Source organism: Astatotilapia calliptera, chromosome 17 (assembly GCF_964374335.1).
Source record: "Astatotilapia calliptera chromosome 17, fAstCal68.1, whole genome shotgun sequence".
NCBI classification, from domain to species: Eukaryota; Metazoa; Chordata; class Actinopteri; order Cichliformes; family Cichlidae; genus Astatotilapia; species Astatotilapia calliptera.
The window spans coordinates 18,255,895-18,399,346 of NC_137438.1; the positions used below are offsets into that span (position 1 = coordinate 18,255,895).

The 143,452-nt window shown below is 43.4% G+C and overlaps 4 protein-coding genes, 4 long non-coding RNA genes and 1 other non-coding gene across 12 annotated transcripts; 6 read left to right on the forward strand and 3 right to left on the reverse strand.

The window, feature by feature from the left end:
* Positions 1-1,812: 1,812 nt before the first annotated feature.
* Positions 1,813-8,463, reverse strand: fbxo7 (F-box protein 7). Of its 2 annotated transcripts, none has more exons than XM_026146633.2 (10): positions 8,375-8,463; positions 7,167-7,292; positions 6,840-7,083; positions 5,118-5,369; positions 4,890-5,034; positions 4,713-4,796; positions 4,538-4,633; positions 3,056-3,232; positions 2,446-2,486; positions 1,813-2,217 (listed from the first exon to the last, which is right to left on the reverse strand). In XM_026146633.2, the coding sequence occupies exons 1-10, from the start codon at positions 8,407-8,409 to the stop codon at positions 1,909-1,911; spliced, it is 1,509 nt and encodes a 502-aa protein (XP_026002418.2). In that variant the 5' UTR covers positions 8,410-8,463; the 3' UTR covers positions 1,813-1,908. The 2 variants fall into 2 exon arrangements, with proteins under 2 accessions (XP_026002418.2, XP_080148152.1); XM_080292026.1 differs by having other exon boundaries at positions 8,316-8,458.
* A 1,565-nt stretch (positions 8,464-10,028) lies between these two features.
* rtcb (RNA 2',3'-cyclic phosphate and 5'-OH ligase) lies at positions 10,029-13,950 on the forward strand. Of its 2 annotated transcripts, none has more exons than XM_026146632.2 (12): positions 10,029-10,228; positions 10,658-10,736; positions 10,818-10,885; positions 10,962-11,061; positions 11,255-11,411; positions 11,480-11,636; positions 11,723-11,882; positions 11,975-12,150; positions 12,643-12,831; positions 12,907-13,017; positions 13,102-13,221; positions 13,310-13,950. In XM_026146632.2, the coding sequence occupies exons 1-12, from the start codon at positions 10,136-10,138 to the stop codon at positions 13,415-13,417; spliced, it is 1,518 nt and encodes a 505-aa protein (XP_026002417.1). In that variant the 5' UTR covers positions 10,029-10,135; the 3' UTR covers positions 13,418-13,950. The 2 variants fall into 2 exon arrangements, with proteins under 2 accessions (XP_026002417.1, XP_026002416.1); XM_026146631.2 differs by lacking the exon at positions 10,029-10,228 and adding an exon at positions 10,363-10,503.
* A 5,969-nt stretch (positions 13,951-19,919) lies between these two features.
* Positions 19,920-30,127, reverse strand: xpot (exportin, tRNA (nuclear export receptor for tRNAs)). The gene is made up of 24 exons (XM_026146615.2): positions 29,988-30,127; positions 28,127-28,280; positions 27,293-27,375; positions 27,161-27,217; positions 26,926-26,995; positions 26,576-26,794; positions 26,139-26,323; positions 25,887-26,055; positions 25,174-25,410; positions 25,000-25,038; positions 24,854-24,916; positions 24,655-24,779; positions 24,433-24,577; positions 24,139-24,353; positions 23,044-23,113; positions 22,734-22,972; positions 22,360-22,645; positions 22,086-22,275; positions 21,680-21,796; positions 21,442-21,557; positions 21,315-21,362; positions 21,161-21,232; positions 20,809-20,865; positions 19,920-20,726 (listed from the first exon to the last, which is right to left on the reverse strand). The coding sequence occupies exons 2-24, from the start codon at positions 28,211-28,213 to the stop codon at positions 20,700-20,702; spliced, it is 2,916 nt and encodes a 971-aa protein (XP_026002400.1). The 5' UTR covers positions 28,214-28,280; positions 29,988-30,127; the 3' UTR covers positions 19,920-20,699.
* Positions 30,128-32,080: 1,953 nt separating this feature from the next.
* Positions 32,081-35,558, forward strand: rpl18a (ribosomal protein L18a). 2 transcript variants are annotated; one of them, XM_026146660.2, is made up of 5 exons: positions 32,081-32,229; positions 33,665-33,844; positions 33,929-34,058; positions 35,073-35,182; positions 35,416-35,558. In XM_026146660.2, exons 1-5 carry the CDS (start codon positions 32,212-32,214, stop codon positions 35,506-35,508), a joined length of 531 nt encoding a protein of 176 aa, XP_026002445.1. In that variant the 5' UTR covers positions 32,081-32,211; the 3' UTR covers positions 35,509-35,558. The 2 variants fall into 2 exon arrangements, with proteins under 2 accessions (XP_026002445.1, XP_080148153.1); XM_080292027.1 differs by having other exon boundaries at positions 32,139-32,496.
* Positions 33,460-33,591, forward strand: LOC113009830 (small nucleolar RNA SNORA68). Its single transcript, XR_003270254.1, has one exon. It is a non-coding gene; the product is annotated as a small nucleolar RNA SNORA68 (small nucleolar RNA).
* Positions 35,559-36,720: 1,162 nt separating the features above from the next.
* Positions 36,721-44,899, forward strand: LOC113008844 (uncharacterized). Its single transcript, XR_003270073.2, has 3 exons — positions 36,721-36,959; positions 43,993-44,230; positions 44,311-44,899. It is a non-coding gene; the product is annotated as an uncharacterized LOC113008844 (long non-coding RNA).
* A 64,163-nt stretch (positions 44,900-109,062) lies between these two features.
* LOC145421564 (uncharacterized) lies at positions 109,063-110,476 on the reverse strand. The gene is made up of 3 exons (XR_013902949.1): positions 110,272-110,476; positions 109,931-110,060; positions 109,063-109,791 (listed from the first exon to the last, which is right to left on the reverse strand). It is a non-coding gene; the product is annotated as an uncharacterized LOC145421564 (long non-coding RNA).
* A 22,277-nt stretch (positions 110,477-132,753) lies between these two features.
* On the forward strand, positions 132,754-135,035 carry LOC113008839 (uncharacterized). The gene is made up of 6 exons (XR_003270067.2): positions 132,754-132,886; positions 133,696-133,929; positions 134,027-134,138; positions 134,454-134,542; positions 134,655-134,815; positions 134,979-135,035. It is a non-coding gene; the product is annotated as an uncharacterized LOC113008839 (long non-coding RNA).
* A 224-nt stretch (positions 135,036-135,259) lies between these two features.
* LOC145421565 (uncharacterized) lies at positions 135,260-135,972 on the forward strand. Its single transcript, XR_013902951.1, has 2 exons — positions 135,260-135,373; positions 135,761-135,972. It is a non-coding gene; the product is annotated as an uncharacterized LOC145421565 (long non-coding RNA).
* The last annotated feature ends 7,480 nt before the right edge of the window (positions 135,973-143,452 follow it).

A 143,452-nucleotide genomic window follows, 5' to 3' on the forward strand; every position in this document is an offset into this window, starting at 1 on the left:
ACTAATGAAATTAATATTTCATTTTTGTACTTACTCGTTTAATATCATTATATATTTTTAACATGAATCATTTAATTAATAATAAAGTTTATGAATAAACTTTTTAGACAAAAATAAAGATTTAAAGAACATTGTAAAGTAAAATCTCATGTTTTCTACTGATAATTTTGTGTTACAGATATGAAAACATTATTTAAATATAGGGATATAAAATAACTATAAGGATATAATAATACTACAACCTATAGCAATAATTTTACATACTACTATAAGAATATATGAGTTATTTCCAAGTTTCTCTTCGTTCACAGCCATTGACATGTCGAAGAGGTTAACACGTGAGGAGCGGATCGAAATTGTGTTGATATCTGGTGAACGCAGTAACCGGGTCATTGCAGCAGATTTCAATGCAAGACACCCTACGAGACCACCCATCGCCCATGCTACAGTCAGCAAACTGCTTGCTAAGTTTTGTGAAACTGGTTCAGTGTTGGATTTGCAAGAAAAGTGTCACTAATGAAGAAACATCAGTGGCTGTTCTAGCTTCATTCAGCAAGAGCCCACAGCATAGCACTCGCCGCATGTCACTGAGACTGGCATTAGTCGAACATCCCTTTGGCGGATATTAGCTACTCACAAATGGCACCCTTACAAACTCCAGCTACTGCAGCATCTCAACAAGGATGACCCAGATCGGCGCACAGAATTTGCAGAATGGGCAAAACAAAAATTGGAACAGGACCCTCAGTTCACGCAGAAGATTTTGTTCAGTGATGAGGCAAACTTTTATGTGAATGGTGAAGTTAACAAACAAAACCACCGCTATTGGTCTGACACTAACCCACACTGGATGGATCCCTCCAAAACTGTTGGAACAACAAAAGTGATGGGTTGGTGTGGTATATGGGGTACAACGATAGTGGGTCCATTCTTCATCAATGGAAACCTCAAGGCCACTGGATATTTGAAATTGCTACATGATGATGTGTTTCCCTCTTTATGCACTGAAGCTGGCACGTTCCCTGAGTTTTTCCAGCAAGATGGTGCACCACCACATTATGGGTGCCAGTTTCCTGGAAAGTGGATTGGTCATCGTGGGCCAGTTGAATGGCCCCCAAGGTCTCCCGATCTGACCCCCTTAGACTTTTATCTTTGGGGTCATCTGAAGGCAATTGTCTATGGTGTGAAGATACGAGATGTGCAGCACCTGAAACTACAGATACCGGATGCCTGTGCTGGCATTTCTCCTGCGGTGTTGCTATCAGTGTGTGAAGAGTGGGAGAAGAGGGTTGCATTGACAATCCAACACAATGGGCAGCACAGTGAACACATTTTGTAAGTGGTCAGAAACTTGTAAATAACTCATGAAAGAATAAAGTTACGTTGAAACCAAGCACACCATTGTTTTTCTTGTGACATTACCAATAAGTTTGATGTGTCACATGACCCTCTTCCTATTGAAAAAACAAAAGTTGTATCCAAGATGGCCGACTTCTAAATGGCCACCATGGTCACCACCCATCTTGAGGAGTTTGCCCCCTCACATATACTAATGTGCCACAAACAGGACTTTAATATCACCAACCATTCCCATTTTATTACGGTGTATCCATATAAATGGCCCACCCTGTAGATTGCATTTTTTAATTGACATTTTTCAAACTTCTTCTGTTTGATGTTTAACCCATAAATAAATGGCTGTCACATAAAATTATAACTTTAAATTAAAATGTTTACTTTTTTGTCTTTGTGGAATAAAAGGATTTAAAGATTTTGTTCAGTTGTGAGGTTATAAATGATTCCCAGACAGAATGTTTTAAATTCTGATTTTATTGTGAAAATGAATTTTTGTCAACCCGGAGTCAAACAGGAAGTTGTGTCATTGATATGTGATCAGTGACGGAGTGATCAGATGAATCCTCGTCGGATGTCTGAAGGTCGCCCTCCTGTTGGTCGGATTCTGTGGAAGTCGTGGCGAGGTCGTCTGTGCGGGTCTGCGAGCGGGCCTATGGGGTCGTAGCGGGGGCGGGGGAGTAGGCCGTGGGGCAGGTTTGGTCGCTGATCGTATTCTCCACCGATGATGCCCGGCACCGGGGGGAAGTGAGGGTAGGGGATGGGGTGGAAGATGTCTCCTGGATGGAAAGGCAGGAGGGGGCGGGGGCGGGTCGGGGCAGCGTTTCGAAGTTCAGAGCGAAACTTGTACGACTTTTTGTAGAGCTGGAAAACAAATAAAATCAAATTAAATTATTTACACAAAAAATCCCAAAAAAAAAAAATCAACAACAAATCACATTAAAGCTTAAATTCTGCGAGCTATCATCAATCTGCCCCACATTAGTCTAATTTATTATTACCTTAAAATATTCATATTAAAAACGACACATTAGGAGGTTTTAAGAGTTTACAGTTCTTTAGTTATTTACTTTGATGAAGTGTGTTTCTCACCTCTTTCCAGTCTGTGTCTCTGGATCTGCCTGAGCCTGAATCTGAAAAACGGCAAACACAATCAGTCACTTTAATTATAATGATTTTGTTGAAAAACTGGACAATCACAATGAATCAATCAATAAATTTAATTGACTCATTTCACAACTTCAAATCTGTGTAAATTTAGAAAATATTTTGATACTTTTTAGTTTATTTATTTCTAAAAACTATCTTAAACACGGTGGACATTCAGGTGTTTCCCCCACAATTTCTGCTTATTTGTGGAGAAAATAATGACTGATTTGTTTTTACATTTTTTAAATGTTATTTTCTTTTTTAATGCTGTCATTTAAATTATCTTATTCAGATTCTAATATTTAATGTAGAGTAAGCTGTTTAAAACTTCACTGAAAATTATTTAATTAATAAGTAAATTAAGACATTATAACAGGTTTTAATAAGTTAAGGGTGTTCTAAGGGTGAAAAATAGAAAAAAAATCAAGAACATCTAAAAAGCAAGAAAAAGAACATTTAAACAGTGTCAGTGGAACATTTGACCCATAGTTAGAGAAATTTGCAGAAATAATTGTAAAAATAAATGAAATAGTTTTAGGGACTCTTTTTCCACCTGCGAAGTCGCGGCGGTACAGGTGTCTCCACAGCGACGAGTCTGCTGTGGCGACGTTGAAGTGCCGGCTTACCGCCGACAGTCTGACCACAGAGCGAACGTCGAGCAGGCGGAGGACTCGGAGGAGCAGCTCCGGAGGAAGAGCAGGCAGACCGAACGCCACGGGGAGAGCCATCGCTGAAACACATCACAGACTGTCAGTACCAGACATTAGCATGTTAGCACGTTAGCATCTGCTTACAGAGAAACATCATCAATGAAAACGCGACTCAAGCTCATATGAGTCAAACAAGCTGTTCCTCTAAAGCAGCTTCCTAAATGTTTCGGGACAGATTTTACTAGAATTCTTCGGGATATTAACATGAAATAGTTTATTACAAAACAAATGAGTTTGTGTGAAAAGAAAAACTAGAAAAGGAAACTCTGTATGAACTCAAGTCTGAAAGTAAAAAACGAATTTAAGATGGCAAAATAATCTGTAATCCTTTTTTTTTTTTTTTTTTTAACTCATGGCTTCAAAGGTTGGGATGAAACCTTTCATGGACACTCATATAAGTTCTTTATCCAACACTTTTTTACTACAAATAAAAGTTATTTGTTCTTTGGTATTTAAATAAGATGATGTAGTTGATAAAATGGGATTTCGATCAAAATATGTTTTGATCATAAGAAACGTAAAATTGAGTGTCATCTACATGTAACTTTTAAAGCTGCTAATCTTCTCAGTTCGAAGCACATAGAAGTCAAACACCAGAGGACCTAAACTGGAACCCTGGGGAACACCGTAGGTCACAGGTGTCGAACTCCAGGCCTCGAGGGCAGATGTCCTGCAGGTTTTAGATGTGTCCTTGATCCAACACAGCTGATGTAAATCACTAAATGACCTCCTCAACATGTCTTGAAGTTCTCCAGAGGCCTGGTAATGAACTAATCATTTGTTTCAGGTGTGTTGACCCTGGGTGAGATCTAAAACCTGCAGGACACCGGCCCCCGAGGTCTGGAGTTTGACACCCCTGCCCTAGGTGATAAAATACAGAATAAATTTGACTTTTAGAGGCACTTACTGCTAATTTATGGTGAAGTTATTTAATAATGTAATCCCCTTACATAATGCAAGTGAACAGTTTAAGAGACGCTTTAATTACATGTCAAAATGTCTTAAAATTTATAATAAAGCTGCAAATTCAAGGAGTAATCTTTTAATTTTGTATAACTTTAAATAACTTTCATTAAGATTTTGATTGGTTAATATAATTCTCTTTGCCCTGTATGTTTTTTATGAGTGGGATTTTGAGTTTTACATTTTAATTTTAATGAAATTGAACATCGATTTAAATAAAATCTTTCTTAAACTCACTAAAAGCTGTAACATGGCTAATGTTCACAGCAATTTAACTTCTCTGAGGTTTTCTCTGATTAAAGCTGATGAACTGGATGATGTCAGCACCAACATGTTGTGACTCATCTGAGAGGGGGCGTTACCTTCTCTGGCGGTGGCGATCAGTGGGTACGCCAGCTGGTCTTTGAAGAGTCGGGACAGTTTGCTGAGGTCTTTAAATGCTGCTGCAGCACTTCCTCCTGAACAACATCAGACACAGAAAATTAATCAAAGACGCTCCTGTGCTGGTGGCGTTATGCCAACCAATCACAGCTTTACCTGGCCACTCATTGGTCACGTAGCTGGATGCATTCAGACATAGTTTGCGGACAGTGTCGACCGTTTCTGTAACCTTCAGAGTCGCTGCATGAAGAAGAAAAAGGTCAGAAACACAGTGGGAGTTGAACACTAAAAGGTCAAAGAAAAATAAATTCAGCCCATTTAAAGAGGACTCACTGTTCATGACGAGCATTGGGCCCATGCACACAGCCACCACCGAGGCCAGGCTGCTCTCACACAGAGGATGAGTGTACTGCAGCTTGTAGACTCCACCTGCACACCTCCATCCAGCAGGCATCTCACCGGGCTTCAGCTCGGTGCCCTGTGGAGGCGCACACACTTACTCAAAGCGTCTGCCTTCACCTGTTTACTCAGCAGGATATTAACCTGTCCCCCTCGCCTCACCTGAGCAATGAACCCAGTCTCGAGCATCAGGAGATGTCCGGCCACCATGATGGCATCATTGGGACTTGTTGGCTGGGCCGTGTGGTACAGGAGCTCCAGAGAGAGTGGTGCCTGACCCTCCTCGGCCTCACTGCACAGCATTGGCTCCCAGATGGAGGCTGAAGATTCAGAGTCCAGCATCTCACAGGATGGCTGGGACTCTGAAAGGACTGCAGGACCGGCAGCCCCACTGACACTGCTGCTGCTGCTCGGCTGTTTACCAACAACAAAACTGTGAGCTTGGGCACGTCTACGCCCCATCGTCAGGTCTGATGAGTGACGCGGCACAGGCTAAAATAATCTGCTGTTGTTTCTTTGTTATAATAACTTAAAATATAAAACAGACATGAACAACATCAAAAACAACAACCTGCCATAAACAGGTCAAGGCTGATCTCCTTTAATGTTACAGCTGACCACAAACATCAAAACACAGTCAGATCCATAAGTATGTGAACAATGATGCCTCTGCTGACCAGCCTTTGAAAATGCAGGACTCTAATTGGCTGAAATTCCTGAACAGTCAACGCAACACTTTGTTGTCTTCTCGAGTTAAAGCTCAAAGTCTTATTGTTTGATATGAAATATTCTGTGATGACCCACGAGGCTAAACTACCAAGGCTCTGTCAGTTTTCAAATACTTGTGGTGACAACTGTAAAAGACAAACAGCAAGGGGCCTGGATGGGAACCTTGTGGAACACCGTACGATTATAAATCAGTGTTTGTCTTCATTTTCAGAATGATAGGGAATTTTAAAATACCATCAAACCATTACACAGATTTAACGCCCACTATGCTCTTCCAGTGAGTTTGTTTTTATTTTTTGGCACCAGTAACACTGGAGACCATCTCCTGCAATGGGTAAAGCTCATCCTTTTAAACCTTTGCAGAACTTTGTTTTTCTCTCCAGCTGTTCATGAGACGCACATCTGTAAGGATTTAAAAGCGCCCCAAGCACCAAATATATAAATGCTTCTCAGGCTGACTGAGACTTCGCTATTTAAAAATGTGTCTGGTGATGTGAAGCTGAGGATGTGTCTGAAAATGCTCCGTTAGACTCCTGCAGCTTTCCAGATGTGAAGATTTCTACTGCTGCGAGAGAGCCGGTGCTTCCACGATGAAGGCTGGCACGCCCATGACTTTTAACTGTTCTTTAATCCAAAGTTCCCTGAAAGCTTGTAAGTATCAGGTGAGAAAGCTTTTGAACCTGTGAATTCGTCCAGCTCCAAACAAAACATCTCAGGTTTCAGAGGCACAGCTGGTTCACCTAAACACTTTCAGTCTGATGCTGCTGATGCAAACTGAGATGAGTCAGAGTGTCATCAGTGTTGGATGATATGAAATTAAGTGTGTCCTCGTGTGGATCCACAGAAGAGAAGCTGTGAGGGGGGTGTGGCCCTTTAAACCAGCTTTAACCCTTGCTGTGTGCTCTGTGGTGTGTCTGTATTTGCGAATTATTTTATGTTATAATTCAGCTCATAAAAACACGAGAAAGTAAAACAGAAACTGTGCACTGAAGCCAGAAGTATGTGGATGCTTTCTGGGCCTGTTTCTGATCTCTGGCCGAGGCAGTCTACAGTCTGTGTAGACTGACCTCCCACACATGGACTGGAAACAGGCTCGATATGTCTCACACACCTATCCAGCCCACCTGAACAACCTGCTGGAGGTGAACATCATACCTGAGTGGAGGCCATGATGGGGGTCTGCTGGCTTTGCCTCTGGTTTGCAGAGCTCTTGGCTGCCGTGTAGGTGGAGCTTGTAGACGAGGCTGAGCTGGTTGAACCGGCGGCAGCTGTGGCTTCAGACTGAGGCAGATGGACACAGATCAAATCTCCGGACACGATGCCGCAGGATGCCAAAGTCTGAGCAGTGTCCGTGAGCAGCTTGGAGCCGTTCAGAGACAAACCAAACTCTGTGTCTGAACTGAAGCGCAAGTAGGGAGTCAAATAACTGAAACTTTATAAACCACAACTCAGATTACAGAGTTAGACATGTGCAGCACCGACCTGAGTCCATGTGAGGACAACAGCATCTCCTGGATGTGATCTCTGAGCTCTTTCAAACTGGGATCTTCTCCAAGTAACTCCACCCGGCTGGTCTGCCTGTTGATTCGAACTCGCAGCTTCATGATGCTGCTCACACACAGACACAGGAAGAGGACTCACACTAAGTAATGCACAGACTGCAGAGGGCCATGATGCTCTTAACAGAACTGTATTCACATGTTTGGATTTTATATCACGCAGTCTGATTTTTCATATAATTTTATTTCCATGTTGTATTTAATATTTTATTTATATGCAACTTTGTTTTATTCCTTTATTATTATTATTATTATTCAAAGGAGCTTGCAAAGAAAAGAGTCTGGACTTCTTTAAGTTACTTGAAGAGGTTTCACCTCTCATCCGAGAAGCTTCTTCAGTTCTGAGAACCTTCACAGACATTATTATTATTATTATATTTTTTCTTTATTTTAATCATCTTTCTATTAATGTTTAATTGTTTCATTTCTAATTTTTACTAATAATTATTATTTTTGTATGCAATTGTATTCATTTCTTTAGTATGTATTAATCTATTTCATTTTTTGTTATCAGGTTCTTATTTTTCGTTTCTTATTGTATTTGTCTTTCTCATAAAAATATGTTGTCAAATTTCACTAAAAACAGATAAAAAGTGAATGGAGTCTGGTGAAAAGATTCCAGCTGCTAAATCAGATCATCAGTGAACAGTGACGTAATATCTAATGAACTTTAACTAACATTAATTTAATCTGTGCACATATTAAAAAAGTATCACGTGATTTTTACTGTGCACAAAGTGACTCTGATTCAAATCCAAACCTCACAGTAAACTTTAGCTCATTAAGTACGAAACCTCATTACAAATCTGCCAAATTTAACTTTTGATGAGTCACTAATGACGTTTTGAAATTTCTTAGCAGCTTTAGCTCCGCTTTACCGCTAAAACGTCACATTTAGAGGATTTTCGTTCATTTTGCGCTGATTTCAGAGCGTCGTTGGTTCTCTGTGAGGTAGAAAAATATGTAAAGAGCTGCGTGAAAACAAACGTTTCGTTTTCGTTTCCGCAGTCTTATCGTTAGCTAACGTTTCACTGACGCTGCTGCTGCTTAGCGCGGGTTAGTGTTAACTAACCGGGTTAAGGAGCGTTTGTAGTCCTGAAAGCTGGAAGTCAAACAGAAGAACACTCACACCGTGAACTACCGGGAAAACATCCACGACTCTTCATGTGCTTCTCTGTAAACACACAAACCTGCAGCGCCCCAAAACACGCACACACCGCTTCCGGGATGGATTTTCATAATACAACACGTCGAGGGCACTCAAATCAAAAGTTTATAAACCAAAGTTGTTTTTTTTTAAAAATCGTAATAATTCTGTTAGAATAAATGTATTATGCCGTAAAAAGGCCCAACTTTTCAAAATAACAACTTTTATTAAATTAGATGCATGTATTTATATTTTTTATTTATATGTACGCATGCATTATGTTGCTTTGTGTAGATTCTGCTTTTGTTTTGAAGGCTTGTCACTAAACTTCCTGAATCATTATCCAAAATAAACTTTCGTAAAACTACAAATACGGCAACCGGGCTGCATAAAATCCTGAGTATTCTCCAGAACATTTCGATTGGTATGAATAAATCTGCAGGGGAGATAAAATTAATCATCTTTATATACTGTTTAAATAACGGCATTTTATGTTCCCCAAAAGGTTGATTCTGTTCATCTGGACGTAGCTTTGTCAGTGGGAGAAACGTTTCATCACTCATTCAAGTGACTTCTTCAGTCTCAGCTGACTGTGGGTTTCCCCAGCATTATAAACAGTACATTTGCACGATAACTGAAACTAGCCCACTGAATGAACGGTGGGCTGTGAGGTCAGTTCCTTGATCATTAATATGCAAATTATCATTATCATTGATCCATAACCACTGATCGAAGCCCGTTGATCAAAGCCCGTTGATCAATGGTACTCATTGACCATGAGTACCATTCACAGAGAGTTGGGAAATGTCTGCAATCACAGCATTGTAAGATAGTGAAAGATGTACCCTTACTGTATTTTCTGCTGAAAGTAGAAGAAAAACAAGATGATGGTTTAAGTTGAAAATTTCCGCTTCTTATTTCTGTCTATTATATCTTGAGATCATTTAATGAATTCACAGGTCAGTGCTGCTCTCTCTTTCTTTGCTAATATAAGTCAGTGGATCTCACTCAGCAGTGTCTGTCTCTGTCATTTATCTCCATAGTAACCATCTCAGTATTTATTATATAATATTTATTTAATGACGCTTTGAATCTCCAAAAATTCAGTGATTAAAAAGCCAAGAAGCTGGATGTAATTCAGCCAAAGACTCTATGTGGAGCACTTTTATTCCACAACAGTATTGCCATGACAAGAAAAAGAAATCAGAAAAGAAAAAACAAATTAGTGACTGATGGAAAGAGCAGACTGAACACACAGTTCAGGAGGACAGGGCCGTGTCTTATTTGCAGCGTGGGCCACCAGAATACCCAGAAATCATAAATACATCATCGATGAACGACAGCAAAGGTTGTCGGAAATGACTGAAAGGGAAGGGTTTAGTTTATGATTCACAATACAGCAAGGACACGTGTGAGTGTGGGAGCACTGTCACGGGCAGGAACTCCTCACAGAGGGCAGGAAGTGTTTCCATCACAGAAATTGAACCCGCAGAGCAGGAGGAGCAGAGAGATCCTGGAGCACGTCCACACACTGCTGTTCTACTGAGGATAATACCGCATAGAGAATAACCGTGGAACACTGAACAGTAGGTGGCAGTAATGCGCGTGCAGCCTGTTGAGCGTAGAAGAAAAAGAAGCCGAAGAAGACTCTTTTCTTCGGCTTCTTTTTCTAATCTTACATTAGACAGCCAGTGAAACGCGGCGTTAAAGAGTGAGATTTGCCGTTTTTGGTCGTTTGTGGAGTCATGAGTCGCAGTTACAATGATGAGCTGCAGTTTCTGGATAAAATCTCCTCCACCTCCTGGAGAATCAAAAAGGGCTTCGTCCCCAACATGCAGGTACGAGCTAACAGATAACAGCTCACAGCTAGCTGGTAACGTGGCTGGGCTGACAGCTGCAGGTGACTTGATTAAACACAGGTGTCCACGGCATGAGAGGAGAACATCAGAGACAGTAGAACACAGGAGCTGACGGAACCCCCGAGAAATGCCGAATAAGCACGAGGCTAAAAATGATTCTGAACAGCAGCACAAACTTAAAAACGCTTAAAATGATTTACGAAAGTTTTAAGTGTATCTGTTCTGCTCCACCCGCGGGTGGACGCTGGGAGGAGGTGACTCTGCTCCATTTTAGTTTATTTTCAGTTGGTTTCATTGTCTCACAGAAGAAAGATTCAGAATAATCATTAAAGCGAAGCAGGGACGCTCCTTAAAAGCTTTTATTTCCTCTGCTGTCACCTCTTGACTCCTCCTCCTTTTCCTCTTTAGGTGGAAGGAGTTTTCTACGTGAACGAGTCTCTGGAGAAGCTTATGTTCGAGGAGCTTCGTAATGCCTGCCGAGGAGGAGGTTGGTGACCTTTGAACCCCTCTGAGAGCCCCCTCTACCTGACCTCCACCCTCCTCATTTCTCTCTGTTCCTCCTCCTCAGGTGTGGGCGGGTTCCTTCCAGCCATGAAACAGATTGGGAATGTGGCGGCGCTGCCGGGGATTGTGAACGTGAGTGTTGCCGTTCTGTATGTGTCCACAGTAAATGTTTTGCTTCGTACTCAGGGTGTCTCTGATTGGTTGGCAGAAATCCATCGGCCTGCCAGATGTCCACTCTGGGTACGGATTTGCTATCGGGAACATGGCAGCCTTTGACATGGACAACCCCAATTCCGTGGTGTCTCCAGGTAGGAAGTACTATGATAAAACATAAGCAGGGTCCTCTAAAACCTGATGAAAAATGAATGGAGTTTGGTGGGAAGCTATGTGCAGGAAGTAAAAAAATCTTCCAACCTGTGGATTTCCCTGCTGTGGTCACCCGTCATGAAACTTACTCTGTGACCCACCCTGTTAAAACAGTACTTCCCATGTGCCCTCCAGGTGGCGTGGGCTTCGACATAAACTGCGGTGTCCGCCTGCTGAGGACAAACCTGGACGAGGGCGATGTCCAGCCGGTGAAGGAGCAGCTCGCTCAGTCACTGTTCGACCACATCCCTGTGGGAGTCGGCTCCAAAGGCGTCATCCCGATGGGCGCCAAGTAAGTAGAACAGAACAGACCTGCCTCTCCTCACCTGTGTGTCACCTGACTAATGCATGTGTCACCAGGGACCTGGAGGAGGCGCTGGAAATGGGCATGGACTGGTCTCTAAGGGAGGGCTACGCCTGGGCCGAGGATAAGGAGCACTGCGAAGAGTACGGGCGCATGCTGCAGGCCGACCCCAACAAGGTGTCCTCCAAGGCCAAGAAGAGAGGCCTGCCGCAGGTAGCCCTGCAGCTCACACCTGTGTTCACACCTGCAACCCTCTGCTGGTGTCTAAAGGTGTGTGTGTGTGTGTGTGTGTGTTGCAGCTTGGCACTTTGGGAGCAGGAAACCACTATGCTGAGATCCAGGTGGTGGATGAGATCTACAACGACTACGCCGCCAAGAAGATGGGCATTGACCACAAAGGCCAGGTGTGTGTGATGATCCACAGCGGCAGCCGAGGCCTCGGGCATCAGGTTGCCACAGGTACGAGTGCCGCCGAAATGGATCGCCGAATATTGCAAACCTTCACTTCTGCCTTTTAAATTATCAACGAAAACACCTGGTGATATTTACAGATGCTCTGGTTGCCATGGAGAAGGCGATGAAGCGTGACAAAATCACGGTGAACGATCGACAGCTGGCCTGCGCTCAAATCAACTCTCCTGAGGGGCAGGATTACCTGAAAGGCATGGCAGCCGCAGGAAACTACGCCTGGGTCAACCGCTCCTCCATGACCTTCCTCACCAGACAGGTACGCTCACCTGAGCCGCTCTCGGGTCATAAACGCACCGCTGCACCCGCCCTAACAAGAGAAGTGACCTCACATGGTGCTTAAAGCGCAGCTCTTCTCATGAAGAAGTGAGTTCCATGATCAGGAGGATGAACCCACTCTGTTCCACTCCGAGTCGGGGATTCGACGAATGCACTTAAACGCACCACAAATAATATAAAAATACAACTGTAAAAATCATTAATGTGATAGAAAATTCAATTTCTGCTTCTGTTCATTTGTTTTTTATTTTCGTTACATTTTTTATTAATTTTTTTAATCTTTTAACTTTTATTTAATTCATAATTTTTGTGTATTTCTTTTGTTTTCATTTCATTTATAGGATATTCTGTAATTTGAACTTCCGGCATCGGATTGCTGTAGAGTCTAATAATGTCCCGATTCTGCTATGATCGTTATGGGGAGAGGGTTTGGGTGAGCGGAGTCTGTAAAAGCAGTTTTCGTGTCTTTCAGGCCTTCTCCAAAGTGTTCGGTACGACGCCGGATGACCTTGACATGCACGTCATCTACGACGTCTCTCACAACATCGCCAAAGTGGAGGAGCACATTGTGGACGGGAAGCAGAGGACGCTGCTCGTTCACCGCAAAGGATCCACGCGAGCCTTCCCCCCTCACCACCCCCTCATCCCCGTCGACTACCAGGTAAGAGCACGTCATGTTCGTCTGTTTACTCGCCATCATGATGTGAGTCTTGCCTGAACTCGCTGCCATTTCCAGCTCACAGGTCAGCCGGTGCTCATCGGTGGGACGATGGGGACCTGCAGCTACGTCCTGACGGGGACCGAGCAGGGCATGATGGAGACGTTTGGGACCACCTGCCATGGAGCGGTACGAGTCTGAGCGCCCTTCGCGCTGTCACATGGTCAACCTTGGTTCGTTTCATGTCTTTAAGCAACTTCCTGTCTGTTTCAGGGCCGAGCGCTCTCTCGAGCAAAGTCACGCAGGAACCTGGACTTCCAGGACGTCCTGGACAAACTGGCCGACATGGGCATTGCCATCCGGGTGGCATCGCCCAAACTGGTGATGGAGGAGGTGAGGGGGAGGAGTCAGGGTGGGTTTTTATGCACTTTAAGCTGTTTTCTGTTTGCGTCTGACTTTTTTTTTTTTTTTTTTTGTTAAGGCTCCTGAATCATACAAAAACGTGACAGACGTGGTGAACACGTGTCACGAGGCTGGCATCAGCAAGAAGGCAATCAAACTGAGGCCGATCGCTGTCATCAAAGGATGAAGCTGAACCACAGAAATGACTCATGGGCGAAAGATGATAAACACGACTTTTCTGTTTGGAGAGAATTTACGTTAAAGAAGGATTTAAAAAAAAAATAAAATAAAAAAAAAGACATTCTGTTTTTGTTTGGTTGCCAAGAAAACCAGATCGCACTGCAGTGGAGGTCAGAGGTCACCTCTCAGGACTGAAGTGGCCGCTGTAGTTTCCAGTTTCTGCTTCATGAGCTCTCTGAGACACGTCCTCAGAAATGAGCGGCTGCACTTCTTGCAGATCAAAAAACGAGCCGCTGCGGCTGAAATTTTTCTCCACTCAGCATGAAGTGAGTCCCAGAAGAAAAGCTGGATCTGAATCCTTTGAGATAAATGCAGAAATCTGCTTTCATTTCAGTGTGCTCACACTACTGCAATAAAAATCGAATTCATGCCTTAAATGTGCGTAATAACGAAGACTGTCTGAGAAAACGTAAACATGTTTAATTTCTGTTTAGTTTCCAAAAAAGATCGACTTCAATAAAGAACCAAGTGTGCAGTGAACGGGTTCAGTCTTTGTTTTCCACTGCCGCTGAGAATACAAACACCTGTGAAGTGTTTGGTCCACAGTGAGAAAAAAAGATTTTATAAAATGAAAACAGATGTGCTGTGGATGAATGATGTTCTCCTGTTTTAGGACGTAAATGTCAGAGCTGTGAGTTTAGCTTCTTCTCAAGAAGCAAAATTGAAAGAATTCGTGAATTTCTCATATTTTATTCCATTACATCTCAGGATCCACCTCTGGGAACGTTTCCGGACACGTTAACCAAATAAAAGCAGTCACATGATCTCTGTAGAGGAGGTAAAGTCAAAGTCACTGTCCTAATCCCACATGTAGGCTCAGAGATTTAATCTCACATTACGACTAGAGATGGCACGATACCACTTTTTTATGTCCGATACCGATATCATAAATTTGGATATCTGCCGATACCGATATGAATCCGATATAGTGTTTTTTAATCAACAAAACTGTTTTTTAAATATCTTGCTGCATTTTGTATAACTTCATACTCAAGTTTAAAACAACAACTACACTAAAGCTATTCTGTTATACCTGTATGCAAAAAAAAAAAAATTTCATAGTTCAGCAATACTGATCAATCTAATAAACTTAAACCTACACCATCCTCCCTATTCTGGTATTTTAAAGAGTACTTAGCATAAATATTAAGCAACCTAACTAATAGGGTTCCAACTCCCAGCAACAACAAAAATAAAAAAAATAGGGAACCACCCCTCACGCTCCACCTCATGATGTTTAATCGACGTAATCAACCTTAATTTGATGCAGTGTGAAAAAAAAATGCACAGAAATCAATTATTTTTCAAGAAATATTAAATAGATTCAACATCTTTCTTCAACAAAATTGCAGACTTCACAGATGGTGCCTTCCCAAAGGAAAAAGTACTATAGCTTACTAGGGTATATTAGACTTAACAGTTACTATATGCAGTAATGGACTTCTATACATTTTACATCAGATTAAAACTTTGGGTGTAAGATTCAGATAAATATTAAATAATTAAAAGCGAGACATTTTAAATGAGAATAAGAAAGAAAAGTATGTCTTTGTGCCCCCTTTTCCCTGTTAATGCCCTATCGGCCCCCCTGGCTAAACTTTTCTAGATCCGCCCCTGCACAGTTACCAGCGTCAGCTAAAGATCCTCGAGTAGAAAGTAATAATAAATACATTCTAACAACAGCTGATCAAGCTTAAACGTGCTGCTGTTGTTCAGCTGCTGGTTTCCTCTTTCTGGTGCAAAGTGGGCCAAAAGCAAACTAGAGACACGGACTCGCAACAGAAAAGCCGATCAGCTGATCATTAAGCAGTTTCATGATTGAAGTAGCAGCCGGAGAGGCAATCGCTCGTTAAGCTTAACGCAGGAATGCTTTACAAACATTCAGAGATGGACTTACACACTTGCTTTACTTCTCTCGGGGATAACTTTGTCGGAGATGAAATGCCGGGTTGCTAGCGAAGCTCCAAATGCTATCCAGACCACCGACAGGTCCTACATGCCACAGCCGCTCTATCACGTGATGCATACTGCTCCGACGTGCTAACGTTCTGAGGTGAGTTACGGCGTGTTGCAAGTTTTGTGAGGTGCTTTTGTGATATTTAATGGATCGGATTACATTTTTTATTTTTCTCCGATATCCGATCCAGTAATTTAGGTCAGTATCGGACCGATACCGATACGTAATATCGGATCGGTCCATCTCTAATTACGACAGCAAACAAAAAATTAAAGGAAATAATTTGCGTGGTTCAACAGGGTTAAAATAAAAACGTTATTACAGAACCTGAGACTGACTTTACTGAATGATATTTGCAGTTTCCTTCAAACATTTACATAAATTGAAGTTTACAAACTTGTCTAACATATTTAAGTCTTTATGATCATCAAGGACTGAGCTGCTTAACTACAGAAATAAACTTTTTTTTATGTGAGCTGTTAATATTAGTAATAACAGAGCCTGGATGTCACAATATTTCCTTTGTGCAGATGATGAAAAGAAATGCAAATCTTTTCAAATTAAAGACCCCAAATAATTCACAAGGATGTAGGACTGAATTTATTAATTTACAAATACTTCACTTTGTCAATATTATTAATATACATCTTAGTTGTAAACTTTGCTTAGCTATTGTGGCACGAATATACCTCCATACATCATATAAAATGAAGCCAATTTCTGAATTTTTACTGCATCTTTATCCAGATATATAAATAAAAAAAGGATGAGGTGGCTGATTAGTGAACACTTTTTATGGACATTCAAACAGAAGGTTCAAAAATAAAAGTCAACACATTTCACCATCAATAAAATGTATTTATTTGGCAATTTTTCAGTTCTCTCTCTGCTCAGGACCACTTACAGGAAAATATAACCTGAAAATTCAAACATCCATTAAATCCTTTAAATTAAAAAAAAAACCCAAAAAAACCCTGATTCTGCTTTTTTGTGGGTTGACGGATTTGCAGAGCTGACCCTTAGTGTCGGCGTGAATACTTCTACGGTATAAAAAAGTCACTTCAAGCTGATGGGGCATGAACAACATGTGGAGGTGCACATTTTTCTATAGAGACTACAAGGTGTAGATCCTGGTGTTAGTGTAACAGCTGAGTGTTTTTTAAAAGCGTTCGGCATTTGCAGAAAGGGAGATATTAAACAAGCAATAATTCCAGTCTTTCATTTACAGTCATTAGAAACAGGTGCTCATCAGGTGTAGTTTTACTTTGGACAGAGCTAAGCTAGTCATTTACAGTCTTTATGCTAAGCTAAGCTAAACAGTAAACTCTCAGACTTGAAGTAAAATCCAGCTGAGCATCTCCCTGAAGGAAAGTTTTAATTTCGCTACAGACATTCTTTTAAAAGAAAGGTCACCTAAAAAAACAAAAACAAAAAAACCCCCCAACTTCCCCCCCAAAAAACCCTGACATTTAATAAATGTTTTTGTATTTCTATAGAAGACAACTTGAGTGCATTTTTGTATCAACGCTGGGACCTTTTTTAAATTTTCAGTGGCGGAATATGGCTTTTATATGTTGCTAAGAAATTTACAGTCTGAGAAAATCCAAATCCAAACTGCAATTAGTTTCGTTTAGCACAAAGACTGAAATCAAGGGTAACGAAATCAGAGAAACTGCTAATCAGCGTGTCATCAAAACAGCTACCAGTCAACATAGCTAACATTACAAAGGGTATAAGCAGCCACTGTAATGTTGGGTTTTTTTTTTGTTTGTTTTTTTACATCCTTTTAGCTTTGACCATCTTTGTGATATACTAACATCATCATGGTTATGTTTAATTTTCATTGTTATTAATTAGGAATAAAACATTTGAAGCCTTTTAAAAACAGGTACCCCCCCCCCCAAAAAAAAAAACCCAAAACAAAACCCTGTACCCTATAGATCCTTTTAGCCTAGCTTAACATAACGCGGAAATTGAAATGGGAGGAACCGCAAGCCTAGCCTACACTGGCAAAAAAAAAAAAACAAAGACAAAAGACTCACACATTTAATAACTACTGTAAATAATTTCAATAACAATGGATTTTTTTTGGATAAAAATATAGAAATGACAGATCTTTGTTTTAGCAGCAATTAGCATTAGCTTGTTAGCTAAACCAGATAAAACTAAAATCTACCTTTAATTAGGTAACAGGCCTCTTTAGCTATTTATACTAAGCTGGGTTAAAGTTGCGGTAACAACACTGGTCAATTTATAAATGGGACATAATGTTCAAAATGCTAATAAAATAATTTCTAACCACAGATATTTGTAGCTAAGCAGGCTAACTGTTTTCGCGTACTTAGCTTGGCAGCTTTTATTAACCTAACATCATTGAGTGAGTTCTTTCATATCACCAGAGAACTGAGGTGGATTATATCAGAGCCAGAAACCAATTGCCCTGCGTTAAACCATGTATTTAGACCACTAGCACTTTGCTAGGTCTATGGAAGCCCACATCTGCCAAAAATAAACTATTTACAATTTTTTTTTTTTAAAAAGCTGAAAATATTCACATTTTAGTTCAGGCTCACTATGAATGTGATATTCGTATTTGTCTAATAAAGAAAATGTTTTTCTTTTTATTTCAAATGCATTAATATCAGATATTGTTTGAAGAGATAGCATCTTTAAATTCACCACAGAGGAGAAAAACCAACTGTATTACAGTTAACTGAAAAGGTAAACAATGATTTAATGACATTTCATTAGATTTTTGTTGTCATCAAATCCGTTCTGCATCATTAATTGGCAAACTGTACATCCAATTCAATCCGTGTTAATATGCAGCTGACAACTGTTACTCCTCAAATAAATATTCGCTTTTTGGGTAAATTACGGAGCCTTTTCTTTAAAGAAAAAAAAAAATTACTATCGTTGATTAGATTTTTTCCCCCGCTGGATTTCTTGAGAGTGTAAGATGTCCCCTTTTAACTGGAACCAACAATTTCAGGCACTTTCTCAGCAGGTTGTCCAAAGGCAACGTTTCAGGAAAATTACAGCAAATTACGATGAACACACCGACTTATTCAAACATTGGAAATATTTCCAGGGCGTCACAAAATCTGGAGGTGTGAAGAGCATCTGTACAGATTGTTGCTGTTTCAGGACAGTTATAACTGTTTAGCAGCTCCTTCACAGTAAAAGTGTTGCATAATGAATTGTCCTGAATTGTCACTGCAATATAAAATTAATCGAGCTGCTTCTGCAAACAGCAACGGTCTGTTTTTACAGGAGATTCGCATGATTTAGTTCCGATTTCTACGGTCCTCATATGCCAAGAAAAAGGAATGAAAGTTGTCCAAATTAGAGATGAACAGATTCAAATTTTAAGTTTGGTAAATCAGCATTACTGAATAAATCACAACAATTTCAATTCTAGATTACATTTATTATTGTTCAGATTTTTTTTCAAGTTTTAGATTTTGAGATTTGAGGCATCAAAAGTACAAATACTCAGAATAAGTAATTTCTTCCCCGAAAAAACATTTTTCAATTGCCAAACGTTAAACTATAAGAGACTAGAACAAAATATTTAATTAATAAATTGATGATATGAATAATGTAAAATCTATGAAAGTCATAGAAACTCACAACTTAACTGAATACAGCAAACCTCAAAATATTGAGAAACTGCATCAAAAATGTTAATTACTCAATCAAAAAAAAAAAAAAAAGTCACTCATGTTTGACTAAATACATCAAAGCAGTTAATAACCGGATAAACTTTTGGAATAATAAACATATTTATGTTTATTTTCACATCACACCTGTTAAAATTTTAATTTCAAACAACCTAAAACTGTGACTTTAAGGTCGAGAAAAAAACCCAAACAAAAAGCCACAGCAAGCTTTTAAGTCACAACAGAGTAACTTGCAACCTTTGCAAATTGTAATTTTTAAATTTATCAAACGAAATGTTTTTTTTTTTTTAAAGATGTGTCAGTGCAATAATAAATATAACCATGTACTGATTAATTCAATTTACATGATTTTTGTATTGAAGTAGTAAAACTAATGGTGTGGGTCAAATGTTTTGTATAAAAGTTTCATCGGTGAAATTTATAGTTTTACTTTAAAGTCACGCGTTATAGTAAGTTTAAATATTCACTTTTTATGAAATTATGGAAACCAAATTTTTACGCATTGAGTCCCCATAAGGTAACCAAAAAGAAAATTCAAAAAACAAATACAAAGTTCTGTTAATACTCAGCAAGTTGCATTTATAAGAAAATACCTGGAATAAAATGTTCATTCTGAAAGTGAATTTAATTGAATACTCCATTGATTTATAAACAAAAAGTTTTAAGAACGCATATTTAATTTTTTGTATAAACTTTTGATGCCACAAATCGGAAACTTTCACTTTTATATTACATTTTTTCCCTGGCATAAATGGGCCTCCGCACATGGTTTCCAGATGGGAATGAATATTTAAAAAACAAAAAGAAACTAAACCTAGGAATTTTATTTACATTTTTAACATCTTATTCTCTTATTTACACTTTGTTCCTCCATTGCATTTTCATTTCCATCTGAAATTAAAAAAAAAAAAAAAAAAAGTCAGCCACTTCCAGCAAACAAAAATGTGGTGTCTATTTCCGTCACGTCTTCGGTTTTAAAATCCACGCCGAGGATCTCTGTCTGATCAGGTAACAAGATAATACTTGATCTGCAGATCGAGTCGGGCTGTAACGTTTCACTTCAAACCTAAAACCAACCGTGCAATCCTCAGCATGTATGTTTAAAAAAAACAAAACAAAAAGCCACATTTTAAATAAGAATAATGCGTCAGCCCTTTTTATTCTTCCTTCTTATAAAACTCAGTCTAGCCTGTTCTGAAATGTGGTTTCTAATGTGAGTGTAAAGCTATCGATTCTTCTAACCTAGAAGGTCACTGAGGATAATTACCCAATCTTTTCCCGACAAGAGGCATCCTCTCCTGAAAAAGGAAAAAAAAAAAAAAAAGCCCTTTCCTCATGGCGTCCACAAAGTTCTCCACGTTTCTGAGCAGACGTGGCGCTCCTGCACATCTGCTGATCTCAGAGGGAGGGGTTTCACCAGGCTTCGTTCCGCCTCCCCGACTTAGACAAGCTGGGCTTTGTTATGCATTTAATTCTAAGTGCAAGAGCAGCGCCTATGCTAAGGTCCTGTATTTTTCAATTGTTGAGTGGCAGTATGACCACTTCCTGTGAAGAGTCCTTCAGTCCCCGTGAACTTCCAGGTTTTTTCCCTACAGTTTTCCTCGCTGGAAGAACGCCTGTTGACATAAAAAAAAGGTCATCAGTAGAAATGAAACAGGTGAACTCGGCCGTAAACCAAGAAAGAACAACAACTCGTACCTTAATGTAGTTTTTCAGGACTTTGACGTCAGGCTGCTGGAGAACCTGGCAGAGCTCCTGATGGATAAAAGAAAAGACAAACTGTTAGCAGGCTTTCTGACACACCCACCTGTCCAACGTCAAACACTAGGTAACGTTCAACCACAGTTCGTCCAAAGTACGGAGAGTCAGCAGGGTCAAACTATATATTACGATACCAACAAGAAACTATCAAGGGCGGGAAAAAAAATGCAAGAACAAAATTATTAAACATATTTAAATAAAGAAACACTTTGAAATGAATAAAACTGAACATAAATAAAGGAACACGTCTCGAGGTATTTTTGGACGTCAGGGTTTAAGCTTTTCTGACCTGTGAAATTTCCGGGGCCACCTGGAGTGATGGCAGGTACTCCTGCTGCAAGAACTGGATGAATTCGAGTCCCTGAAACAAAAACAGCACGTGTTCAAGTGGAAGCGCGGTGACACATAACAAAGCTTGGTCAACCACAAAAACACATTTTTACCCGTTTGAGATGAATCATCTTCAGTGTCAGAGCGCACTCCGACAGAACCTGAAAAAAAGAAAACAGTTGAGGCTTGTCACCAAAACGCGATTTTTCTTTTATTAAAGGTGGAATTAAAGAAACTCACCAGGACCGTCTGTGCATCTGACAGGTCAAAGGTCGGTTTGAGGGGAGCCAGGAAACAGGCTGGGACGATGTGTTTGTAGATAAAGTCGGGGAAGCCCACCATGCCGTCTTTACCTCCTGCAGAAGAAGAAGAGCTCAGAGTGAAGCTCACACCCTGTATTGACCAGCAGGGAGCGACAGAAAACGAGCTTCCTGCTCACAGGACACGACTTCCTGTCGAGGTCATGTTTCAGACTCACCCCACAGCTCCACCAGTTTGGTGAGGATGATGAAGCAGGTCTTCTGCGCGATGGGGTCGGGAAAGTCGACAGCGCCCTGAATGATGGTGAACACGATGCGCTCCATGTTTTCTGCCCCTGGAAACAAAACATTTAACTCTGGCCTGTTCTTTCATTTTAAGTATAATAAGAAAAAAATATTCTGGACCGTTTTCTCCTCTTGTTTCCTTTCCTCATTTGTTTCCTTCTTCCTACCATCTCTTTTTTTCCCTTCATTCCTTCCCTTCTTCCTTTCCTAATCCATTTTCTCTCCTTCCTTTTCCCTTCATTCCTTCTATGCTTCCTTTCCCTGAATGAGCCCTCCCCTGTGAGGTTCAGACCCTACTTCTGTGTCTACGTGTTTCTTGGCATGCTGAGTGGCGCTCACCCTGATTGGCCATCACCTCGTTCATCCCACTTCCTGCGATGGTCTGGATGAAGCTGAAGTAACTCCTCCTCAGCATCTGCTTCTCCAGTGCCGCTGTCTGGTCGTTCTCTTCTGCCGGGCGTGCCAGAACCTCAAAGATGGCAAGGACGAGGGGCATGAAGATCTGCTGCAGGAAGGGAGACACCTGCCGCTGCCGTGGCAACAGGAGAAGTTTGTTAAGGATGGCGAGTCAGAGTGTGCAGGAAGGTTTGGTGCTGGTTCAGCGGCGGCTTACCTTAAACTTGGCAGTGATCTGGCTGATGAGCGGGATGAACTCCTGTAGATCTTTGGCCTCGCAGTCCTTCAGCATGTGCTCTGAGGCAGCGGGGACGAAGGGCAGCACCTCCTCCTCCATGCAGATGATCATGCGGTGCAGGAACGAGCGGACGGAGCTGCGCAGCACGCTCCGTTGCACGGGGCAGCTGAGTGCGGGCAGGAAGGCCTGCAGGCAGTCCCGGTACACCTCGGTGCAGCCACACTGCTTCACTGTCTGCTTGTTGCTGAAAGCTTTGCTGGTCCGGCTGAAATGCCACAGACGGTGGCGAGGTGAGTAGCACGCCGTGGCGATGGACAGAATAATAAATAAATAGATCGTTGATGGATTCTGACCTGGCGAAGCCGACGGCGTGACTCAGGCAGTCGGCGAGGGCGGTCTGACGCTCCTCCTCAGTCTCCTGGGGGAGTTTGGTGAGTAGCAGGCGGAAGGCGTCCATCAGCGGTGTCAGCAGGCTCCTCATCAGTGCCTGCTTCCTCTCCACAGGGCTCTCGCTGTTGACGATGAGGATGCCGGCTGCCTCAAACATAAAGAGCTGGTCGTCGCTGGTCAGGAGTGCCGGGAAACCGTTTTCCTAGACAGAGAAATGCATGAGTTAGTATAGGAGGAGGAAACAGCAAGAAGAGGCGGTGTTGTGATACTCACAGGTGGAGTGAGCTCCAGCAGGTCCTGAATCCTCGTCAGGATGTCCTCGACGAAGGCATTCATGTGTTTACTGCCAACAGAGAGCGGTAAACGAACACTGGGTTTTAAAGTCAACTGAGCGTATTTTCAATCATTCGTATGTTCTTTCTTAAATCAGACTCTTCGTTCATGGATTCATTAACTACATTAGATTCACATCCGACTGTAATGAGTGTCATTCTATATTTCTGTCATGGAGCAGCCTGAGCAGACGCCTCGGGGCCTTAAGGCCTCACTGAGGGGGCCTCCTGGTCAGATCCACCTCACTCTGCCTTCCAGATTGAGGCTAAGTTCCTTAGCATCATTCTTTCTACTCATGACCACAGCGGAGGTTAGAAATCTTAATAAATAAACAGCTGAGAGCCACACCAGTGAAAGCTGGAGGTCAAAACCTGATAAAGCCGACAGATCGAAACCGTCATCATAAACCACTGAAACTGACTCCAGCCTGAGTGATGAACAGGTTCAGCGTCAGAGGGCAACTTGCTCACACGTTTCATGTCTTTTTTGTCTTTGTGGTAATATAGAAAGAAAAAGAATCATCTGATTTCAAAAGACTAAATATTACAAATTATCTTTTAAAAACATGGCTAGACATGTAGTTTTACATACAAAAGTTTGCACATGTTCAGTGCGTCCCCCTCCGGACGCTGTCGTCCACACGACAATAAAACTCGTCCCAAATGTTTGTGATGTGTGGACTCACCACTGCTGTTAATCTACCTGCTGGCAACCACAAGAAACTCACAAATCTGATCTAACAGTTTGTGTTTCCATGGCTACTGTGAACGAAACGACAGCTGTAGTTTCTGTTTTATTACGTTAAAAAGAAGCTGGTACAGCTCAAAGAGTTTATGAAACAATATTTTCTCAGGTTGTAGTTTTGCTGTTTTCTGTGTAAACATCACATTTTGTTGTGGTGGAGTTATTCTTGGTGTAGCGCACACTTGTGAAGCCTGTTGCCGCATCAACGGCATCACATGGCTTCCAATGGCAACGGCTTGCCATTGGAAACTGAAACATGTGATATTGTGCAGCAAGTGAAGCTGGACTCACTGTAGGGTTTTGATGAATCTGGAGAACAGGTAGGCCACCCTGCTGCGGACCTTCGGGCTGTTGTGTCTCAAGCCTCGCTGGTCCAGGAACGCCATCAGCACGCCAGGAATGTGCTGTGGCTCCACGATAAAGAACTTGTCGTATCGCACAACCGTTTCAAAGAACTCCAGAGCGACGGAGGTGTGCTGGTAGCTGCTGACACCGCAGGAAACCAGCTAAGGGTTCAAAAAGAAAACGCGTTTAAAATTTTGCCGCACAGGCGCCGAACCACAGCCGAGCGGTCATGTGACTCACCGTCCTCATCATGTCCTGCAGGGCGCTCGTCTTGGCCGTGTCTCCAGAGAAGTGGGCACCATGCGCCGCCGGTAAGGCCTCACCCAGCATGTAGAGCAGCCTGATGGCGACCTCCACCTCCATGAAGGGTGCTGTCTGCCAGTTCCTAAGAGGAGATATTACAGCTGAAACATGGCAGCTGCGTTTTTCCCACCTCTCTAAACAAATCAAAACATTTCTTACTGCATCGTGTTGGTGAAGACGCGGCGGACGGCTTCCAGCAGCAGCTCCGGTGAAACCTGAGCGAGTCGATCCAAAAGCATCTTCAGCTGCTTCCTGTACTCCACAAACATCGCCTCGTCCTCGCCCTGAGAAACAACAACAGCAGGTGTAATGCCTGCCGCTCTGCCCCGCCCTCACAGAGGAAGAAACAGAAACTCACCTCGTTCTCAAAGTTGTACTCGTCATCGTACGTGAGTTTTTTCATTACAGCGAGCATGATGGCCTATGGTGACAGCGAGAAAACTTTTTAATGATTTGCCCTCAGATAAAGACGTGAGAATGCACTGAGCGCGCTCAGAGACTCACCTCGATGTTCGCTTTCTGCTGGTCCGTCAGCTGAGGAAGCTATGAACAGAAAACAACCTCAGAACATTTTAAACCACTGCTGTGAGATCCGAAGGTCCCTAATTTTTAACATGTTCTCACTTTTAAACTTGTTCCTAAAAGTTAGAAAAGCTGCCCGGGCCTCAGAAGCCTCACCTGTTTGAGGACGTGCAGGTACTCGTAGCAGAAGCCCACGATGTTTGCCGAGATGTCGTCATCCTCGTGCACCAGCAGCTGCACCAGCAGAGGCACTTTGGCCTCCACGGCCTGCAGCGTCTCCGCTGCGTCCTTCACGTTGCCGGTTTTCGCCAGCTTGGTCCAGCTCAGCACCAGACTCTGACCCATGCCGTTCACCAGCCGTGAGAACTTGGCCAGGAAGTCCACATCCTCCTCCTAAAGGGGACAGGAAGAGGAAACATAAACATGAAGCTGTAACGGAAACACATTCTGCAGGAACAGTTCAGCGCTGCAAACTTAAGAAAACAAAATCAATTTTTAAACTGATACATGTTTAACGAACCAGCTGTCAGACCACAAACACCAAATCCTCCTTTCATAAACACTGAGTTTTTGTAGAACTGAGGCCTCAGTGTTGCTGCTTTTTTCCTTTAAGTAAAATATTCTTGTGTTAAACGATGATCTACAGCAGCTATTCTTCACTTGGTGTCTTTTGATTAGCTCTGGACAGGCTGTGAACAACGATGATGGATGGACAATGGAAATGTTTCATGTTTACATTTAAGTCACAGCTGGAAATATTTATAAAAACAGCAGAACGCTGCTTTAAGTCACTGTCAGACATTTTCAGGACCCTCGTGAGCCTCTGTGGCTGTGATGGGCGTGTTCCTTGTATCCATGGTAACTCTAACCTGCTCCACGTTGAAGAAGCCTGCTGACTGTAGCACTTGGCACAGAGACTCTACCAGCTTGGTTTTGTCCACTGGATCCATTCCCTTGTTGACGATTTCAAACAGGCAGTCGCAGGCCTCCTCCCTCAGCTCCTCCATGGACATCTGGCTCAGCAGCAGGTTCACGAACCTGAAAACACAAAAACAGGTGAGACGTGATGGCCAAGGGTCAGAAATCATGTATACGACGCCTCTCCCCGTGCTTGTTCTGACCTGTCATTGGCGATGAGGTTGAGGTCGATCCAGGACACGTAGGCTCCGACCACCTCCAAGCACTGACAGGTGAGCTCGGGGTGGGACTGCTGGTACGTCTGCAGGATCTGGAACCAGGACTCCACCAGGCTGGGGATGCTCTGCTCCCTCATGCTGTCTTTGATCAGCGTGTTCCTGCGAGTCTCCTGCAGGAATACATGCAGCAAAATCATCACCAAAGCTACAAACGCTTCCTATGACACATTTCCTGTTGGGTCATGTGACCACTCTTCCTTAGAAACCAGTCTGTTTTTGTGAGTAACGTGTGGGCCAGAGCTCTGCGGGTTTCCTTTCCTGCAGAGGCTTCTTCCTCCCACATCAGCCTGCTCTCCTTCTCTAACTCAGCAACAAATATAAAACACCACCAAAAGTTTTCCCATCATGATCCGCTTTCTGACCTCCGGCGTGTGCAGGATGTCTCTGTCCACCACCTCGGCGTCGATGGCCATCAGTGTCCTCAGGTAGATGTCGACTCCGTGGGGGTTCAGACCCACCAGGGACAGGATGTCGAAGAAGAACTTGGGCCACAGAGTCATGTACTCCATGACGAAGGTGAGGGCGAACACCTGTGCTGCCTTGTTCCTGATGAAGGCCTTCTCGGGCTGAGTGTTCATCAGCTGCGGGGAAGAGGAAGAGACGAAAGACGTGACAGCGAGTCTGTGAGGAGATGTGAGCGAGGCTCAAATCTGCACCACTAAAACAGTGAAAATTACTGTGATGTTTAAACTGGCACAAAGTTGTGACATACCTGAAACTGGAGCCACTTCATTAGAGTCTCTCTGATGAGCTGCTGCTGAACAGCACTCAAACTGCAATGTCTGTAATACACACACACGCACACACACACACGCACACACACACACACACACACACACACACACACACACACACACACACACACACACACACACACACACACGTGAGAGCAGCTCCAGCAGGTAATACTCATCATGTGATCACGTGTGAAGAAGCTTCTTTCTCACCTGAACTTGATCTGATGCTCCAAGACTTGGAAGCAGAAGAATTTGACGTGGTCATCACTGAAACACAGAAATGCATTTAACAGCTGCAGGTACGACTCTAACACACCTGTGGTGTGTGGGCGGGGCACTCACCTGTAAATCCCTTTGGCGAGAGCCTCAGCACAAACCTCCCAAGCGTCCTGAGACTCCTTCAGCTGCTCGAAGTAAGCGATAGCCTGGAAATACACAGAAGGGCGACATCAATGACATCACCAGCTATTGCTCTACTCAAGCAGCTCTCACACCTCCTCCTCTCCTGCACCTTTACATCCACAGAGGGTTTACTGGTGCTGATGTCAGGTTTTGATCTGAGTGTGCTCTGCTTATCTTGTTTCTATTGGACGCTGATGGAGCTCCAGATGTTTTTTTAGCAGGCCAGTTCAGCACCTGAACGCTGTCTTTAACTAAGAAGTCGTGTTTCTGGAAGCTCTGCACCGTGTGGTTTGTGTCTCATCTTTGAAACGGAGCAACAGAAGTGTCTTCAGCGTGTTTAAGTATGACTAAATGCAGTTTTGTACCAGCTCAAACACAAACACAGTGAGAAAAGACCTGTAAACATCTGCAGGATGAAGTGAAAGTGGCAGATAATCTGTCAGGCTGGCCGGATGCATTCATGGTGCAGAGCATCCTCGTTCTCTAGCAGAGATTTAAACCTGATCTCGTGATTATTCCTCCAGATCCTCTGAACAACCTGAAGCTTCAGTACCCAGACTCTTCCTTCACTCCACTGATTAACCTCATTTTTGCTGCGTTACTTCTGTTAAAGTACCCGTGACATTGAGTAAGATTTACTACTTTCAGCTCCTGACGTGTCATCTTTGAACCATTTTCAACTCATGCATCTGTAAACCCATCCTGCTTGATTTTTGTGACCGTTTTGGGTGTGTGGGTGGGGGGTATCAGTGGCGATGTGTGGTAGTGCCTCACCCTCTGCCTGTAGCGGGCATCGGCGTTCGGGTTGAGCCCCAGCAGGGCCTGCTCGTCCATGACTACAGCGACAGACTGGCAGGCCATTCGTGGGTTAGCTTTCCTCCAAGGCTAGTTCACTCCTCTCTGCTGCTGCCGGCCAGAACTCTCTCATCTGCAGCAAGGAAAGAGACGATTGTCACAGCACAGGTTAGTGAGATTGAAGCAGATTAATTAGATGATTTAAGGGCAGTTACAGGTTTCAGGTGTCATTTGTTCAGGTAAACTGTTTCAGCAGAAGCCAAAGAAACACGATCAGCTTTAGAGTTATTAAGGTTACAGTTAAAGAAGCACAAGAGACTTATTTTTAGTGAATAATCAGAAATCCCAGGAAAACATACAGACTCCATTAAATAAAAAGTGAATGGACTCCATTAAAAAAACAAAACAAAAACAAAACCACACATCACATTTAGTTAAAAACTCTGTTTTTCATCTCTTGCTCCCATCCTAGTGCCGTTAAAGTTTTATTTATTTTAATTTGTCCTTCCTTTCCTTCATCCTACTTTAGTTATATTCCCTCATTCATATCCTACTTCCTTCCTTCTCCCCTTGATTCCTCCATTTTAAAAACTCTTCCTCTTCCTTTTCTGCCTCTTCTTGCTTATTTCTATCCCTTTTCTTAATCTTGTCCGTTGTTCTTTCCTTTGTGTACTTAAGACTTGTTGTTGCTGTTTGTAAATACAAATGTAATGAATAAAAGACTCAAAGTATGTGACTGATGTTGTCAGATAAAAGTAATAACTCAAAAAGAAAGGCTCCAGAGATGTGGCTCTTTCCAAAGGCCATTCCCTTTTTATCAGATTAGTGGAAATTTGATTCTGCACTGTAGTGATGATAAACACATCAGATCTAGGTTGTAGTTTCAGTGAAACATGTGAGCAAGGGTGGGATGATTAAGTTGATTATTAACACAGCTGGATAAACAGGGCGCCTCTCTACCAAACTCCATTCACTTTTTATTATATTTCAATAAAGAAAGGTTTGGGTGCTCTTCTTAACCTTATTAGCTTCGTTTTTTTTTTAATTCACCAAGTACGTGGTCGAGTAGGTGTACACTGCTGTACAGTAATAACACATGGGTAATCTGCTGTAGAAAACGGGCATTTCTCTACCAGACTCCATTCACTTTTGGCCCAATTTAGAGAATTTGTCCAGCGTTCTTATAAAACCAGATGTAATCAAAATTACAGACTGAATTACGTTGGCTATGTACTATGACAGGTAAATAGGTGTCCAGCTGATAGTCAGTCCAGGTGAGCTGGCAGTGCTCTTGCCCGCAGTGACAGCTCGGGTGGCGTTTGTGGACGACGGAGACCGAGGGTGATGCAACACGGGGCCAATACTCCAGCCTCCATGTTTACACCGAAACACCACCCACAGCACACGGTCTCATCTCTACCGAACACCTGAGCCCCAGGCGGATATCTCCATGTCGCAGCTCCTGGATGAAGCCCACCTTCGTCAGTTAGCTCCGAGCTAACACCTTCACATCGGAACAAACTAGCTGCTAATGCCAGCTAGCCTGCTAGCCGCTGAACTCGCGGGCGGGCGGAGGGCGCTCCTCGCATGGTTGAAACTCAACCAAACCCCGCCGACTTCACCCGAAGGTGTTTAATTAGATCGGCTGTGACGGTGCGGGGGAGCGGATGGAGCCGAGGGAGGTTCTTCCCCGGTTTATGACGGCCCGGTGAGGCTACCTGCCCGCGGCTCCGCGAGCTCCACAGCAACTTAAGCCTCACGCAAAAAAACTCAGCAAGCCTCAGCCCCGTTTGCAGTTCACAGACAGAGCTCAGAGGGGAGAAGAAGAATGAGATCCTACCTTAATGAAACCGTCCTCCTCCGGTGGTTCTTCTCCGTCAGCGCCTTACAGAGCCGCCGGGAGTACCACTGCACGAAGCGTGTCCGCGCACGATCACTTCCGGCTCGCCGCGCGTGACCCGGAAGAGGGTCCGCCGTCACTGCGTCAGCAAAACGTGCACATTTTTTAAATTATTTATTTTTTTAATGATCTTTATCAAAAACAAACTGTTGTTGTTACGGTTGAGCATTACTACAAGATAAAAAAAGAACTGAAAAAGAAAAGTGAAAGAAAGAAAGAAAGAAAGAAAGAAAGAAAGAAAGAAAGAAAGAAAGAAAGAAAGAAAGAAAGAAAGAAAGGGCAATGTAAAATCTGAGAGTATAGGCATAGACCATGAGAATAAAAAGGGAAATCACGATCCACATCTCAAATAGAGAGGCCTCCTTTGAACATAAACTGAACTTATTGAATAGTACAACAAGTTTACAGGCTTTCTTGTCATTTACATGTTTTAGCAACTTACTCAAGAGTTTAAGATCATTCAGCCATCTGTTTATACATGGTTTAGCTTTGAAATGTCTGCATTTGTGAATAAAAATGTTTCCCAGTAACAAGACAGTCCTAATCACGAAGTCTAAATTGGGTTCTCAGCAAGCATCCCAAGTTTAACTACAGTTACCGTCAAATGTGCTAACTGAATTCCCCTCGGCTGTAGCCAGCTCCACGCATCAATTCAAAAGGAGTGGACTGAGAAAAACAAGTGATCCAACAAGTGAACCCTAACTCTAATTTTGAACATTTCATTAGCATTTTAATTCCTCTGTTTGTGCAATCTTTTCTTGATTTTTTAATTTTATTTATTTATGTATTTTTTCAGTGAAGCTGTCAGACTGCAGAGAAGCTTCAGACTGAATTTTGGCTGGATTTAATTCTGAGGTTAAAAGTTAAAGTTCAGCTGGAACTGTCATTTTCTCTGTCTTACACAGCCTTTGCTTCATTAGATCAGTAGATTCATTGACATGGAGATGTTGAATCAAGACCGCTTTATTTATTTTAAATCAGGCATACAAAAGGCTAAAAGGTGACAATAACAGGACAGAAAACACAGTAGGCCCTTTGTGTTGTTCCTGAGGTCACAGATTTAACATCTAGTTTGTTTTCTTTAATGAAAGTCACAAGATGGGTTCAGTATGGGAAAGATGAACTTTTATAGGCAAGCACATAGATACTAGATCTGTTTCTTATGAAGTCAAAAGACACTAAAGAATACATTTACCAAGATAATACATTCTTCTTCTTGTTTTTTTTCTTCTTCTTCTTCTTTTAATTATACAAGGTTAAAGATTCCATGAGTATGTGAACACCTGTAACCGTGTGATGACAATAATCATGCCACAGGAAGAAAGAGTGCACACTTTACTTTGAATTTAAGAGTTCAGATCACAGCTTTACAGCAGGTAAACATCTGAAGGAGCATGTGGAACAGATGTGCTCCCTCAGACAGCACATGACAGGACACAGCTGACAGCTGATTCTCCCACACTCAGGCATCCAATCAGAGTGTGACATAATAAATCAATACTCAAGAGTGATCGACTCTCATATTGATCATATCAGTGTGGAGCTCTCTTTCTTCAGCTCCACCTGCTTGCAGTGGAAAAACCATCTTGGTCAAACTCTTTATTTTGTAACATTTTTGTGGTCTTAAAACAGTATTTCTAAACGGGGATTGAACCACGAGCCTGTTTTCTCCTCCGTGCTTTGATGTGCTGACTGAAGACTCGTCCTGCTGTTCATTAAACAGCAGGAAGCCTGATCTTTCTTATAAGGATATAGGGATAAGCACTATATCTTTCTATTTAAGATATAGACAGATATATGTAAACATACATCTGTGTGTTTGATGTCCAGTGTTCATGATTATTCTGGTAAAACGCTGCAGGATTATAAAGAGGATATATTTCAAATAAAGAAATCACTTGTATTATAATCAGTCCAGAGCTTCCTGCCATTTAACCCTCCTTCATTAAAAACAGATTTTAGCCTCAGAATGAAGTCATACCATCGCTGACACAGATTGTTTGACAGATGTTTGACAGATTATGGGTCAATAACTTATCTTCTTCGGTTTCTGGGGGGAACTCAACTCGGACGGCACCTCTATGGAACTTCCGCCCTCCATTTGACGTGCGCATGCTCCGCCCTGCTGCTTCCTCTTTTACTGTGGCAGTGAGCGAGAGGCACCATGAAGGCGTCCGGCACAGTACGTAAACCGTAAATTTACACTTTTTCACTCTTCACACGCGGCTTCCAACAGCACATTTAATAAAATAACGTCTAGTTTGAGGGGCTCGTGCAGAGCTATTTCCATAAAGTGCGACTTAAAGCGGCAATTTGAGTCTTTTCACCCCGGTGCGTTCGCGTCTACAACATGGCGTCAGCACCATGTGGACTGGGCTCAAACTGAGGGCTGCAGCCGGAGAGAGTGCGAGCTCTCACGCCTTCACTGAGAAAATGAGCTCGGCTTAAGGTGTGGAAAGCGGTCCAGCAGTAGCACTGATCATATTTAATCTGATTTAATTTCAGCGCAGCTTGATTTGCGCTAGTAGAAGCTAACGTTAGCAGCTAATGTGAGTTCATCTCTGACCCGAGCTATCGGCGTGCTTTTTAACCAGGCATAGTGAGCCGGTTTTTTAGTAGGAACTGTAGTTTTTAATCATTGTTTTATAAATATCTGGACTTTATGGAGCTTTTTTTTTTTTTTTTAAGTCTTAAACAGTTTTTTTTGTAGAATCGCTGCTTTTTCAAAGCGAGTGCGGTCAGTGAATGAGTACCGTAAAAACTCCTCCAGCTCACAGCAGTTATTCTCCACTGTAGGCCAGAACTGGAGTTGATATAAAGTGTTCAGAAACAGACACAAAGGCTTGGCAGCACAAACTGAAACACGGACTCAATGAACTGCCTTTAATCCGTATAGAAAGCACTGAATGGAGCGGCTGCAGAACCTCTTTTTAAAAAAAGCCCAATTTAAGGTTTTCTCCAGATACTCAATAATTCAGTGGCAGGTGTGTGCACACCTGTGGTGGTGATAGAAATAGGAAATGCTAAGAAAGATTTCGGCTAATGATGACAGCAAAAAAACCCCAACCTAACCCCGAGGAAGTATAAGATAAAAGGAAACAGTTATGGATTCTTGTTTTTAATAGAAAAACACAAATTTTTAGAGGATTGTGTTATTTGTAGTTTAAAATATAATTGTTCAAAAAAGCTTTAAGATATCAATAAAAACTGAAGTCATTTTAAAGTTTTGTTTTTGTTTTTTAGCCAAAATGCCACTACACACACCTCAGATCCGTCAGTTTAATGATAATTTAATCATGTTTGAATGTTTGTGGTAAGAAAATGAAACTGTTATTTTATTATTAGTTTGTTTTTGGTGATGTTTAAGTGAGTAATGTTATTTGTAGCTTGTGTGTCATTTGTGATGTCTCCGTACGCACCCAAACCCAAAGGTCACGCCGTTTTTGTGGCGTGATTTTGTCTGGCGTGCGAACAGGAACTTGGTCCTTGTCGCCTTTCTCTGCTGCTGTCGTGCCTCTGAAAGTGAATTCAGGGATCAACATGTCCTATTGTTGTCTCGCTGTTGTTGCTTTGATCATTTTACCTACATGTGACGCATCTTCATTTTCTTCCCACAGCTTAGGGAGTATAAGGTCATTGGGCGTCTGCTGCCCTCGGCTAAGAACCCCGCCCCCCCTCTCTACCGGATGAGGATCTTCGCCCCGAACCACATCGTAGCCAAGTCTCGCTTCTGGTACTTTGTCTCTCAGCTGAGGAAGATGAAGAAGGCATCCGGAGAGATCGTCTACTGCGGCCTGGTGAGTCTCTGTTTAACCCTCATTTCTTTTTTCCTTGTTAGCGACTCTGACATCGTCTAATGGCTCGTCGTGTTTTCCGGTCAGGTCAACGAGAAGACGCCTCTGAAGGTGAAGAACTTCGGCATCTGGCTGCGCTACGACTCCCGCAGCGGCACCCACAACATGTACAGAGAGTACAGGGACCTCACCACATCTGGAGCCGTCACTCAGTGCTGTGAGTACTAACAGCGGGCCAACGAGGCGCCGTTAGAAACTGTTTTTAGAAATCAGACGAATTTACCTGGATCACGGTGAGAATGAGGTTTGGATCTGCTTGGTTTACGGTTAATCCCAAAAGTGGGGATTCTGTTTTTCACAGCAGCAAAATATTAAAGATGATTTCAGATTTTGACCTTTTGTCGTGTTTTCATGAGAAATGGGGAGCTGGCTTTGTGCTTTCCTGGCAGATATATTGATCGTTGTGTTTTTGTCAGGAAAAAAGTTTGCTGATGAAAACTTGGAAATGTTTTCGCCAGTAAAATTAACGACGGTCAGCGTGCAGCCAGATTAAATTTTTCTGACTTGTTCTTCATTGTGAAGATTTCTCTGCTAAGGACGCGCCGATGGAAACCTCGGACAGTAAATCTGCAGAATCATTTCCGTTTTGTAGTTTCATGGCATCTGAGCGTGCTCCTGCAGTTTCTCCACGGTTTTAAGGACCTCCTGGCTCCAACGTCCAGCTGAGCTCGCACGAGCGCTCTGAAGCGCCTGTTCACTGGTTTTTGTTTGAGCTGCTAAACCCAGCTGTGTGTCAGCGCTGTGGTGTGTTTGGTCTGAGCTGACAGCTGGTGGTCAAACACCTGAGTGTGGACGTAACTCCTGCCTCTAAGGAGGTTTTAGGCTTAATGATGAATTAATGTCATCATCTGGATTATTTAACAGGATTAATTTAAACATCTAAAATTACTGAACTATTATTGTTCCATCACTGATGCAGTTTCCTCCAGCGTCTGATCAATGATCTCTAACGAGCAGGAAGGCGAGCATTTCGCTCACATCTGAATCTAAAAATTGAACCTTAGTAGAAACGAAGAGCAGCAGGTGATGTCTGAGCGTTTTTAGGGTTTAATTTTTATCTAAACCCTAAAAACCCTTAATTTTGCAGGGCGTGGAAGATTTTATCAACAGATGTCTGCACAGAGCGGCTGCTTCCTGTTTGTTAAGCTCTGCCTCCTAACCTCTCTTTCAGATCGTGACATGGGAGCTCGCCATCGTGCTCGTGCCCACTCAATCCAGATCATGAAGGTGCAGGTGATCGCCGCCAACAAGTGTCGCAGACCCGCCATCAAGCAGTTCCACGTAAGTCTTCCTCTCGCTGCCCTCCCTCATCAGGAGGCGGGACTCTCTCTGGGCTGCTGCCACCATTGTCAGCTCCAGCTTGAAAACCCGCCACACCAATGGCCAGATTCCTCTTCCAGGTTTCGAGTCTCCATCTTTAAACCTGGCGGTCATGAAGCTGGCGACAGACAACCGTTAGCGCCTTTGTTTGGCGCTTTAACGTCTGATCGTGTGACTTTTGTGTTTCCCTGCAGGACTCCAAGATCAGGTTCCCCCTGCCCCACCGGGTCCTGCGCCGCCAGCACAAACCCCGCTTCACCACCAAGAGACCAAACACCTTCTACTAAAAACAGCTGTATTTGTTTTTGTGCGGGAAATAATAAACGAATCGACCGAACAGCCGACGCCTCGTCTCTGTCTCCATCTTACTGTCACACAAACATCAAACGCTGAGCTGCCGGCGCTCAGTCCTCACGTCACATTTAACCGTATTATGCCATTTGTATCATATTTGCTACATGAGTGTCTGAGAGCTCATCAACATGATCAATACTTGACATAATTTCAAAATGTTATGGACAAAACCTTTTTGGGGGTCTAAATTTCACATTCTTGTTAACAAAAAGTTGCCCAAAACACCCACTGTATCAACTGTGATGCAAAAAAAATCAAACAAAATATATCTTAAACAACATGATATAGCAAAACAATTGTTATGAAGGTTATTAAACATATGACTTATAATATTTCTTTGATGGGTTGGATTGGATTACAGGGTTAAAGAATAAAAAATGAAGCACAGTTTGAACAGCAAAATTACCAATAAAGTCCTGTTAGTACACAGACCATACTGTCCCATATTTATAGGGTAATTAAGTTTTTATTTTTATAAATTGATTCAGTGTGGTATGAATGGGGGAATGCATTTGCTAAATATTCTCCAAAGCTGTCTGGCGGGCTGGTTCTGGAGCCCGGGCCTTATGACGCCCCTGATTTAAAGAGCTGAACTTTGACCCACCCTCTCATGTTTTTTATTTTATTTTTTATTTTTATTTTTACATGGCTTCAAACTTAACATAAATTAATATTCTGGAGCTAAAACTTTCATAAATAAAGGATGGTCTGCCTGGGTGTCAGAGGACCGTGAATCCAATTCTGATTTTAAACTTTTAAAGGTGTCTTACAAATGTAGAAAATGGGACTTCTTCTTGTTTGATATTTTCTCAGATGATGAACTGAAGCACTTTTATCCACCCTCTCTCTAAATCCACCAGACATGACATCACTGTGATGTTTGTGATGGTCACATTTTAGTTTTTGATGAATGTGATCAAACACCAATCAGCTGACAGTTTCTATTGGTCGAACCTTAAAGAGTGATGAAACTGCTGAGGCTGACGGGCAAATCAAATCCCAACAAATCCCTGATCTCTGACCTTTGACCCTAGGAGTAATTGTGAACTTGCTGCTCTTATGCTGTCTGTCCACACGGTGGCAGTGTTGTCCAGGACATGAAGTGTAGCTGAGCAGCGATTTCAAAGCTGCCACCTCAACTGATTATTGATTAGCTTAACCTTTGTGCTGATGAAGGCCACCTTCTCCTCAGCCGACCTCAACCTCTAAACATTCAGAGCTCCGCCTGTCCAGATCTTTGTGCTGGATCTACTTTCCAGTTTGATGACATCAGGCCACACTCGAGATCATCAAGTGTGGATCGTAGCTGAGAGGCCCTGAAACCTGACAGGAATGAAAAGGAGAGACTTCCTAAACACTTTGTGTCGTCATGCTGTTTTCAAAGGTTCTGTATTTCTATGAAACTTACTCAATTGAAATTCTTCACAGTCTTTGGTGAGAATCTGAGGGACCTGCAGAAATGTGAAGGGTGAGAATGTGTGTTTGGTAGAGTGGCTCAGTGTGAATGTGGGTCCACTTCGGTTGTTCGGACTCGGCTGTAATCGTCCTCAATGTGGACTAACTTACAGAAAAGGAGTGAACTGGGCATGTGCAGAGAGGACCTCAGATAGCGCTGGAAAACTTCACCTTCATGAACACGTAAAATTGTTAGCTATACAGAGGGAGGCGGACAGCAGGAGGACGGCGGCGTGTTTTCCGTTATTTTTGAGCAGCTCCCTGCACAGCACTGGTGACAGGAAGCTGGTTATAACTCCAGAAATGAATACCGCACAAAGCAGCTTAGTCTGTATGGCAGGGATTTTATTGTTGGTCTTAAAAGGCCGTTTGGTTTAAATTCTCAGGACTTCGAGCTCCGACTGCACACAGTTAAAGCTTCCCAGAGGAGCTCATTGGGAACGCCAAGCTGCCAAGAGCTCAGAGGCCCTTAAATGCTGCTGGCTGTTCTCTGCATGTTTGAAATACTGCTGATGGCTCTCACACAGAAAATAAGTGTAGGCAGAGAGGGGACGTCTGATACCAGCCTGCTGCAGGACCGAGCTACGGTGGCCCAGAGGTGCCAAATACTACAAACGTCAGAACTTTCCTCTGTTAATGATCTTATTTCCGAACGTTTAACTCACCGAGCATTAGCATCAGCTAGCTCTCCACTGAAACCATTAGCTCCAGTTTAAACATGTGTGACGCAGAGCAGCAGAAACATGCCTGGGTGGATGTTTGACCCCTCTCTCATAATTCATATAAACGCCCAAGCATGCATTCTGTGTAAACTCAAAGGCTTGTGGGATTTAATTAAAATTAAATTACATTTTCTGACTGGGTTATCATGGAAAGCATGACAGCAGAGACATTTTTCAGCTTCATCGCAGGAAAAACAGTCAGCCTTTACAAAATGATTCTGAACCTGAAGAAATCAGGGCTGGAAAAATGATCCTACTTTCAAATTTAGGTGAAAAACAAACCTTTCATGAATCTAAAATATTTGAATGCCGATGTGAGCCTTGAAAGTTTACCCAGAATGCACTTTTTATTAAATATGGGAGAGGAAACGACAACATGGCAGCAGCCAATAATCACAGTGAAAATACAGTCGGCCTGTTAAAGTCTGAACAATTAAATAATTGCCAGAAAATTCCTTTTTTCTGAAAATGGAGTGGTTAATGAATCTTCATAAGAGTTTTAATTTAAAATGATAATTTTAATGTTTTAAAATGTATTGTTTGTAATGTATAGTGCAATTAAAACTCAAAACATTATTAAGGGGTAGTGAAAACACTGTGAAATCACAGTGTCATTAAGTTCATGTGTTTCAGCAGTCTGAGAGTGGCTGTGGTCCAGGCATCCAGCTGGTCACCTACCAACTGGAATATCAGTGGGTTGGTCCCCAAGTCCCTGAGCAGACCCCAGGTTGTCCCTGATGCTTCCATCATGTATAAATGTTGGACAACGTCCTCGGGCACAGAGGAAGTGATGTAGGAATGTGTGTGTGATTTGGTAAAAGAGTAGTGTAGAAAGTGCTTTGAGTGACAAGCTAAGAAGGAAGGAAGTGCTCTGATTTCTCTCCTCTGCTCACTGTTTCAGGTTGTTTTAAGCCCCGCCCCCACCACGCACACAATGAACAGATTCAATTCAATTTCTTTATTGTCCCACAAGGGGAAATTAGTTTAGCAGCAGGAGGATAAAAATAAACAGAACAATACTATAAAATAATAATAACAATAATAATGATAGAAAGTTCAAGGACAATTATTTGCCATTAAGGAGACAAGACACAGTAGGGATAAAAGAGACCTGGAGTCTTTTAGTCCTCCTCGGAGGTACTCTAAAACGGCGGCCGGAAGGCAACAACTCAAACTCACTGTGAAGTGGATGGTTCACACAATTAATAATAGAATGAGCCTTTCTGAGCACATTTCTATTGTAAATAGGGATGGGTATCGTTTAGGTTTTATCCGATACCGGTGCCAAACTGGTACTTTTGAAATGGTGCCGGTGCTCAAACGGTGCTTAAACCGGTGCTTACAGAATGGAGAACACAAAATTGGTCCAAAAACCTCTCATGTTCAGCTGTTTTTTTTGTAAAAAGATAACAATGTGTGCCTTTTCTGCAGCTATGGGGCATATATGGTATCACTCTTGGCTGGAAGCAGTGCTTAAACAATGGAAAAAACACAAACTTTGTCCAAAAACCTCTCATGTTCAGCTGTTTCCCACTTTTTCTTTGGTCATTTTAGCCTTTTTGGCCAGGGTGAAGGGAGGATCTGCCATCAAACAAGAAGACAGCCGCATGTAGCTATGATGATGTTTGCTAGTTCACCTTACATGTATTAATGTAATAACGTGGTTAGCCTACTCAACATAAATTATACACGAACAACATTAAGCTACTCACGCAGAGAAGAACGGCTGCTGCTGCATCATCATCCGTCATCATTTCTGCTACACTGGCAGGGCTAGGGGCCAGGACTCTCCTCTTTGGGTTTTTGGGGGATGATGCTAACTCCGGGTCCGATAACAGGCACCACACCCACAGTAGATGTGCTTGGTGTGAGGTCTCGCAGCAAGCTATCAAATACGGCGCATTTCTCGGCTTTTAAAAAAAACGCTATGCGTCGCCAGGTGTTTCATCGGATTTGAGGTGTTACCTCCTTTGACAGTATCACAGTATCAGCTTAAAGCACTTGTTGCAGGCTGCTGAGTTTGCATATTTTGCTGTGAAGTACAGCCAGACTTTTGACCACTTCGCCTTGGGCATTTTTAATCTGTAGCTCTGCTCTAAAAGAACGTACGTACCTGGCCCCGCCTACTATCCTCGGAAACGTAAACTGATTGGCTAGAATTCAAAGTGTATGACATCTCAGGGGAAAAAAGCACCGAAATAAAGCACCGAAATGTGCGCTGCTTTTCGGTCTGGTTACTACCGTTTATGTCAGAACCGGTGCCATCATGGCACCGGACACCGGTACCCATCCCTAATTGTAAATGGCCAAAAGTTCATCTTGCCAGCGCCCTGAAATTTTGCTAGCAGTTTTTACCAGAAGTCCCAACTGATTCTTATTTTTCACCGTCAGGTTACCAAACCAGGCAGCAATACAAAAAGACATCACAGATTCGATAAAACGATAGAGCACAAGAATTGAAGTCAAGACAGCCTGTTACTGTGTTATACTGTTGTATTAGTCTGTTACAGTATTATCCATTAGCCATCTGCACCATCATCAGTCTGCTTAGCAGTAAAGCTGCGGAGCGTGACCTCAGGTCAGGTTATTTATCCTGTACTGGCAGCAGACGTGTCACTCTGGGCTTTCTTCCTGTTTTCTGGTGTTTTTCAGCCCAAATGATTCATTAAGAAAAGAACCTGCAGCTCATCTCAGGATTAAATCACTGATGTGTGCTGCTGTTGCAGAGTTTCATGTTAGCTGTTTGCTTCCTGCACACTGAGGGGAATCCTGAGGCTCTGACCTGACCACAGTCTGGTCTTGGCCTCAGCCAGGTTTACTGTTCTGCGGCCTGGGCCGACAGCTCGAGGTGGCCGGGAGGCTTTGTGGATCCCCAGCCAGCCAAAAACTCTCCGCAGGTACAGAGTGGCAAAGCCTCAAACCACAAAATCCACAGGGCATAAAGGCTTAGTGTCAGGGCTGCAGGTGGAGACGCAGGAGTGAGGCGGAGGTGGAGAGGGTAATTATGCTGTGGTGGCAGTGCTGAGTCCTGACCTCTATGCTGTCCTTGTGTTTGGGACTGAACAGCTCATCAGAGGGATTCATCCAGTGCTATGAGTCCTCCAGGAGCTCACGAGGTTCCCAGCGAGCCTGCAATGATCTTAAAAACCTCGACATTCATGTGAGAAGTGTCAGTGTTCTTTTACCTGACGCACTGATTGTTCTCACCTGTGTTGGTAACGATTACCTGTCCTGCTCCTTCTGTCTCATTTTTACAGTCAGTCTGTTCCTCGTGCAGATTTGTTTAGTTGAATTTGTTTGTTTCAGTGATGGTTTCAAAACAATCTGACACTAACAGCGACACTCATCACATCTGGGTGGGTTTAGGATGAAGGTCCTGGTGGTTTGATCCCCAGCTGCTGACTCCAGCTAGTAGGATGTCAACGCTCTGGAGGGGATTTAGCCTGAGATAGATGTTTGATCCCCGCTGAAATGAACTGAAGATGAATATAATGACTAAGCATCGTCTTTTATCGTCGTCAATAAAAAAGCTCAAATGCAATCCCCCATATGAGGACACATGGTCACAGGAGGTCAAAGGTCAACCTTTAGATGCACGCAGGTCCTCACCCACTCCACACTGAGTTGTCTCCTGAGGTCACTCCACACTGGTGGATTACAGTGGTGTTTGGTATGTGAAGGCATTCTGAACTGTTTGTGGATCAGCTGAAGGACTTACAGATTAAACTGAGCTGTGGCAGTAAGAGACGGTGGGATGGAGAAAGGCGAGCAACTATGGGAGGCGTGATTGCAGTGGAGCAGCAGAACGAGAACTTCCTGTGCAGGACGAGCGATGAGACTGGATTCACAGCGTCTCCCTGGAAGCACCAGTATGCTGTAGTATTCTTTAGAACCTGGAACTAATGGGAACCTTTCCTGGAGACAAAAATATTTAAAGCTGAATGAAAATGACTTGAAGCTCAGCCTCAGATGGAGCATAAACTTCAGAGCAGCACGAAGTGTTTCGGCCCTCTGCTGAGCTCAAACATCACACCATCGTTAACTTCACACGAACTGAAAGTCTGAGTAGGACTTTCTGGCAGCTCCTTGCCCACCTGAGGCCGTCACACTGCAGGCCTGCAGGTCGCCTTACATAAATCCAACATGGCCACATAAAATCATCAGCGAGCAGCAGCCTGAGAGTACTCAGAGTAATTACCCCTCACTGAGGCAGAGCTGGCTCTTAAATAATCTCCCCTACACTTTGAGGGGAGGTCGGGGACTTTCCCCCGCGGTCCGCCTGCAGAGAAAAGACAGCGCACGCTCCAAACAAAGAAGCACCTTTCTTCGCTGCCGGCTCAGCTATCGGCAACAGGACCGCAACCCGCTGACTCAGGCTTTGATTGACGGGCTTTAAGTTTTCTCCAGCAGGAGAAAGGAGTGCGCTGACCAGGACTGAACCCAGACCACGTTCTGCCGCCGCTGCACAGGAATGTGCTAAAAGCTCCGTGCTCAGCAGCCAAACACTTTCCATCTTCCACTTAATGCTTCTCCAAACCTCCCACGAATGTTCGGAGCCGTCGGAGCCAAAACGACATGTAATCACAAAGATCAACAAAGCTTAACAGCTTCTACAGAACACACACACACACACACACACACACACACACACACACACACACACACACACACACACACACACTCACTGCAGAGTTCTCTGCAGACTTTGTACCAGTTTAAACTCATTCTTTCAGTGTAAACAGCAACACCTGATGGCCAAACCCTGCAGTTGACTCACAGGACAAACGTGTTTTAAAGTGTCGGATATTCACATGAAACCTTTTAAGGATTTAGGATGGCAAACATGTGGAAACAAATGCCTGGGAGTCATAAGCTCAGAAGGTGACCCCACATGCTGTGAGGCTCGTGCACAGGTTTGAGGACCTTTATTTCCTCGATAAAATAAAAGCACAATAAAAGCTGAAAAAGCCCCACCCACCCCTAAAGTTGCACCAGACCTCCTCCTGTAACCCCTGTGAGATTTGAGGATCACTGGGCCCTTGCATCTTTTCCAGTAGTTGCACGTTACTCCCACAGGGGGCGGTGCAGACTGTTCCACAGATTTATCGTAACCTGATGACATCACTGTTATCCCAGGTGTCAACTCGCTCACAGGTGAATCTGTTCTTTTTGAAGCATCAGTGTAAGCGTGTTAATTCTGTGGAGCCATCTGTTAGCAGCCCATCTGTACAACCAGTGAAAAAAATTGTTGAGCTTTTATTTTGAAGTTATTTAAATGTTTATTTGAACTTGCCTAAACACTGAACATGTTTTCTTTTCTAAAAAAGATTTATGACCAATCACAGCAGTCTATTTCACATTGACTAACACCTGTTAAACCTGAAGAGAACGTCATGGGTCAGAAGTCGTTCTGCAGACACCCGACCATACAATATTCTAGAGATTACGCTGAGTTTTGCAATAACAATCACATTTTTCTGCTGCAGATTTTGTCCTCACAGTTATCTGTCTGTTTTATCAAGTAAGATTATGTTTTTTTTCTGCTAAATGAGACATCAGATAAACAAACTGTCACTAAAACCTGCTGTAAGACAGTCAGTCTGCAACCAGTGTGTGATTGAATAAATGTCAACGAAGCAATTACATGCAATCTTTTTCTGATAATACAGCAATGAACAGTGACAAATCAGTGAAAATCATGTAGGTGAAGCTGTGTACAAATTTAATTATTACATGTGTGCTCAACAGCCTTTCTGATCTACAGGAATGTAACCAGAGTTAAGTCGAGTCCACTTGAATGGTCTCACTGACACAGACTCACTCACTCATGAGTCTGCAATCTGTCTGTATTTATAAACCAGACAGTAATCTCTCTGAGTGACTTCAGTCTGAGCTATGCTAGTTGCTCAGCTAACGCTGTCTCAGGATGTTGGTGAGGCCCTCTGTTCATAATATTTCCTGAGTATTTTTGTTTATTTAACAGAACACTGATATTTGGTGTCCCTGTATCGAGACAATATCAATAAATGAATATGGTGCTACTGTGCTGTATGGATCGCCACCCCTTTCAGGTTATTTGATCTTTTGTTTTTATGTCTGTATCTGCGTGCAGACTCGAGCCAGCTGCTAAATCATCTGTTTGAACTCTGTATGATCTCTTATGTTTGCCATATGTCATTAGCGTGAAGTTCTTCAAGCTAGAAGTTGTTTTCATCATAACCCTTTTGTTTTGTCTTTTAGAAAACAGACATTAGAAAACTGAGGATTACTTCGTGTTCATTGGGCAGCTTGTTGTTCCTTACTTCCTGCTCCTCTGTAACTCTACCATGACCATAACCTCCAAAATGATCATCATGTTTCATTCAATCTGCGACCAGAAACCCATCACCTGAGAAGGACGCTCATTTTCTCTTAGAAGGCGAGCTCTATACAATCTGAGCAGAGGAGTTCCCCCCCCTGGACATTACAGAGAATTCAGGTTTGAGGCTTCACCTTTACTTTTCACGAGCCACAACAAGGGTTTTCATGAATATAAAATAATCTGAACTTTCACCTAAGGTCAGGGTGATGAGGGTGATGATACTGCTCCAAAAACATTCCTCTGATGCCATCGCAGCAATATGCAGAGTCGGCGTTTGAAGTTCTCAAGCCTTCACACTGTCAGACATGGAACTGCTTGTTCGCTTCGTCCTCATCAGATCATAAGTTCTGATGAGAGAAACTGTCAGCGCTGTCAAACCAGAGGACATAGAGGAGGCTTTATTCCCCAAGAGGATGCTCACAGGAAGCTGGAGGGGGCAGGGCATATCTACAGTCATGCACCTGAAAACACAACAAGGGAAACCAAACAGATTCCTGCCTTTGTACGAAAACAGTCTGAAAGGTGAAGTAGTGAAGAGGGTTTTACACACTGAAGCAGTGATTGGTGGAATGGAGTCAGGTGAGTGTTTGGGAGGGAAACAGGGCAGGTGTTAGAGGATGAGGTAACGTGTAAACTGAAAAAAGTGTTAACTTCATCCTACTCCTTTTTGAGCATAAACATTGTGTAGACATAGAGATTTTGAAGAAAACTTGATGTTTTTAAGTTTTTCTTTTCCCTTGTTATATCAATTATATTTACAAGTTTGAAATAACATCATTCTATCTATATGTGTGTGACGTTGACTTTTTTACTGAACAGAATACATTTTATCTTGCACTCTGGACACAATAAGTCAACACTTTTGACTCAGTCTTACAGTCACCACATGTTCTTAATGATTCCTTACATTAATAATAATTCATTTTAGAAGATATTTCTTTCTTCTTCTTTTTTTTTAATCTTTTTGTCTCTTAATCCAAATATTTTAAATATTTTAAAATCAAAATGGTTATTTTTTAATTTTAAAATATAAAGTATCTATAAAGTTGCATATATCATAATTTATTTTTTTCAACTGAATTTCTGTTTTTCATGAAATTTTCTTCTTAATCATTTTAATTTTTTTTAACCCACTGGGATACAGCCCCAGTGAATGATTTTGTTTTTTACCATGCCAGGTTTGAATAAAATGTGTTTTAAAGATGCTGTATTTATACTTTGACATATCCCTACTTTTAGATTTTAGTCTCATACTTTTAAATCTTATTTGGTGACTTTAATGTTCTACTCTTTATTTTATTTTCATTTGGTCACATTTTTTTATTTTGACCATTTTAAAGATTTTTTTAAATTCATAACTCTTGATTAAAATTCCTCCTGGTGGAGGAAAAGGTTCCTCAGTATCCTGGGCTGTTTTATTTTTTATTATTTTGGCATACAGGCTGGAGAGTGCGGTTATTCCCCTGTAATAACAGTTATAAACACAGAGCTCCACTTTCTGTAATGGAGTGCAGTTCATTAAGGAGCTGGTTGCTTCTTCCTCTTCTTCTTTGGTGGCCTGGATACGTTGGTGTTGTTGTTCAGGTCTGCAGGACGCGTGCTCACACTTCAAACAGTGGCCAGTTGTTGTTGGAGAGTCCTCAGCTGGACGCTGGCTTCGTGTCTGTGCAGCAAGGAGTTAATCAGCGTGGCCTCGTTACAGGACAGGATGTTGGTTTAAAGACACAAATGTCAACAGACACTTAAGTGCAGCTCGTTAATTCCATTAACTTTCGTGAAGGTGTGTGTTTGTTCAGCTAACTCGGCTGAATTATTCAATTTGTGCATTTTGGAGGTGATGTTTGGACAGCTAATGTGTGGAGGACATTTTCCATAAAGAGAAGAAAGACAGAGTTCAGAGAGTAAAAGGAGCTGCAGCTAAATATAGTTCATGGCTGCAAGTTCGCAAACACATTTTGATTTAATCAGTGAAGGGATGAAACAGACCACCATTGCTGGAGTCCGGCATTAAACAGTCAGTCAACACTTTCAACGGAGAAACCCAGAAACACAAACTCACAAAGTCTTCCTGCTCTCAATTTAACTTAAAAACTAATATCTGAACAAAAAACACACAGCTATTAACCTCATGCTGAAGGTATTCACTTTTTATTTGTATTTTCTAAATTTTATTTAACGTTCTGAAGGAATTTAACAAACCCTCAGAAACAATGCTGTATCATCCAAAAAATGTACACTGTATATAAAAGATGGACATAGCCACCAGTTTCTGCAGTCCCGTCTCTAAGTTTTATTTGGATCCTAAGTTTTTCCAGTTTTATCCTGCTGAGCAGTAATCCTGAATTTGTGTCCATCTACTTAAAAAAACCCCATTAAACATTAAAAAAAAAAACATTCATGATTATTACAGTGGTCCCTCATTTATTGCGGGAGTTACATTCTAGAAATAACCCGCGATAGGTGAAATCTGCAAAGTAGCTAACTTTATATTTTACAATTATTATAGATGTTTTAAGACCGTAAAACCCCTCACTACACACTCTATACACTTTTCTCAGACAGGCACGAACATTTTCACACCTTTCTCTCTTGTTTAAACACTCTCAAAGTTCAAACCTTCATAGAAAAATAAGTCCAGTATTATAGAATGAAACCAAAAACCCTCGGTTGCCTTTGACGGTGCAAAACGTTTCGTCGACATTGCTGTGTTTGTTGGGGAGAAAACTTACAGACATACAGTACAGCACTTCAGAGTCACTGCTAGCGATCAAAGATTTAAATGTGACAAGCTGAACGCATTCTGTACTGTACAGGAGACACGACACGAGATTGATTGACAATGGTCTACAGCCAATCAGGTTGCAGAACACAATGTGCTGTAAAAAAAAAAGAAAAGCATGCAAAATTGCACAAAACAATTCAGCGAAACAGCGAGCCACATTGTAGCAAAGGACCACTGTAGTATATAGCAGACTGATCAAAGAGGCCACGCTCTCTTTAATGCTGGTCAGTTATACATAGATGTATACAGATGTACTGAAGGGGGAAATTATCTATGGAGACCAAAGACTTTTTGCTTGAGACTGTAAACATGTTTATTTCTCCTGTAAAGCTGTAACAGTTTCTGGGGACTGATTCACTGCTGGAGCCTCTTTTGGACATCAGAGGAACTGCAGGTTTTTTAATTCATGTTTAAGCTGCAGGTCTGTCTCTCTTTAAGTTGTTTTCAGGCACACTGTGACCTTTAAGTTTCAAAGTGAACATGACGGCTCTCAGCAGCGTGCTGTGGTGGATTTACAGCTCCTCTCTCTCCTCCATGACGTTTCTGCAAACTGGAGACGGCACCAAACTCTGAGCAGCAGACAGAAACCGGCTGAGCAACAAAAAGCTATTTTTTAGCAGAGAACTGACAGCTGGGAGCACATCTGCCCACCACACCCTCACTCCTTATGTAACGCTGACAGCCCAGTAGGACAACCTCCAGCCTCTGACACTTTGAACAGAAGCTGCTGAAAGAAAAGGTTTTAATGCCATTTTTAAACTTATTTCAAACCCACGTTCCCCTTCTCTTTAATGTCTTTAATCCAGAGCTTTCAGCTGAATGATTTACTGTGAAGGTTTCCTCTAACTGAGGCATACATCAAAGCGACTCCAGGATGAAATAAAGCTCCTGTGACATGTCTGGAAGTCCAGACTGGACTCAAAGAAGGAGCCTGACGCCGTTTCATCGAGTCCACACTGAGGTAAAGTATCTGGAGACAGTCGAAGACCTCTGCTTCCTGTCTCCACTCAATGGACTCCTGTGTGTGCCTGACAATAAAGGATGAAGGTTACAGGCTGTCCACCCTCCACTTCATCATCCTCTCAGTGCTGGAACAGATAAGTTTCTCAGAACTCTAAGCTGCATGGAAAATTGAAGTTTTGTACTTCTGTGGCCAGTATCAGGAAGTCAGGAGGAACTTTGTCAATGTTATTCATCATCTGAAGCTCTTTGAGGTTGTTTTGTTTCTACAAGACAGAAAAGTCAAAGCCATTTTTATCCTCCCAGGAGGAGAATCATTAGGTGGCAAAACATTTGCCTGCTGGGTCACCCAGAAACACCTGTGTCACCAGAAGTGAACACAATTTATTAAACTGTAGTGCAGAGGTAGGCAACTCCAGGCCTCGAGTGCCAGTGTCCTGGAGGTTTTAGATGTGTCCATGATCCATCACAGCTGATTTAAAGGGCTAAATGGCTCCGCCGCATTTCTTGAAGTTCTCCAGAGGCCTGGTAATGAACTAATCATTTGATTCAGGTGTGTTGACCCAGGGTGCGATCTAAAACCTGCAGGAAACCGGCACTCGAGGCCTGGAGTTGCCTACCCCTGCTGTAGTGTAATCATTACGTATTCTTAGCGGCATTGTCTCAGAGTACACATGATCGAATAGTGATTGGTACCTCACAGCCTGCAGTGTGTGATACTGGAAATGTTGGTACTGGTCCAATACCACATACATACTGGGTCAGTATTACAGATACCAGTACCGATACTTTTAACCTGTGAAGAGAGTGTATGCTGGGGAGATCAGTGCGTCATGATTTATGAAATGAATCATCAATCTGCAAAGGCTGAACACATTTTAATGATCACTAAATCATTGTGACTTTTACTTTCCACAACGAGTTCAACAAAACGCACCTTTCTGCTTTTTATTTTTAAACTGTTGTTTGTGGACCTGAGTGTAAATGTATGCCTGTCTGTAAAGCACTTTGGGTCACCTTCTGTTCTTTTAATCTGCTATAGTCTATAAGTAAAATAAACATGACAGTCAATACAAAAAGGCTCAGACATTTTTTATATTGCATTTTTAAGTTACACTTTTCTTTCCACTAAGATCCTGTTCTGCTAATTTCGATCTAATAACAATACCAGAGTTGGTAGTGATGCTACTGCAGTGTGGAATGATCTGCCAACCTGTACCCTATTTGTCAAATGCCTAAATTACCTTCACAAAATTTTCAGAAAACTTGACCTCTGACCTTAACATTCGGGTCAAGGTTGCTAATAGTTGAATTGGTCTTTAGGTTTTAGTAATCGCCACTCCTTGAGTTATCGTGTTCATAAAGTTGCGTGTCCACATCGCCCACTATGTGACAACAGTAAAGGCATAAAAATGTGATTTTAGAAAGTGAGCAGAAATGCTCTTTGTTTTCTCAGAGAGCCAAGCTGCAGATACTTATCTGGGCACAAAGTGAGTGTGGAATACACCAGGCACAGACACACGCACACACAGGTATGTACTGCCAACTTCCACATTTATTGAAGCTTTGAGTTTTGAGTTTTGACAGCTGACTCAGTCGTACAGTCTGACAGCTCACGAGCCCAGCTGATCTCTCTTCTGGCCGCCCCTCCCCGTCTCACTATAAAAACAGCGGAGGGAGACCATCATCAGTACATAAACACCATCAGCTGTTCTTACCGGCCTCGCAGCGCCGCCCTGTTGAGCCTTCTGCTGCACTCCTCCCCTGCAGCTGCGCCCGGGGCCACGCCTCCGCCACACACCCCCACCGCCCGTTCGAGGCCGGGGAGCCGTCCGGCCGAGCCAACTCCCCCCCGCGAGCGAGAGAGAAAATCGGCCACCGCCATCTGCGCCCCCGGCCTATGGATCACCTTGAACTTAAAGGGCTGCAACGCCAGATACCACCGGGTGATCCGGGCGTTGGCATCCTTCATGCGGTGGAGCCACTGCAGCGGGGCGTGGTCCGAACAGAGGGTGAATGAGCGTCCCAGGAGGTAATAGCGCAGGGAGCCGACCGCCCACCGGATGGCCAGGCACTCCTTCTCCACGGTGCTGTACCGGCGCTCGCGCTCCGCTAGCTTCCGGCTGATGTACAGGACAGGGCGGTCAGCCCCCCTCACCTGCTGGGACAAAACGGCTCCCAGCCCTCTGTCCGAGGCGTCAGTCTGCAGAACAAAAGGGAGGGAAAAGTTAGGAGTGTGAAGCAGCGGCTCCCCACAGAGAGCCTTTTTCACCTGCACAAACGCCGCCTGGCACGGCCCCGTCCACTGGACCAGATCCGGGGCACCCTTTCGAGTGAGATCGGTCAGGGGGCTGGTTAGCTGCGCAAACCCCGGCACAAAGCGACGATAGTAACCCGCCAACCCCAAGAACCGTCTCACCTCCTTTTTCGTCCTGGGGCGCGGGCAGGATGCGATAGCCGCCGTCTTCTCCACCTGTGGACGCACCTGCCCGCCCCCCAGGTGGTACCCCAGATACTGCACCTCCCTCCGTCCAACCGCGCACTTCTTCGGATTGGCCGTGAGCCCCGCCCCCCTCAGGGACTCCAGGACCGCGGCCACCCGCAGCACATGCTCCGCCCAGGTGTCGCTGTGGATGATCACGTCATCCAGGTAGGCGGCCGCATACGCTGCGTGCGGACGCAGTACCCGGTCCATGAGACGCTGGAAAGTGGCCGGGGCCCCGAACAGGCCGAACGGAAGTGTCACGAACTGGTACAAACCGTACGGAGTGGAGAAGGCCGTTTTCTCCCTGGCCTCGGCAGACAAGGGAATCTGCCAATAGCCCTTGGTTAAGTCCAGTGTCGTGAAAAAGCGGGCCGTGCCTAACCGGTCCAGGAGCTCGTCGACCCGAGGCATGGGGTAGGCATCAAAGCGTGACACTTCGTTCACCCTGCGATAGTCGACACAGAACCGTATAGACCCATCCTTCTTCGCCACCAGAACGATGGGGCTACACCAGGCGCTGTGCGACTCTTCTATTACTCCCATCCTCAGCATTTCCGCCAATTCCCTCTGCACGATTTTTCGCTTGTGCTCCGGGAGCCTGTAGGGCCGTGAACGCACCGTCACGCCAGGCTGCGTCACGAAATGGTGCTCGATGAGGGACGTCCGGCCGGGCAGGGGGGAGAACACGTCCGCAAAACGCTGTTGCAACGCGACAACATCCGCTCTCTGGGCCTGTGTGAGATGGTCATCACAAGGGAGGGAGGCGGGAATGATAGAATTTGGCACCTCAGGCCCCAACTCATCTCTCTCCTTCACCAGGCTCACCAGAGAAGCGGTTTCAGCCTCTCTCCACTGTTTGAGGAGATTGAGGTGATAAATCTGCGTGGCTCCTCCCCTGTCCGACCGAGCGACCTCATAGTCCACGTCCCCGACTCGCCGTGTGACCACAAAGGGTCCTTGCCACTTGGCGAGCAACTTCGAGCTGGAAGTAGGGAGTAACACAAGCACTTTATCTCCCGGTGAGAATTGCCTGAGTCTAGCCCCTCTGTCATACAGGCGTTGCTGACGCTGCTGAGCCTGGAGCAAATTCTCCCGTGACAACCTCCCCAAAGTGTTGAGTTTTGCTCTCAGGTCCAACACGTACTGAATCTCATTTTTGGCGGGGCTCGGACCGTCCTCCCAGCTTTCTTTAATCAGGTCGAGCACCCCACGTGGCCTCCTGCCGAACAGCAGTTCAAAGGGAGAAAATCCCGTGGAGGCCTGGGGCACCTCCCGCACTGCGAATAACAGAGGGTCTAGCCAGTGATCCCAATTGCGTTCATCCTCGTTAATGAACTTCCGAATCATTGACTTTAAAGTCTTATTCAGCCGCTCCACCAGCCCGTCAGTCTGAGGGTGGTAGACGCTGGTCCGAATAGATTTAATGCCCAGTAATTCGTACAGTTCCCGCAGTGTACGAGACATAAACGACGTGCCCTGGTCAGTCAGTATCTCTTTCGGGATTCCGACTCGGGAGATGACCTGAAACAGTGCCTGCGCCACACTCTTTGCAGAGATGGTGCGCAGCGGAACTGCTTCCGGGTACCGCGTTGCGTAATCCACCAGGACTAACACAAAGCGGTAGCCGCGTGCACTCCGGTGAAACGGCCCGATGAGGTCCATGCCGATGCGCTCAAACGGGACCTCAATGAGGGGGAGAGGGCGCAGCGGCGCCTTCGGTATGGCCGGCTGGTTAACAAGTTGGCAGTCCGGGCAGGACGCGCACCAGCGGCGCACATCCGCTCGGATGCCCGGCCAATAAAATCGGGCCGTTATTCGCTCCAGAGTTTTCTCGTAGCCCATATGCCCTGCCATGGGGTTATAGTGGGCCGCCTGGAAAAGCGTTTCCCGGCGGCCCTGCGGCACCAACAACTGGGTGTGTGTTTCCTCGGTCTGAGTGTCACGACTCACTCGATATAACCGGTCGTTTAATAAGACGAAACGCGGGTAGGTCTGCGCGGCCTCAGGGCGCACCACGTGACCATCAATAGCCATCACTTGGTCAAAGGCTGAGCGTAGGGTGCCGTCACGAGACTGCTCCAGTGGGAAATCACCCATGGGGGACACTTCCGGGGCCGGCGGGACGTCCCGTGAGGGACCCGCCGGCTCCTCCCCCCCGGAGTCGGTGTCGGACGACCCCGCGTCACCGCTGAATGCCGCGCACACGCTACACCCCGCTTCCGGTCGTGATCGCACCCCCGCGTACTGCCCCAATAGCTGATGAAACCCCGGCCAATTGGTACCCAGAATCAGGGGGTGCGACAGGCGCGGGCTAACCGCCGCCGTTACTCTATGCATTTTGCCCTTATACTTTAATAACAGCGGCACTATGGGATACCTGTGAACGTCACCATGCACACACCTCACCTCCACCCATTCTGCCTCCAGCAATGCCCCGGGGCGAACCAAGCTTTGGTGTACGAGGGTCTGCGTGCAGCCCGTGTCCACCAACGCCTGGCGTATACCCCCTCGAGTCCTTACCGGAATACTGTATGTCCCTCCTGGACCGGGGGAGGGTGCTGGGGCGCCAGCAACGCGGAACACCTGCCCCACTTCCATAAGCGGACAATCCCTCCTCAGGTGCCCCGGCTGCCCGCACTTCCAACACTCCGGCCCCGGCGTCTGTGCTGCTCTCCGTGGCTCGGGGCGGCTCCACTTGGCTCGGCTCCCCTGGACGGCATCAACGCCGCGAAAGGGTTAGTGGGGCTCAGCGCCGGCAGCCGCTCGGCCTGCCCTGGTGCCGGCACACGGCGCCTCGGGGCCGGCACTGGGGCCTGTTTGTTCGGCCTCCGTCCGGCGTCCCCGGGTTCCCCTGCTCCAGCGGCAAGGTGGTCCTCCGCCAGCGTCACTGCTACCTCCAAGCTGGCGGGCCGGTGGCACCGGACCCATCTCGCCGTCTCCGCTGGCAACCCCTCCGTGAACTGCTCCAGCACCACCTTGTCCACCAGCTTCGTCTCGCCCTCCGATGCCCCCGGTTGCAGCCAGCGCACCGCCGCGTCGCGCAGCTGCCGGGCCCAGGCGAATGGTCGGTCCGTTGTAGCCAGCCGACAGGCCCGGAACCGCCGGCGATGGTTTTCGGCGGTGAGCCCCAGCCTGTCCACCACCGCCCGGCTCACGTCCGGGAAGCTGCTCCTCGACGCCGGAGGCAGACTCAGGGCCGCTGTTTGTGCCTCCCCAGACAGCAGGGGGAGCAGCCGCGGAGCCCACTCCTCCCGCGGCCATTGGCAAGCCTCCGCCGTGGCACGGAAGGTCTCCAAAAAAATTTGTGGGTCGTCCCCGTCCCCCATCCGGGGCACCGCCACCGACAGTGGCGAGGGCTTCGGCGTGGCAGCGGCCCCGACCAGCCGTTCCAGAATTTGCGTCTGTCGGTCCGTCTGCTCCTGCAGCGCGGCCAGGTGGGCACGCTGGTCGGCCGCCTGATCCCGGCTCATCGTCGCCATCTCCGCTAGCATCTGCGCCAAGAATTGCAGAGGCTGGGCGGGTGGCGCGGCCTGTGGGTCGGACATTCCCCCACCGGCACTTTCCTGGGTTTCGGCACCACTTGTGGAATACACCAGGCACAGACACACGCACACACAGGTATGTACTGCCAACTTCCACATTTATTGAAGCTTTGAGTTTTGAGTTTTGACAGCTGACTCAGTCGTACAGTCTGACAGCTCACGAGCCCAGCTGATCTCTCTTCTGGCCGCCCCTCCCCGTCTCACTATAAAAACAGCGGAGGGAGACCATCATCAGTACATAAACACCATCAGCTGTTCTTACCGGCCTCGCAGCGCCGCCCTGTTGAGCCTTCTGCTGCACTCCTCCCCTGCAGCTGCGCCCGGGGCCACGCCTCCGCCACAGTGAGAGATGGAAAATCACTTATTTTACATGAAAAAGTAATGAATGTGCAACAATGACGCAACCTGAAGGTGATAATCACTGCGAGAGAGAAAAAGTTAATCAGAATCCCAAAACTGGAATGTGAAAACCTGCGCACGAAACTGTTGAATGTTTGGGTAGATTTGATTTGTGGCTGCATGTTGATTATACTTAGAGTGGAGAGGCCGCTGGTCCAGATGACACACCTGTGCAGGTATGGAGATCTTTCCTGGAGTGAGAAGATGCCTGAGGACACCTGTGACCAGGTTCCTGGTTCAGTCTCTTTGTGTTATGGATTCTGTTAAGGATTTCTTCCTTCTCTCAGTGAACTGCTGTTCATGGGGAAGTCTCTGATAGTTAAGCTCTCCTCTCCAATATTTTTGTCTTTACAAATAAAGCAAACTGAGTTGACTTTGTCCTCGATAAATAAAGACGGTACTTTTCTGACACATTTTACACCACAAAGATATAAAATCTGGCACTTTGACAAAAGAATAAAAGATGATGGTGATGGCGCTAGACAAAGGACAAAAATCCAAGCTAAAAAGTGAAAAGAAAAATAGTGCAAAGCAGTAAAAGGCAGAAAAGAAACAATGGGCAAAAGAGAAGAGAGACCAAAACAAAAAGGTGTGTAGGACAGCGGAGCTAAAGGGTCCATAAGATGCTTAAAATGATGGAAAACAGAAAAAAAATAATTGTAATAATTGTAAACCATGCGAAACTGCGACAGAATGGTGCAATAGACATGGAAAGGCATAAATATGCCAGAAACAGCACAAAAACTGGACCAAGTGTGTAAAGCACAACATGGTCACATCAAAGGGGTGGACATAAGTGTTTAGAGTAAAAGTGTAGATTGCCACTGAATGTCAGATTGCTGCATTTTTACTTCATTCCTCATAAATAAAGCTCAACATTAGAAGGAGACAGAGAAGGAGAAGAGATCTTAGTTGCAGTTTTCTTTTGGACACGTTAACTCAAGGACCTGGACGTAATCGCTGCCTCCCATTGGTGTTCCTTCCACAGTCACGGTCATCAGAACAAAGTACTGATTGATCCCAGCTGCTTCCAGGATGCTCATTGATCACTTCTGTGTTCCTGGAGCAGCTCAGAGATTTAGCGGCTGAATGATGAAGCAGCAAAATCCTCGACGGAAACGGGCTATTCATCCTGTGGCTGTTTGAACTGTAGGAGCTCTGTGAGGCTGAGAGCACGAAGAAAATAATTAGAGGTGGGTTTTCGGTTCAGGGAGAAGTGGAAATAATGATGCAGGAGTCTGAGTTTTCTCACGGCTGCAGACCCAACATGATTCAGGCTGGAAAATGCAGTGATCTGCTCGAAGGACTCGGCTCTTAAAGCAAATTTAATCTGACTGTAAATCTGCATCTCTGGACGAAGGAAAGCAGCACAGTGATGGTTTTTAATTCATCATGTTTATGAATCCTGAACATTTTTACCTGCTGGACAGAAGAAACGAGGATGAGGAAGCTACGCAAAAAAATTAAAACATTTCCAAACAATTAAAATGATGCAGAACGGGAAAAAAATGAAAACATAAAAGGAAACGAGGAGATTTAAATCTGTGGACTGGAGATCAGAAACACCGACTCGCGAGGCCAGCAGTTGAGCTCAGTGTGTGTGTGTCTCCATTTCAGTCAGTTAACGCCACCTTGAAGACAAAAGTTCCTCCAGTATGGCCTTGCTGTTGGGCTGTCAGACTTTGTCCTGTTGAGTTGGACTCTGATTAGATTTCAGGATAAGGCAAGTGGGTGCCTGACAGTTTCTATCTTCAGTCTTGTCCTAATGATTTCGCTGTCGGGGGTCAGCGAGTCCCCGGGCCCGAGTCGGAGTGCCTGAGCCTCTCCCTGCTCACAATCAAAACAAGGAAGAGCAGCTTTCAGCGCCACGCCCAGAGAAAGCAACCCGAGCCAGGCTGGATCGCACACATCGCCCTGATGCCAGCACGGAGCTCAGATCAGAGCTCAGATACGCCGTCCTGATGCTGCAGATTAGGCTGCAGTTACGTGTCGTCTGTAGCAGCATGAACTCCATGCTGGATCAATTCTGTTTCATTTTTCTTTGAATTGTGAAATTATTCCTCAGTTTTACCTACAGTGGAGCTTCTCTTCATTGACTCATAATGTTGTTGTTTTTTCTTTCCTTATGTGCTCAAATTTACACTTATTATTTATTTCAGTGTATTATTTACACTGAGCTTTGACTTTAGGGCAAAATGATGTAAAACATGAACTATGAAACTCAATGGCTGGACAGAGCAAGAGCATAAGAGTTAAGAAAAATGGTGAAAACAATGGGGGAAAGTAGAAAGAGATGGAAAATGAATGAAATACTTGCAAAAATTGGGAATGAAAAAAAAAATAACCAAAAACTAAACAACTGACAGACACCAGACAAAAGAGCCTAAAAATACTCAAAGATTTTCAGTTTACAGAAAATTGGAAAAATGTGCAAAATAACAAAGCAGGAGAAAACATGTCAAAAATAGCAGGAAGCTGGGAGAAAAAAAATGGAACAAAAATTTGTATAAATAAAGACAAGAGTGCAAAGAAACAGGACACAAGCTAAAGAAAGATGGAATAAAAGTGGTGCAAAATCCAGGACAAAGAAAACCTGAAAATGTTCTAATCTAAAATCAAGAACATGAATGGGGGGTGCGGGGAGACAGGACGCTAAACAAACGCTCAAATATCTGATTAACGTTCACTGAGGGAGGAGGCAGCAGTCTGGCAGTCGCCTCATTTCTCTGCTAAAATTAGAAAGATGAAGCATAAAGTGGGCAAGGAGCTCGTTAGGATGATAAATTTAGAGGCTCCAAGATTTGAGGAGGAAGACTCTCTCAGCGCTCTTCACTAATGGAAGCCGCCTCCACCCTCCGACTGTCAGCAGGAAGTCAGTTTGTCTCTTCTTGTAAAATATCAGAACAGAAGATTATCGGACGATCAGAAGATTTAAAGGCTAAACATGTTGTCTGATTTCACCACAATGAGCGACTGAGGCGTCACGTACAGTCTGTCCTGTAGAAAAGATAAATAAAAACACAGTTTACAGTAAACCCTCACACAAATGGTAGATCAGTTCTGTCTGCAAATTCATATTTACTTTTTTGTTTACCCTTTTCCATTCTTTCACGTTTATCTCTCTCTCTCTCATATATATAAAAAACACCCAGCACGCCCCTGCGGGCGGTTTATCCTTCAAGCTCGGGTCCTCTACCAGAGGCCTGGGAGCTTGAGGGTCCTGCGCAGTATCTTAGCTGTTCCCAGGACTGCGCTCTTCTGGACAGAGATCTCCGATGTTGTTCCCGGGATCTGCTGGAGCCACTCGCCTATCTTGGGAGTCACCGCACCTAGTGCTCCGATTACCACGGGGACCACCGTTACCTTCCACATCCTCTCGAGCTCTTCTCTGAGCCCTTGGTATTTCTCCAGCTTCTCGTGTTCCTTCTTCCTGATATTGCTGTCATTCGGAACCGCTACATCGATCACTACGGCCGTCTTCTTCTGTTTGTCTACCACCACTATGTCCGGTTGGTTAGCCACCACCATTTTGTCCGTCTGTATCTGGAAGTCCCACAGGAGCTTAGCTCGGTCATTCTCCACCACCCTTGGGGGCATCTCCCATTTTGACCTCGGGACTTCCAGGTTATACTCCGCACAGATGTTCCTGTACACTATGCCGGCCACTTGGTTATGGCGTTCCATGTATGCCTTGCCTGCTAGCATCTTGCACCCTGCTGTTATGTGCTGGATTGTCTCTGGGGCATCTTTACACAGCCTGCACCTGGGGTCTTGCCTGGTGTGATAGACCCCAGCCTCTATGGATCTTGTGCTCAGAGCTTGTTCTTGTGCTGCCATGATTAGTGCCTCTGTGCTGTCTTTCAGTCCAGCTTTGTCCAGCCACTGGTAGGATTTCTGGATATCAGCCACCTCCTCTATCTGCCGGTGGTACATACCGTGCAGGGCTCTGTCCTTCCATGATGGTTCCTCGTCTCCCTCCTCTTTCTTGGGTTTCTGCTGCCTGAGGTATTCACTGAGCACTCGGTCAGTTGGGGCCATCTTCCCAATGTATTCTTGGATGTTCGTTGTCTCATCCTGGACTGTGGTGCTGACACTCACCAGTCCCCGGCCCCCTTCCTTCCGCTTAGCGTACAGCCTCAGGGTGCTGGACTTGGGGTGAAACCCTCCATGCATGGTAAGGAGCTTTCTTGTCTTTATGTCAGTGGCTTCTATCTCCTCCTTTGGCCAGCCTATTACCCCAGCAGGGTACCTGATCACGGGCAGGGCGTACGTGTTGATGGCCCTGATCTTGTTCTTACCATTCAGCTGACTCCTCAGGACTTGCCTGACCCTCTGCAGGTACTTGGTGGTTGCAGCTTTTCTAGCGGCCTCTTCATGGTTCCCATTCGCCTGCGGGATCCCCAAGTACTTGTAACTGTCCTCTATGTCTGCAATGTTGCCTTCTGGTAGTTCAATCCCCTCAGTTCTGACTACCTTCCCTCTCTTTGTTACCATCCGACTACACTTCTCCAGTCCGAACGACATTCCAATGTCATTGCTGTATAGCCTGGTAGTGTGGATCAGTGAATCGATGTCTCGTTCACTCTTGGCATACAGCTTGATGTCATCCATGTACAGGAGGTGGCTGACAACTGCTCCGTTCCGTAGTCCGTATCCGTAGCCAGTCTTGTTAATGATCTCACTGAGGGGGTTCAGGCCTATGCAGAACAGCAGTGGGGACAGAGCATCTCCTTGGTAGATCCCGCACTTGATGGTGACTTGTGCTATGGGCTTGGAGTTGGCCTCTAGTGTTGTACGCCACATCCCCATTGAGTTCCTGATGAAGGCTCTTAGGGTCCCATTGATCTTGTACAATTCTAGGCATTCCAGTATCCAGCTGTGGGGCATTGAGTCATAGGCCTTCTTGTAATCAATCCAGGCAGTGCACAGGTTGGTCAGTCTGGTCTTGCAGTCTCGGCTGATTGTTCTGTCTACCAGTAGCTGGTGTTTTGCGCCTCTGGTATTCTTGCCAATTCCTTTCTGTGTCCCGCTCATGTATTGACCCATGTGCCTGTTCATCTTAGCCGATATGATGCCTGACAGGAGCTTCCATGTAGTTCTGAGGCAGGTTATTGGTCGGTAGTTGGAGGGGACCGGTCCCTTCTTGGGGTCCTTGGGGATCAGGACCGTCCGGCCTTCAGTTAGCCATTCCGGGTGTCTCTCGTTAACTAGCAGCTGGTTCATTTGTGCTGCCAGACGCTCGTGGAGTGCAGTTAGCTTCTTCAGCCAGTAGGCGTGAACCATGTCGGGCCCTGGTGCTGTCCAACTCTTCATACTGGAGACCCTTTCTTGGATATCTGCCACTGTGATGGTTACTGGACCCTGTTCAGGGAGGTCGCTGTGGTCTGCCCTCAGATCCTCTAGCCACTGAGCATTGCCATTATGGGTTGCATCCTTCTCCCATATGCTCTTCCAGTATTGCTCCGTCTCCAGCCTTGGTGGTGCTGTTCTCTTATTGTTCCCTTGCCACTGAGAGTACACCTTTGCTTGAGAGTACACCTTTGCAATAGGATGCATGAATAGGATGAGGGACCTATGGATATATATATATATATATATATATATATATATATATATATATATATATATATATATACACGTCAGTAAGACAAAGGAGCTGATAGTGGACTTCAGCACTAAGCAGGAGAGGAACTACCAGACCCCCGTCATCAACGAGTGCCCAGTGGAGAGAGTGGACAGCTTCAAATACCTCGGAGTTCACATCACGCAGGACCTGTCATGGTCCTGTCACATCAACACCGTGGTGAAAAAGGCCCGACAGCGTCTCTACCACCTCAGACGCTTGAGAGACTTCCAACTGCCCTCCAAGGTGCTCAGGAACTTTTACTCGTGCACCATAGAGAGCATCCTGGCGGGAAACATCTTAACCTGGTTCGGGAACAGCACCATGCAGGACAGACGAGCTCTAGAGAGGGTTGTGCGGTCAGCTGAGCGCACCATCCGCTCCGAGCTCCCTGACCTGCACTCAATCTACAGCAGGCGGTGCTGGACCAAGGCCAGGAAGATCGTGAAGGACCTCAGCCATCCCAACAACAGACTGTTCTCTCTGCTGAGGTCAGGAAAGCGATTCCGCTCCCTGAAGACCAACACAGAGAGACTGAGGAGGAGCTTCTTCCCGCAGGCGATACGGTCTCTCAATCACACCACCACACAGTACTGACCCACATATACAGTTCTTACACACACACTGGACTTTCTGGACTTTGGTTTTGCACAACACTGGTCACTATATTCTTCATTTCCGGTTAATACTTGTACAGCTGCTGTTATTGTGTATATATTTATTTATATTTAGATTTCTTCATACATTCTTATATAGTTCTATATTGTGTATTTTGTTGTACAGTTATTTTATTTTCAACTTTAATTTATATATTTTATCTTATTCTTCCCAGTTAAATTTACCCTTCATTCTAATTTGTGTTGTACAGTTATTTCATTTTTAACCTTAATTTATATTTTATTCCTTCCTAGTTAAATTTACCCTTTTTAATTTTTCATATTTATTTCCTATCTTATTCATAGCCTTTTCCTTTTTTGTTTTCTTTAGGTCACGAGCAGTTGTCCAAGCATTTCACTACATATCGTACTGTGTATGACTGTGTACGTGACAAATAAAATTTGAATTTGAATATATATATATATATATATATATATATATTAGGGGTGCAACGATACACAAAATTCACGGTTCGGTTCGGTTCGATACTTTGGTGTCACGGTTCGATATTTTTTCGATACAAAAAAAATGTTCATGCATTTTTAATTTGTCATTTATTAAAATTATAAATATATATTTTAACTCAAAAGTACAGTTTTTAAATTTAACCCTAACCCTTGTGCGTGTTTTTTATTTTGACAGCGAATGCGCACCTGCGGACCACTTATGTGCAGCCCTGGTTATTTAGCTCATCATATTGCAGCCACAGAAATTATTTTGTCCATGAAACCATAAAGCTGCACTTTCTTTTTGCCTTATAGTCTGATTTGTCATAACTTCTCCGTTTTGTGGTAAGCTTTTCTTTGGCTGTCACTTCTTCACCCTGACCTGTCTTATTTGGCTCAGCAGAACTGAAATGCTTTTACACGCTCACTCACATAAGCTCAGCGATTCTCTGCGCGATCAACCTCTCACATGTTTAAGCTGCGGGAGATTTCACTTGTCATGTTTGCATAGTAAGCTAACAATTAATAAGACGATGTCAGAGGAATTGGTGCACAAATTATCATCACTCACAGATCAGTGCTGTCGCTCTCTATACACAGTTCGCACGATTGCAAAGTGAAAGCAAAAAAACAAGCGCAAATTCAAACGCGATTTCAATATGTCACATATTGACAGTGGCTCACCGATGCCAATGACATAATTACCCAGCTACATTTCTGAAAGAATGCAAAAGCATTGACATATATTTTTCCTACAATAGCCCGACGGGCAGGGAAGAGATAGATTTTGGTAGCCCGACTGAAAAAATCGCTAGCTCCGGGACGTCGGGCTAGCGATATTGCGAGCCCTGTATCTGATTGAGGAATCACTCATCTTTGGAAAAGAGAGTTTATTACAGAGAAATGTCTCTTTCCAAAATAAAAGCTATACTATCCGCTTCTTCTGGGCTATATTCTCAGCAGCATAAGGAGAATCATGTGCTAACAGCTGTCTAAATGACTCGGCTAAAGTTAGTAGCATGCTTGCTTGTTTTTTTTCTGCTTCCACTTGTCTTTGCACTACGATGATGTCGGCGTAAGTGTGCAGTCATATTCGTTGTGTTCCCACTAGTGCTTTCAGGTTAATCTCGTTGAAATGACCTTAACGCCACAACACGGCAAATCTCCGTTAACGAGCTACCGCCGATCACTCCGTGCATGGGGCTAGACGGCCAACACGTTAACAAGCTAACTGCGCTAACACACTAGTTCACACCCATGTAATTGAGCATTGCGTGGCACATTCAACATACTGTTTTACTTTAGTCCATGACTCGCTTACCTTCAGGGTCATACGTCACATGAAAACCAAAATAATTCCAAACGCCAGATCTGAATGACGTTCAATTTGCCTGTTGCAAGTAGAGCTTAACTTCTGTCTTGCTAGCTTGCCCTGCGCTCTTCCTTCTGACTATGCTGTCTGTGTTGAACGCTCAGTGGATCTGCGCTCGACAGTGCAGCCTAGGCGGAGTAGTCGAACACAGATTCACTGAGCGCTCAACACAGACAGCATCGTCAGAAGGAAAGTTGATAAAATAAATTACAAATGTTGTATTGTTCGATACATATGCGTACCGAACCGAAAGCACTGTATCGAACGGTTCAATATCGATACGAATATCGTTGCACCCCTAATATATATATATATATATATATATATATATATATATATATATATATATATATTCAGAGTAGCTAATGAACCTCAGTTCATTTTTTATACCTTTTCCCATACTTTTCTATAACATTAGATTCAATATTTAGGCCTTTTTCTGGGATTAATCTTCACTAGTTTTCACAAAGTTTATTTTTGGTTTTGATTATTTTAACCAAGTGTTGATCTCATTAGTTTACTTTTTCACATTTTTTAATTTTCTCTTTTAAAATTAATTCTCATGTGACAACCATTTTTTAAACAGATCTATTTGAAATCAATCATATCACACGTAAATTAAATATATATTTGCTCATTTTTTTCAGGATGGCTTTTTATTTTTATCTTTTTATTTTTTTTTAATTGACTGTTTTCTTATTATTTTGTATTTAGGAATACATTCAGAGCAGCTAATGAAGCTTATATGAAACAAAAGTTTCAGAGCGGCCTGCTTCCAGTTTCTGAGGTCAGAGGTGAAGTATTTCTGGGATTTCTTTTGTGAAACAATCAGCTGCGGCCTTTGACCTCTGGCTCTACGTGCCTTTCGTTGTGGTCTCTGCTGGGCGTGTGACCTTAGCTGTCATCGGGCGCCTCACAAACTGTAATGAACGATAAAAGAACTCCTTATCATCTCATCAACCAATCAAATCAGAGTCTTTAGCATGATGTCATCCTCACAAAGGGGTATTAATAAACTTATTTAAACATCGGGTGATGGAGAGCTCATATCTAGCAGAGGATTCATATCTGCACTCGCCTACTCGATGACATGCTTACATAATGCTGGCCAGGCTCATGATGTGGGCTTTATCTCCCTCTGTGGCATCTGCAGGTAGAGGCAAACAGGTGGAAACAGGTTGTGAGTGTGCTTCCTGTCACGCTCACAACCTGTTTCTAAGTTGTGATGCTCTAAAAATAAACCGAAACAGGCATTTAAAGATTCATGTTTCTCGGTTTGAAGCTGAGCGACGACAGGAAGGTTTTAGTGTCAGCGTGAGGCAAACAGGAAGCAGGAAAATAACAGAGGATCATTATGAAGTCAAACACATCATAAAGACAACAAAACAGCTGCATGTTTATTTTATGGAGTCCATACAGACTGACACCGATTATTTTAAAAACACCACCAAAGGTTAAACTTACACATTTGCAGACAGAAAACTCTTTGAGTTTGAGGAGACTTGTGATATGTAATGCCTTTACACCTATTCTTAATGCTGACATTCAAACTGACCAACTCATTTTGCAGGACACCAGAACTGAATACACAACAACATGGGAGCAGTAACCTCAGACACACAGCTGCACACTGCGTCGGCTCAGTCGTCTCCCTGAAATGATCCCTCTGCCTCAGATGTAGTCCCGACTCCGCTAACAATAGCTCAAACTGCCCTACTGACATCCTAAAATATGTACGAAAGCAGCTGTGACGCAACCTCCACTACTGGTCCAAACAGGGAAATTCTCGCTGGTGCTATATTCTCCTGTACATGTTACACGACAAATTCACATCTATAAAATTCATATATATATTTTAAAACATGCTCAGTGTGAGCCTTTTTTCTCTCTGTCATGAGTAAGTCTACTCTGCGTCCTGTTTCAGTTTATATGATGGTTACCTACTCACGTGCTTCACTGCGTTCTTAATAATAATGTATACTTTATTGATCCCCGTGGGAAATTCCTCTCTGCATTTAACCCATTCACTCAGTGAAGCAGTGGGCAGCCACTGCAGTGTGTAGGGACGGTACCTTGCTCAGGGGTACCTCAGGATAGCCATTCAGTGGATTCGATCCCCCGACCATGGGGCCACCACTCTACCTACTGAGCTATCCCTCTCCCCCTTAGTTCCCTCCTTTGGTCATGTCCTTGTTATTGTCCTGATTGATTTCACTTGATCCTTGTTATCCAGCTATTTGATCATTTTCTCCTGTTGGTTCCCTGGTTTTTGTTTAACAGTGTTTTGGTGTCTCCTGCCACTCTGTCTCCTGCTCCACCATAGTTTGTTATTTTTCCAGTTGCTTTTATACATCTGGACACTGCCTCCTCATGTGAACCTTTTAAAAAACTGTAAAAATCAAGTTGTGTTTTTGTTCAAAATCTAATTGATTAAACCCCGGATGCGCCTGTGCTTACTGGAGAATTGTTAAGTGGGTCAAACATATATAGTATATAGTGGGTCAAAATAAAAACCTCATGCAAACTGCTTTTGAAATGTTCCCTGTGTGAGATCAAGACCAGAATCAAAACCAAAGCTTAAAGTTTAAGAACTTTCCTGTAAAAACAGCATCTACATTTTAAACAGCAAACCTCTGACTCCAGGTAGACACAAAGACAAACCTGTGCACATTTATGTCTGTTTGAGGCAGGCAACAGAAGCTGTAGATATGTACCAAATGTGGCGGTCAGTTCAGACTTTATGGAGGTACCTGCTGGGACCCAGAAACACAAGAAAACATCTGGACTTGAAAGGCGTGACTGAATCTGAGCTGATTGCCCCTGCAGACGCAGACCTCTGGATGGTATCTGAAGCAGGTTTTACTAATAAGGCTGAGAAGCTGAGGACGTTGTGCCTCCTGTTAATCACCATCGGCCCAGATGAGGTTTTGTCAGAACATCTGCAGACCAAACAAGAAGCGTCCTGCTGCAGCCGCTCACTCATTGTAGAGCAGAAAGAAAAAGAGCAACGGCCTGAAAGTACGCTGTTCAGCTGGCCTCGGCGGTCAGAGCAGTGACGGCCGAGCCGAGGATCCCCGCTCACCACGGCTCCATGAACCTCATGAATGAACGAGTGTTTCATGTGGAAAATTGTTCTTGCAACCACAAACACAAGTGTTATGGAAAAGTAATTGGAGTAATTACGGGGATGGGGTCAGACTCGGGGGCTTTCCCAGAGCACAACGTTTCCTCTGCAAACATCAGCATGGAAACACCTCGCACTTTAACCTGCAGCGACACACATCATACCAGAAACACATTTACTCCATCACACTCAGCTTACAGCAGGACATGTTAGCTCCTCGATTTTAAGTGTTCACATTCTCTTATATTCAAGTGACTATTTCAAAAACTCTGAAATCACCTTTTGATTGACTCTCGGTGCTGAAGGCTCCCCCTTATTCAGAGCTGCTAACTGAGGCATCCTGTGGTGTGCCACACAGGTCCTGTGGCTTGAGTGGGGGTGCATTTTGAGACCAGTCTTTCTACCCCTGAAGAACACAGACTGTACATAAAAGATAGAGAACAAACTGGTTTCTGGTCTCCAGAACAAGAATGTTAGCTTTGTTTTTTTCACGGTCACCACAAATGACCAAAGTGCTTGGTCAGGTAAACTTTACCATAATAATAATGGTACATGTTATTTTTAAAGCTCTCTTTCTTGGTTACCAGAGTGACCCGTTGCTTCAAGTGTTTTTACACCACCTTTGTTTATTCCGTTTAAATCAAGCTCTGGCTCGTTTTCCCTCCTTTGTGCAGTTTGTTTGTGCAGGTGTGAATATGGTAATCATACTCAGGTGAAAATCAGGAAATCAGAAATGTAAAGAGTTCTATACTTTTGATGTTTGCAGGTTTACACCGTGTCTATCTTTTATCTCCCCACAGGACAGAGGTTTTCTTTGAAGGTTTCTCCTTGTCTCTGATTGGGAGAGCAGCTCGAAAAACCAGGCAAATGGCGTTTAAGCTTCGTGATCTGACCTTTCACCCCTGCTGCAGCCTAAATATAAACCTGAACACACTAAGCAAACATGTGTGCTGCAAATAGTACTGTTAAAGTCTTTAGCGGGAACTCACTGGATTGGTGTACGGCTCAGAAATAGCAAGGAAAAGAAACTGATGGCAGGCAGGTAACAACCAACCAATAGGTATTGGTTCTTCATGATTAATCAATTAAAGTAATCGGGACCACATATGGAATAGAAAACAGGAACAGAGGACCTTAGGGCTGAAGTTAGAAACAGGAAAATAACCTCAAATCTATATTTTAAAAAGGCTAATGAAGTGTTTTTAAGACTTTCTAGACCAGCAGATGTGCTGTATTAAGATCTGAGCATCGTGGGGAGCTCTATTGGGGAGGCTGAACTCTGGAGGGTAAAAACAAAGAGTTATTCTGCTGCAGAAAGCCTTCACAGATTGGTTTACACCTGAACTAGCACATTTGGCTCCTCTCCCTGGATCCACATATTGGCTTTGATTACTGTAATTGGCTGTGAGGCCCTGCAAAAACCAGCAGAACCAGTAAAAAAAGTACCCTCTCACTAAAGCCATTAACCCTGTCATAACGAAGAGCAGGGAGGAGGAAGAGGCAGAGGAGGGTAAAGAACGTCTGTAACAGGCTGCAAGCCAATCAAAACACTCGCCATCCAGTCCAAATCAGAACCACATGCAGGTAAGACGAAGCACAAAGAACCATAATCAACAGGAGGGTCCACTTCCTGTCCGCTGACCAGAGGAAGGGGGGGAAACGCAGGCAGCCAATCAGTTTGCTGGTGCAGTCAAAATAACAGCAAGTGGTTAACACAGGGATTTATAGTTTTATTACAAAAATACAGACACTATGGCTAATGAGTGTTATTGAGCAGGTTTGTCCTATAAATAAACATAATCCATGCAGAGAATATGCTGCCATTATAATTTAAACGTTTTAATTTATATCCATGATTTACCCTGGCAGGAGCTCCATTGAGATTAAAAAAACCCAACTCTTGTTCATGAGCGATCTGGACAAAGTTAACTCATTCACTGCCATTGACGTCTATAGACGTCAATTGAAAATATCTGATATCATATCTCACAGTACAATAATATTGAATGGGTTGCATTGTTGTATTTTGTCATGTTTCTCAGGTCTTTGTCTGAATTTCTACGAACATTATTGCTAAGGATTGTCTTATTGCATTGGAGTCACACTGGGTTAAATATGTACACTTGGGTTATTATTTTCTTCTTTTTTTTGGGTTGTATGGAAGCCCCAAACGCAATTTCATTGTTCTTGACAATGACAATAAATAAATAAATACTAAATACTAAAATACTAATTGAAAAACTTACGTTGACTGCCATTGACGTCTATAGACGTCAATTACGTTTTTCAATGGGAGGGGCTAGAATACAACCTCGGGCAGCTTGTCAGTGAACATCAGACTGCTTGAAATGTATTTTTCACAAAAAGCTCGTTTTCTCCCTTTTTGTGGTCAAAACAGGCATTTTCGGTGGAACCCACCTCTCTTCTACAGCTGATTACTAAAGAATGGAAAATGGTAGAAACAAGCTTTTTTTTTTGGATGGAAGAAGAGAGTCTGTTCTTCATTTTGGTAGGTTCGGCGTTTATATGATCATAACACACAGTTTTCTGTGGCTCTTCAAAAATGAGTAAAAATGCTCAAAAACCCTGGCAGTGAATGAGTTAAAGTCTAAAGTCATGCAGTACCCAGGTATGTTTTTAAAAAAAAAAAAACCCATATAGAGTAAAAGTTGACAAATGAAATAAAAATAAAAATACTTCCTTAAATCAGTAAATAAAATCTGTGATTAACCTCAGCAGGACTTAAGATTCATGGAAGGATCATTTTGTTTTCAGGATCAGATTTGACCCCGACGGTCATTATTTTGGCTAACAATAGCTAACTGCTAGCTATTCTACATAACGTACACAGAGTGGTTCGTGGGTTGGCTTTGGAGGGTTAAAAGTATCCATAGCATCCTGTCTCATAAAGAAAAATCTCATCTTGAAGAGACAATATTGGCCAATATAGCCAAACTTGACTTTCAAATTACTTCATCAGCTAACATTGTAACAAACTACCAACCAACAAAATGTATGCAGACTATATCACAGCTACTTGGCTAACTTTAGCAACTAAGAAAGCTAAAGTTAACGAAAATCATCTATGCTTTCAAGGTAATCTCATTTTCAAACAGGAAGCAGCATGTGTTGTGCTGACTGCGAGGTCGACTGACTGGTTCAAAGTTTGTCATTGGTTTTCACTTGTAGTATTTGCAACTGCCCTCTCTCATTTTGCATTTCTCTTGGGAGCACGGTAAAAGAAGGCACTTGCACATGCTTTGGTCGACCCAGCAGGGAACAGTTATTGGAACCAGCATGCTCTGGGCTCTAAAACCCAGAGCATGCTGGTTCCAATATCAACGGGTCAAAAACCAAACAGACATTTCACTTGTAAACAAGCAATTAAATCGAAGGCCTGTGCAAACATTAGTTCTCACGGCTCCTGATATTCAAGAGGACAGGTGAAAGGGGTCAAGGGTGTGGTGGCAGGACACGCCAGGTCTGACAATACCCACAGCTTACACCAAGAGAAGGGAGCTTTATCATGCCAGCAAGACATTCGTCTCCTCCATTTGAATTAAATAAACCAGCTGAATACCAACACAGCAACAGCTAGCATTAGCTGAAGGCATCCTTACAGAGCCAAGTATGAGCTATGCAAAAAAATGCTAGGTTAAACGCCAGTCACCAGCGCTTTAGTACATGCCAATTAAATTAAAAATAAATAATGAAGGACATTTATAAAACACAAATAAGAAAGCTGTGAGTGTAAATAACACACATCACATAAATTACATGGATTTTAGTCTTTTATTTACACCGTAAATAACATAACCTAACTTATATAAACACATTTTAAACACTCACTAAACTGTTTTTTAATGACTTACATTCAGTCACCAAAACAAATGAATTATTTTAGCAAGGGTGACATGCACACACATGCAACTCTCAGCTGTTGAACAACATATAGAACATATAACAGACATACAGCAGAGCGACATGACAAAGCTAGACAGTTTGAGTATGACTAAGCACTCTTTTGGTTGCTCTTAGCTTGCAAACCAAGTTAGAATGATGGCTGCAGTTTATTTAATGGTGGCAGGTGGCAGTACAGGACAGTGTGAAGATGTCTAACTAAATTTAACTCCTAGTTGATTAATGAGCTCTTCTCGGGGTATTTCGTCCTTTAAATATACTCCTCCAGGTGGGTTTGGTGATGAGCCGTGGCACACAGGAAAAATAGTTGTCTGTAAAGCAGCAGAGTTGAAGTCAGTCCTCTGTTTCACCCTCCACTTTGAGGAAAAACCTGAAGAAAAACACTCGACCTCCATCCAGAGTGGTTTTCATGTTTTGGATGTGAACACAAAGAGGAAAAACTGGAGAGCTTGAAAAACTTGAAAAACTGCAGCTTTTAATAATAACAGGAATCACATTTTGACCTGTTTGGATCTTTTAAGTTAAATAACAGTAGTACCTTGAATTTATTTTTTGGCCTGTTGTTGGTCTTTTATTTCTCGTATCAGATGGTGAAATTCAGACCACAGTGAATCCTGGCTATGCTTACGGATGTTGTTTCTCTACTTTTCATCTTGCAGCTCTTGGAGGATCATCCTCCAGGTGTCCTCTGCATTTCCTCGTCGTTCATCTGCGGCGTGCAGACAGCCAGGAGCCGCTGTTCTCCTCCAGGCTAATATGTGAACACTTGGACAGGTAGTGGGATCAGAAGGCAGCAGCGAAGCCAATAAGTGACTGTGAGGTGATGTGTCCCAGACTCTGCTGATGGACTGTCGCACCTCTTTACTTCTGTCATCTGAGCCCACCTCTGCTCTTCACATCAGCCTCTTCTGAGGCCCAGAGGACAGCTGATCCCACGCTCTCTCCAACCCCTGGACTTGCCTGAGTTTCATTCACAGGCTGATTGTCCTGTCACGATCCAATTATTGCACACCCAGAGTGTCCATTTACAGTACATGCAGTCTGTTTGACCTGTAAATCTGTGAGTAGTTGTGTTTTCTACAACAAATTTTTCCATTTGCTTCACCTGAAATGTTTTATAGTTTGTATAAAACATCACAAACATTCCATGAGTAATGTTAAATAATAATTCAGGAAGGGCCTTCGGCAAAAAAATCTCTGCCAAATCAAACATAAGGACCTACCTGCTGTGGTAAAAGTAGCTTTTAATAGAGTTGCTGGTTGAAACAGGCACTTGTTTAAAGGAGGTGGGCAGTAACGACGGTGCTGTCCTCATCTGTCTGCTGACTGCCTCACAGTGTTTCTGGTCTCTGATCCTGGATGAGGTTCTTGTCTGATTAATGTGCTGAAATTTATTTATTTGTAACACCTGTCTCATGTATATATGAGCAGGGCCTGGGTCTCTACAGTGCCGTTTACTTTTGATATTCCTTTGTTGATGCTTATAACCCATAATATGAATCATGTAAATAAACCACAAAACAAGCATATCATTTGAAATGCAACAGTTTCACTTTAGTGATTTTCCGGAAAAAAGAGAAAACAAGTAAAATCACTTGGGTTAGAAAGTAAATAACATGTAGCACTGATAAAGCGGTGTTCAGTACTGTTCATTCACTACGGTTTGTAATACCAACTGAAACACAATAATTAAACATTATGGTGGGCTCATCACACTCTCAACTACCCACACCTCTATTGCAACACTCTCAAAAGTTCTCAAAATAACCCTCGCTGCAGCCCTGGGTTGTGGCTGGGGTTTGTTGGGGCTTCACTTGTAAACAAGCACTAAAATAACAGGCACGTGCAAATATCAGTACTCATGGCTCCTGATAGTTCAAAGGACAGGTTGGAGGGAAGGGGTCAAGACCGCCAGCAGGGCGCGGCACACATGGTCCACCGGGTCACAGAAAATCCACTATCACGCCGGTAAAATGTCAGCTACCTCCTCCTGAATTAAATAAATCAGCTGAATACCGACTCATTGCCGTCTCAGCAATAGCTAGCATTAGCTGAATACAGAGTGAGCTAAGCAGAAAAATGCTACGCTAAATGCGGTTATTTATATATCAGCACTTTTTACATGGTAACACTCACAGTTTTGGAAAAACCTCTCAGACTCCTAATCACCTCTTGGTTGCTTATAACAGCTCCACATGTCCGATAACTGCATGTTGCTCACCTACGGACTCAAACTTCCACGACAGCAGTAGCTCATCTCTCATCCCTCTCACGCAAACAGCTCCCCGCCAAATCCCGCCCCTCTACCTGAAAATCTCACCAGATTGATTGGAGTCACCAGAACTTTAGTACATGCCAATTAAATTAAAGAAAAAATAATTAAGGATACTTCAAAAATGTACGTAAGAGTCTAAGCAGCACACATCACACATTTTTATGAATTCCAAACTCTTCCAGTTAAAGTATAAAATACATTTTAAAATGTTGTAACTACATTTTAAATGGTTTCTTTTTGTATTTTAACCATTAATAAGCATCTTTGAACATTTAAACACACTGAACTCAGATGAATTTTTCAGTCATTAAAATAAATGAATTATTTTAGCAAGGGATACATATTTATTTATTTATTTATTGACAGACATAATCCCCCCAAAATCTATTCATCTGGATTCTCATCCTTTTCAGCTTGTTACTGATGTGAAGCACATCTTTAAGCTTAAGTTTTTAAAATCAAAGCTATGATCTCATTTTCTAACACCCGGAACATTTCTATAAAGGCCAACTCTCCTCACCAGCAGGAGTCCTAATAGTAATTGTAATCTACAGTCAGGCAACTTCTTTGGAAAGTTGTTTATACATGTACAATCATAAAAGTCAAGGAAAATTTTTCACCCAAAAGGCAAAAAATGTCAGAGGGAATTTTCCAGTGAAAGCGCTTGGAGCTGAATCCAACAGATGAAAGGCTAGAACACCCAAAATGACCTAGGAGAAAGCAGGTAACAAGGAAAGAGGCTGGGCAACTAATCAGAACTGAAATCACTTCATTTTTGGTACATAATCTTTCTCATTTTGTTTATATTGTTTTTCAGTTTAGTTTATAGAAGGATCCCATGGATCCCCCCGACTGTGTGGAAGAATGGGCCAAAATCACACCTGAGCAGTGCATGCGACTAGTTTGTCCTTACAGGAGGCATCTTGAAGATGTCATCACCAACAAAGACTTTTGCATGAAGTATTAAATACATTTGAGTGTGTTCAATATTTTTTCCTTGTGTCATATCTCATTATTGCACATAATCTAAGCCCATCTGTGGTTTGATTTCTTTCATATTCTGATTGTTTGGGTTGTTACTGACATTTGGTGAAAAATTCACGTCATTATAAAAAAAATATTCATTTTAAAAATTGGTGATGATATTCATTAAGGGAAAATGTTTAATTAATGTCAATTATGATTTTAGGTCATATCGCCCAGCCCTACTGTGTTTCCTTGATTGCACTCTGGCCAGGAGACAGTCTGAAGACAGAAGCATATTTTGGGATATGTGGAGAGTTTTGTTTAGCTTCAGGCAGGATAACAGTTCATCCAAATGACTGACAGGCGTTGGGGTTAAAAGTTTACCTACACAAAAATGAGACAAGATGTTTCATGTCTCTGTTCACACTTTAATCATTATTTCTGTTTGTTAGCTGTTCACTGTATTTTAAATCTCTCATTACCCTTAGTTTTAATCCAAGATGCTGCAAAAGAGAATGGCTGAGAAAGTTTTATTCACATGTATAATTTCTTCATATCAAAACATGTGTATTTAAAGTCTATATATGAATCAGCGAGAAAAAAGGGATACAGATATCCACCAACCACGGATGTATAAAGATCAGTTAGAAATCTGTTGTGAATTACAAATGGTAGCGCATTGTTTTTTTTACAAAAAAAGTTATTTAAATAAAATAATGTGTAAATATTGTTATTTTTAATGCTTGAGTTACAAAAATGACCAAATTTGATCACCCCACCACATCACCCATGTTTTTATATCTTTAGATGCCAGTCATTTAACTAAATGCTTTTAAAATCAGAATCAGAAAGACTTTATTTATCCCCAAGGGGCAATTAAGATCACGTGTTACACATAAATATAAATGGGTATCATCAGGATAGCAGTGTTTTCTAATAATAATAATAATAATAAGAAGCATTAAGAAATACTGGTCCTAGTACAGAACCCTGTGGAACTCCATGGCTGAATTTTGTGTGTGAAGAAGACTTCTTGTTTGCATGAATAATCTTAATCAGCAAGAAGGATTTAATCTTAAAATCAGTGAATTAAAGAAAAGAAAACCAATTTTCTAAAACCCTTAAGTGACTGAGTGCAAATATATTTATGATTATTATTTATGTTCATTTATGATTATTTTTAATGGCTCTCCTTGGACTTTCATACCTATTCTGTTTCCTCTATCTATGACTGAAAATAGTCAGATGCAATTAATTGTAACATTTAATCATTTTAATGCAAAACTGAGTTAAAAAACACAAAATCGGATTTATTTAGAAGACTTTTGCTTGGTGCTTCTTATAAAAAGGGAATTCTGTATTAGAGGATGTTTGTATTGTTTTGCTTACACATGTGTCAATCAACTGGTGACTGTGATACATTCATCAAAAAGTTAGAGTGAAGTCGTCCTAGTCAAGTTTTGTCTCATCCTTTGAATAAACTGGTTTATAGATGTGGGTGCTTTCAGGGATTTTATTGTGAAACACTCAAAATATTTAAATGCCTTAAACAGAAAATTATCACAAGAAGAAGCCTAATTTTGGAACATTTACCTAGAAATTACAAACAAAGCCTGTGATGTCTAAAAATGGATGGATTGGACCCAATCTTTTAAAAAAAGATAAAAAAAATTAGGAAATTTGAGGAAGTTAGGTTCGTTAAAAGTTTATTTGTGCTTAAATTGGCTCTCAACAGCAAAAATGAAATTCTGCTTGACTGGAGTTCTGGAGGAAAATGTGGAGTTGGAAATTAGCAGGCTCGACCATTTGTGGGGAGAAATTAAAGAGGTGGAAAAGTTGCACATTTTATTAAGATAAGATAAGATAAGATAAGATAGAACTTTATCAATCCCTCGGGTGGGTTCCTCTGGGAAATTCGATTTCCAAAAAAAGCACAGCAACGACCGAAGTTACAGTTACAGAATTGTTATATATATATATATACACACACACACACACACACATACACACACACACACACACACACACACACACACACACACACACACACACACACACATATAAATACAGAGACAGATATAAATAAAATATACGAAGGGGATAAATAGAATAAATAGGAATAAAAATTAAAATACAAGTGATTTGCACATTTCAAGTATTGAGGTCTATTGCACATTTGACTATTTACTATTTACAAAAGTATTGCACAAAGGTATTGCACAGTGAGGTGAAGAGGCACTACAGCTTAGTTGTTCCCCCCTCCTTTGTCCTCCTGTTTCCCCTCCCTCTCCCCTCCAGAGAGGAGTTAAACAGTTTGATGGCGTGTGGGACAAAGGAGTTTTTAAGTCTGTTAGTTCTTGTCTTGGGGAGAAGCAACATGTCACTGAACAGACTCTTCTGGTTGTTTATGGCCGTGTGCAGAGGATGCCCAGCATTGTTCATAATGTCCAGCAGTTTCTTTAGTGTCCTTTTCTCTGCCACTGTCACCAGAGTGTCCAGCTTCATGCCGACCACAGAGCTAGCCCTCCTGATCAGTTTCTCCAGCCTGGATGAGTCCTTCTTTGCTGTGCTGCTCCCCCAGCACACCACAGCATAGAAAAGTACTCCAGCAACCACCGACTGGTAAAACATCCTCTGGAGCTTCCTGCAGATGTTAAAAGACCTCAGCCTCCTGAGGAAGTACAGTCGGCTTTGGGCTTTTTTATACAGGTGCTCTGTGTTGCATGACCAGTCCAGTTTATTGTCCACCCACAGCCCGAGGTACTTGTACTTGTTGACCACCTCCACCTCCTCCCCCTCTATCTGAACCGGCAGTGGACCTTCTCTGGACCTCCCGAAGTCCACAACCAGTTCCTTAGTCTTTGAGGTGTTGAGTTGAAGGTGGTTTGTGTGACTCCATGCGACAAAGTTCCTCACTAGACTTCTGTACTCCTCTTCCTGATCATCCCAGATACACCCCATGATGGCCGTGTCATCTGCAAACTTCTGAATATGGCATAATTCAGAATTGTAGCAGAAGTCAGAGGTGTACAGGGTGAAGAGAAGAGGGGACAGCACAGTTCCCTGTGGTGCTCCTGTGCTGCTGACCACAGTGTCAGACGTGATGTCCTTCAGCCTGACGTACTGTGGTCTGTCGGTGAGGTAGTCGGAGATCCAAGCCACCAGGCAGGGGTCCACCTCCATCCTGTTCAGTTTTTCCTGAAGCATACAGGGCCGGATGGTATTAAAGGCACTGGAAAAGTCAAGAAACAGGATCCTGACCGTGCCTTTTCCCCCATCCAGGTGTGAGTGGGCTCTATGCAGGAGGTACAGGATGGCATCCTCCACTCCGACATCCGCCTTATATGCAAACTGTGGTGGGTCCTGGGCATGTTGTACCTGTGGTCGGAGGAGGTTGAGGAAGAGCCGCTCTAGAGTCTTCATAAGATGTGACGTCAGTGCCACCGGTCGGAAGTCATTCAGCTCATTGGGCCGGTTCTTTTTGGGGACTGGGACGATGCAGGATGTCTTCCATAGGGCGGGCACTCTCCCCAGTCGCAGACTGAGGTTGAAGACTCGTTGTAGCGGCTCCCCAAGTTCAGCAGCACACGCCTTTAGCATCCTAGGACACACCTTGTCTGGGCCTGCTGCCTTTCTGGGGCGAAGCTTCCTCAGTTGCCTCCTGACCTGATCCACTGTGACACTGGGAGATGTTTGGGAGGAGGGGAGGGGGGGAGATGTCTTGCTGCTGAGAGAGGGATTGGAGGAGGGGGGTGTCATGGTGTCAGGAAGGGGGGGAAGCGAGGGAGGCAGGAGAGTGGGGAGAGGACTCTTTAGTGAAGGTGAGGGTGAGGGTGGGGGGGTTGTGGGCTGGTCAAACCTGTTGAAGAAGTTGTTGAGTTCGTTTGCCTTCTCCACAGTCCCCCCCACTGTGCTTTTCTTGGTGTTGTGGCCTGTGATGGTTTTCACACCATTCCAGACCTCCCTCATATTGTTCCTCTCCAACTTCTGCTCCACCTTCCTCCTGTAGGTGTCCTTTGCTTCCCTCAGGCAGCGTTTCACCTCCCGCTGTGCTGCTTTCATCTCATGACATTGGGTTAAAATTCTGTAAACTAAATATTTGGAGTATTTCTTCGCGTTTGGCACTGCAATGCTGATATTTCACAGACTGAATGATCACAGGTACTCAGCTGTCACTCAGTAGCGGTTGGGTCAGCTCTCTTCTCGGGTCGCTGGCGTCTGAAACTGAACCCGGATTGGAAGTAGAAGTCAAGCGTGCACGGCTAAAGTGCTGTCATGAAATCCAAGCTCTTAATTTTAACAGTACAAAGCAATAAAGTGGAGCATTAATACGACCCCCACCCTCCTCTTAACCTTCACCTCCACTCCCATCGCCTCTCTCTGTTCTTATTCTCTGGTCCATGTAGCCTGCGATGGTTTTTCCAGCGTTAAACGGCGGCCAACAGTGCTTTGATCCTGCTCATCTGCGCGTGTCCCAGTCTGCCCACACTTTCCCTGCAGCCGGCCAACCGGCGGCCTCAAACAGCTCCGTGGAGAGCGTTCAATGACTGAACCCAGATGAGGTGAGGGACTCCTCCAAACTGCCCTGGGGCTTCAGAATTCATCCCAAATGCTTTTATCAGCTGCTAAATGGGATTCCTCCAGCCGGCCAAATGACCTAATATACTGCATGGAGCTGATGTAGAGGCTCTGTTTACTGTACCACTGTTCTCAGCTGCCTCACACATGAAAAACGCACTGTGAGATTTTATTGGTGCTGCTGGACAGATTCTCTTTTCCATCTGCTGCTTTTAACAGATCAGAGGCAGATTTCAGAGACCCCTGGACTCTTCCTTCATCTCTAAGAAAATCCAAGGTTACAGATGCAGAGGAAGGAGAAAGGCAACGCTCCCCCCAAACCAATCAAAGTCAGCGGATTTTTAATGTACGGTCACCTTAGTGTATTTAATGAAGGCATGCAAAATTTTACCTTTATACTAGGAATTTTTTTTTGAGTTACAGGCAGTCAAATTACATGAGGTAAGTCCAGAATTAGGTCTTTTAAGTATATTTGAGCCCTCATAACTTTGTAAGTACCGGAGATATCCACATGAAATTTTCAGGGCTGAAAAACACATTTTAGCTCTGTTCAAAACTGCAACCAATCAATTTTACACCCACTGCAAGACTCCCGATCTAAAGACCAAATCTGTTTTTTGGTTCTCTAACCAACTTTGAACATCAAAATGTTATTGCCATCATTTTATTTGACATCATAAAAAGAGTTTATGTCTGCGAGGAAATAGGTCTTCTATAATATAGTCTCACATGCAGAACAAAAGCAAGTCTGAGCACATCTGAGCTGAAACATTTTAGGTATGAGCCAGAAAACAAGTCACAACATTTTGTAACAAAAGGGTAACAAAATAACAAAATACTTTGTCTCTGTTTCAGGAATAACTGAGATCTAAATTAAGTTATGTGTTTCCTTGTGAAGATGCACATATGGATCGTATGAAGCTGCAGGTATTTAATAAACTCAAACAGCTGGAAGCAGCAAACATGGCCTCAGCTCCTGTTAATGTTTTGTTTAACCAGCATCAGGCTGCATTCACTGCTGAGTCTCATTAATATCCTCTTACAGACAGGTAAACTGAATTCTGCGTCCTCTAATATTCATGGACTAGAGCTGGTGCTGAAACCTGAAAAAAGCCCCATGGTAGAACTAAAAGTTTTTATTCTTCTTCATCTTAATAATATATTTTTTTGTTATCTTTATTCTTTATGCTCCTGCTGTAACAAACTAATTTTGCTTGCAGGAGCAATAAACTATCTTATTGTTTTTATTCATTTTTAAAGCTTCAGCTTTGATTCTTCCCCCTATTTGGCATCTGAGACTGAAAGAAAAAGTAAAAATTGAGTCACACCAAAAGGACAAGTTTACAAGTCTGAGTTAGTTGTGTTGCTGTCATGTAACCACTAACCATGTGGTCTGCCATGCTGTGCAGGGTTAAGTGAATACAAGCTTTTTTCACAGACCTACATACTGGTCCATGACCATCCTTATTGTGATTACTTTAGTCACTAACTTATTGCTGCAGTCGTTCATAGTTTTAATGAAAGACGCTGACTTGTCTGCAAACATTCACAAGCTAAAGATACCTGTGAAAATTGCGGTGCAAACCGGAAGTTCCAAATCATTTGCCTTCAGAGTAAAAGTTAACCCTTTTGAAATGTGTTGCTTTGGTGGGAAAGCAGAACTTTTACTTTGAAGGTTAACAGTCTCAAATTCTGGTTTTCTTCACACTTTTTCAAGAATTTACTGCCAGTTGGCAAGTAGTTAGCAAGCGTTTGTAGAAAAGTCAGCAAAGGCAACTGTGGCATCCTGCTAGCAAAGCAATCTCAAGTAGGTTTTTAGTGCAGCAATCTCTTTGTGACTGATTTCAGCAAACAGCAGCCAGTCAGAGAATATAAACCACCAATTCCTCATCATGGGTGCATTACATCCAGTTTGACAGCTTTTGAGCAACGTGTGAATGACGTCATATGAAAAACCTGGTAGCTCTATGTTTAGTGCTTAACATATTTGCCTTCCATGTGAAGGATGCCATCAAAGGATAGTGTATGGGTAGTGCCAGTAACAAGCCAGAATAAACGATTCGGATCAGGAAGAACATCCGGAAAAAATCTGCCAAAGCAAACATGCAAATCCGCCTGCTGTGGTGACTCCAGTATAATAATTACTATATGGTCACCTTTTTTGATCGGAGTCCTATGCAGACCCAACATCTGGACCAGCTTTCACATTTGTTTTAAATTTCTTTTTTCCATACCTGCTCACAGAGGCAAAGACTAAAGATTTTTTTCCCCCTAAGATTAGATAAACGTCTACATTTTAAGCTTTAAGAGTTTTCCATTGAAGTAAAGGGTAATTGGCAGCTGTTGCTGGATAGACCAATGGGCAGCAGGATGCCCTTTATCACTGAGGAAAAACTAAGAGAGTATCAAACCAGTTTCATGCTTCCCCTTTTCCAAGAGTTCCAGTGTTTTCCACTCACTTCCAAATGTCAGGCTCAGTGTGAGCCTCTTAAACAGTCTTAAACATACAGCTGCGGTTCATTTTCAGTCAAATGTCAGTGATATAGTTTGTTCATGTAAAGATCCTCAAGGTCTAGTAAAATTTAACCAGTGAGAAAGGCTGTAGGTATCTGTTCACAAGAAATTAATATTAATAGACTTATAAAGCCAGCGAGACATTTTCCCTGAGGCCCATCTAATGGTCAACCAAGCAGATGATGAAAAACAACTTTTAATGCATGAATAATCAAGCTTTTATTTTTTAATTCAGTAATGAAGTTGAACATGTATTTCCTGCTCTGTAAGCCCAGACAGCAGAAACAACTTTTCGAAGAGGGAATCAGGGAAATGGGTCATTTGTTGTAATTAACTGTAGCTTATTGGAAGGCAGCAGACAGGTTATGTAAGTCTGAGATTATGAGAGCACAGTGACAGTGGTTTGGTTCACACTACATGACCGCTCCACTCACTTCAAAGAGGAAATGGGCTTTCATAATGTCCTGTCTTCACCAAAACCACTCGTGGGTGGGAGCTGGACCAGGTTTCCAAGACATCAGTTGGCATATATAAATACTGCAGACAGTCTTCGAGTGTCCAAACCACGTACATACTCATACATTTTTTTTACATTCATACATTTTTACTTTATAACTAGTGATTAACTGAAACACATTATAAAAACTATTTATGCAAGGTTAATATTAAGTCTGTGCTTTTGCTTTGTATTATTACATGATGGATGAAATCTATACTGTTTTACACAAGTATATACAGGTTAGTGTCATGGATCATGCTAGCTGAGAAAGCTAGACAACTAGTATTTCCACTGAGATTTTTCAAAGACTAAAGATGCAGTTAGCTACACTGTTAGCTGATAGTCATTTGAAAATGTTCAGCTAAGGTTTCACATTATCCCTATGGGTGTGGAGGAATTAGCTGACCTTATCCTAAAATTCTCAAGACACTAGCTGTGTCCCAAAAAGTAGGCTGCTGCCTCCTGAGGCCGCATTTGTCACAGCGACACGACGAAGGCTGTCCCAGTTCGTAGAATCCTCCGAATCCGGCCTTTCCCCCAGATTTGAGGGATGGGTTGGATGTATTCTTCGTGGCCCACTATATCCCAGAATTCATAGTGCAGCCCAGCCAATTCCATTTTCCAACAATGGCGGCCGCTACCAAGTTTTAATATTACTCTTATTAATCTTTCTGGGTCACAAAATAAACTTTTAACATATTTTCAAGCGAGAAGGTAGCTGTGTAAACTTCAAATATCTGCTTGGTTTATCAAGATATTGCATATTTGCAAAAGTGCTCCAACGTTTTCGGAGACGTCTGTCCCCCCCCCGCCGCTTGATAGCTAGCGGGGTGTAGTCCGCTATTCACTCGAGACGGCGAGAACAGCAGACTCCCGGCTTAATCATTTTCAGACCTGCGCGGTCTTTCGCTACTCAGGTTAAACATGATATATAAGTCACTCAGATAACTTGGTTCAGCTGAGATTAAAGTTATTAGATTAGATTAAATAAAATTTTATTAATCTCTCAGGTGGTTCCTCCGGGGTTTTAACATAGCTGAATAAACGTCAAACAGAAAACTGATTAAACAGAAGTGTGAGATGGTTGAGAATTTAGGGCAGTGTCCTGTTTTATTTTAAATAGCAAGGAGCAGATGGCTGAGTTTATTAAACTTGAACCTACTCCCCCCACCACGAGCGGGAGAGGGGATCAACCCGGACCGTCGGCACCCCCGGGCCCTGGTCAAGCGACAGGGAGGTGTCTGTTCTGGTGGCCACCCATGCATCCAGCTGTGCCGGTGATGAGGTGTGTCCAGGGGTCACCCACGTATCCACTGGCAGCCAGGGGCCACCCATGTGGCAAGCAGCGGCGCAGCTGGTGTGGCATTGAGCTGGGGCTCACAGGCGGCTGGGCAGGCGTCCAGCACGCCGGACCACACCACGCGCCGGCCTCTGGTGGAGGTGAGGCCGCTCTGCTCAGCCCGCAGACCTCGGGCTTCGGTGGCGTGGACTCCCCTAGCACGGGCACCTCCGACTTATCCCGTGGCTCCCCGTGCTGTGCCTCCGCCACTGCCTCTACTGGCTGGAGCGCATCCCCACACTGTGCCTCCGCCTCAACCAGCAGTCGCAGTTTGCACGCTGCTTCCACCGGCTCCTTGCGCACCGCCTCCACCGCTGCCGGCTCCTCGGCTTTCTCCTGGGGCGCAGGAACGGGCACTGGCCCCTGCCAAGCCCCAGCGGCTCCCACGTGAGGGGTGGGAACGGGCGCTGGTCGCATCCCTGGGGCCGGCACAGGCACAGGCACAGACGCCGGATCCGACCAGTTCTCCTCCACTGCCACACTGGTGGGGTTGGTGGTGGTGCCAGCCAGGACCGGAGCTGGGCAGCCAGGTTCTCCATCCTCTGCAAGTGGAGCTCAGTCTGGACCTGCAGTTCTTCTTGCCAGCGTTGTGCTACCACCGCCTGCTCCCGCTGGTTGGCCGCCAGTTCGGCCACCATTTGGGCCAGCTCCTCGGCCCAGTCGTGGGTCTGCCATGCCCCCCATCCTGCGTTTCGGCACCACTTGTAACGTATGCAATACACACGGTGTGTCTGTTCACAAGTAATGTATTTATTTGACGCTCAGCATACAGGAAACAGTCCGTTCTGGTCCAGTGCGCCTTCCGCTCGACTCTGCCGTCACTATATAAACAAACAGAAAGGAAAAACACTGTCATCAACAATCGCCACCACCTGTGGCTCACCTGCCTCCCGGTACCCCTTGAGCTCACTACACCACTCCTCCCCTGCAGCTGCGCCAGGGACCACACCCCCGCCACTAATTACGTTATCATTAGCTCATCTTAAAAGATTAAATAAATTAAATGCCCTCCTGCTTTCAAATACAGCTTTCCCCTGTGGATCAAAATCCTGTTGGGTTTTGTTGAATAAAACTGTGTTTATTCTGGCATTTACAGTAGCTTAAATGCTAACACAAACAAATTGCTTTCTAAGTAACTAGATGGAAAACCTTAGTTAGCTTAGATGTTAATATTGTGGCTATTTTGTCCTTGTCATGCAGTGTTAGGGAGTAATGGAATACATTTACTGGTATTATGTATTTAAACTACAAAATAAGAGTAACTGTATTTTGTTACAGTTACAGAATACAGCCAAATTGTTGAAATAAATGGATTACACGGCGGTCTTTTCCTGTTTCGTATGTTAGGCTATGCCCTCTCTATTTTTGGTAATTCAACACCCCTGGAAACCCAAACAGAACATGCAATAAGAGACTCTAATGCAGGGGTCTTGTCACCATGTCACACCTACTTACATCATTATTGGTAGCATAATGATGTGAAGAAATATTTTTTTAAAATTATTATTCAAAAAATATTTTAGTTTGAAGGCAATATGAGCTGAGTGTTACAGGCATAGCCCTAAAGAATGTAGCATCATGGGCAGTGTAGTCCGTGCTGCAGGGAGAATGGACTGCCATACCCATTATGTGTCTGTGAGTGTGAGGGAGGGAGAAAAAGGGGAGACGAAAAGTACAAGTTGTTTTCTGTCTGTCTCTCAGTGTCGAGTCTGCGTCTTTGTGTGATGGTTTCTTGTTCCTGTTTTATTGTGAAGGTCTGCGTCTCAAGTAAGTGTGTTCAGTTTTACCTCTTGTCTCGTCTCGTTGATTACTCCCAGCTGTGTCCCCCACCTGTGTGTAATCTTCCTGTGTTTCTCTGTGTGCATTTAAGTCGCGTCTTCTGTCTTTGTAGTTGCTGGTCTGTCTGTGTATTCCACCATGTTTCATCCGTGTGTTCCCTGCCGTCACCATCTTGTACCGTCGTCCACCTTGCTTCATGTTTGAGTTCCAGTTTGTATTCAGTAGTTTAGTTGTCTCCAGTATAGTTTAGTGTGATCTCTGTTTCCGTTTTTCCACTGGTGCATTGTGTTCAATAAACCACCTTCACTCCTCCACTTCTGCCTGCGATTGGATCCTCATTTATTATTTTTATACGGCTTATCTCACTCGCCGTGACAGCCTGCTGGTTTTTCCAGTTTGGAACAGTGTATTGAATTATATGCAGGGATGGATACCTTGTAACTTGCCCAGATCACCTAAATTATATCTACTAGGAGACAAACGAGAGGTGCCACAGTTAAATAAACACCAATTAGAGAGTTAAGCACTGCATTGGTAGCATGTGCCCGTGTCATTTTGGAATACTGGAAGGACTCCCATACTCCAACGCTTAAAATGTGGAAAGAAAGAATGATTGGGAACGTTGCCTGCAAAAAGATCTTGGGAAGGTTACATCATGTGACTGAAACTTCGGTGAAACGATGGGACAATTTTTACACCTACATGTCTACCTGACTTGGACATTCTAGCTTAATGCAACAGACGTTAAAAACTCACTGTTTTCTTGGTTCTCGTTTTTGTTTGTTGTTGTAAGATGTGAAATCTAATAAATAGTTGAAATAAGTCGTGTCCTTCTTAAAACTTGTTTAGCAGAAGTGGGGTCGTCGGAGGTTTGCTCGGTGGAAGACGTGGTAGCAGCAGAGGTCATTTCAGTGGGGATTTCACATTCCCATGGCAGCATGCTAGGTGCTTGCTCAGATTTGAAGTTTAATTTTTTGCTGTAGAAATACGTTTTCTTCCCACGCAGAAGAACAGTCTGAGGAGCATTACAGGCTGAAATGTGTTTGATGAACTTTAAGTCATTACAGCTCTTTGTCTCGTCATGTTGACTCTGACACCAGTCAGCAGGTCACGAACAAACGCTTTGTTAATTAACCAGCTGGAGATAGAGATGAACTAATTTGAAGTGGCATTAAAGTCACTTCTCAACAGGTAGCTGCTGTGATCATCTTCACCTCCAGACATGAAACGACACCCTAAAGCCTGAGTGTCCCCGCTGTTTGACCTGACCCGCCATCCTGACACCTGCACTCTCTGAAATGCTGCTTGGTGCTGATTGTTGAGACGTTGACAGCATGTGAATGTTTTCATAGTGACTTCCTGTGTTAATCGGTGGAAGGAGGACAGGGATCCGTTAGCTCTGAATTATCAGCCCTCCGCTAGGCATTTATTTAGCGGAAAAGTTCGGAGCCACTGGGTGCTAATTTGGCCCTGAGGGGCCAATTGTTGATGAAGATGTGGTCTGAAAAGATGTTTGTATGAATCAATAACAGAGACGGCGGCTGCTGGGAGCAAAAACAGTGATTCCTGATGGCATTTAAAGTCTTCATGCAAACAGGATGTGTGAGTCAGTTTAATATGAACATGATATCTGTTAGGTTTAATGTATGTGTTGTAGGGTGCCATTTAAAAAGCTAGAATGCTTCTGTTTGCTCTCTATGTAACCCACGCATATGAGTACGTGCACGACCTCCATAAGGGGAACAAGCAGCCTTTAGAAGAAAAGATTCTACTCAATGAAGGAAGCCACCCGGCTGGGACAAGATACCGACAGCATCCTGGGAGCGCTGCACTCCCATCATATAACCACACACATTGTATAACCATGCTTGCACAATACACTTTGTAACCAATTATAGTAACTTCTCTTATACAGCAAAAAGCTTTATGCCAATAAAAACAACCTGCAGGGGGAAAGCAAGTTGAAGTGGGTTGGAGACAACTGCTTCGCTCTCGCGAGTGAAAACTTAAGCTCTGTGTGACCTAGTTCCTGAGTGAGTTTCTGTTTATCCAGCAGTATCAGGGTAAAACTCTGACAATATCTGCAAATACATATTTCTCTGCCATAGTTTTTACGTCACTAGAAAAGCTTTGCATGAGTCATACTTCAAAAATCCCTTTTTTCCCCCCTTCTCATTGGCCAACTTCTGGAAGTCTGAAGAGGGCAGCTGTAGAGCTGTTAATAGGTGGGTGCATCAATTTTGGCTACTTTTAATAAGTAGTAGTGATTTTATGAAATACATGTATATATTAATAGAGAAAAAGTAATTTTAACCCTGTTTAATCAGGATAAGGTAGCATAATTACAGTAACAGCTCACTAAAAACATTCTAAAAGAGAGAGCCCAGGGACAAATAAATGTTCAGTTAAAATTGTTTTTAAAGACATTTTGGTTACATATACAGGGAGTGCAGAATTATTAGGCAAATGAGTATTTTGTCCACATCATCCTCTCCATGCATGTTGTCTTACTCCAAGCTGTATAGGCTCAAAAGCCTACTACCATATTAGGTGATGTGCATCTCTGTAATGAGAAGGGGTGTGGTCTAATGACATCAACACCCTATATCAGGTGTGCATAATTATTAGGCAACTTCCTTTCCTTTGACAAAATGGGTCAAAAGAAGGACTTGACAGGCTCAGAAAAGTCAAAAATAGTGATATATCTTGCAGAGGGATGCAGCAGTCTCAAAATTGCAAAGCTTCTGAAGCGTGATCATCGAACAATCAAGCGTTTCATTCAAAATAGGCAACAGGGTCGCAAGAAGCGTGTGGAAAAACCAAGGCGCAAAATAACTGCCCATGAACTGAGAAAAGTCAAGCGTGCAGCTGCCAAGATGCCACTTGCCACCAGTTTGGTCATATTTCAGAGCTGCAACATCACTGGAGTGCCCAAAAGCACAAGGTGTGCAATACTCAGAGACATGGCCAAGGTAAGAAAGGCTGAAAGACGACCACCACTGAACAAGACACACAAGCTGAAACGTCAAGACTGGGCCAAGAAATATCTCAAGACTGATTTTTCTAAGGTTTTTTGGACTGATGAAATGAGAGTGAGTCTTGATGGGCCAGATGGATGGGCCCGTGGCTGGATTGGTAAAGGGCAGAGAGCTCCAGTCCGACTCAGACGCCAGCAAGGTGGAGGTGGAGTACTGGTTTGGGCTGGTATCATCAAAGATGAGCTTGTGGGGCCTTTTCAGGTTGAGGATGGAGTCAAGCTCAACTCCCAGTCCTACTGCCAGTTTCTGGAAGACACCTTCTTCAAGCAGTGGTACAGGAAGAAGTCTGCATCCTTCAAGAAAAACATGATTTTCATGCAGGACAATGCTCCATCACACGCGTCCAAGTACTCCACAGCGTGGCTGGCAAGAAAGGGTATAAAAGAAGAAAAACTAATGACATGGCCTCCTTGTTCACCTGATCTGAACCCCATTGAGAACCTGTGGTCCATCATCAAATGTGAGATTTACAAGGAGGGAAAACAGTACACCTCTCTGAACAGTGTCTGGGAGGCTGTGGTTGCTGCTGCACGCAATGTTGATGGTGAACAGATCAAAACACTGACAGAATCCATGGATGGCAGGCTTTTGAGTGTCCTTGCAAAGAAAGGTGGCTATATTGGTCGCTGATTTGTTTTTGTTTTGTTTTTGAATGTCAGAAATGTATATTTGTGAATGTGGAGATGTTATATTGGTTTCACTGGTAAAAATAAATAATTGAAATGGGTATATATTTGTTTTTTGTTAAGTTGCCTAATAATTATGCACAGTAATAGTCACCTGCACACACAGATATCCCCCTAAAATAGCTAAAACTACAAACAAACTAAAAACTACTTCCAAAAACATTCAGCTTTGATATTAATGAGTTTTTTGGGTTCATTGAGAACATGGTTGTTGTTCAATAATAAAATTATTCCTCAAAAATACAACTAATTCTGCACTCCCTGTATCTATCAAACCTAACAAAAGTTCCTCCAGCCCCCTCACAATCAGCTGCTTTTTAAATCAGTTATAGCTTATTTAATGAATACAGCAATATAGGACCTTGGAGTAAAACAAATGGAACCAAAGCTAGATCCTCTATTCTCGGCCCTGACCCACGACCAGCTGGTCAGCCTCATATATGTCTGATGTTAAAAATGTCTCATTGGGACTGAATGCATAAAAGTCACCAAATAAACCATGGAAAGACAACAAAAACGCCTTGAGGTGACTGTTGTTGTGATTTGACGCTGTATAACTAAAATTGAATTGAATTGAATTGAAAAGATCACCACGAGAATGTACCTGATCAGACACTTTAGCCATCCTGATCTAGCTGAACCTTTAAGGTATCCAGAGCTCAGAGCCAGCCACAAGCCAGCAGCCTCAGTATGACCGGTCATGAGGAAAATAATAGAGAGGAGTGAAAGTGAGAAAACGGTTGATGTCATGTTTTGTGATGAAGTTATAAGCATGTTGAAAAATGATTCTAGTACCTAACTTTTGTTCTCTAAATCTCTTTCAGTGAAGCGATCCTGTAATTTACTGCAGACATATATATATTGTTTATTACTTTCATGTTAATAACATCAATTTATAAGTGAACACACGCTCTGCATGTAGCTGTGGCTTAGCACATTGAGCCAAGCTCCTTAGATTGCATCTAGTAGAGGTTGTTTTACAGTGTAGCTGCGTTGCTTGATGGATCGTATTAGCCCTTACCTTCAGTCACATCAGGTGGAGTCCTTTCTCCTTTCTCTTCAGTCGTGTCCTATCTCCTTATTTGTTGATGGAGGCCCACTGCAGGACTCGGTACACCTGTGGCTGCTCAGGTCTGTTATTGGTCTTAAGACCCGTGGGAGGCGAGCAGTGCCCCCCCCATTCCACCCTGCCTCTGCAGCTGGGTGTGCTGATCCAGATGTCAGCGCATACCAGCGCTACAACAAAGAGAGCGGGGTTTACCTCCAATCCCCCAACCTGTTGACAATAGCTGCCAGTGCTACCGTGGGAATGTGATGTGAGCTCATGAAGCTCTGCTTCTTTGGGTGGGATGAAGCATAATGTCAGCTAAAGTGAATAAAAAGAAGATTTAATCATCAGACAAAATAACAGCGGTGTGAAGTGGATGATAATCCTCAACTGAAGTCATTGATCACTTAAACTCTGAAACTGTGCATAAAAAGCGCGTTTCAGTCGCTGGCTATGGTTTGAACCTGGAGATTTCAGCCCCGTATTCCTGCAGGTGTGCCTGGAAGGTGGGAGCGTGTGTGTTTATGTTTGGGAGGCAGCAGTTCAGGGGCTACAGCGAGGTTTTCATGTTGACCTGTCTGTTCTGCGATGCTCGATCTTCCAGGCCTGGGAAGGGAGCTGCAGGCAGTGATCAGCTGGCTTTAGGGGGGCTTAGCTCCTTTAATGGACTCCAGACTGGCGGCTCTGCCCTCCAGGACCAAAAGCCCCGAATCAGCACATCTAGTTCCTGGCTTCCTCCCAGCTCCTGCACTCTCCACACCTCGGGGTATTTACACAGCAGCGTCCTCTCCAGCTGCTGACAGCTGGTCACACCTACACATCTGTTTGATTACACTGATCAGTGGAGGTGCAAGGCTGAATATTTGATTTCAGGTTTATTACAAAGACCACAGCTCCAGCTCTGAGAACTCTGTGACCTTATCACCCCTGCTCATCATACAGACATCAGTCTACACTCTCAATCCACAGCAGCGAGGGTACTGCGAGGATAATGATCCAGCACTCACACTCCGTATCGTCTGGAGTCTCAATGTGTCAAGTGGCTCTCTATTTTAGGGTGAGATGAAAAGCCGTGGGCGGCACAGAGCTGTAAACGGCTCATTAAGCTGTCGTCACGCTCACTGAGAAGAGTTTGAAACTGCCCGAGGTTTACGCCAAACAACATGAATTAGCAATCCGCACATCCACCACATGAACCCATATTAAACTCATTAGAGATGTTCTGCTGTAGCGGACAAAGTCAGTGTAAAGATGGATGCAGTGTTTGAGTCTGGTACACTTAGAAATATCCAGCAGGTCCAGCCAGTTTACATAGAAATCTGTGAAGAAATTTGTGATCTCTGCGCCCACTAAACTCCTTCCTGATGTGTTTATAGTCTCAGTTGCTGGTTTAAGGTCTGAATCAGTAAAACATAATATTTAGTTTGCAGATTATGGTCCCGTTAGAGTTCCAGAGAACGATAAAGTTGAGACTGCTCACGTCTGTGGCCACTTTGATTATGGAGAGTGTTTAAATTTATCAACATAAAGAGCAAAACTGTTACTTTCTTTACTTGTTTTTGTTTTCTTTGCTGAATCAAAAATGCACCAAACTGAATATTTAGTGTCCTGATGGGTCAGATCATCTCCCTGAGGCCCTCTCGTGGCCTCAGGAACATCATTCTGGGCTTTCATAGTGATTCTTAACCTTTTTTTGGCTTCTGGTTCTTAAACCAATATAATTATAGAAATCTCTAACATGGTAATTGTACGTTTTTGGTGGAAAACCACAGCAGACATGAATTATTATTCAAAGCTGAGTGTTTTTCATGCCTAAAACATGTGGCGGGGTGTTTAAACGCCTTGTGGCCATTCAGATTTAGACCCAGACCCCCGCCGACCTAAACCACCTGTTTCCCCATCCGTCCACAGCTCATTACAGACCTGCAGCTAACTGAGTGTTAGTGCTTTGACACCGTCATCATCGGTCACCCTGAGTTGTGCTGCCTTCTGTAATTCACCCGGCGGTTACTTTCTTGTCAGGAATACACTCAGTTGTGTTTACCCTCAGTAGATTGTACATGTTTCGTGTTCATGCTGTGGTTAACCAGCAATATAAAATGATTTTCTACCCCAAACCACGGAGTGTCTGTGCCGCCACAGTCCATCTCCCAGACTTCCCCCTCCTCATGCTGTAAAAACGCTGCACGGTTATTAACTGCCCCATCACTCTGTGACCGGGCAGAGTTAGGTTTCGGGGTATTCGATGCTCAGGAATGCCCGTCAGCTTCTCAGATTTGCATAAGTGAGCAGCCAGCTGACTGGCAGATGCCCCTCATCATTGTACTGAAGCCACAAGCAGTTTATCCAGAAACAGATGCTCAATCACAAAGAAGAGGTAATGATTTGAGGACTGAGCCATACCAAGGCACATAGTATCCAATACATTTCCAGCCTGACTCAATCCCTCCACACAAAGGCAACAGCAGCAGGAGGGTCAGAGGTGGCTGAGAATTAAATCATTTACAGTTTAGGGTGATTATTGAACACAACTGGAGTTCCTCTAACTTCCTGCAGAGGCTTCAGCACTGAGTCAGTCCCCATAGACTCCCATGTTAAAATGGCCAACTTTATAGCAAAAATAAATATTTACAGCCTGGTATAGAAACTGTCTTGGTCTCTAAAGATACTTTCCTCTTTCATAAGAACTGTATGGATGTCCTAAAAACTCCACAAAAAGCCTTTAGTTAGTTCAAAATGCTGCAGCAAGAGTACTGACAGGGACTAGAAAGAGAGAGCATATTTTTCCTATATTGGCTCCTTGTTAAAGAATTGGATTCAAAATCCTGCTCCTCACATACAAGGTCTTGAATAACCAGGCCCCATCTTATCTTAATGACCTCATAGTATCATATCACCCCATTAGAGCTCTTTGCTCTCACACTGCAGGCTTAGTTGTTGTTCCTAGAGTATTTAAAAGTAGAATGGGAGGCAGAGCCTTCAGTTTTCAAATCTGTCTTCCTTCTCTCACCCCAACTGGTCTCAGCAGATGGCAGCCCCTACCTGAGCTTGGTTTTGCTGGTTTCTTACTGTTAAAAGGGAGTTTTTCCTTCCCACTTTTGCCAAAGCGCTTGCTCATAGAGGGTCATATGATTGTTGGGTTTTTCTCTGTCTGTATTATTGTAGGGTCTACCTTACAATATAAAGCACCTTGAGGTGACAATTTTGATTTGGCGCTGTATAAATAAAATTGAATTGAATTGGAAATTGAATCATTAAAGATGTGGCCTCTTTGACTGACAGGTGTCTGTAGCTGCTAGCTGTCAGCTTGGCTTCACCTTAGCTAATTGGAGCCCTGCTGTGCTCCAATTAGCTAAGGTTGTTGGAGTCTTTTGCTGTTGGAGTCTTTTGAAACATTTTTAATGCAAATATCTGACCCATAAATTGACTGCTGTGATGTTACTGTACTAGTAATTGTCCATGAAGTCTGAAATCCAGTTTTGCTGAGTGAACTTCTTGGATTTTAGTTGGGGCCTCCAAATATGGTCCAAAAAACTAAATGCTAATAACGAGACTTCAAAAGCAGTGGGTTAGGTCAACTACTCTCTACAGCAGGGGTCCCCAATCCCAGTCCACAAGGACCGGTGTCCCTGCAGGTTTTAGATCTGTTGCCTATGTTGGACAACAATCATCTTACTGAGCAGCAGCATGACATTAATAGGATGTCATGATTAACAGATATTTCTGTGATCATCCTTATTGACTGTTAGTCAACAGGACAGCCTGATAATCAAGAAGAAGGTTTTCTGGTGTCAGCTAACACCAGGTCAGATAGAGATGAGGATGATTCAGTGCCTCAGTAAAAACAGGAGGCTCCCTACACTGAAAATGTCCTTTTCCTGAACACAAATTCTCAGAAATTCTGATAATTTGTTTAATAAAGTTTAATTTTCCAACATTACACTTGCCAACAGGTTTGTGAAGTGGGTAGTGATGTCTCCCTCACTCTCTGCAGTTTAAAAGCAGCCAATTTGGACAAGATAGGGAGGATCTGCTGTCCAAAGGAAAGCCGCTCAAAGAAGATCTGGGTGTGGGCCATGGTGTAAGATGTCCTTAACCTATCAGACTGATGAACACTTGGACTGCTCACCTAAGAGCTGGGCTGTTTGTTGGTTTTGGAGAACCACCCCGGAGTCCTTGAAGCGGCTCCAGGTGCTTCGATCGACTCTGACGGTGAAACGGAGCTGAGCTGAGAGAAGGAGGGAGCAGAGGAGCTTTAGCAGAAAGTGATGATACAGCTGAGATCCCACTAACGCTTTAAGGAGGGAAGGATTTTAAGAAGCTGCCGCTCTCTCTCGTTTATCCTTTACATTTGTTTAATTTACTCCTCGAGGTCCAGCGAGAGCTGCGGAGTCGACAAAATAAAAAATGCCTTCATACTTTAATACCGGTAATTTGCATCTTCTCTAAGGTCCATAATTGTGTTGTTTTTCTGACAGTGTAGATTTTAACCAGTCAGACAACAAGTAAAGGTGCATTTGTTACTGCACATTAATGTCCAGTGAACACGTTCTCTGGAACTCCAACGGGACCATAATCTGCAAACTAAATATCACGTTTTACTGATTCAGACCTTAAACCAGCAACACGTTCAGCACAGGCTGAACTCTCTGAGGGAACTTTCTTGTAATTTCTTTAAATATTCTTCAGGAATAATTTTCCAGACTTCTTGGAGGACATTCAAAGCTCTTCTTTAGATGTTTCTGCCTTTTGATCATTGTCATGCTGGAAAATAAAGCCACTTAGACCCTTTGACTGTATGCTGGCTTAAACTCTGATGGTGCTTTTCTGAGTTCATGATTCATCAACTTTGGCAAAGATCTCCAACACCACTGGCTGAAAGGCAGCCCAATCCATGACAGAGCCTCTACCATGTTTCACAGATGACTAGACTCTCACTGTTGGACGTCTCCTCCATGTTTCCCTTCTTTAAAAATGGCTTCTCGATAGCTTCCATTCAACTGAGGCCATTTCTGATGAGGCTTCAGTGAGCAGCAGATGCATCTATCAGGTCTTGTGTCAGGTATTTGCTGGATTTCTTCCTCTTTCTTAAAGACATGACTTTCGTATACTGTTCATATGCTGTAGGTAGATTTTTAGGCCATATACTTATACCATATACTTGCCCTCCAAGTGTCCAGTTTCCTCAGATTTTTTAAGGACAAGCTGTACATCATGCTGAGACATACTAGGTTTTCAGGCTGACTGCTTCAGGGGGCTTAACAAACAAAATAATTTCTCAGAAAATTGTCAGGTTCAAGGACTGGACTGAAAATTAGTGAAAAAGTAGCCAATGTCCAAAGAAAAAAAATTGAAAAACCTGCTGATGAACTGTCCCTCAAAAGGACTTACTTAAAATACAAGTCTATCTCCCTGTAACCAGTATAGACCTTTGCACAGCACTGTATGTGATGATCATGTCCAAGTCAGTTTTGTTGTCATTACTGAGGTTTACAGTATATAAATCACTAACCTGAGGGTGGATAGCCAGTAAACACCTGTCAGTAGCTGACAACCTGAACTGAGCTCTGGCTTGGAAAATGAAATGTGAGGCTTAGATTTAAAACAGAAACCTTTCTAGGCTAAATTTAACTGTAAAACCAAAATGATTGCGTTTGCATTTAGCAATAATATCCCATTTACATCCAGTCTTAGTCAGTGGGAGTTGTGGGAGTTGTTAAGCGCTCCATCTTGGAGAATTCTGAGAAAGTAAATCACATTACCAACTTAAGATCTTAGCTCTAAAGTTGATGAGTGCAATGCAAGCACAACCAATAGGAATAAAGGACAGAACTACAAAATAAGCTCCAGACTATTAAAAGACTGACAGTCCCTTCGCTTTAGAATGTGGAGGCTTGGACGTGAACACAAACAGCATTTTTCTTCAGCTGTAAACCCTGTCGAGGACGAATTTTGGGTGGTTTCCCTGTTTTACATTTTTTTTAATGCATTTCAATGATTAATTATGAGTACCACAAAAGACTGAAACCCTCCAAGTTGGTGGTTTAGGTTCCCGCATCAATACCTCTTTTATTGAAACAGTGGCTCTTTATAGGAGAGCAACTAACAGGACTCACATCAGCAGATACTGTTCCTCAATAAAGGAAATGTTTGCCTTGGCCCTCGAGGAAAAAGCTGACTCCCTCTTCCTCCTTTGACAACCTCCCAGCGAAGGTCCAAGTTTACATGACACAAGCAGAGATCTCGCTCCAATCCTGCTCTGAAAAAACATGAGAGTTTGTTCAAAAGCTGCTTCATAAACCGGATGCAGAGAAATGTTCCTCTGTGGAAGGAAAAGGAGGCTTCAAAGGAGGCGATTTATACGGGGAGTATTATAAACTGTGGAGAAAATGACCACACGCAGCAGCGCTGACCCCAGAACTGCTGAACAAACAGCAAGAAAGCAAAGAATTACTTAATTCTCCACTTAAAACATAAACCGTGAAATGGATTATTACACATAGAGAAGAGCGAAATTACTCAGGTATCGGATCACGCCGGCTCCAGAGTTCCCGTCTGATTACTTAGAGCTGCAGCCAGCTGACAATTTACACCCTGCTCTGTATGTTTGCTCTGTATATGTTTCTCTGTAATGGTTCCCATGCACTTTGGACTCAAAGACACATTTGTGCAAAAATCAGAAACCTGGTGCCTCAAATTCCCAAAAAGCGTTGTGCAGCATCACTCTTTGGCCTTATCTGAGATCTGGTTGTTGAACTGTGCAGCGGCTGAGGGTAATTTAGTAGAAAGGAAAAATATTGGCTGAAGGTATTCCACTATAATCCAATTTCATGTTCATGTGCACGTCGGCCAAGAGTGAGTTTTCCCTCTGCAGCACTAATTCTCCAAACATTCATCCTCATGTACTTTTATTATTTGAAAGGTATGGCAGGTTAAAATTCACTGGAGGGAATTTAAACAGGAAAATACACTCTACCACAAAGGAAAAGACATTTAAGTACATCTTACCTGACCTTTTCCCCCCTTCTTTTACACTCAACCTCTCAACATCTACCGGGGCACCAGCGACTGGTTAGGGTTTTTTTGGCCACATTTCATAAACTTTAAAGAGTTTAAATAAATTTTGTCATTATAGTTTTTCTGCTAAAGGTTTTCCCATGTTTCCCATGACAAATAGAAAAAAAAAAAAAAAAGATAAAAAAGAAAAGGGATGGACAGTAACCCACCCTGGAATGGATGTTTAGAGGTTAAAAAGCAAGAATAGTAATTTTAGAAATATCAATTATGATGATTTATTAGGGTGGGTAGCTCTTTATCCTCTCATGACTACTTGAGGGTCCCTGGAAAGTTGCCCAACCAGGTTGCTTGTGCACGCGGCGATCGTGGCTCAAGAGTTAGGAGTTCGCCTTGTAATCGGAAGGTTGCCCGTTCGAGGCCCGGCTCTGACAGTCTCGATCGTTGTGTCCTTGGGCAAGACACTTCACCCGTTGCCTACTGGTGGTGGTCAGAGGGACCGGTGGCGCCAGTGTCCGGCAGCCTCGCCTCTGTCAGTGCGCCCCATAGCAGCTGTGGCTACAATGTAGCTTGCCATCACCAGTGTGTGAATGTGTGTGTGAATGGGTGGATGACTGGATGTGTAAAGCGCTTTGGGGTCCTTAGGGACTAGAAAAGCGCTATATAAATACAGGCCATTTACCATTTGTGAATTCAGTAGATGATCTGATGGCATTCCTTGAGGTGTCCTGTTGGGAGTACTTTGGAGCCTTCCATCTCTGAATCTACTCTCTATTGCAGACAATAATGGAGAATTGGTTCTCAATGTTGGCCTGCCCACTGTCACTGATTCTGTTCATAACTTCAATAGACAAACTTTCTAGGGTAGCCAAGGGGTGGAAGGTTTTGCAGCTTTCTGGCTTCATGTCTTTAGTATTTTAAGGATGTGTGGTCCATCCATCCATCCATTCGCTTCCGCTTATCCTTTTCAGGGTCGCGGGGGGCGCTGGAGCCTATCCCAGCTGTCATAGGGCGAAAGGCGGGGTACACCCTGGACAGGTCGCCAGTCTGTCGCAGGGCTGGATGTGTGGTCATTCTTTCTTTTATTTCCAGATTATATTAGACCGCTTTACAGTCAAGTGTAAAGTGGTAGCAATGAGAATAAGTCTGATACGATGCTTGAAGGGTGAGACGTGTCCACTTAGGCTCTTGTTTACGAGCAGAGGAAAAAAAATCGATCAGGAGATTGGCAGATGGACTGATGCAGCAGTCTGTCATTATGAACAGAACTCAGCGAATTAATTAATTGCTGATCTGGGTTCCAATCCTCACCTACAGCCACAAGCTGTGGGTAAGAATGAGATTGAAATGAACTTCCTTTGAAGGCGTCTGGGCTCAGCCTTAGAGAAGTTGTTCAGAATAGAGCTGCTGCTCCCTCACATTGGAAGGATTTTAAGTAAAATCAGGAAAGGCTGTGTAAACACATTGCATGCAAAAAGCTATCATCCTTACAGCCTAATTAGTGATAAAGACATCGAAATGACCACAGTCTAACTCAAACACTGTCTTCATATGGCTCCTCTCATTGACTGAAGTATATCATATCTCTGGTGATGTCAGGGTCCTGGGTCTCCTGACCCAGCGTTTTAGTTCATTGTGATTTTTGTATTATTGTACTTGTGTGAGTTTCTATGGTTTCTAGTTTCGATCCCTTGCCCTTCATGTTTCTCTATGTCCCCTCTGTTCTGTGTAAGTCTGTGTCTGCATGTTTGAGTTCCCCTCTGTGTCTCTCGGTTCTTAGAGTCCTCTGCCTTATGGTTTATGTCTCTGTGTTTCTTAGTTGCTGTCTCCACTGTGTCAAGTTCGCGTCTCTGTGTGATCCTTCCCGTTTTACTTTGTAGGTCCGTGTCTTATGTGAATGTGTCCTGCTTTGCTTGTCTCGTCAGTTCTAATTTCCCCCAGCTGTGCCCTCCTTCTGTATCTCATTCTCCTCGTTACTTCCCAGTGTATTTAGTCCCTGTGTTTCTCTGAGTCAGTGTTGCGTCGTACCCTCAACAAGCTGTGTGTGTTTTGCCTCCGTGTTACCAGTGTTTTGTTTCCAGTTCCAGTTCAGTGTTTTCTGCTTCAGTGTTTTAGTCCACCAGTGTTTTTGTTTGTCTTTTGATGCCTTTAGTTAGTAAGAGGGTTTCCAGCAATAAAGCTGCGCTTTAAGTTGAACTTCTGTGTCTGAGTCCTGCATTTTGGATCCACCACTCCTGCTTGCACGCCTGCCACACAGCCAACCATGACAGGTGACCCTTAACCTTTTGGCATGCGTCCGGCTTGATCTCTTTGTGAGCTCCTCATCCTGATGTCCCACTGATCACGGCTGGGTGCCTGTTTACACGGCAAGAAATACAAATAATGAAACCAACTCTGACAGTGTTGGGCTTCTACATATGACCTACTTTTACATTTTCCCTGGCACTAGCTTATCTGAGGCTGGGGAAATGTATGAGAGGTATTGGGAGCCAACCAAACAAAGAAATGTGCTGAGAGAAACTTCGTCCACCTGCGAACTGCGACTGACGGACCAACCGCTGGGTGCTAAATCAACCAAAGAAATACAAACAGTGAACCTTTTTACTTACCTGACCTCTGTGAGAAACAGCTGGACAGCGGTTTTCATTGAAACCTCTGTCGTCACTTTACCTCTGCTTCAGTGAAGTTAAATCAAAGCCGACCAGGCTTACGCTCAATAAAACTACAATAAATAAAAGTCACTATCAGTCCTATGGATAATAGGCACTGCATATTAGAACATATTAGAACAGTAATACCATTGTAATGGTGAGGTGAAACAAAAAAAAGGTAACAATTACAAAATTACCATATAGCTACCAAAGTACTTGGTATAAATGTATTTCAGTAATGTCAGTATGAATTTTATGTATCAGTAACTATAGGTCTTCTTTTTTGAAGTAAAATGGTAATACGCCAACGTTAGTGGCATAATAAGCTAATAATAATAACAACAACAACAATAATAGTAATAATACATTTTAGTCTCATATCCAAATTAACAGTTTGTAATGCTGACATTATTTCCTCTCTTCCTCTCTAATTAGTTTTCCAATCAAATTATGCTAAGCACGAGTAAAATTAAACTGGGGTTCTTTTTTATGTTTATTGCTTATAAAAATGCAGGATGAGGGGACATTAACTCAGGAGTATCATAAAAAGTTTGAGAACCACTGATTTAACATGCCAGATTTACAAAATAAAAGCCTATTTATGTTTTCTAACTTGTACAATGTAACCTGTCAACCTACAAGCAAGCAACAGCCCAGTTCTGGTAGTAGCAACAATCCTGTTGCAACTAATACAGAAATTACACAATCTAGTTGTTATTATTAATATTATTATATTATAGTCTTTCAAAAATGTTAAACTTATCTAGACCCATACTCATAGATACACTGTTTAAATACTAAAATAATGGACTTGTTCTTTATGCTTTACCATTATCCCATCCATTTCACTTTGGAGAAGAAGAAAAAATATTTTATTCCAATTTTACTGTTAGCTGATGACTGTATTGGTGGTATTTAATATGAAAAAGTATCTATGTGACTGAAAATACATAAACCTAAAATAGGCCCACATTCCTTTAACAATAGAAAGTGAAGTTGGTGCTGGATTATATTTACATTAATTCCATTTATCCACAAAAGAAGCTTAAGCTGTTATGTGAAATAGTGTGGCTGTGTGCAGACCTATGAGGCAATGTAACAGGAGGCTGAATGAGCTGTGGTTTCTGTGGACAGGAGATGCTGTAGAGCTGAAGGAGTAAAGTGGGGAAATGTTTCGGGATGTGATTCAGAGATCAGGACTACAGCTCTTGGCTCACTAAGAGACTCTCTCTGAGACTCCATGCATCAATGTATTTACTGTTCTCCTATGTCAATTTGGAACAAGCGAGGCCACCAGCGACTCGCCAATTTACTGACATCACTTGGTAAATAATACCACTTATGAGAATGCAAGCCCCGCCCTGAAGCTGGGGCTGGCTTCCCTGAGCTTAATTTAGCTCTGAATCACTGCAGCCATTATGAAAACCTCTCAAAAGTGTATTCATGCTTCTCCCCCTCCAGCATCTTACCTCCTTTTTCCACACGATTCTTCACTTCACCCTGCCGTGTCCACACATCATCACCACGACAACGGCAGCCTGCAGAGGGCCTTGAGATGAAGGGCACGCTATTGTGTTTTCATTCACTTTGTGGGTCCTGGGTCCTGGCAGCCAACATTAAAAATTCTTGCAGAGAGAAGAAGAACAATTAGCTTGATGTTAGAAACTCAAAGAGGAATGAAAAACTCGTAAAGAATCTTCAGTATTGAGAAAAACTAAAGCTTCCAGTCTGTAGATCTGTATTTGAAGGCACTCAGCCTAACCTCAGGAAAAACATCATTAATCACACCTGCTGCTGTTAAGTCAGCTTTACTCATCAGTCTGTTGCTCACATTAGCCCGCATTGAGCATATTAATGGCAGGGTCAGCAACTGTCCTGCTCTGTCATGTTCCCTTACTGCATATTATGTATGTCATGTATGCTGTCCAGCATCTGAGAGGGGAGCATATTTGCTCTCTCTGAGTATCAGTACGATGACAGCAAAGTTCCTTGGACGTTATGAAGATACCAGTATCAGATATATGGTGTATAGCTAAGTTAAGGTAGCTGGCTAACCCTCCCATGTTTGCTGTTACTGTGGAAAGTGTAAGTGTAGTCTAAGCTGTACTTACTGTCCTGTATAAAGGATGAATGACATGAAATTATAATTTGATAAAGAGTATTAAATATATAGATAACTTCAATAATGTATAGAAGGTTCAAGGTTCAAGGTTCTTTATTTGTCACGTGCATAGTTATACAAGTATAACACACAGTGAAATGTAGCCTGACACGCTCCTCGACATGTGCAAAAATAATATATATATATATATATATATATATATATATATATATATATATATATATATATATATAGTATATACACTGGGTGAATGTGCAGTAGTAGCAGCAAGCAGGTGAATTCTGTACATTAATATGAATATACATCTGACTATTTTACAGGATAGACAATATAAACATATTTAAAATTAAAGGAATTGAAATGTACATTGTGCCTTGGTTTAGTGTCTGGAAGAGTCCTGTCTCAGTCAATTATAGATGATGTGAGAGGGCGGGTGTGTGTGTTTAGGGCACGGATGGCTTGGGGATAGAAGCTCCTCTTGAGTCTCTCTGTCCTTGCCCGGAAGATGCGGAACCTTCTACCAGATTGCAGAAGTTGGAACAGTTTGTTGCCAGGATGGGACGGGTCCTTCAGTATCTGCGCTGCTCTAGTCCGGAATCTCCTGGTGTAGGTGTCCTGAAGCGGGGGGAGAGCAATCCTGCAGCAGCGTTCTGCTGTACGGATCACTCTCTGGAGAGCTTTTTGGTCCTTCACACAGCTGTTCCCAAACCACGATGTCATGTTCTGTGTGAGGATGCTCTCCACAGCGCCTGTATAGAAAATCCTGAGGATCTTTGGAGAGACCCTGAACTTCCTCAGTTGTCGTAGGTGATGCAGGCGCTGCCTAGCCTTTTTGGTCTGGACCTGAATGTGGGCAGCCCATGTCAGGTCTGAGGAGATGTGGACACCAAGATACTTGAAGGACTGCACCCTCTCCACTGGAGCTCCATTGATGATAATGGGCTTGTAGTCTCTGTGCTGACCCCTTCTGAAGTCCACCACCAGCTCCTTGGTCTTGCTGACGTTCAGCTGGAGGTGGTTGTCCTGGCACCACGATGCCAGATTCTTCACTTCATCCATGTAGGCCGCCTCATCGTTGTTGGAGATGGCACCCAACACCACTGTGTCGTCAGCAAACTTCACAATGGTGTTGGAGCCATGGGTGGCCACACAGTCTGAAGTGTAGAGGGAGTAGAGCAGTGGCGAGAGGACACATCCCTGAGGTGCTCCTGTGTTGATGGTGATGCTGTTGGAGAAGCACCTGCCCACCCTCACCACCTGAGTTCTGCCAGTGAGGAAGTCCAACACCCATGCACACAGACGGCTGTTAAGTCCCAGATCCCTGAGCTTTGTGAACAGTCTGCAGGGCACTATTGTGTTAAACGCTGAACTGTAATCAACAAACAGCATTCGCACATAGTTACCCTGTTTCTTGTCCACGTGGCTGAGAGTGGTGTGTAGGACGTGGGCGATGGCATCCTCTGTGGATCACCGCAGACCACGGCCTCTCTGTGTGAGGATCTAAACGTATTATACGCTAGATTCGACGCAGCGAACACCATGAGACCGGACAGTGTGCGCACCGCGGATGACGTCAGTGCGCACACTGTGTCTGAGGAGGATGTGCAGAAGTGCTTCAGGAAGGTGAACGCGCGCAAAGCTACTGGTCCGGACGGGATTCCCGGCCGCGTCCTCAAGTCATGCGCGGCTCAGCTGGCTGGAGTGTTCACACACATCTTCAACCTTTCCCTCTCTCTATCTGTAGTCCCAGCCTGCTTCAAAATTGCCACCATCATCCCTGTACCCAAATCCTCCACCATCTCCTCATTGAACGACTGGCGACCTGTAGCCCTGACCCCCATCGTAAGCAAATGCTTCGAGAAGCTGGTCAGGGACTTCATCTGCTCTGCACTACCCGACTCACTGGACCCTCTACAGTTCGCATACCGCCACAACAGGTCCACTGATGATGCCATAGCCCTGACACTACATACTGCCCTGTCACACCTGGAGAAGAGAGACACGTATGTGAGAATGCTGTTTGTAGATTACAGCTCAGCATTCAATACCATCGTTCCCTCGAAGCTGGACAGGAAACTGCAGGATCTAGGACTGAGCAGCTCCCTCTGCAGCTGGAGCCTTAGCTTCCTGTCTGACAGACGCCAGGTGGTCAGCATCACCTCATCCCCCATCACACTGAACACTGGTGCTCCACAGGGGTGTGTACTGAGCCCTCTCCTGTACTCACTCTACACCTACGACTGCACAGCCACTAACAGCTCCAACGTCATTGTGAAGTTTGCGGACGACACTACAGTGGTGGGTCTTATCACCAACGGTGATGAGACGGCCTACAGGGAGGAGGTCAGCGCCCTGACCCACTGGTGTCAAGACAACCATCTCACCCTCAACGTCGCAAAGACAAAGGAGCTGATAGTGGACTTCCGGAGGTGCAGAGAAGTACACACCCCCATCACCATCAACGGCGCTGCTGTGGAGAGAGTGAGCAGCTTCCGGTTCCTTGGAGTACATCTGGCTGAGGATCTTACGTGGTCAGTACACACAAACAAAACAGTGAAGAAGGCGCAGCAGCGCCTCTTCTTTCTCAGGAGACTGAAAAGATTCGGCATGAGCCCCCGCATCCTCAGGACCTTCTATCACTGTGCCATTGAGAGCATCCTCACTGGATGCATCACCACCTGGTATGGCAACAGCACCGCCTACAACTGCAAAGCTCTCCAGCGAGTAGTGCGGTGCTCTGAACGGATAATTGGAGGTGAGCTTCCCTCCCTCCAAGACATCTACAGGAAGCGCTGCCTGAGGAAAGCGGGGAGGATCATCAAGGACTCCAGTCACCCCAGCCATAAACTATTCAGACTGCTTCCATCAGGAAGGAGGTTCTGCAGCATCCGGTCCAGTACCAGCAGACTGAGAGACAGCTTCTTCCACCAGGCCATCAGACTGCTGAACACGTCATAGACACCTCAGCTTCACTACTGGAACTTCAACATTATGCACTCCACACTGTATATAAATGCCACTTGTTTTGCACATATTCAACTCTGTATATTTTATATATTTTATTATTATTATTATTATTATTATTATTATTTTTTTACTATTTAATTTGTAAATGTGTACACACACACACACACACACACACACACACACACACACACACACACACACACACACACACGTAGGAAAATATTTAGTATACACATCCAGAAATGCATACACTATTATATATTGTACATATATTTATTAGTTTCAGGTTGGCCATTCTTGTATTTTGCTCGTTTGTGTTGTTGTGTTTGCACATCTCTGTTGCTTGTGGGGCTCGCACACAAGAATTTCACTCGCATGTGCTGTGCCAGTGTGCCTGCACATGTGATGTGACAATAAAAGTGATTTGATTTGATTTTGATTTGTTGGATCTGTAGGCAAACTGCAGCGGATCTGTGGTGTCTGGGATGGAGGAGGAGATGATGTTCTTCAGCAGCCTCTCAAACACCTTCATTACTACCGAGGTCAGTGCAACTGGCCGGTAATCGTTCAGGGATGAGGGTTTGCTGTTCTTGGGCACAGGGATGATGGTGGATCTTTTGAAGCATGTGGGGACCACAGACTTCGCCAGGGACTCGTTGAAGATGTAAGTGAACACACCTGCTAGCTGGTCAGCACAGCAGCGCAGCAGACGGCCGGTGATGCCGTCTGGCCCCGCCGCTTTCCTTGTGTTCACTCTCCTCAGTGCCGCTCGGACGTCATGCTCCGCGATGCTGGTCACCGGTCTCTCGCTGATGACGTCACTGTCCTCGGTAGTCAGGCGGTAGATAGCATTAGCGGCCTGGCTAACCTCGAAACGGGCGTAGAACCGATTCAGCTCGTTGGTGAATGCAGAGTCGGCGTTGATCGGCGCAGTGTCCCTGGCTTTGTAGTCCGTAATGGTGCGTAGTCTGTGCCACATACTCCGTGTGTCGCCCTGGTGGAAGCGGGACTCCACACGTTCCCGGTACCGGCGTTTGGCATCTCTCACCGCGCGCCGCACGCCCTATGAGGCCGCTTTGTAGGCGCTCATATCGCCAGCGGCGAGACCCGCGTTGTAGGAGGCGGTCCTGGCGTTTACTGCAGTGCGGATCGATCTGTCCATCCATGGTTTCTGGTTTGGGAATGTGGTGACTCTCGCAGTGGGGATAATCTCCTCCGCTAGCATATTGACGAAGCATACTGCTACTTCCGTAAACTCGTTGATGTCGACTGCGCATGCTCTGAACATGTCCCGGTCTACGTCGTTGAGTGCGTCCTGTAGCGTAGCTTCTGATTGGGCAGTCCACCGTTTTACTTCCCTCGTGGTCACGTCTTCCCTCCGTATGCTTTGTTTATACTGGGGAATGAGGAAGATGGCGTTGTGGTCAGACTTCCCAAAAGCCGGGTGTGAGACAGCTTTGTAGCCCTGCTTGTATGGCGTGTAGCAGTGATCCAAAATCCGATCCCCTCTCGTTGGACACGAGACATGCTGGTAAAAGTTTGGCATGACTTGTCTGAGGTTCGCTTTGTTAAAGTCTCCTGCTACAATGAGGGCTTCGCCCGGGTCCTTGTTTTGAAGCGAGCTCAGCACATCATGTAATTCGGACAAAGCCATACCTGTGTCCGCTTGGGGTGGGATGTAGACCACCGTGGCGATGACTGAGGTGAACTCACGGGGCAGATAGAAAGGGCGGCACTTAATGCTCAGGAACTCCAGATGTGGCGAGCAGCCGCTGGAGAGAGTAGAAATGCTCCTGGCATCACACCACTTTCTGTTTACCATGAAACACACTCCTCCACCTTTGGTTTTGTTCGACTCTGCCGTTCCGTCCGCGCGGAGCACAAAGAATGAATCCGACGGAGTTACGGCCTGCATCTGAGTAAACATCTAAAACAAATTCATCATTTTTAAATGAATTAGCCTAGTTTAGCTTACTCTCTCAGTGTCATGGATCGTTGTGCGGCAGGCAGGAGTTGGACCCAAAATGCAACACTGACTCAGAGAAACACAGGGTTTAAATACACTGGGAAAGTAACGAGGGGAATGAGACATAGAAGGAGAGCACAGCTGGGGGAAATCAGAACTGACGAGACAGGGGAGCTAAGCTGCACACACTAACATAAGACAAAGACTTTCACAATAAGACTGGAAACAAGAATTACTAAACAAGACGCAGACATGACACTGAGAGACAGACACTGAACAGAATTGCAATACACATGAGAACCCAAAACCTAAGAACTGATCCCTCACCAAGAATAACAGAAACAGATCTATAATGATAATAATAAACAAAGCACCAGAACATCAGAAAACAATCCATAATGCAAAAATAAACCAAAACATAATAAACTCAAAATACTGGGTCCAACGGACCCAGAACTGTGACACTCAGGCTCTCTTTCTATTGAAATCCTCCATTATGCCTCACCAGTGTTTACCTTTGTACTTATGTGCAGTTTGTGTTGGGGTTGTTTGGTGAAGTTAAAGATTTTCTGAGCTAATTTTAGCTAATGCTGCTTACTGTTGATGCTGTGAGCAAAAGAGTTGCAGCAAGGAACTCAGAGCATAAACCTTAGTTCCTTACTAAGGCTTGACATAGAAAGCAGACATTTTTAAGTTATAGTCTGCTGAGAAACTGGCAATTAAAAAAGTCCAATATACTAAAAAATGTATCCAGTGCATATTTACTCATCAAAAGCTGGCCTATTTTTAAAAACTTTTTTTTCTTAATGCTGTTAAATCAGGGAGGTATGTATGAACTACATATGGCGCTCCAGCCTCCAGTTTGGGGGGATTTTCATCAGCTAAAGAAGCAGAAAATCTTCTTTCCACCTCCCGATTGGCTGAGGGACATCCTGACTATTAAGTAAAAACACACATACATCCACTCATTCATGCTCCTCATGATTTTCCACCAGTGGATGAAAGATGTCTGACATTCTTCTTCTTCTCAGCCTGTGTGGTCCATTTTCTAAGGGCGACATCATGCTGGTGAAAAGTCAGACTGGGACTCATCACGTTTGCTTCGAGTCATCGACTGGATGAACATCAACTTTCTGCACCTCCAGCTGGTTTACAGGGACAATGGTCAGACTTTCCACACATTTTTTGAGCTGATAAAAACTCACAGGTTTTTATTCATGGTGTTAAAATACTCAACTTATTTCCAGAAAACACAGCACCATACCTTAAATAACGAATAAGGATGCCCGCCCCCGGAGGTATGTGGAAAGGAGGAGTTGTGGTGCATATTGTGGCAAAAAGTCTCCTTCAATATGCTGCCATTGACAGTTGAAAACCAGTGGGATGCACTATTGGTAATTTACTTGTTGGTATACAGCTTGTAGTAGTAACATTATTTAATTCAATGTGGTGCACCTCAGGGTTCTATCCTGGGTCCTCATTTATATTGAGGTCCCCTAGCATTATTTCCCACCACTTTCATGTAAATAATATTCTGGTGTATATCCCTTAAGAATAGTTGTTATACAAAATCTATTTTAAAAAACCCCAAAAAGACCTTTTAGTCAAGGAGCCTTTGATCCAGAAATTATTGAAAAAAACAAAACAAAACATGCTAAACCTGACTTAAAGACTGTAGACCAGAAACCATTGTGGGTGCTGCTGCACCACTGATGGGCAAGTTTATGCTCAGTTAGGCTCATTTTTCTTATTTAGGAGGTAAAATCTGATCTGGAGAGGTTTTATTCCTTTTTTTTTTTTATTTCCTCAAAATCCTATAATCTCTACTCTTTATTCTACTGAATCTAGTGGTAAGTTTTAGGCACTGGAAAGTAAACCTTAAACTGAATTCAAAAGATTTTACTTAAAATTCCAGGTAAACTCTGTGAATGATACCATACAACCTGTCTGCTTATCATTTTCTTGTACATTTTAAAAATGACTTTAAAAAGTGCAGGTTGTTCTCCTAAATAAAAGCTTTTGGTATCCGTCTGAACGGTATTCTGTCGCTCCAGTCTGACAGCATCACACCGTCAGTAAGAAAGAGCACTCGGAAATGTGTTTTGGTCCTTTAATGCCTCATCTTTGAAGCAGATGTGACCTGGCTGAATATTTTTCCTCCACCTGAACATCCGATCACAGCTCAGGGGAAAATTTCAGGTGGACGGAAAATGGACATTCTTGGAAATCACAAACTGAAGAGGTGTGAGAGGTGAAGGCGCTGCAGTGGCGTTGTGGGTAACCTGGGTTTATTTAGACTGGGTGTGTAGGCCATTACATACCAACAGAGCCTGCTGGCACAGCCGGCCGAGGAGCTGCTGCTGTGCTTTGATTTTAATGCTGAGCTCAGATTGGAAAGAAGGTTTTTGTAGGCCAAAAGCTGTGTGTTATTGCAGTGATAATAACAGAAGAAAGTCTCACCTTGACTGTTTTTGAGGAGTTTCTTCCTTCTGTTCTAAATCCACTTTTCTTCCTTGACCTTAGTTCTAAACCTTTATACAAACACACAAACAGCACACATTTTCTTTTTAAAGCAGCAGATTACTGTAAAAAACTCTCAAAAGCAGATCAGAAGCAGCAAATATACTGTTTTTCTTTTTCCCCCACAATGGCTATTTTATTTCAGAGCTTTTTACTGATGTATGTTTTTTGACTACACAGAGATCACTTTAAAAATGTTTTAGTTTTTTAATAAAAAAATATCTGGGGTACCAAACTCGTTTCAGTTTATGGATCATGTTCAACCTAGTTTAATTAATGAACTCAAATGCACGGCACAGCTATTTCCAATTAGCCTTTAAAAATTTCAAATAATTCCCTTCTTTATGTGAAAACAGAAATAGATTTTTTTTTTTAATTAAAACATCTTACAAAGTTAAGAAAATCCCATAATTTTCCATCCATCCATCGCCTGACGGTTGTCAGGGTCTAGGTAACAGCAGCTGCTCAGACTTCCCTCTTCCCACCACCTCCTCCCTTCTTCTCACCGGACACTTAAGTGTACCCAAACCAGTCCAAGAGGTATCCTGAAACCACATAACAGGCTCCTCTGGATGTCCTCAAGTTCTCTTTAAGGAAGACATCCTTCAAAGGAAGCTCATTTCGATTGTTTTTCTTTCAGTTACTTCCTGAAGCTTGCGCTCATGGGTTAGGGTAGGAAAGTAGATTGAATCCACAGCTTTCCTTTATAGTGTCTGGACTACTGGAAATATGTCTGTCTGTCTTCTGGTCTTCCTTCACTGATGAACAGGAACTCTGGGCCACGTTTCACTTGCTAAGTGGATGATTCCTTGTTCTGTATGGTTTTGGTCCCAGTCCCTCTCTTAGTTTACTTCCTATTTTATTTTGGAGGTTAGGTTTATTTTCTCAGTTTTTACTTCCTTCCTTTGTTCTTTTCCTGCCTTTGTTGGTGTCTGATCGTGTTCACCTCTTTCTTATTATGCTTCCCTCCTTCTGGTTATTTGCACTGCATTTGATTTGAAGCAGGAAGTCAGAAATCCCAAGTTCCCATCAGATTTGCAGATAGACTGTCCCCTCAAGTCCAAGGCGCCATCAACCCCAGCTTCACAATTCAAAAAAAGAGTAAAAACAGCTGTATCAGTAATACAGCTATTAAAGTTTTCATTTCTGAGTCACTGAATGAGCCATACAACACATTTTCTCTCGCTTGCTGTTAATAACTAATGTTTTTAGCAATTTGTGTTTGTGAGTTTCTTTCTTGCAAAAAAAAAGACTACAAACTGTAATTAATAATTTTACAACATTCAATGATATCTGTCTTTAAGTAAAGGAAAAAGTACACGCGAAAACTCAAACGCCCTCTGACATTATAACATTGGTTCTTTAAGGGTCTGAAGTCATAAAACAGGTTTGAGATCAGGGACAAAAGAGTTCATCGGCAGGTATCAGCTGCTGCCTTTGAAGACTGGAAATAATACTCAGTGGTGCATTAACATCTTCCACGGCCCGATGGCTGTTTGTCTTCTCACCGCATTAATCCAGACTCTTTCTTCATCTCTGATCCTTACAACAACACCAGCTCTGAGAACTAATAAATGGAAGGGTTTGATTTCCGTCAGCAGTGCCAAACACCACAGGCTCACCTTCACGGAGCATGGGTCAGGTTGAAGGACTTGGGCCCCCGAAGGCCACAGGGCCGGGTGTTTACCCACAGGGCGTTCCCTTATTGATGTATCAGCGCAGGGCGGGGAGCTCGAGCAGATAAGCAGTGTTATAACACACATCATATCAAAGCAGCCATCTCTGCTCGCTTTTATTCCTGAAGCTGGAGATGGACAGACGTCTGAAGCTTTCAACAGCAGCTTATACTTCTGATATTCATCAGTGAGTCATCTCACAGTGTTTAGAAGGAGGTGAAGAAAAGCTGCAGTGAGGGGCCATCCTGACCTCAATCTGCAGCAGCTCTGAAGGAGTTTATTCAGCAGTTTGAACAAATTGTCAAGGATAAAGACAAAAACACAACACACAAACAAATACAGAAACATGCAGGAGGTTACTGAGCTGACCTCTGACCTTCTGGCCCTGAACCTGTTTAAAGGGACTCTCCATCACAAGAGTACACAAGGCATGAACTGATGAAAAATAAATGGACATAACTTCAAAGAGAAGAAAAATATGAGAGATAAAAACGTACTGCAGTGAGAAAAAAAAAAACTGTCAAAAGGCCAGAGGCAGGTAACTGAACTGGACTCAAGTGCAGAAACCCAGAGCAGAGGCAGATGTAATGATTTAACAATGTTTATTTAACTAACACAACTAAAACTTGGCAGTGACAAAATATACAGTGGCTTGGTAACGTGGCTGTGGCAAAACAGGGAAACCAGACCGGGAAGGCAGTGGGAGTGTGACTGGTACTTATGATCGCACTGGGGAGAGAAGGGAATGGAATTAGAATGCAGCTAGCGGTGAGTTCCAGAAAAGGTGAGTATAATAGTTTTTCCCAGTTTACTTTGCTGGAAGAGTGATAGATGCATTGAGGGAGTTTGATGGTGTGAAATGGCTGACCTGAGTTCTGTTGGTTCCGAGATAGTGGGATGACAGGCAGGTGAGAGATTTCCAGAGAGCGGGTAGGTGAGCCAGATTCCAAGAGATGAGGAGCTCTGAGCCGTGGAGGTTCTGGGACAACCCCCCCTCCCTCCCAAAACAAGACATAGCCACATTCATTTCTTTATTTCGTACAAAATCACAGTTTAATAAATAGTCTGTAAAAATAAGTACAAAAGTGGTTTTCTTAACATTTCATATATGAATCACTCGTAACCTTTGGGTCAAAGGAGTCTTTAAATGGATTACTTACAAGACAACAACGTAAGTAATAGAAGATATGAAACATGAGGCCTGCTTACCAACATAGAGTTGTTGACAAACTGGCGAGGAATGGACATCAACATGGAGCTTAAATCTCCCAGCCTAATTGCCTCAATCAGCTCCAGGTGAGAGAGGGGCCACATGGGCAGGACCAAGGAAGCTCAGGAACCTGTTGGAAATTTCCAGCCACTCACCCAGACCATGTCAAAAACACAAAATCAGCCAAAGATAAATGGAGGAAATCTGATGGAAGCAAACATGAGAAAAAACTGCAATAAGTCAAAACTATTTTAGAGATTTTCATCTAAATATGGGCACTTACTGCTGAGGCTGAAGCTTCAAATATCTAGAAACTAATGAGTGACTTCACTGTGGCCGCTTCTATCATTTATGTACAGTCTATGTTTAGCTTGCTGTGAATTCACCTTCACATGCTGACCTCAGATGTCACACAGAATTTCAAGTTAGGAGGGTCAAAGATCATTTAACCATCTGCCCCGCTGATTTAGACCTTTTATGTCCTGTAATAACAAAATATTTTCTAAAAGGTGACCCACAAAATATTCTGAAATATCCCCAGAGGTTTATTACGTTGGTCCAGTGAAGACTGATGTGTTTTTGTCTCTTTGAGAACCAAAACTAGAGACACTGCTGATCAGCAGTGAAATAATGAGGCAGATTTCAGTTTTTTGTTTGCAGGGTCTGTTCTCACAGCTCCATCTGCACATGGCCGACTCTGAGCCAGTGTGAACTGTCCTCTGGAAAACAAAACAGAGCAGCTTCGAGAAAAGCCAAACAGGCCTTCAGAAAGATGGAGTTAGATGTCAATGCTCCACCTGTCAGAGGACAGGAAAGATAGCAAATCTCGTTGGCAATGACTGTTTGTTTTTCCTGATTCCCATCCAGCTGTTGGTGACGCGTGAGAACGTTCCTCCAAGCAGCTGGAATAGAAGCTTTAAAGCACAAGCCTGGCTGCTGCACGAAGCTCACGAGTGTCACCAAAATCCTCGGCTCAGCCATGAGATTTATGCTCATCTCACCGCTCTCAGGGTCGCCACTCGAGTCTCCCAGGAGGCTTTAAGATGGATAACATATGGAGGAACAACACTTCACTTTCCTGTTTTTTCAATTTACTCTATTTACACCTGCACTGCAAACCAGCCCGTCCACTTTCATACATGGAACCCATCAAGGAGAGCAGATACGACCCTGGGACAGTGTGAGGAGGGGGGGTTGCAAAGTGACCTGCAGGGGCTGCAGCTGAGAGGCTAACGTAGCTTAAAGCAGAGGTTAATTATCTGACCCATGGGCTGATGTGGCCTGGGTTTGAGTTTGACTTTGCGGTCTACCCGAAGAAACTCCATGGTTGATGTCTGTAACTTATCTCCTGTTTGAAAGATCTGTTTTGTTTTTATTTCTTTTTTTTTTTAAGATCAGAACTTGCAAATTAAGTGTTTTGGTGTTTTGTTTCCCCCCCCAAGATGGCTATTGTATTTCAAACCTTCTTACTCCCAATTCCTATTGTTTTTTTTACTACGGAAAGCTAAAATTTTGCAAATCTGGCAAAGCCACAGTAACCAACATCCATAACTGGGTCTTTGGAATGAACTCTAAGAAATAAATGTAAAAAACCCCATCCACCCAGATCTGGCTGAATTGCTCTGAACATGATTACACAGACTCGAGTTGTTAAGCACTTTATATGAGTTTGATTCCTAAAAATCTTCCCTAAACTATACATTTATAGATGAGTGAAAAAGGTTGAATGTGTTATTTGTGGGAACGTTGGTCTAAAACTGAACACATTTATGGTTAAAACCTGTCAAAAACATGCAGAACAGCTCTTTTTGCACCTGTGTGACCTTCTTTTATTCCTACAATCCCAAATCAGGAGTTCCTGTCAGGTTTCCTTTGAACACTCCTTTGACTTTGTAAACTTGAGCTCATGCAACCTGTTTACACTTGTTATCTTTTACTCAGAGATTGTAGATTCTCCCTTTTCCCTCAGAAAAGCCGGTAAATAAACCACAGTGCAGTATCTTCACCTCCTTCTACATCTGCTAAAAAACTGACAAACAAAGCACCAAAATTGGCCTCTGCTCTGAGGAATTTTCCAGTTGGTGCAGGCGTTCTGAGCTGCTTTCCACAGAATCCATTTATTTGGAAAAAGGCTCATCAGGAAGTGCAAGTCCAAACAAAGGCCAGTGATTGTAAATCTAAATGTGGATCCAGGCTGCATTGGGATACCTGCACCCTCCGAGTCCAGACGGAGGCATGGATGGAGGTCTATTTAAGGTCAAAAACAGCCTCTTCAAAGCCCCCAGACTCTCGGGAAGATGTGTCAGTGTTTATTATACCACCCAGAACACACACACATAAACACAGATTCACAGACAGGACACCGGCTTAAATTCCAAGCCCTGCCCTACACCCTGAGCTACACCCTGACCTACGTCTCACCTGAACTTCACTCTAGTGTGAGCCTGAGGTCAGTGGACCGAGCCGTGATCAGAGCAGCTAGTTTCTCATTCACACCTAGGAAAGGTGCATCAGCGCTTCTTTTAGCATGATGCTGGAGTAGATGTTAATCTCAAATCTACTCTGTCAGAACATCAGAAGTCCTGATTGGTCAGCTTAAGTCCTCTCAGCTGTTTGTGGTCCCTTTGTATGACCTGACCTTTATTAGTATTCATCTTTAGAAAAAGCTCATCATTCATCATTTCACAACCAAAGTTTCCTTTGCTTCGTTTGAAACATGCTGATGTACTGGTGACTGTGTGATACTTGATAAACAGTGGATTCATCTCAGTCTGATCAAACATCTGGATTACAGATGTGGAAGATTTCACTGACTCACAATGAGATGCTTTTAATGTTTTTAATGGGATAAAAACCTGCTAATTATCACAAAATCAGAGCTTCGAATGTTAAATATCAAACACCTGACACATTCCACCAAGAAAATCCATGATGAGAAATCTGTTTATTGTTTAAAACCTGCTGGTTTCATATGAATGACTGAAATGTAGATTTACTGTATCTGTCCTCAGTCTTCATCGTTCCTTGTGGAGGTCTTGGGGCTGGACGCTGTGCTGATGTTTTCCTGTGTGGGTTTGGAGAAATCAGTGACATAATGACCTTTTGCCTCACGTCACTGCAGACAGAAACGTCTTGAACATTTGCTCTTGGCAACCGTTGGCCTTCTGTGGCAACAGCCCGACAGCGACACGAACTTCAGATTGCTTCTGTCACCGCTGAAGGAAGCACGAATCAGGTAAAGGAAACCTTTCCACAGACATATGGTTATATAAGTGCTACACAGGCGTGGAGATCCTGAAGAACAATTTATATATTTTTAATATTTATTCAATTCTCTTCCAAACATCAGCCGTCTCTTCTAAGTTTGGGTTGTATACTAAAACAAAAATATATCTCACTCTCACATCATTTGTTGCTATTCAGTGAGCAGCGTGAGCTGTGCATACATGTACAATATCTTTATTTAGAGAGATGAAGTTTGTGTTTCAGTCATGTTACTGTATGAAAATCATTAAACCCAATGAAACTGGTAAGATAAAGGCAGGGAAGTGTTCTTTAGATCTTAAAAACCAGATTAATAGAATAATCAGTTTATATGGCACACCTATATATGATATATAATGAACACAGCAGTCCAGTCATTACTGCAACCTTTCTAAAACTAAAACTCACAATTATGTGTATCATGTGAAATTTCCATTGTAAATATTATTAATGAAATTGCAGGTAGGGGCGGGGATAGGGAGGTAGGGTCAGGGCAGTAAAAACATGTGGAGCTGAGCTGTGATGTCATCATGTCATCAAGTACACTGCTGTTCCATTGTGGAAAAGTTGCACCGTGTTCTCCCGCCTGTGTGATGCTACGGCGAGTGCTGTAGGACAAACATGTTTTAGTCAGCCAATAGGTCAGAAACATTTAGACTGTACTCACTGAATTTTAAGATATTTTAATAACATCAACACTTAGCAATAAATCAAGAAAAAAAGCACATATGGTTAATTAAATACTTTACAGTATTTTATGCTTTTACCAGAGTCACCTTAAAATCTGTAGTGAGTACCTTTACTTACTGTCCATGAGTCCGTGACTCAGTGACTGTTGTCTAATGACAGCAATACTGAGGTGGGTTGTTGAGGGCATCCTGAACCTTTCTCTCAGTAAGCACTGCTGTTTTTGTAGTTGTTAGCTGCTGTTAGCCACTGTTAGATGACATGAGTGACCATGTTGTGAACCACTTTCTGTTCTTGTTTCTGCTGTCTTTTTTTGGCGTTTTTATTGTTTTGTTTTTTTGTTCCTTTTTTGTTATGCCTCTCTGTTTCTTCCTGTTTTATTTTGAAAGGTATCCCCTTGTGTAGTTGTCTGTGTTGTTAGATCCTGGTTCACCTGTGACTTATTGTCCCTTTCCTTGGTGTTTTGCATCACCGTCCTCATTTTTAGTTTTTGTATTTTTACCTTCCACATCCCTCAGCACCTTTAATTAATATTAACCTTTTATTATTATTAATTATATACTTTACCTGTTACTTTTTTACCTTTTTATTTCCTTCCCATCAGTTCATCATTAGTTTTTCAGTTCACTCCGTGACCCTTAAGGCCAGTGTTACTCTGAAAGGAAATGAGCCAGGCAGTGTCTGGCCCGTCTCTGGTTTATGGGAATGTCTCGGATGCTTTTTGTTCCCTTGAACCTTTTTGTCCGTCGGCAGGTTCCTGTAACTGACCTCGCTTCATTAAACCCTCCTCACCGACAGCAGGACACAAACACAGACTGTCTATTTTTAGGGGTTTTAACCTCGTGGGACATTCGAGGTAAAGGGTCACCACCACTGCCCAGATGTGTTTCCCATCAAGTCCAAACAGACTCGAGCAGATCCTGTTTTCTATTTAAAGAAATGTCTTCACCTCACACACCTGTTTGTTTAACCACGGCCTCTCAGGACCAGCAGCTGCTGAAAACATCCTTTACGCTTTAACTCTGAGGGGCCACAGTTTCCAGTTTGTTCATTAGATTAACGTGATGTTCACACTGAGGGAGAATAAAGCTTTTCTCAGCCTGAGCTCAACGTTTATCTGTAGAGTTTTTAGGTTTTAACAACACTCACTATGAGGAAACAGAACAATGTGCAATACAGTTCAAACCTTTATTGTTAAAAAAAAAATCATTTTAGGTCATATGAGAGCAGTGTTTCCCAACCACTGTGCAGCGGCACACAGGCTTGCCGATCAGGTGTGCCATGGAAGATTATCTGGTTCCACCTGATACTGAGTGACTGGCTTGAGTAACGGGCAGAACAACTATTCTCTTCCACTAGAGGGCAGTACAACTACCTGCTCTAATTAAATGGGTTGCCAACTGCCAGTAAAACAGTATACCTGGTGTGCGGGGAAAAATGATCAGTATGCTTTTTGTGACGATTTTGTTTGGTGGTGTGATTTCTCTAATGTGAAATATGTGCTGTGGCTCCAAAAGGTTGGGAAATACTGTATTAGAAGATGATGCTGTTTCAAAGTTTTGAAATGACAATAAGGATAAAAGATCTTAAAGGGGTTTGTCATGGTCACTGCATGGACGAGGAGAAAGGGAAGAAAGGACCCAAACACAGGTCTTGCAGGCTGGTTGAAGATGAATACAGTGTCTATTAACAGAACTGAGAGAAATGAACATGAACGACTGGTCTGAACGTAACTGAACTGGAAACGCACTCACTGAATAGACGATGACGAAATGAGAAAAACTGAGGGCTTAAATACAGTGGATGATCAGGTAAGAACACAGCTGAATTGGATCTGACCAATGAGACATGGTAAGAAGAACTGAACATAATGCACACAGACAAAAGGCTAACGCAATAAAACAGGAAGCACTTAGAAACTAAACACTGACAAGAGTCCAAACTGAAAACTGGGTTCCTGATTACCGACCCAGGAACCCAGATAGGGTTAAAGTGACTTGATTTAATCTTTTTAAAAAAATCTTTATCATGGATATAATATATACTGCATAATAAGAACAAGTAAAAACAATATAATCCTCCCCTTGAAACAGCATCAGTCATATAAAATGTGACAGGGCAAATGGATGAAGAAATATTTTTAAAAAAAATAATCAAACTAAGACAAATCTGTTGATGTTGATTTTTGCATAGATGTTTAGAAATTTCATTTAAAAATTAAAAAAACTAAAGAGAAAACAAATGCGCACATTAACGTATTAAATGTAATATACGCTGTTACATATAACACTAATGTATATATATACACACACACACACACACACACACACACACACACACACACACACACACACACACACACACACACACACACACACATATATATATATATATATATATATATATATATATATATATATATATATTAGGGGTGCAACGATATTCGTATCGATATTGAACCGTTCGATACAGTGCTTTCGGTTCGGTACGCATATGTATCGAACAATACAACATTTGTAATTTATTTTATCAATTTTCCTTCTGACGATGCTGTCTGTGTTGAGCGCTCAGTGAATCTGCGTTCGACTACTCCGCCTAGGCTGCACTGTCGAGCGCAGATCCACTGAGCGCTCAACACAGACAGCATAGTCAGAAGGAAGAGCGCAGGGCAAGCTAGCAAGACAGAAGTTAAGCTCTCCTTGCAACATGGACCTCCCCCAACCTCATTCAGATCTGGCGTTTGGAATTATTTTGGTTTTCATGTGACGTATGACCCTGAAGGTAAGCAAGTCATGGACTAAAGTAAAACAGTATGTTGGATGTGCCATGCAATGCTCAATTACATGGGTGGGAACTAGTGTGTTAGCGCAGTTAGCTCGTTAACGTGTTGGCCGTCTAGCCCCATGCACGGGGCGATCGGCGGTAGCTCGTTAACGGAGATTTGCCGTGTTGTGGCGTTAAGGTCATTTCAACGAGATTAACCTGAAAGCACTAGTGGGAACACAACGAATATGACTGCACATTTACGCCGACATCATCCTAGTGCAAAGACAAAAACAACAAGCATGCTACTAACTTTAGCCGAGTCATTTAGACAGCTGTTAGCACATGATTCTCCTTATGCTGCTGAGAATATAGCCCAGAAGAAGCGGATAGTATAGCTTTTATTTTGGAAAGAGACATTTCTCTGTAATAAACTCTCTTTTCCAAAGATGAGTGATTCCTCAATCAGATACAGGGCTTGCAATATCGCTAGCCCGACGTCCCGGGGCTAGCGATTTTTTCAGTCGGGCTACCAAAATCTATCTCTTCCCTCGGGCTATTGTAGGAAAAATATATGTCAATGCTTTTGCATTCTTTCAGAAATGTAGCTGGGTAATTATGTCATTGGCATCGGTGAGCCACTGTCAATATGTGACATATTGAAGTTGCGTTTGAATTTGCGCTTGTTTTTTTGCTTTCACTTTGCAATCGTGCGAACTGTGTATAGAGAGCGACAGCACTGATCTGTGAGTGATGATAATTTGTGCACCAATTCCTCTGACATCGTCTTATTAATCGTTAGCTTACTATGCAAACATGACAAGTGAAATCTCCCGCAGCAAGCTTAAACATGTGAGAGGTTGATCGCGCAGAGAATCGCTGAGCTTATGTGAGTGCGCGTGTAAAAGCATTTCAGTTCTGCTGAGCCAAATAAGACAGGTCAGGGTGAAGAAGTGACAGCCAAAGAAAAGCTTACCACAAAACGGAGAAGTTATGACAAATCAGACTATAAGGCAAAAAGAAAGTGCAGCTTTATGGTTTCATGGACAAAATAATTTCTGTGGCTGCAATATGACGAGCTAAATAACCAGGGCTGCACATAAGTGGTCCGCAGGTGCGCATTCACTGTCAAAATAAAAAACACGCACAAGGGTTAGGGTTAAATTTAAAAACTGTACTTTTGAGTTAAAATATATATTTATAATTTTAATAAATGACAAATGAAAAAGGCATGAACATTTTTTTTGCATCGAAAAAATATCGAACCGTGACACCAAAGTATCGAACCGAACCGAACCGTGAATTTTGTGTATCGTTGCACCCCAAATATATATATATATATATATATATATATATATATATATATATGACACTAATAAATTATTTAAAGAATTTCCTAAATATGAAACTAAACTAACACTTCTCTTATATTTTTCCACATATTGGATTTGCCCTATTATATCAATCTAAACATAAATAAGCCGATTGATCGATTATTTGACCTCAATAATATTTTTATAGAGAGCTGAGTCACTTTTTAAAAGCTCTGATGTCTCCAGCATCTCAGCTTCTAGAATTTACAGTTTTTTAAGTCATAATAAATTCAGAGTTGGGCATATTTAATTTAAAATGACAAAATGAAGCCAGATTTTCAACAAATCCTGCAGAAAAACCTTCTTAAACACAAATAAACATTTTTAGGTCTGACAGGAGTGATTATTGTCCACATTACTCAGACTTATTCAGACTCCTGAAGATGAAGATGAAGGGGCAGGAAAAAACAGAAAGGTCAAAACAACACAAGGCATGAAGAGGTCGGTCACAGAGGTGGAGGCCTGTCAGGAGGCACATGATCAGGAGACATGATGATGTCTCCTGATCTCATCTTACTGACTGCTGCTCTCTGAAAACACAAAACAAAGAACCAAAAGCTGCAGTTCCTCTAACGTCAGTGTCGATTCATCCTCTGGTGAAGCGGATTACTCACCGTCCCTGTGAGCGATGGCTGGTTTCCCATCAGTCCTGTTTTCTCTCCTGACCTCATGAAGGAAACACTCAGCTGGAATTTTCTGGAGACTTAAGCTGTGTGAGGGTTGAGCTGAGAGCAGCTTCTGGTCTAATCTGCGTAATTAAAATAATTAAAATAAACCGGTGTCAGGTCAACTCAACCCGAGTCAAAGCATGAGCAACTGAAAACACAAGAGTTTATTTCCCAAAATCAACTCAGGAAACAGATGCCAAGGAGAAAGCGAAAGAGGACGACGTGAGTGGGCAGATTTGTTCATGTGTTACAGTCGTGTTAGTGCACAGCCTGCACGTGTTTGTCATTTATACAAAACAGATCAGTGAGCTTCATTTCTCAGCCACCTGCTGTGTGAGTCTCCCTCCATCAGGGGGCGGTGTGCAAAGGTGAGGCCAAGCTTTCTGGCCTTCACATGAAATTACATAATTCCTGGAAAGTTTTGTTCAGTGTTGGTGTGGAAAAATTAATTGCCTCTCCCTCAGCATGCAGTTATTTTAAGACGCCCTCAATAGGAGGAGAGGAGGTGCTGTGTTTTTAATTTCTCAGAGATAAAAAGATCTGCGAGATCCAGAATAAAATCCACCTTCTCTGTGCTGAGTTCATCCTCTGAAATTAACCAAAAGAGTGCATATAAGTCAGGTGGGCGCTTGCCTTCACTTTATAGCTCATAAAACATGTAACAGACTTCGGCAACTGAAGACCAAACTGTGCTGAACGTATGAGGAAGCAGAGTTTTACTGAAGCGTGGCAAATGTTAAAGTTAGGAGCAGATAAACATCTAAGCTTTCATATAAACAGACAGACAATAGAGACAGATTTGAATCAAAGTTATACTTTCATATGTGACTGAAACACAGACTGTAGATCAAAGATGGACACACATTTCATAGATGGTCTGTTAGTACAGTAACCTCACAGCAGCTATGTTATTGGTCAGATGATGTCATTGAAAATGCTCAAAAAGGCTCCGACAGCACATACACAGCCCAGAGGTCCAGGTCAGGTGAAGCTAGCAGCTACAGCTGCCGGTGTCACCATCCACCTGTCAGAGAGGCCACACCCCTGATAATGCAAACTTTAAATGGTCTACAGCAGGGGTCACCAACACGGTGCCCGCGGGCACCAGGTCGCCCGCAAGGACCACATGAGTTGCCCGCGGGCCTGTTCTAAAAATAGCTCACCATAACAACTTACCAGTAAGCTGCATCTATTTTTATTTTTTCTTGCTATTTTTTTTTAATCACAATTGCATTGGCGTTAATTTGTTAGAGATAATATATAAAAAAAATTTTATTATTAAATATTAGATCATGATCTAATATTTAGTGCTAGCTGGTCTCCACGGAAACAGTTGCCGTGAAGACCAGCAAAGGCAAAGGTGAGGAGATGAGGAAAACATGGCGGAAAAAAGGAAGAAAACATATAATTTTCACAGTGAATGGGAGGAAGAGTTCTTTTTTACCACTGTGAAAGATTCATGCGTGTGTCTCATTTGCGGGGCAACTGTGGCAACGGCAAAGCGGCACAACGTGGAGAGACATTTCCGAACGTGTCACACAAGCTACCATGCTAACTACCCAAAGGGCAGCACACTGCGAACGGAAAAGGCCCGCGAATTAAAGGCAGGTTTGAGCAAACAGCAGTCTTTTTTCACGAGACCGGTGAAAAACTCTCAAAAAGCAACCGAAGCCTCATTTAGAGCTACACATTTCATGATTTAGAAAAAGAAGGCATTTTTAGACGGGGAGTATTTCAAAGAAGCAATGATGATAATTGCAAAAACTGTGCTTAAAGACGAGAAATATGGAAACGATGTAATCTCCACTCTCTCTGATGTCCAGCTGGGGGCAACTACAATTGTTAGAAGAGTGTCGGCTATGTCCGGGAACTTGGCCGATCAGTTGGATCAGGATCTGGCAAAGTGCAGTTGGTTTAGCATCCAGTGTGACGAGTCCGTCGACAGCAGCAGTACAGCACAGCTGATGGTCTTTATCCGGATGGTATTTGATGGTTTCTCCACAAAAGAAGAACTTCTGACACTACTGCCGCTAAAGACAACAACGAAGGGAGTTGACATCTATAACGCGGTGAAGGAGTTTTTCGCGAAGAAAAAGGTACCGTTGGAAAAGCTGGTATCAGTGACTACCGACGGGGCTCCTGCTATGATCGGCCGACATACGGGATTCATCGCTCACTGTAAAGGTGACACAGAGTTCCCAAACTTCATGCATTACCACTGCATCATTCACCAGCAGGCGTTATGCGCAAAGGTGATCAGCTTCGAGCACGTCATGACTCCCGTCGTGAAGATCATAAACAGCATCCGCTCCAGAGCTAAACAGCACAGAACATTCAAGGTGCTATTGGAGGAGCTGTCAGCTGAATATGGTGACCTGCTACTACATACGGAAATCCGATGGCTCAGCAGGGGACGGATTTTGCTTCGTTTTTTGTCACTTTTGGGTGAAATCAAGGAGTTCATGCAATCCAAAGGGGAAGACACATCTCTGCTGGAGGACACTGAGTGGACACTTGACCTTGCGTTTTTAACAGACATTACTGGGAAACTGAACCATTTGAACTGTGAGCTGCAAGGCAAAGGTAAGACTGTTGCTGACATGATAAGTGCTTTAAATGGATTTAAAGCCCAGATGAACATTTTCTCTGTGCATTTACAGAGAAAAAAGGTGCTGCACTTTCCCTCTGTGCAGATGGTGCTGAAAGACAATGCTTCTGCATCTGAGACTTTTGACAAAGTTGCAGAAAAGTACACTCAAGTCATAAACCGACTTGGTCAAGAGTTTGAGAACAGGTTTTGTGACCTTGATCAGCTTGAGCCATGTGTCTCATTTGTTTCCAATCCTTTCATGAATGTGGACACAACATGCATTGCTGAGCAACTAAGTTCAATGTTCAGCTTGGATGCTGGACAGGTGGAAATCGAAATTGTAACATTGCAAAATGACGTCCACCTCAAAGCCTATCTGGGTGCACCAAACTTTTGGTGCCTTGTTGACACAGAAAGGTACAGTGGTGTGTGCACAGCAGCTATGAAGGTTGCCAGCCTGTTTGGTTCAACCTATCTTTGTGAATCAGCCTTTTCTGACATGAACTTCATCAAGAACAAACACAGAACACGCCTCTCCGATGCACATCTGCAAGACTCACTCAGAGTTGCAGTGTCAAGTTATACCCCAGATTACAACACACTGGTGAACAGCATGCAATGCCAGGTTTCCCACTAACAGACAAAGAAAGCCATATTAGATGTTCTCAGTGGCAACATTACAGTGTCATGTCAAAGTTGAATTTAATTATTGAAAAACAAATGTGTTTGTTAAGTGTAACATGTGACAATTTGCTTTAAAATGCTGCCAATTTGGTGAAAAGTTCTGTAAAATTTGAAAGTTGATTTTTTGTATGTTACATACATACAAAAATAATGTATGTAACAGTGCATGATTTGTTAAAATTTGTTAGTGGTAAGTGAAAATGTTGTAGAAGTGATCACTTCAAAATGTAAATACTTGCAGAGATATATAGAAATAAAGCGTTGCATATTGATATTTATGTTTCCTACCTTGTTTCCTAATTGCATTCTTTATAATTATGGTGAAAAATAATTAACATAATTAGTGTCCGTACATAGATGAATATCATTAATTATTAATGATAACACATAATTAAGTTAAACTGAGGAAATTTGTTATTTGAGAAGTGTGTGTCAAACTGGTAGCCCTTCACATTAATCGGTACCCAAGAAGTAGCTCTCACTTTCAAAAAGGTTGGTGACCCCTGGTCTACAGAGACCAAGCACTTTGTGTATCAGGCTGTAAACATATTTATTTCTACTGAAAAGTTTTACTCACTGTTGGCACTTCTAGTGGGCAGTCAAGGAACTGCAGGTTTTGGTGCTTTATTTTCCCGCCTGCACAAAAAAATTAAAGAGATGGAAAACCAGGAATCTTTGATTGTGGGGTGAAAATGACAAAATTAAATTTTGTCTTTTTTTTTTTTTTGGGTCAGCTCAAGGAACGGGAAGTCATCGTGCACGAAACTTGACTGCAATCCACATTGCAGGGTTTGAAATTTCCTATAGTCGAGAAGATATAGGTCGTTCCTGCCCACGTTAACCCCTCCTGTAATGCAGAGGACACCTTGTGAGCCTCTCCTGCAGCTCTGACAGAGCACCCGAGCTCGGTGGTGTGGGAACGATTATTCAGTGGTGACATCACAGCATCATCCTGCAGCAACAGTCTGTGTTTGTTGGAGGATCAGACGGATTCACCGTCAGTGAAACCTTAGGGGCTCGCGCCGCGGCTGTTGCTGTGAAACCAAAGAAGGCTCATAAACACCCCCTCCCCCGCAGAAATACCTGTACTCAGGTATGCACCACATGAAAGAGTCCTGTGCTGTAATTAAAGCTCACCCGAGGCCTCAGCTCCCCACAGCGCCAAATATTTACAAGAGGAAACTGCAGCGACCTGCAGCGCGAGCACGCCGGCTCTGTGTGGTCTGAACACATCACCGAGTGTATACCTGTCCACCCCCGCCAGCCAATCCCTGCACAGAATTCCCCCTGCATGTTATAATGCATGTTTTGGGTGTCTGGGGATGAGAGTGCGGTGACTCGACAAGATCAAACAATTGTTTGTTTCACAACAGAGAGTGGGGACAGATCCACGCCTCGCCGCCATTTATACCAAGCAGCAGACAACAGAGGCGGTGTGGTGTCGCTGTGCCGATCTGAGTCCAGCTGTTTTTAACATTTAGCTTATGTTTTTCTAAACAAGTCAAAGGATTTTCTCCATAAACCTCCATCACAGGAGACGTAAAACAGCCGAGAGGAGCCGACCGAACGCAACCAGCCAGATTTAACCACACGCGACATCAATCACCCCCCTCCCCCCAAAATCCCCAATAAATTTATATATACATAAAGCGTATATATATAAACATATCATAAAATTTAAAAAAAGAATAAATATAGAAAAGTAACTACAATAACAAAAATAAAGTACCAAAATCTAAAATAAAATGATAATATTAAAATATAAAAAAACCCAATTTAATACAAACTAAAATAAAAAAATGAAAAAGAGGAAAAATAAATATAATAATAATAATGGCAATTATTAAGATTAATAAATAAACAAATAAAAACCAATATGAAATAAAAATACTAATATCTGGAAAAATGTTTGGCAAGAACAAACTAAATTTTATTTATGTTTCAGCTAATGTGAGATCATCTGCCATGTGTCTTTGTGTCTGCTTTATACACAAGTCTTGTTTAAATTCAGGATTTAATAATATAAGTTTTACTCATTTGTCTCCAGGCCTGGAAAACATTCAGATTCCATGCCTTTTCCAGGATTTCCAAGCCCATGAGTGCTCTGTTTATGTGACAATCACATCAACCCTCTTCAAAAAGAGCTTCTGGCTCCTCTGACTTCTGGACTCTGCAGTCTTTTTTGTAACCCATCCCTGGGGTGTCATGTCTTCCCATCATCCTAGGACTGATTTACAGCTGTGCATCATCCCTGCGATGTGTTGTCATCCATGCTGACGTCTACCTGCTGACTCACCTCTGTGTCAGCAGGTCTTGCCGTCAGGCCTCTGTGATGTCACTCAGGTCCACGAGCTCCTCTATTGTTCCTCTGCATTAAAAGTGACAGCAGGAAAATTTTGGGAGACCACAGCAAAGTTCTGCTGGAGCTGGAAAAACACATAAAGAGCTCAGTAATTTACCAAGCGTGTGTGCGTGCGCACGTCCTTTAAACGCTGCTTTTATTTCCTGACATCCATGCTTTTTATGACCTCTGTCATTTTGGTCTGCGGCGGTGTGCCTGTGGTCAGTCACTGTCTTCCTCCACTTATCCTCCATATTTCATCACTTATGGAGCGACAGTCGGAGAAATACTTGACATAAACTCCGCAAATGGATTTTTATGGCAGGAAACCGAAACGTAAATGTGCTCAAACTCAGAGCTGACGTTGGAGAAGCCTGACACTCAGAGTAGACCTGCTCCTTCACTATCATGTGGAAAAGGACTCAAGTCAATCTGCAGTTTCTGTGTTAAAAACAGAAATGAGATGAAGAAAGTCAGAGTTCTAGAAACATAAGGACCTGAAGCGTCACTCAAGTTGTTGACCTGTTGAAGTCGCAGGTTAAACTAAATATTTGTTTAATAAGGAAAAAAATAAGCCACAACCCCACAGTTTGGAAAATACAAGTGAAAAAGTTTATTACAAACATCAACCAGAGTCACTATGTCAATATGCTCAGTTTTTAAAAACTCTCAGTGCCCTTAAAAAGTATTTTCTTCCTTTCCTATTTTTTTGCATATTTGTCAGATCATCAAACTAATTTTAGCATGGGACAAAGAAAACCAGAGCAAATACAAAATGTCATTTATTAATGATGATTTCAAGAATTAACTATATGATTACATTAATATGACATCCTGACATGTCATATTATATATATATATATATATATATTATATATATATATATACTGTGACCAGGAAGCCTGATGTCAGGAGTGACCAGCCTACCAAAATTACTCCAAGAACAATAAGAAACAGACTGGGTAAAAATGGCCTCCAAAAAGGTCACAAACACTCGTCTCACATCTACCTGTAAAATATTCTGTAGACTGATGAGACAAAAGCTGAACTTTGGGAAGCTTTGTGTCCTGTTACATTGGACTTAAAACTAGTGCATCATTTCATTAAAAGAAATGTTGTACCAATAGTCAAACATGGTGGTAGTGTGATGGTCTCAGGTTGCTTTGTTGCTTTGATGACTTGCTGTAATGATGCTCAATGATGTAATGATACTTGCTGGACAATGATCTAAAACACACCAGCAACCCACCTCTGAATGGATGTTACAAACAAAATAAAGGTTTTGGAGTGGCCTAGCCCAAATCTGGACTTAAATCAAGTGCTTTGGCATGAGAAAACCTTCCAATGTCACTGAATTCTGCAAAGAAAAGTGGACCAAAACTACTCCACAGTGATGTTAAAGACTCTCAGTTATCACAAATGCTTGTTCTTGCTGCCAAGCGTGGCACAACCAGTAATTAGGAGGCAATTACTTTTTAGATAGCTCTTTCCCTTGACTAAATGAAGTCATCATTTGCATTTTATTGCCATCATCATTTCTTCCTGTCGTATGATGGCATTTGTCTCTACTGAGAAGAGTTTATGTAGAACCTGGAAATGGTTAATAAGGTTAGCCTGAATAAAAATCTAAATCACTGCTTACAGTTTCCCGTAACTCGTCCCTCAGAAGTCATCAGCAGTCTTTGGCGGTTCTGCACTGTAAACAGATTTCAGTACATTACCTGTGCTGAAATCCATCAAACACCACCTGAACAATGCTTTCACTGACTGCAGTCTGATTGGATGATGAGCTCTAATTGCCTTAAACATCATAAACAGTGAGCGCTGCCTGCAGGATGTGTCGGCCTCCCTGTTATTATGTCGCGCTCGGCAGCTCAGCGCCCAACAATGACGACGATCAGCGAAACAAATGCTCCCCCCAACATCAAAGACCTCACCCAACAGCTCAGCAATTACATGCAGAGTCTGATTCAAGGTGTGTCTTCATGGAAACTGAAATGAATGAATCAAAGGTGATTATTACCTGCTCAGGTGAAGCTGCAGTGAGTTTGTTTTCACTGCTGATGGAGGGAAGAAAGGCCTGATTGTGTTGGAAAAGTTTGTGTTTTTGTAGGGTTTTGTGTCTCTCTGCTGTCAGTTGATTAACCTTCAAGCAGTAAATGTTTACAGTCTCTTCAGAGCTTCAGTAATCCTTTCATGGCTGCACATATTTACTGTCCAAATCCCATCTGCTGAATTAATTCCTGCTACGGGAACAAGGCCAACAGTCGGTTTTTATTCTTTCCACTAACTTAAAACAAAAAAGGGAAATGTCTCTCTGATTAGTGTTCTTCATGTTGTAAGTAATCATCTCTGTCAGCTCTAAATGTTAAGGAAAAGACTTCAAACAGTCTGAGAGGCCACATGTTACGCGCACGGAGAGAAAAATCCCCCAGTCGGCATCTTCACTGTCCGAGTGGGACTGGAAGTTTGTACAGTTCTGAATTTCAAAAAACTCAGAGTATCCATCTAAAACTCTTTGCACAGATTCCAGCATGTCCAACAGTGCAAGATAAGCAAATATACCTGGCCTCCCTGCAGCTCCAGTCCTCTGGGTTCACAGTGATTCAGAGAGTGCGAGGCCTGCCGTAGGGGTAGGAAGTGGAGCCCGCGCCAACGGAGTGCTGATTTACAGGCTGATGAGTCGAGAAGCCTCCTCTGGAGCTCAAAGCTCTCCAAAATAGGGAAGGATTAGTTTCTTCCAAGGGTTCTCTCTGTAATTAAGCCTACATGTGCACCCTGGCTGCTCGGCCTGCTGGGAGACGTAATTTACCGATGTGTATGCGGCGGCGTAAATTTGTATGCTGCCTCTGATGGATCCAACAGCGGGAAGACAAACTATGGTGTGCTTGATATTTATATAATCCATAAATATTTTACTGAGGGGCCAAGGACACCCAGAACAAGCTGAAAGGAAAACAAGTGACACATCAGCGTGTTATCAAGTGTTAACACATCAGCAAAACTATTAGTTTCCACAATAAGTATGTTATTCACAACTAAACTATCTGATATCCTTATAGATTAATATTGATTATGCTTGCTGTTTTGTGGTTTAAGGATAACTGCTTATATAAAACACATTTCCTTTTTTTTTTTTTTTGCCTGTCCCGTTTGGTTCTTTTCGAACAATGTGCGCATGCGCCAACCAGCGTGCAGCCTGTTCCTGCTTTTTCTCTTAGTTTAGCTCTTTTTTCTTACGTATGCTTTTTTTCTGACTTGTATTTTCATCCGTTTATCTTTTACTCAATCATGTGGATTGAGAGAGTTTTTGTTCTTCTGGTGGCCGTGGAACTGTTACTTTTATCAAGGAGCGGGACTGCGGCACATCTCCTACACTCACGGACTGTTTACTCCAGAGATCAGCTGATCGCCCTGATGCCGGCCGGCTCGCTGGCCAGGCCCGCAGAAGTACCAGCTGAAATTTGGAGGAAAACACATCGGGGATGCAGAGGTCAAGGACAGAAGAGAAGAAAGAAGGAGACGGTGAGACAGCAGAGGTTCGAAGCGAGGAGGTATAAACCGTGTCTGCCGTCTATCGTAATGGGAAATGTGCGATCGTTATCGAATAAAATCGACGAGCTCTCAGCACCGAATCATGGATGCACCAGGACATTCCCAATGAGAATGCTTCCGTGGAAGGCTTCCACACTGTTCGGGCGGACAGGGACAGCATCGCTAGCGGTAAGCGGAAAGGAGGTGGGCTTGCTGTTTTAGTTAACAACCGGTGGTGTAACCCTGCCAACATAACAATCAAAGAAAGGATTTGTTGCCCGGACACTGAACTGTGTGCTGTTGGACTCAGGCCATATTATTTACCCAGGGAATTCTTTCACGTCATCTTGGTGGCTGTTTATGTTCCTCCCTCTGCTAACCCCACAGCTGCATGTGACACTATCCACTCTGCCATAGCCCGGTTACAGACTCAGCACCCGAGTGCCTTTATTGTGATCTCGGGTGACTTCAACCATGTATCACTGGACAATACACTACCAACATTCAGACAATATGTGGACTGTCCCACCAGGGGAGAAAAAATTCTAGACCTACTGTATGCTAATGTCAAGGATGCATACAGCTCCTCCTCCCTCCCCCCACTTACTGTCAGATCATAACCTGATTCACCTCACCCCCCGCTATGTGCCAATTGTGAGGAGGGAACCTGTGACCACGAGGACTGTTAGGAGGTGGTCAGAGGAGGCAATAGCGGAACTACAGGGCTGTTTCGAGGTGACCAACTGGGAAACACTCTGTGAGCCTCACGCCGAGGACATCAATGGGCTTACTGAGTGTATCACAGATTACATAACTTTCTGCACCGACTCCATTGTTCCAGCTCAGACTGTTCATTGTTACCCAAATAACAAGCTGTGGGTGACTAAGGACATCAAAGCCCTCCTCAACAACAAGAAGAGGGCTTTCAGAGTGGGCAATAAAGAGGAGGTGAGGAAGATCCAGGTGTTACTAAAGGACAAGATCACAGAGGCTAAGGACAATTACAGGAGGAAGCTGGAGTGGAAACTCCAGCAGAACAGCATGAGAGAGGTGTGGAGGGGCATGAAGACCATCACTGGATTCAGGCCAACCAACAGCAGGGGAGCTGAGGGAGGTGAAAATAGAGCTAACGAGTTGAATCTGTTTTTCAATAGATTCGACACCACAGTGTCTGCTCACACCCCCACAACCTCACCTGTAGTCAGCCTGGAATCCAGAGCCACACCACTGTGCCAGCCTCTCTCTTCACATGTTGCCTCCTGTGAGATTCCTGACACCCCTCCCCCACCCATCACCTTCACTCAATACCAGGTTGAGATGCAAATGAGGAGACTTCACTCAGGCAAGTCTGCTGGACCAGACGGAGTGAGTCCCCTCGTCCTCAAGACCTGTCCCCCCCAGCTGTGTGGAGTCTTTCATAAACTGTTTATGCTGAGTCTGAGTCTGCAGAGGGTCCCAGTGATGTGGAAGACATCATGCCTCGTCCCTGTACCAAAGACGCCACGTCCCAGGGGCCCCCAGGATTACAGGCCCGTGGCACTGACCTCCCACATCATGAAGACCCTGGAAAGGCTCATCCTGGACCAGCTGCGACCCATAGTAAGACCACATCTGGATCCCCTTCAGTTCGCTTATCAGCCTCGTCTCGGAACAGAGGACGCCATCATCTACCTGATCAATCGTGTCTACACCCATCTGGACCAACCGGTGAGCACTGTGAGGGTCATGTTTTTTGACTTTTCTAGTGCTTTCAATACCATCAGGCCAACCCTCCTGGGTGATAAGTTAGCAGCGATGCAGGTGGATGCTTCTCTGGTGTCCTGGATTGTTGATTACCTGACAGGAAGACCACAATATGTACGTCTCCCACAGTGTGTGTCTGACAAGGTAATCAGCAACACAGGGGCACCACAGGGGACTGTCCTCTCCCCCTTCCTCTTCACCCTCTACACCACAGACTTCAGCCACTGCACAGAGTCCTGCCATCTTCAGAAGTTTTCTGATGACTCTGCGGTGGTTGGATGCATCAGCAGGGATGATGAGACAGAGTACCGGGCAGTGGTCGACTCCTTTGTCACGTGGTGTGAGCAGAATCATCTGCAGCTCAACGTGGCAAAGACTAAGGAACTGATCGTGGACTTCAGGAAGACCAGGAAACACTTGACCCCTGTTTCAATCCAGGGGGTCAGTGTTGACATTGTGGAGGACTATAAATACCTTGGAGTACACATTGACAATAAACTGGACTGGGCTAAAAACACCACAGCACTTTACAGGAAGGGCCAGAGTCGTCTCTATTTTTTGAGGCGACTGAGGTCCTTCAACATCTGCCAGAAAATGCTGAGGATTTTCTATGAGTCTGTTGTGGCCAGTGCAATCCTCTATGCTGTTGCATGCTGGGGGAGCAGGCTGAGGGTCGCAGATGCCAACAGGCTCAATAAACTAATCCGTAAGGCCAGTAATGTTGTGGGGATGGAGCTGGACTCCCTCAAGGTGGTGTCGGAGAGGCAGATGATGTCCAAGATAAAGACAATGTTGGATAACACCTCCCACCCACTCCATGACATGCTGGTCAGTCACAGGAGCACGTTCAGTGAGAGACTGAGATTACCGAAAAGCACCACTGAACGACACAGGAAATCATTCCTGCCTGTGGCCATCTCCCTTTACAACGCATCCACTTAACACACTGGTTACCGCAACAACTAAACATGTTTCTTTTCCAGCTATTTATTAATGAGTGACTTATGTATATATATATATGTATATGTTGTACTATTCTTAGTTAGCGTATTGCCTGTCTTGTTAATGTTGGTTTATGTTGGTTTATAATGGAGCACTGTAACAAAAAAATAATTTCCCCCAGGGATCAATAAAGTAGTCTGATTCTGATTCTGATTGCCATCAGAATTATTGTCTAAAGGCGAGGAAAGATGCCCAACGGATTTACTTTACCAAATTGACCATCCCAGCCTTGCCGTAATGGTCTATTTGATTCACCTTTTATTGTTTATTTTATTTATTTATTTTTTATTTTCACTTGCTAGATACGGGACAGACTTGAATGAGGAAAAGAAAAGGGAGAAAGGAAGAGGGGGAAAAAACAGTGGAGAAGAGGGACAGGGATAAAGGGCAAAAAAACCAAAAACCAACTAAATAAGCAGACAAAAAAAAAATACATATATCAATCACCTGGATCACCTGTTGAGAAAGAAAAAAGAAAACAAGCAGAAGAAAACGAGAGCAATACAATAAACAACATCACGATGATATATGGGAATATAACAGTAAATACTAAATATTAAACATCATTGTGCAGCACGTAAGATCGACAGCGCACAGTGTGCTTTGAGGTAGGAGCCAAAAAGGGTGTAGTTTGTGTGTGTGAGCACCCGTGTGTACACCTGTGAGCATGGACACGTTTGTTTTTAAAAGGTTCCTTCATGTAATGATCTGCTAGAGGGTGTGGGGAGCCACAGCCCCGTCCTCCAGGGCATGAAGCAGGTATGGAGGAGATCAAGACTCCAGACATCCAGAGGCCCCCAGAACACAAGAGACCAAGGAAGACCAACAGAGGGGCAGCCACGCCACTGTCCCAGAAGGAGCTGAGGAGAGTCCCAGATGAAGGGTCACTCAGCAGCCGCGGAGCAGAAGCCAGGGGAGGTTGCAGTGACGTGCCCGTGAGCTCCGCCGGCAGCCAGCTGCACCAGAGTGACCGAGCCCCAGGCCGAGGGCACCCCACCCCCGAAGTGGCCCGAGCGAGCCCCAGGCTCCAGGCCCCGATAAGCAGCCACCAAGGAGTGAGCCGGTGTGTACCTGGGCGCCCCCGGACACAAAGAACCACCAACGCACCGATGTCTGAGGGCGTATGCCACTGGCAGGGGAAGTGGTGGGGGGAGATAGGCCTCCATACCTTAGAGGGCCTGAGATGTCCCCAGAGAGGTGGCATCTGATACCCAACCTGACATATAGACACAGACATACAGGCACACACAGATACAAACATCCATTCCCACCCTCATGCTCTCATATGCAATTACTCAACACTCAACCAACGTGGAGACAGACATAGAGAGACACTGTACACACAATCACACTCCCCAAGCGTACTCTAAGAACCGGGTCTAGGTACCCCGACTCCGCAGCAGCAGGGAGGCCCCACACTCCAGACCCCAGTCGAACGGCCAACTCCTCCTCCCGGCCCCCCGCTCCAGCAGGTCGCAGAGAACGGGGGTGTGAGAAGACTCCAAAACCTCCCTCCGCCTGCTCATATGTAGTGTTGATGCATATCCCAGATAGCAAGGAGACATTGAACAGATGTTGATTTTCCATCTGAACCATCAGAATCGTCAGGATTGAAATGTCAACACAAAACCAATGTTGAAACAACATTGAAATACTGATGAAACCTGACACTGACATTGAAATAACATTGATTCACTGTTGTTCTGTCATCTTTGATTGTTGATCTATGTATAGTTGACAAGGTGACAACAATCACGTTGAAAAACCATCGATTTATGGTTGAGCGGGAAATTAAAGCTGCTACCACTTGGACTATTCCGCAGCACCCCTATCACATTGGTACATCCCTCCAGGTAACCATTGTCTTGTACAGTAGAGCGGGACATTAGATTTACTCTCAGCGGAATTGACCGGAGAAGGTATAAGTTCATGCACTGCACTGGCCTGCACCACGATTAGTATAAGGTAAGAATGAATGACTTTTGTTCTATTCGTTATTTCCACGGTTGCATTTGAATAACAGTAAAAAAAACAAAACAAACTTGTTAATGTAAAGTTTCGGATAAAATGTGGGAGCCCGAAATTGTGTCTACTTTCTTCTTACAATCCGGCAACAAATAAATTGCACTGCAAACAAAGTCTATCAACAAAGAAAACATTTTCATACTTTTCCGTTATATTTCCTTACAAAGCTAGCTTTAACGCTTCGAGGGTTCCTTTGTTCTTGCCGTCGCCTCGGCGCTTGACCCAGACTTTCGCTCTGTAGTTGCTTTTTAGCATAGTACTACAAAAATTTTTAAATCTGTGATATATGATTGATAAACGTAAAGGTAACTGTATAAATGTGTTCAATGACTTTGTTACTTTTAATGATTGGAGAGCACCCGCTTCGATTCGCACTCAATTCAAACTTTACGCTGCACGCTCACCTAACTTGCGTTTGCACCTTTTGTCCACACGTAAACTGCGTTTAGCATTTACGTGTGGACGAGGAAGACGGAGAAAACGCAGCGTCAAAGGTGTGCGCCTATTTTGACGCCACACTGTGCGCCAAGTTTTTGTCTCGGTGCCATGAATTCCTACAATGGCAGACTTAGACAAAATACTGTTAATGTTATTATCTTCAGTGTTTAAATGCTTACATATACGGGTTTGCTTGTAATTGTTGCCTATATACATTTTAAGCTATTATTTATTATTTAGTTCAATCAATAGATCAAGTTTTGTAGTGACTATGAAATATATTGTAATTATCTGTTTCCTGTTTATCCTAGACAGGGCAAAAAAGGACTCCAAATTAAAAAAAAGATAAAAATGAAAGACTGGTGCATTGTTCAGCACTGGTGGTACAGAAATAGTCCCTAGTTCATGGATAAATGGGGAGAAATTGTCATGGCCTCCATATCCTCCGTGAGACACATTCAGGATCCACGATGCAGTAAAGAGGAGAGTTCATCCTGGTTCAACATGGCTCACCTATGCACCAGTCCGACTTCTAATAAGCCATGGTGGGTATCATCTGGATTGGTGTTGTATAAATGTAACAATAACAAGTTTTTCATGTCCTAATTTATGTCTGGCCATACATTGTGTTTGTACTTCCAGACACATTTCACAAAGCAGAACGCAGTCTTCAGAAATATCTAAGTGAACACTGTGATACGTCTGACCTTCAGTCCGAAGCTGAAACTCAGACCAGTCATAAAAGAAAGCACAAGTAAAACTTTTTTTGTTTCACAAACATATCTTTGATTGCTAAGAATTGATGATCTTGTCTTTTGTACATATCTGTGGTGCTTGCATACTGCAATATCACCACATAATATAGTCCAAAAAGTGGAAGCTTGTAAACTTTTTATAAATGCAAAGCCGTGTACACTTGTGCACTTCAAAAATTCCTTGTATACTGTACCTTCTTGCACATCTCCGTTTCCTGTGTGTGTTGTTATAAATTAAACTGTAACTTTAGGAAAAAATGTTCCAAAAGCACATTTGTAATTACTTATGACCGTTTTCAACTTTTTTTCTTTAGACCAAATCCCCTGTACACATATAGTGACTCAGAGGATGAGCAGCCCACAAAGAAATGGTTTCCCCAGGCCCCTCGAGTGAAAATACCAGGTAATAAAATACTGTCTAGTGTCTTTGTACATATCTGTGTGTGACACAAGGAAACTTTTGACAAGTTGTCTGTATTCTTAAATACTTAAAAAAATTTATCTTTTTCTGTCAGACCTGACGAGAGCTGTTAATGAACTCCGTGAGGAGGTCAGAGCCATCCGCAATGAATCGGTAGATGCTGGGGTACTGCCTCTGGATTTGCCCTTGCACAACATTGAGGAGCTAAACAATGCAGAGCCAGCTCTTCAATCACAAGAGGCAAATAAGGCAATGGTAAGTATATAAAGGTTATATACACTTTGTAACTATAAAGCGTAATAGCTGTCAGATGTGATTTAAATACATAACAACGGCTTGTTGATTAAACACACAAGCACTTGCATACACATTTAAGACATGAGACACGCTAATTCCATCTCTTAAAATGTGTCTATAGGTGAGACGCTTTGCCTTGATTGGAAGAACCACACTGGAGGTGCGAGTCCGCCGTGTAATGGCTTATAATAATGATAATAATAATAATAATAATAATGGATACTTTATTGATCCCCATGGGGAAATTACTTGTTTTTCTCTGCATTTGACCCATTCACTCAGTGAAGCAGTGGGCAGCCCACTAAGCAGGCGCCCGGGGAGCAGTGTGTAGGGACGGTACCTTGCTCAGGGGTACCTCAGGGTAGCCGTTAAGTGGATTCGAACCGCCGACCTTCCGAATCCATGCCATTACAAACGAGCTGGCCTCGGTACTAAACTGGGCAGGGAAAAAAACCAAGGACCAGACAAAGCAAAAAATGGCATTTAAAGATACAGCGCTCTGCAAATGCATATTTGGTAAGTTTTACTGTTTTTTTGCTATATTACTTTGTCTTTCTTAATAACAAGACTTTCATGTCCGGTTAATCTGGAGATGGAGTCTTTGGTCTTTGGCTTGTTTAGTCCTCGGGTTGTAGTTTGTACAGCCCGAGGACCCCATGTTTATTTTGTTTTAAAGGATACACGGCACACCATGCTAAGACTTATCACTTTTTCCGCTCATAGCTCTTTGGGAATCAAATGCGGCAGTTTGCAGATTTACGCCTGGTGACTTTCATGTTTATCAGCCTAGGAGTTTACATACTTTCTCCCCGCTGAAGACAGTTAACAAGAGCTTATTCACGTGCTCTAATTCACTTTTTTTGTTTGTGTGTGTGTGTGTGTGTGTGTGTATTTTTGTCCTAGATGGCCTGACGCAGCAGTTAGGGGCAAACTCTATGTCCGAGTTTGTCTTTGCGCAAGCAGTGCAGAAATGGCTCCGATACGCCCCAGATCGTTTGGGTGGTGCAGGACGCACATCATGCATCCCCATCCCAGAGTAAAAAATTACAAACTTCTGTGAAACATATAAATGTAAATAGGAAACTGTCTTTTAATAAAGTATTTAGCAAACGAAACATGACTATTGACCTTTTTTTTTTCTCTGTTACATCACATGCAATGCTTTCTTATTTTAGGATATTAATATTGACATGATACATTGTGAGACATTTGGTTTTTTTTTTATAAAGGGTGTCCAATTTAAGGAATAAGTACAATTATGTGTTTAGGTGGTTTAAGTATTGATGGAAACATGCAGTAGTTTAGTATTGGTTAAAATACCTATAAAGAAAGGTAGATTTCCAGTCATGATTTAACTGTTGTTTTAATAAAAAGCAACTGTGCGAAAGAGGTGGAAAATCAACACCATAGCTCAACAGTGTTTCAATATCAGAATCTGACATTGTTTCAATGTCAACAGTATTAGAAAATACAACGTTGAATCAATGTCAGGTTTCAACATTGATTCAACATCAAAACCTGACGTTGTTTCAACGTTAAAAAAGGGTGCAAGAGTGACGTTAGGTCAACGTCACACTTCAACGTTGATTCAATGACACAGCCTGATATTGACTCAACAGTGTTTCAATGTTTCCTTGCTATCTGGGATGTGTTCTAAGGTGCATTTAAAACCCAGGAGGGCATGGAGCTACCTGCCAGAGAGCAGCAGGTAAGCGCCCCTCCTGATAGCCCTCAATGTCTACGTGTATTTAAAATTGAGAGGTGGGCAACGACGCCAGGGGTGAGGTGTACACCCTGATGGTCTTTTGGAGTCCGTGTACCGTGCCCACCCCCAAGATCCTATATGTATGTGTTATGAGAGTGTGAGTAATGTGAATGTCTAAGTTGTGAGATAAAATTGAGGCACAAGAAGCCAGAAGGGGACAGAAGGGGGGATGCCTCCCTGCACCCTGGTGACACACCTTTACCCCAAGGCCCTGCATGTGTGGGTGATTGTGGTGGAGCGGGAAGAGGGAGGCAGCTGGAGATGGGGAGGGAAGGAAGGGAGGGGCAAGTGACCCCTCCCTGGGGCCAGCTCCCCCGCTGACCCCAGTAGGCACCCCCATACTCCACAACCCGAGGGGTTCCCCGCCAGGGAAAGGGGGCCCAGGCCCATCCGGACTGGGGCCCAGAAAGGCAGCGCCGGCCGGCCCCACAGAGCCCGGGACAGCCCACCCGACCCCACCATAGAGAAAACTGCACCCACCTCGTCATCCACTCATCTTCCAGACTACACAAGACAATAGATGCCCAGGCTGAGATCTTCCTCCACCTCTCCTGTATCTCCCCCTCCTGCAGAGTGAGTTCCTGAAGAGAGGAGAGCTCATGCAAGGTGTAACAACCCCCCCCTCGATGGCTCGATGCAGTGGCGGCACCCTGTGCCAGGGCCGGGCCCCCATACACCCACCTGCCCACAACCCCAGCAACATACCAACCAGGACCCAAGCCCCTGAGGCCCAGCCAGGGCCCCAGTCCAGAGACGGAGCACCCCCAGAACCTCACGCCCGTCCCGGACCCACCCAGGGGCAGCCAGGCTACCAGGTCAGTAACCCACGTCCGTCAGCACAGACCCTCCCCTAGCCCCGCTGCACGCAGCCACGAGGAAACCGTCACCTAAGAGCCAACAGAGCCCCTAATGGGCCATGACCGCTACCCCGGGTTGAGCCCCCCAAGGAAGATGCCCCGACGCCCTAAGCCTGTCCCTACCCCCACACCAATCACAACAGCGAAGGTGGGACCAAACTATGACCCCTCATCCCCACTAGGTGATGGAGCTAATCAAAGGAGCCCAGAGCAATTGATCTGATGTGGTGGCAGAGGCTGTATCGAGACTAATGTAATCTAATAGATAATTTCTATATTGGTTAGAATTAAGATTATTTTTATTTTTCCAGTTCACGAGGACTGTTTTCTTGGCTATGCATAGGGCAGTGAAAACCATATGGGCTATATTCTTATCTGTAGTGACATTATCTAAGCTGCCCAACAAACACACTAAAGGGGAAGTTGGAATGTTACATTTCAGACACTTTGATAAGTCTTCACATATCTCGCGCCAAAACTTCTGAACTGGTGGACAGAACCAGAGAGCGTGAATATAATTGTCTGGTGAATTAGTTTGACAGTGTGAGCAGTTGTTGGTAGACGTAAAGCCCATCTTGAACATCCGATGACCTGTATAGTGCACTCTATGTAGTATTTTGTATTGAATTAATTGAAGACTGGGATTTCTAATTAGATGAAAGGTTTTTAAGCAAATCTGAGACCAGAGGTTTAGGTCTAAGTTAACTGATAAATCCGCTTCCCATTTTGCAATAGGAAGTGATATTGATTCATCTGTTTTAGAAAGCATTCTGTATATTTTGGATAGTAATTTGGGGGTTTTAAGAGTAAGAAATTGAACCACACTTGGTGGTGTTTGTAGTTCAACTTGACCCGGTTTAAATTTCTTTTTTACTATGGATTTAATTTGTTGATATTCTAAAAATCTTTTCTTGTTGATCCCATATTGTGTAACTAGTCCGTCAAATGAAATAAATTCTGTTCCTTCTACTATATGTTCTAAATATTTGATTCCTTTACCACTCCAATCTGAAAAGTTTATCATATTATTGTTTTGTAATATGTCAGGGTTGTTCCAGATAGGTGTACGTTTGCATGGGATTAATGAAGACTCCGTCAATTTTAGAAACTCCCACCATGCTGTCAGAGAAGAGCTGATGTTGATGCTTTTAAAGCATTTATGTCGTTGGATGTTTGAGCTGATAAATGGTAGATCTGAAATCTCTAGATTATTGCAAAGTGCTTGTTCTATATCTAGCCAAGGTTCATCTAAGAGTGTATGTTTTAGCCATCCTGAGATAAACTGAAGCCTGTTGGCTAAGAAGTAGTGCTGAAAGTTAGGTAGTTCTAATCCTCCTTTATCCTTGGTCTTTTGTAGTGTTTTTAAGCTTATACGTGGGGTTTTTTTTTTCCAAGGAATTTGGACATACATGAATCTAGAGATCTGAACCAATCTTGTGGTGGTTTAGTTGGGATCATTGAGAATAAATAATTTATTTTTGGTAAGACCATCATTTTTATAGCGGCAACCCTTCCCATGAGTGATATGGGTAGACATTTCCACCCAGCCAGATCGCCTTCTACCTTCTTTAAAAGTGGGATATGGTTTAATTTAGTTCGATCTGCAAGCTTGGGAGAAACATTAATACCTAAATATTTTATATTTCCCGATTGCAGTGGTGTAGAAGAGGAATTATGGAAGGAGCAATTAATTGGAAGGACTGTAGATTTTGACCAGTTAATTGAGTAATCTGATATTCTTGCAAAAGAGTTTATCAATTCAATCACCACAGATATATTGGTTTGTGAATTTTGGAGAAAGAGTAACACATCATCCGCATAAAGGCTGATTTTATGTTCCACATTCTTGCATTTTATGCCCTTAATTACTGAATTCTGTCTAATTGCTGCTGCTAGTGGTTCAATAAAAATTGCAAACAGTGAAGGGGAGAGTGGGCATCCCTGCCTGGTGCCCCTCAGGAGACAGAAGCTGGAGGATGTCTGGTCATGTGTTCTGACACAAGCTGTTGGGGAATTATATAATATTTTTAACCAGTTAATGAAAGAGAATCCAAAACCAAATTTGTGTAAAGTTGCAAATAGAAATTTCCAGTTAACTCTGTCAAATGCTTTTTCTGCATCTAAAGAGAATATTGTAGTTTCTAGGTTTTTACTGTATGAGTAGTGTTATAGACAGTGTTGTTGTTAATGTATGTTTGGGGGCGTTGAACCCCGGAACCTTCAGAGGTTTTTCAGGGTTCTCCCTGCCGGAATGTTATGTGTGGGACAGTTTCCTGTATGTGTGCGACTAGCTGTGGTTGTTTCTAAAAGTGGTCAGTAAACGTCCTAAAACTGGCACTTGAGTTTCCGAGCATTTTTATCCTGAGGTTATAACACCTTTTTGGCGACGAGGATAAAAGCTGCAGTTTTGAGTTTTTGCTACGGATTTTGCAGTCGGACTACCGCTTCGCATCTATGGCTACGATCGGATCGCTCACGGAGTTCGCCGAGGGAGACTGCGACTGGATTGAATATGTCGAGAGGCTTGAACACTGGTCTCTGAATGCTATTGACACCCTTTTCTCAACGAGAAATCTGGGCTCGGGAGAGCCTGAGTGCCCTGGAGGGACTTTCCCTGCCGGATACACGGTGGACGGGTGGCAGAACTGGAGGATCATGTGCCTGACGGGACTGTCGATCGAGGACACTGAAGATATCTATCTATTCGGAACCATGATAACAGGGTTCATGCTGATCGGAGTTGGCTTAGCCCTGGTTTATCGGAGAAATAAGAGAGCGGAACCGGCTGTTCAAACCCCCCCAAGGCTGCCTGCTGGAATCGAAATGGAACGAGGCACAACCTCTCACAAAGAACGTAAAATGGTCAACACCTTGGAGACGCTTGCAGCTGCTGTGAAGGCTCAAAACAACACCATTGAGCGTATGAGGGGAAACATCAGAGAGAGGCCTGCTCAAAATGAGACCCTTGAGCGACAGTTGGAAAACATCGCGGAACGGATCACTGCAGTTGTGAGGTCTCAGAATCAAAAGAACGATAACACCATGGAACAGAAGTTTGATACCATCATGGGGAGGCTCGCGACTCTCCAACGGGAGATCGAGAGGCCAGTGTCAGAGTGTTAGAGAGCAGCCTGAAAAATTCTCCTGGGCTGCTCGCATGGAAATTAACAAAACCAACATAAACATTGCGGATCCCCATCACAGCGCCAGCTGCAGGCCCAAGGCTGGAGCCGAACAATCACTCCCTGATAATGACTGTGTTACGGCTATTCTTCCCATCCCATGCAAGGACACCTGGATTGGCTGGAGGACTGTTTACTTAGCCTGATAGGCCGAAGGACACTGTCTCAGCTAAACTATGGACACGCACACACACACACACACACTTACACTGATAAGCACTCACTCATCCCCCCTCCCTTTCCAACGCCTTCGATGCTTATGCCCTACCGGGGAAGATAGCAGTCAACTGGACCAGCACAGATGCTGCAGGACCGGATGCGCTGTCTACACCGGCTCTCTCTTACCCTTTACCCGCCCCTGTTGCTTGTCTTGTGTTTCTATGGTGTATTGATAGTCATGTGCTTTTGTGCTGAGGTGTTTTTTCTGTTATCAAACTGTTCTCCCACTCGGTGCTCAGTCTGAGTAGAGTTTTTTTTCTCCTCCTCTTACCATATGTAGTGTATTTTCGTTGTTTTTTCCTATCAGCCTACCTTTCTGACATGTCTGCCCAATGTGACTGTAGGGTAATTTCCAATAAACCAAGTTCAAAAAAGGGGAGTCTATGGCTGACGCGTGTTCCTGGTTTCCAAAAGAAATGCTTCCAGTTGCATTATGGTTTGAAGACTGTTTTATTTATTACAAACTGAGGATGTAACAATGAACTTCCAAAAAAAAAGGCATGAAAATTCCAAAAAATAGCAGTTATCCAATACTAGCTGCGTACACGGTCAGAAAACCGTGAGACTCCTAACCTCTCTGTCCATGCTCCTCCCCTTCCCTCTCACACAGGGTTTCATGCTACTACTGCACTTATGTAATGAATCTATGAATAATAAAACAAACATGAACTCAATCGTAAATAAAATATAAAGCAGACGTCTGGCGCTTACATTACCGGCCCCTAATTGTTCTAATAATGTATTGCCTTAGAACAATTACCACATTTTTTAACTTTACAAACTTAATATGAACCACGTTTAGACGTATCCAATGTTTAAACACATGACAAAATATTATTTATAGACAAATGAATTGTCCAATACTTTGCCAATCAGCTTTGCAAAGTATATTAAGGCTGGTTTCTGTCCATTTCCAAAAGAACAGGTGAAAAAGAATAAGAAAGAAAAGAAGGAAAGAGAGAAAGAAGGAAAGAGCCAGAGGTTGCTAGCACATGGCTCATCGTAGGGGCTTAGTCTTTACCACTAGCCCATTCAGATTCCACAAGCAGACAAATCTTGGTGATGGGTCTGTCCAAAACATTAGTCTTTGTCTTTATCCGTACTCGGCGAACGAGACCCTTCTTGTCTGGAACAGTTTTGATGATCTTTCCCATAATCCATGAGTTTCGTGGTGCACAGTCGTCCACAAGAAGAACGACATCTCCTTCTGCAAAGTTTCTTGATGCTGTGGCCCACCGCTGACGTTCCTGAAGTTGAGGTAGGTATTCTTTAGTCCATCTCTTCCAAAATAGATTGGACATATATTGCACCTGTTTCCATCTACGTCGTGAGTAGAGGTCATTCTGGTCAAACAATCCTGGAGGCAATGAAGATTTTGTTTTCAACAACAAAAGATGATTAGGTGTCAGAGCCTCCAAATCATTTGGGTCGCTTGATGCCCTGGTGATTGGTCGGCTGTTGATGATCGACTCTGCCTCGCATAAGACTGTATGAAGGCATTCTTCTTCCAGAACTTGTTCTCTCACAGTAGAATTCAGCACTTTTCGTATTGATCTTATCAACCTCTCCCATGCTCCGCCATGATGTGAAGCAGTGGGAGGGTTAAATGTCCACTTAATTCCATGCTGTTGAAATAGATGCTGAAACGGTGAAGTGTTCCAGTCAGCGATTGCTTCCTTCAGCTCACGATTGGCAGCAACAAAATTTGTCCCATTATCTGAGCGAATCGCCTTCACTTGTCCTCTCCGTGCTATGAAGCGCCGGATTGCATTTATGCATGAATCTGTGTCTAATGATGAGGCCAGCTCTATGTGTACTGCACGAACCGCTAAACAAGTGAATATAACACCGTATCTTTTTAAGATGGTTCTTCCACGTCTTACTTCGAATGGGCCAAAGTAGTCTACACCAACCCGGGTGAAGGGTGGATCATCTGGCAACACTCGCTCTTGTGGAAGATCAGCCATCAGTTGTTTCCCAACTCTCCCATGCAGGCGACGACATGTCACACACTTTGCGATGATCTTTCTAATGGCTGTGTTGGCACTTGGGATCCAAAACTTCTGTCGCAATTCAGAGAGCATGTGATTGCGCCCTCCATGCCCAGTTTCTTCATGTATCTGTTGGAGGACTAAGTCAGAAATGTGAAAGTCTCTAGACAGGATAATAGGCTGCTTAGCGATTTCCGGCATAGCTGCCCAGCTCAATCTTCCACCAACTCTCAACAGATCTTCCTGTAGTACAGGGTTCAGTTTGTATAAATGGCTGTTGCGCTTCACACTTTGTCCCTTGTGAAGAGCTGAAACCTCTTCCGAGAATTTCTCCTTTTGGCAAAATCTGACTATATCGAGCTCTGCTTGATTCAAGTCTTCCACTGAAATTTGTGTAGGCTTAAAGCTTGTCCTGAAACTGTCAATCTGACTTTGCCTCAGCTGTCGATCATTGTCAAAGCTATTCTCCACGCTGGTTACGCATAGCTCTTTACGTTTTTGACAGAGACTCCAAAGTAAGGCTTTAAGTTTCAGGAACCACGCCACCGCTCTTTTCAACTTTGTCCATGATGAGAAGTAAT

What these genes read in the sequence shown, in the direction of transcription:
- fbxo7 (XM_026146633.2), bottom strand. Translation starts at nt 8,409, where the DNA reads ATGAAGAGTCGTGGATGTTTTCCCGGTAGTTCACG. An exon ending in AGACTGGGTTCATTGCTCAG is followed by an intron (nt 5,035 to 5,117) that starts GTGAGGCGAGGG and finishes GCGCCTCCACAG; the next exon opens with GGCACCGAGCTGAAGCCCGG. An exon ending in GTACCGCCGCGACTTCGCAG is followed by an intron (nt 2,487 to 3,055) that starts GTGGAAAAAGAG and finishes GCCGTTTTTCAG; the next exon opens with ATTCAGGCTCAGGCAGATCC.
- rtcb (XM_026146631.2), top strand. Translation starts at nt 10,402, where the DNA reads ATGATTCTGAACAGCAGCACAAACTTAAAAACGCTTAAAATGATTTAC. An exon ending in CAATTCCGTGGTGTCTCCAG is followed by an intron (nt 11,062 to 11,254) that starts GTAGGAAGTACT and finishes TGTGCCCTCCAG; the next exon opens with GTGGCGTGGGCTTCGACATA. An exon ending in TCATCCCCGTCGACTACCAG is followed by an intron (nt 12,832 to 12,906) that starts GTAAGAGCACGT and finishes TGCCATTTCCAG; the next exon opens with CTCACAGGTCAGCCGGTGCT.
- xpot (XM_026146615.2), bottom strand. Translation starts at nt 28,213, where the DNA reads ATGGCCTGCCAGTCTGTCGCTGTAGTCATGGACGAGCAGGCCCTGCTG. An exon ending in AACCTCATCGCCAATGACAG is followed by an intron (nt 26,056 to 26,138) that starts GTCAGAACAAGC and finishes TTGTGTTTTCAG; the next exon opens with GTTCGTGAACCTGCTGCTGA. An exon ending in AGATGATTCATCTCAAACGG is followed by an intron (nt 21,233 to 21,314) that starts GTAAAAATGTGT and finishes TTTTTGTTTCAG; the next exon opens with GGACTCGAATTCATCCAGTT.
- rpl18a (XM_026146660.2), top strand. An exon ending in AGATCGTCTACTGCGGCCTG is followed by an intron (nt 33,845 to 33,928) that starts GTGAGTCTCTGT and finishes TTTTCCGGTCAG; the next exon opens with GTCAACGAGAAGACGCCTCT. An exon ending in TGGAGCCGTCACTCAGTGCT is followed by an intron (nt 34,059 to 35,072) that starts GTGAGTACTAAC and finishes CCTCTCTTTCAG; the next exon opens with ATCGTGACATGGGAGCTCGC.